Consider the following 106,339-nt stretch of genomic DNA (forward strand, 5'->3'; position numbering starts at 1 on the left):
CACTCCGGGAGGAAGGAATAACCATCCGTCTGGCTGCCTCCCAAGGCTGGCAGGCTCCCGGTGACCCACGGGCGCACCTGAGAAAACAGAAGAGCTTACAACAAGGAGAGGCGATGGGGGAGTCGCTGGAATGCATCCTCCATGTAGAAACAGGAGTCTAAGGTGGTTTGTTCCAACAGGCTTTTGAGAAAAGGCAGGAACAGGATTTAGCAGGATAGGAAGTGAGAAGGCGTCTCAGGCTCTGGAAGCAGAAGGCAGGAAGGCAAGGGCAGGGAGCCTAGGACATGAAGGAAGCTTGCGGAGCTTGGCTTAAAGATTGCCAGGGGGCAGCAAGTGGGAGGGAGCCTCCTGCGTGTTTTTGCTCCCTGAATCATTGAACAGTTGTGGCTACGCAGAGGGAAAGGGGACAGTTGGTACAATATGCAGAGACGGTGTGCAGGGTACCTGGGAGCACAGTCTAGACTGAGACAGGGCCTCTTAGGAAAAACGGAAATCAGAGACGAGGTGGAAGAGAAGAGTCTTAGTCTAGCTGGAATTAGAGCCTAGAGCATGGAAATGAGGAATGAACACGCAGAGATGAGACCTTTAGGCAAACCTGAAGGAATGCACAGCTCCGTGCTCATTGCGTCTTCTGCCTGGTGCTTTATCGGCCATGAAAGGAAATCCGTCTGATTACTCCAGAACCCACCTTGGTGTTGCCCCAAAGCGTGGTGTTGCCCACGCTTGCCCATTCACCTTCTCTGCCAGCTTTCGATGAGAATGAAATTTGGTTGCAGACAAAAACCAATCCGCCCTCCAAGGGCAGAGAAGTGCCAACACTATGGTGACCCAGAAGAATGGGTGGTTGGTTTGGGTCGCAGGTCCAGATCTGAGCCGTAGTGGGTACTGATGAAGTGGGTTAGCTTCCTAAGGCCCCTTCTGGAACAGGGGCGGAAATCACTGGGCTCTATAAACTCAGGTGAGAGTTTAAAAAATAAAAACTCTCCACAGGTTCTAATCATAGCCCTGCTCGTAATTAGGACTTGCTACTTAATCTCTTCGTTTGGAAGGGCGTGAAATTTTGTGCATCTCGGGATCTGTGTGCTCTTGCTTGGGGATATACCTTGGCCCTCGATGGAAGTTCTGTTCTCCTAGGAATCCACTACGACATTATCTGCCATTTGCTCCAAATCCCACGCTCCTCAGAAACTGCCCAGAGAACTGACATCCTGGAAACTTCCCGAGATTTCCTGATGGCATTTATTCCCCGGTCATGGTAAGCACTTCCTGGTTGGATGGTCACTTTGGCTGACTGTAGACGCTGAGATAGTGTGTGATGCTTTCAGGTTCAGAGGATATCCACCATCAGATCCACACAGATCCCAAGATGCACAAAATGGTGGTCCTATCATCAGAGACAGGGACCCGAGAGTTTACGTTATGCCTTCTCCTGAGTGAAGTTTGCACGACCACATCTAAAGAGCTGATAACAAAGCAGGCTAGAAAATGCAGATCTGAAGCCTTCTCCATTGAGATCTGTGCACCGGATTTGATGCCCCTTTCCCCCTATTCTGTCATATCGTTGTAAAGCATTTTTTAAAAAAAGCATTTATTTAGGGGCACCTGGGTGGCTCAGTGGGTTAAGCCTCTGCCTTCAGCTCAGGTCATGATCTCAGGGTCCTGGGATCAAGCCCCACATTGGTCTCTCTGCTCAGTGGGGAGCCTGCTTCCCCCACCTCTCTCTCTGCCTCTCTGCCTGCTTGTGATCTCTGTCAAATAACATCTTAAAAAAAAAAAGAAGCATTTATTTATTTTAGAGAGAGAGTGTGGTGGGGGGGCAGGGGCAGAGGGAGAGAGGGAGAGAGAATCTCAAGCAGACTCCCCACTGAGCACAGAGCCCAATGTGGGGCTCAATCCCAGAACCCCGAGATCATGACCTGAGGCGAAACCAGGAGTCGGTCTTTTAACCGACTGAGCCACCCAAACGCCTCTCATGTAAAACATTTTTTAAAGTTAATTCTTGATGGCATTTTATATCTATCCCCCCACCCCCCCACACTCATTCTGGAATTAATAACCCATTGAAATACTGTCAGGACTGGATTGGTAGTGTCATTTATACCCCAGTTTACCAACTGAAGGCCCACAGAAGGGATTTATTTAGTGTAATTCAGTTGCCTGCGTTGAAGAACAAGGGAATTACACATAAAACTTGCAATTTTGGCCTTCTCTTAAAAAGAGGAAAATCTATCAACTCTGGACTAGCGTACCAGCAATGCATAGGAGCTGAGTGGTAGCGGACGCCTTCATGGGCTTCCTGGCCCCCTCCTCATTAGAGGCATCAATCACTTGGCCATTTTCAGTTACTTTTTGCCTCTCACAGTATCCGGGTTTGCAAAACTCGCCCTGGCTTTTGAGACCCAGACAGATGACTGGCAGAGGGGAAGAAACGTCCTATAGAGGTCGTGCAAGTAGTAAGGTTCATTAATGCGACGTTAATAACCCCTTTGATTATTTTCTCAAGAGCACTATCTGCAAACCCTAGTCTCCAGGCTTTTGTGATTTTCACCCAATGGTCACGCCTGGTACTTTCTCATTGAGATGAGGCAAACCCTGTTTGAAGGTCAGGACAAAGGCAAGATCGCATAGAATGTCAGGGCTGGGGGCGCCTGGGTGGCTCAGTGGGTTAAGCCGCTGCCTTCGGCTCAGGTCATGATCCCAGGTCCTGGGTTCAAGCCCCACATGGGGCTGTCTGCTCAGTGGGGAGCCTGCTTCCTCCTCTCTCTCTGCCTGCCTCTCTGCCTACTTGTGATTTCTCTCTGTCAAATAAAAAAAAAAAAAAATTGTAAAAAAAAAAAAAATGTCAGGGCTGGAAGAATATGGGTGAAATCACTCAAATTCTCACTTTACTGAGATCTAGACATGACCAGGTCTTGCCACAGTGGCTTCCTGGTGGCAGAGCGGGGACTGTGGAATTCCTGTACCCGGGGTCTTTGGTTCACACTACGGGTGGTGTTTCTCTGCTCACCTGTACTAAGTTTTCGCCTGGTGTGTGCAAATCACCAGACCAGGAAAACCATCCCACTGTGAGAGCTGTGTATCATGTATTGGTAATGGTGGATCGTGCTCAGTCTGGTGTTTTACAGAATGGAGGCGGGCAGTAACACTCAGCAAGACATCCGGTACAGGGTCACTTTTACCACAGTATTGGAGAGTCAAGTAGTTAAAGGTACTCAAAGGTCTCTTCCAGGTTTCTACATAATACGGGAACTCATTCTCTAACAGCCCTGATACCATCTTGCTTCCAATCCATTAATTCAATGGACAAGACACTCTGTACCTCTCCAAGACATTTGTCCTCTGTGTTGTTGGGTTGTTAGAAACATTTCAGTTTCTTGGTGACGGCAAATGAAGTCCGTTTCCTTGTGACCCATGGGTGCCAGTTCTACCTTCACAAGGAACACGAAGATGCGTGTCCTCCTTCATAGTGTGTCATCTGGGCTGCCCTCAGTCTCCCCGAGGTCCCAACTCCCACTATGCCTTCTGTTGCTTACAGCCATTCTTCTATGTGGCCAGGCTTTGGGGCCTCTCTCAACCGTTTCATGTGTCACTGGTCACTTCCTTCACTATTAAAATGGAACGGTTCCAAGCTAAAATAAAATAACATAAAATAAAATAATATAATAAATAAATAAAATAAAATAAAGTGAAATAAAATAAAATGGAACACTTCAAAAATAAAATAACATAAAATAACAAAATAATAACAAATAAATAAAATAAAATAAAATGGAACACTTCAGTGATCCATGACTTGAGAAATGATAGGTCAAATCTCTAAACTCAGCTTTGCTAAAGCCAAATGGGGATCCAGGCTGTAGAGACTTTCCGTGGCTTATAAACAGCGATAGCTGAACACGTTTCCTGCAGTGAGACTGCCCTGTGTCCAGGCCATAGTTCTATTAGTGACCACTGAGTTTCAGAATTACGTTTTCTGCCACAAACCCTGTCAACGGTTCATGTACCCACGCTCTGGCGGATGGTCCCACCTTTGACCCACCTTTCCTACATTGTTTCTCTCAAGTCAGTGACATGAATGAGGCTACTTCCTTTGTCCACCTTCCTGAGTGGGAACATGGAGGTGCCCGACCTTCTCCATGTGTCTTCGGGAATACCCTGTTCCTCTAAGAATGCAGCTGGCCTGATCCATGCTTTAACCTCAGGTCTAAGGTCATAGGGTTTGAATCCTACACCCATCACTCAGTTACGGTGTGACCTTGGGTAAGTTATGGAAACTCAGCTTCCACTTTGTAATTTAAAGAATGGGTATGTTATTAGTCCAGTTGTTGCCCGCTGCATACTAATGGCTTAAAAAATCTTTGTTATTGTTCTTCCTCATGCTCTGAAGTGTCCCAGACAGCTCATGTACCAAGTGACCCTCCTCATGGGACCTCCTATATCCCAGGGTCCATAACTCCCTGTCTCTAGTTGGTGCCGACACTTTCTGTCCCTTAGCTGAGTCTACAACAGTGTCTGACTCCAGCCCAAAGCATGCATATATGTGTACATGTATTTATATACCCTGCTATATCTTTCACAGTGTGGCCTTTTTTTCTCCTCCAACACGCCGGGTTCCAATTCCAAAACACGCCATGGGTGGTAATATCAACAATTCTATGTTTATTCCCTGTTTTGTGTCTAGAGGATCCACAACTTGGTTTCTAGACTAAATAAGTGACTATCAATCCGTCACCACTGGAATCCAGCAAATCCTCCTGGTTGCCATGTCAACCACACTCAGAATCAGAGAGTTACCAAGTTGGAAGGAACCCCAGGACATCACGTGATTCTGTCCTGTTGGCCCAGTGATTCCCAAGTTTCGGTATGGATATGAATCCTGGAGGATCCTATCAAAAGTTGATTCCATTCTGGATGATTCGTGTAGGCACTCAGCCCTCAAGGAGGCAGAGCATGACTCCCCCTTCTTTAAGAGGGGGCTGTGCTTGGTGACTTCCTTCTGAAAGGGTCAGTACCCAAGGAGTTGGGAGGAGAGTACCTACAGAAGAGAAACCTACAAACTTCACCGGGGTAATTAGGACTGACATCAATAGTGATAAATTCTCTTGATAGGGCGTACACTTAATACAAAGTGATGAGAACGGCATTTCATGTTGGAATCTTCCTCCAAAACATATAACCCCAGCGTAACCATGCAAAAAACATCAGGCAACTCCCAGTTGAGGGACACTTTGCAAAATACATGACCAGTACTCCTCAAAACTGTCAAGGTCATTAAAAATAAAGAAAGTCTAAGAAACAGCCAAGAGTCACCAAGAGATACCACCCTGAACGTGCCCGATCTCGTCTGATCTCAGAAGTTAAGCAGGGTTGGGCCTGGTGAGTACTTGGGTGGGCAAAACAGCCAGGAAGAACCTCAGGAGACATGACAACCAATTGTAACGTGGTGTCCGGGATGGGATCCTGGCACAGAAAGGGGACGTTAGGTAAAAACTAAGGAAATCTGGATAAAGCATTGACTGTAGTTAATAATAAGGTGTCCTATTGGTTCATTGACTGTGACCAGTTACCACACTAATGTAAGATGTTAATCATAGGGTCAGTGGGTGTCGGGGATATGGGAACTCTCTGTACTGTCTTCACGATGTTTCCATAAACCTAAATGCTTCTAAAGTGAAAAGTTTATAGGAGAGGTGCCTCGTGGCACAGTTGGGTTAAGCATCTGACTCTTGGTTCTGGCTCAGGTCATGATCTCAGGGTCGTGAGATTGAGCCCCACGTCGGGGTCCCCACTCCGCCAAGAGTCTGCTTGAGATTCTCTCTCACTCTCCCATTGCCCTCCCCTTACACATGCTTTCTCTCCAAAATAAGTAAATAAAATCCTAAAGTGAAAAGTTTATTTTAAAAGGGCTATTCTGAGATCTTCCCCAGGGGTTTTGATTTAGAAGATGTGTTTGAGTGGGAGGGGTTTCAGTTTCCTGTGTTATTAACACACTCTCTCTTGATGATTTGGATGCAAGCCAATCAACCATAATTTGGATGCTTGGAGAACCCTGGAGTCTTCTGAAGGTTCTCATTTGGGATGGCACTTTAATTGCCCGTGTCCTTCTCCAGATGCTCTGATTTACTTGATCTGGAGTGTGGCCTGGGCATTTGAGGTTTTTGAAAATCCCTGAGGTGGTTTTAGTTCAAGGCCATGAGGTTAAAAATCACTTCCTGGACATGTGTTGTCTAATACGGTAGCCACACACAGATACCAAACCTTTCCATCCCGGCGGGAAGTTCTGTGGGACAGTGCTGCTCTGTAGCATGGGTGTGAAGGGCCTCCAAGGGGAAGAATCCCGAAGGATTCCCTATGAGTAAGACGTGGGAGAGGCCACACTGAACCACTAAAGAAGATCAGAATAACCAACTCTTCCTGGTTGGCCCAGGACTTTCTCAAGCACTGACAGTTCCGCACCCCGGAACCCCTTCAGTTAGAGGCAGACCATGACAGTCACCTTGGCGATCCAAGATTTCTGGGGAGGAGGGTTTCAGCCAGGAGGATTCTGGGAAGTTTGAGCCTAGCAGGGGTGGGGGGTACAGGTAGAGAGGTGAACGGCTGAAGGTCACTCCAGGCAGAGAAGAGGGACCAAAAGTCCTGAGCTGCGAACCGGTCTCTTAGTGGGAAAATCTGCCGTTCAGTAGCCCTGGGGCCGTGTTGGAGCCTAGTGCTTGCGAGGGAGTCAGATAAGGGAGAAGAAGCTTGAGAAATTAAGTGCAGTTCAGAAAGACACAATAGAGGGTGTCCTTCTCCTCCCGGGATTTAACTCAGTGTGTAAAGCTCTCTGTTCTGCACGGGCAAGCCTCATTTCCTGAGTCATCCTGACCGTGAGAATGTTGAAGTCGTTGTGTCCAAAATCCAGCAGGGTGCAATTCAGAAGCCCAGCAGGCATTGTCTGCTTCCAGGAACGCAGCGCAATGAAATAAACACAGAGCACTCGAAGGGAGTCTCTTAACCTTGAAACACATTACATATTCTTGACACTTGGAAAAGCTTCCAGGAGTCCACAGGCTTCCTCTGTTTTCCTTACTGGCTTCACGGGATCACGGACAGACAGCTTTATGGTACTCAGATGCCTCTCTTAAGTCAGGACCCGGGTACTATCTCCGAAGTGTCGATTAAATGTTAGTAAGTATGCTTAATGTCAACACCATGCATGTAAATCTTTTTTTTTTTTTTTTTTTTTTTTTAACTGAGAAACTGTTACAAAGGCCTGGGCATGCAACAGGAAACATCTGTGTGTGTGCTGGGGTAGGCTTGCCACACGTGCGTGTTCCCATCCTAATCCCAAAGCCTTGGGGGCTCGGTACCTGAGACAGGAAAAAAAAAAAAAAGGAACTTTGCAGATGTGATTAATTTACTAAACTTAAAATGGGAAGATTATCCTATGTTAATCCTAAGAGCCCTTTGAAGAGGGAGGCGGGATGGGTAGAGTCAGAAATTGAGATTTGAAGATGGTTTATTGTCAGCCTTGGCGGGGAGGGGCTACACGCCGGGGAACACAGGCCACCTCTGGAAAACAGGTGACCGGGAAACAGATTCTCCCTCACCCCCGCCTTGATGTTGGCCCCATGAAACCTCGTGCGGATTTCCGACCTCAAGAACCGGAATATAATAAATTCTGTTGTTTGAAGCCAGTCTGTTCATTGGGATTCGTTAAAGCAGCAACAGGAAACAAACACAGCATGTCAAGGTCTTGAGGTCAAGTTCTCCTCTTCACCTTTGTTGTCTGAGCAAGTGTCTTTCTCACCTGTAGATCCGGGTCCTTCTTACAGAACATCCGAGGTCAAGATGGAGTTCCAGGGCTCTGCTCATTTTATTCTCTGCATCTCACGACTGCCTTGTGATAACATAGGATTATTAATGGAATTTTTCATATGAGAATGCTCAGGCAGGAGCACCGGGGTGGCTCAGTTGGTTAAATATCGGCCTTCAGCTCAGGTCAAGATCTCAGAGTCCTGGGATGGACCTCCACGGAGCCTGCTTCTCCCACTCCCTCTGGCTCTCCCCTGGGGTCATGTGCCTGTTTTCTTTCTATCAAATAAATAAAACCTTAAAAAAGAAAAGAAAGAAAGAAAGCTAAGGCAGACAGAGGACCCAGGGCTGGCAAGCAGTAGATCCAGAACTTGAACTCTGCACCGAAATCCCTCCAAAAATGTTTGCTTTGTACAAAGCCAAGGTGTGAGGACTGATAGTCACTGCATTCCTTCCATAGGCTGCATGTTATTCCCCTCACGTGGAGTGTGCGAAGTGTCTTCTCCCATGGGAGAGTCCTTGGGCTTCTCAGATTTTGAGTTAATGAGAAGACTAGTAACATTAAAGCCATCTAACCCCCAAATACCAGCCCTCCCACCTCCATGGGAGGCGTCAAATTAAACTTGTCCTGAAGATCTCATGGTGTTCAAGTGGAGAGCAGAGCAGAGCCTGGCGAAGGTGTGCAGGTGACGTGAGAGGGGCCGTGTGTAGTCTGGGGGTTTCATGCATTTGTCTGCCTGTGCTGTCTTAGCACAGCTCAGCCTTGGGATGTGAGATTTCCGGGACCTGGAGAATGTCAAGAATGGGAGACAGAAAAGTCACCTGGCTCTCACTGTGTCTTCTCCGATGAGATAACTCTTATGAGCTGACTATAATACGGAACAACCCATGAGCGTGATCCGTCTGGAGAAAGCAACTCCTACAGCCCAAATTTGCAACAGCAGCACAGAATCATCTCACCAGAATCCAGATGGTACGGGTGTTTGCCGGGATTGACAATGGTCTAATTCAAGCCTACATGGTGATGGTGCTAGAGAATGATCAAGAACTTGTTAGGCAATTATTGAGCACTCACTGTTTACTCAGCTCTAGACCATGCCCACCTCACCGAGAGAGGATGAAACTTTTCCCAGATCTTCAGGGATTGATCATAAATCATCACTGGGTAATGTTACCAAGACTGCATTCGTGATGTTTGTGGAACAGCGCGTCTGGAGAGGATTCTTGGCTATGTGCTTAGGGTTTGGAATTTATTTTACACTTTTCCTGAATGGCAGCCGAACCATCAGACACTTCTGTTTTGCTAATTGGCTCGTAGCTCCTTGGATACAGAAGGTATCTGGCCACTTGGCTGGAGATTTCTCTGTGCATGCACATATACACGGGGTGCTGCTTTCTCTCAGTGAAGGGACTTGGATGGCCACAGAAGTATAAATCTCAAACCAGACAATGAGACCATTTAATCACCTGCCCAGAAATTTACTTTCAGTTATAGTTCCTCTCTGGTTAGTATCACAGATGAAGAAAAGAAAAAGGGGGTGGGGAGGAAGAGAGACAAGGAAGGAGGGAAGGGAAGAAAGGAGGGGAGGGAGAAAGAGAAAAAGAGCAAAAAGCTCCTAAGAAAAACTAAATCTTGAGTCTCCTTGTAAGTATGTCTGTTTACATCAGTCTGGTTATTGTCAGGGCTGTCATATACACTACCATTATCAAGGAGGAAATTAATGCAAAAATTAATAAGGTGAGTACCACGACTCTTGTCTGTGGTGTTTAGAGAGATAGTCACCTTACAAAGCTACCGGGCATGACACAGACACTCCCTGAGACGGGAATACGACCTCTAGGCCAAAGGCCCTCTAACCAGGAAAACAAGGGATTTTTGCTTCACCTGGTCCCTGAGATTAAAAACCACTGGTTTAGTCCTGCAGACCGAATTTCACGTTACATTATGAAATCTTCATATTTGAGCATTCAGACTGTTGTATTTTCTGGTTGATAAAAACTAGACTCATTTGCCAGATTCTGAAAAACACAGAGAAACCTGTTATTATTTATGTAGTCTTAAGCCATTTGAAATGTTCTCCTAATCCACAGTGCCGCCTCTCCAAGATGAACCCACGTGTATGTGCGTGCGTACCACCAATCCAACAACGTACCACACCCAGTAACGGGAGTGAACAGCTGCTCACAGCTATCAAATAAAGCCATTCATTCTGGGACTGCTCTCCCATATCAGCAGTCTGGAAGTACTCACGCTATCCATCCCCAAGATTTCTATTATGAATTTAGTTCGGACCCTGGCTTGGAGGAGAGGAGCAGACAAATGTCAAACACTGGAACTCCCCACTGACCCCTGGGCATGAGAGCTCACAGCCAGATCCATGCCCGCTGCCTGCCTGTCTTTGAGATACTCACCTGCCTCTCTGTCACCTGTCAAATGGGTCAGCAGGTAGAGAGGGGGGTCAGAGGGATCCCGCCCACCCTTGAACATGCCCCTTTCTCTCCCAAAATGTTTCTGGGACAAGGGGCGGCATGGACTCTGGTCAAAAGTGGCCCGTCATCATTCTGCTAAATCCCTTGGTCACAGTTGATGGGCATTTGCGATGTGCCAAAGGACTAAGTGATCAAGGTCATGCTGAGTCCCAGGCTCCTCTGGGAAACAGGGGCCCGTCAACCCTGTCTGCACTTCAATTTCTAGTTCCATTAACACCACACACGGACTCGACTCAGAAACAGCATGACGGCCGTCAAATCACGTCTCTCTCTTTCTCTCTACTTAGGATCATTTGAAGCAATGTCTCCATTGCAGGCCACCTTCGTAGAGGAGTTTTTTTTTTTTTAAAGTGCCTACTTCTTGAGGCCACTCCTCTCCGTGCTCAGGTCATTCAGAAATGCCCTGAATGCCAGTGGGAGAACAGGAACGTGAGGCCCGGCCTGCGTCTGCCCCATCACACAAGGAGCTCAGTGTCTCTGGACATCCCAGGAGTGGCTCTGGAGGCTTGGGGTGTTTATCTCCCTCTGGCAGCTGAGCTGCCTCCCGCTCCTTGAGCAGAGCAGTGGAATGCGGTGGAAGAGACCCAGACCTCCGGCCACCCAGATTAGAGAGTTTTGTGCTGAGGTCCCTATATGGTTGTGTTAGCCCTAACGCTGGGCCCAAGTCTGTCTTTGTTCCTTGTTTGGGAAGCCAGTGGGAGGGAAGCAGGCCAAGGGGCTATATAACCCTTCAGCGTTCAGCCTCCCCAAACACCACCCGGAGTGGAGGAGCCCAGCCGAGCCTCATCAGGGTAAGTGGCACCGACCCAGGGATGTGACTTCCAGATCCCAGCAGCTCTGATATTACTCAGTGCGACCAGACGTCATCGCCGGAGATCGGGTTGGGCTGGCACGCTCTGAAATTCCTGAATGAGCACGGCAGTAGAGAAATGATTGGAGCTCTTAGTCGCTAGTTATTCAACTTGAAAAACAAAGCGAAGGTGCTGTTGGGTGTGGGGGAGGAGGGCAAAAGGGAGATGAGACGGAATCCGTGTGTCACCTGGAGGATGTCTACATGCTAAATCAGCAGCCCAGATCTCGCAGGCGTTTCAGAGACGCAGACTAGTGATTTCCAGTAAATCACACGTTTATTTATTTTTGGACGCTGGAAACTCCAGCATTTGTTTGCGGTTAGGTTTGGTATGGGGACTTCTCACTGGACTGTGTTTTTTTGTGTGTGCAGCGAGGGTGCCTGGAAGTGGGTTTTAGAAGTGAACAGAGAGCCTGCTTGCCTGGTCTTTGATGTTGACTCTGCGTGTTTGCTTCTGGGTTCCTAGGCTCTGATTGGTAGTGTCTGCTGTAGGAAAGGCACATCTCTTGAGAATGTCTGTGAATTTATGCCTCGGAATGTGCATTGCATGGTCCATTGGTCATTTGCAGCCAAGTGCAGCAGGAAACCCGCTGCATCTTTCTCTGTGAGTAAAGAGGGAGGGAGCACAGTGGCGTGCAGATGAGAGCTGCTCTGGTCTCAGCCTATGGGAAGTCGGCTTTGCATTTCTGTCTCCCCGGGTGAGGCAGGCAAGACTGCAGAGCCAGCCCTGCCTCCCCCAGGCTGAACTTCCAACTTCTCTGTAAATCAGGGCTTGGCTGCTTCAGCCCGGACTGGGGTTTTCACACTGAGCTTTTCCTTCCATTTTGTGATCCTTGACTAAATATGGTTTGCATTTCAAGAGGGATGAGCTGGGAACTGCAGTGTTCTCCACTCCCCCACCGCCCGGCCCCGCCTTAACTACTCATTTTTGGCGCAAGATGCCCGAGAAAACAGTTGGAGCAACCCTCCTGGCCAGGGGGCAGTTCCAAAAGCAGACACTCGAGTGTGTTTTACCTAATTAGGAAATGCTTTGCTCCAAATTGAGCTGCTCATTCAGGTTATAGATAAGGGCTGTAAATCACTGAGCCAGCTTCTTTCCTGGGACTCAGAGAATTCTTCTCCAATGACAGTGCTCATCCGAGAGATTAGAAAATCCCTTGTGGACTTTTTTTTTGCCAAATAAAAACATATTTACTGAATTTTGAGTTTTTTTTTTTTCCCTGCATGTGTTCTGACACTGGAGGATAGTACTCTGCAGTATTATCCAAACACTCCCTTCAAGCCTGCCTGGCCAAGAAGAGACGTAATAAGGACATCCTCTCGTCACGTTTTCAGAGTGTCCTACTGCCACATAATTCATCGCGTCTTCAACTCTTTTGGTTTGGAAAGTCTACTTAACGCATCCCCGGGGGAGCCTGCCTCTTGGAGCGGGCTGGCTCTACCGTATGCCTCTGACTCTTACTGCCCTTTCAGTCTTGTCTCCTCTGCCTTTCTCACTTCTCCAGCTTCTTACTCTGCAAGGTCGGAAGCCTGATCACGTAAATGCCGAATGGAATCCAGTTGGGAAGTTGGAATCCAGTCTGGGAAGGGAATCCAGTCGGAATCCAGTCTGGGAAGGGAAGGGATAGAGGGAAAGAGCGAGCCGTTGATCTGTTTCATTCTCCATTCTGACAAGTGGACTCCACAGGTCAAGGCTCTCCACGCTATGCCTGGAGGCAGTATGGAAAGCAAGCCAAGACTAGAGATACAGAGATCTGGATAATGAGGATAATTATATAATTATACTAATCATCATAACTTGAACATTTATTGAGAACTCATAATGTGTATGCCACTACAAATTATTTTCAGTGCTTTCTATAAAAAAAACCTAACCCCCCATCATAAGAACCCTGTATAGCATGGACTGATATTCTTGCTATCTTACAGAGAAGAAAACTGTGATTGACAGATATTAAATAATTTACTAAGTCACAGAGCTTCTGAGGGGTGGAGTCCGGACTCAAACCCGGGTGGTCTGACTGCAGAGCCCAAGCCCGTAATCATCATGCTCTGTTATCTCCGTGGTCCTAACTTCACCAGTGTTGGGAACCTGGACAGGTCACTTCAATTCATCAAGTCTTGATTTCCTTGTTTGTCAGTCGGAGAGAACAGTATCTGATCCAGATTGTAAAATGCGTGGCCTCAGCTGAGGTTCACACTCTTTGCAAAGGGTTACAGCGCATCTGGAAAGATACAGCATTGATTTCCTGGGGATGATCTAGAAGAACTCAATTACAAAGCATTTTTGTTGTTGTTGTTGTTGTTGTCGTTGTTGTTTTTGATTTTTGTTTGTTTGTTTGTTTGTTTGCAAAACGTTTTTTTGGTGGTGTTATTTTTCTTTTCTCACACCCTAGAAATTTCCTTAGAAGAATTGCCTTTCATATCTGGTTCTGGGTTTGTAGTGAGCTCACCAACTTACAAAAATCCTCCTCAGCTTGAAATCTTAAAATCTCAAACTGGAGCAGACAACTGTGGGTGTCCCTCTTTTTACAAGATATGTCCACCTAAGTCTGCTTGGAAAAATGGAAGGCATCTAAACTGAAAGTTAAGGGGCTAGCCAAAGGGACCTGATCTTGGATTCAGCTCTGCCTCCAGTGCCCTTGAGCAAAACATTTCCTCTGTATTTTCTCATTAATGGAAATGAGGGCAGTGAGTGAAAACGGTCTCTCTAACAAACCTTCAATTTCCCAAATCTATAAAGTTGCTACTTTTGCTTCAACTTTTCAAATTTGGTGATAGGATCCAAGCATAGGAGTAGGATATTAAACATATTGTTTTATTACCAGAGAAGGCATGCTCAGCTTAGAAAATATGACAGGGCCCAGGGAAGATCATTAAAAACACCTACAAAGGGGTGCCTGGGTGGCTCACTTGGTTGAGTGACTGCCTTCTGCTTCGGTCATGCTCCCGGAGTACTGGGATCGAGTCCCGCCATTGGGCTCCCAGCTCCACAGGGAGTCTGCTTCCCCCTCTGATCTTCTCCTCTCTCGTGCTCTCTCTTACTGTCTCTCTCTCAAATAAATAAGTAAAATCTTTTTAAAAAATCACTTTTTAAAGTAATACCCATCAATGTCTTCGTAAATATAATTAATCTTTTTTCAATGCATAAAAATACATTTTTAAAATAGGATCATACGATGTTATTTTCTCTAATCAATTATTTTTACATGAAATATACTTTTTCCTGTCCTTTGTCTTTCCTAATGGCAGCAGGGTATCCTACTACCCGATGTGCAATTTCTTAGACTTTCCCTCACATGGATGTTTAAGTTAGCTATGATTTTTATTAATGGAGAATAACTGTGGCCCCTAAAATTTAAAGCACTTTCTTTGAAAGTTTCAATTGGCTCTAATGTTTTTCCAAAGGTAAAACAACAGTTCTTGGGACCCAGAAGAGATTTCCCTTTTCAACATTTTACATTTAACATTTCAACTTCTCAGCATTTCCAGATTTTCCCATGCCGCCCACCCCTCAGAATCTACCTTGTCAAGAAAATATTTTTTTTAATATTTTATTTATTTATTTGACAGAGATCACAAGTAGGCAGAGAGGCAGGCAGAGAGAGAGGAGGAAGCAGGCTCCCTGCTGAGCAGAGAGCCCAATGTGGGGCTCCATCCCAGGACCCTGAGATCATGACCTGAGCCGAAGATAGAGGCTTTAACCCACTGAGCCACCCCGGCGCCCCTCAAGAAAATATTTTAACGTGATAATCTATCCAGAGAAATGTGTTTGGGTTGGTACAGACAGCAAATTCCAGAAACTTCTTTAACATATGATAAGTCACTTATCTGCGTGAAGATCTGGTCTCCTAGTCTGATACTCCCCATCTGTGCTCTACACTTGTTCATTCATCCACTTGCTTGGTCATTCTTTTTTTTTTTTTTTTTTTAAAGATTTTATATATTCATTTGAGAGAGAGAGAGAAAGAGAGCCAGACAGAGAGAGAGAGCACAAGCAGGGGGAAGGGCAGAGGGAGAAGGAGATACCCTGCTGAACAGGGAGCCTAATGTGTGGCTCACTCCAGGACCCCAAGATCATGACCCGAGCCAAAGGCAGCACTTAACCCACTAAGCCATCCAGGTGCCCCCTGCTTGGTCATTCTTTAAAGTGCTTCTGAGCACACGTGATAAGCCAGGCACAGTGTTGGAGGTCAGTTGTATGAACATGGGCTTCTGAATTGTGGCTTATAAAAAGCGTTCAGTCTAATTAAAGTACTTTGAAATGAATGCTGTGATAAGGGCCTGTGGTGTGCGCTCTAGGTGTACAGAGTAGGAGTGGTCAGTTAAGTGCCACGATCACTGGATAACAGCTGGGTGGGCTTCATCCCTGTTCCCATAGGACCCTGTGAAGCAGCTCCATCAAAATGTGTGAAGAGGAGGACAGCACCGCCCTGGTGTGTGACAATGGCTCTGGGCTCTGTAAGGCCGGCTTTGCTGGGGACGATGCTCCCAGGGCTGTTTTCCCATCCATCGTGGGACGCCCCAGACACCAGGTAAGTAATACCGTACTACAATTATGGAATGTGATAAATATCGCTACATTGACAGTCCCATTACAAGATATAAATGTATCAAGATAACAGGGGTGCACCTTAAGCTTGCACAACGTTGTCCATCAAATGTATTCAATAAAACAAATTCTGATTGGTATAGAGAGAAACGAGGCGATAGGTTAGGTCGCTCTATTTCTGTGTGTCTGTGAGTATCCCCAGACTGTCTCTTATGGTCTCTCCAGAAATGATGTAACCTTGTTAAAAACAGACCTCTGACGATTGATGTCTAGGAATAAGTACGAATTTCATAGACCATGTAGACAGATTATCTGGTGGGTATCTATCGGACATAAAGTTAACCTTTTCTCACATTCCTTTTTGTCTCAGTACGATCATTATCATCATGAGAAATACTGTGAATTACCTAAGAATGCAAACCACAGCCCCTCTTTGGAAGATTAAAATAAACGCCTAGGTCACTCCCTCTCAAAGATCTTGATATTAGACGAAAGGAGGCTTTGCTGTCAAGTGCAATTTTACATATCTTAGGGGTTGGTGGCACATCCGTGGACAGCCACATGATAATTTTATAGAACATTATGTGTAAACAAAATGTTGGGGGCCGCCACCTTTCATCTTAGAAAGTCTCCTGCATCAGCAATGTCGCTGCTTGTGGAGCCTGTCTGACTAATCTCCGTGGCTCTCAGTTTGGCATATAGTCGTACGAATAATAATAATAGCCACGTCCCATGAATGAAATCTGAAATCTGTCTCTTTGTTGAACTGCGTGCAATGGAGATATCCGTACAAACCGCTATTTATGGCTCTAATAGCAACAACTGTTTTTGCAATTCTGAAACAAGCACTCCGGTGCCATTTAAAATCCCAGCAATGACAATGTCCTTCCTCTTGGTTTTTTTTTTTAAGCTGCACTTAAATGATTAAAAATATACTTCCGACTAATTTAGGCAAGCATCTTAATGTTGATTGGTACGGATTTATCCATTAGAAATCAAGCACCAAGCTCTCGTTTGTCAATATAATGCTTTTGCTTATAATGGTTAGAAAATATTCACATCTCTTCCGTGGGTGACCGCTTTAACAGTATAGGTTCAAGGGTTAACAAGAGGCAAAGTGCCCTCTAACTAACATGTAAAATTTCATGCATTCATTTCACAAGTAATTCCTGAGCGATAAATACTTGCTGGGAAATTTGTTCTAATGGTGAACAAGACAAGGACAGTGTCTGCCCTAACAGAGCTCATTAAGAAACAGAGGAGATAAGAATATATAGTGTAAAGTTGCTTAACCCACAAGGCCTTCTGCTGTTTGGAGATGGATCAGGTCTGTTGCCAATCAGCTGAGGGATGTTGTTTAAGAGCAGAGTGACCAGACACAGAATATCAAGTTGCTGGAACTAAAAGAGAACTTCCTCTCGCAATGATTTAACCCTTCGTGATTGGATCGGAATCAGTTTGCAAGTTCTGGGGGAGGCTGACTCAGGCTGTGTTGAATCTTTATAGGGAGTGATGGTGGGAATGGGACAAAAGGACAGCTACGTGGGTGACGAAGCACAGAGCAAAAGGGGAATCCTGACCTTGAAGTACCCCATAGAGCATGGCATCATCACCAACTGGGACGACATGGAAAAGGTACCGGGAACTTTTCTGTAGGTCGAGCCCTCAGGATGCATAATTTCCATGGCCCTGGTTCAAAAGATTTTGCTACGGTTGGGGGAAAAAAAAATCCTGAAATGCTTCTTTGAAAAAAAAAAAATTCCCTGCCTAACAAGGTTTATAAACTAATTAGAGGGAGAGGGTTCTGCAGAGGAGAGCAGTAGTCCTTTGCCAGTGGTAGGAATTAACAGTCTGTTGGCTCAGTCAACTGGATTACCCTCCCAGGGAGGGCAGCCAGGAGAATCACCTCCCCTCCCACCCTCCCCAACCCCGCCCTCCCTGCTCTCACCAGCCTCGAGAAGGCTGTGCCTCCCAGTGGAGGAGAGGAGCCAGAGCAGCTCTGCCCGGCCGACGGCCCACGCTGGAAAGCTTTTCACCAATCACCCTGAACTGTTTCTTTTAAGTGTTTTAGTTTTCGCTCTAGAAGCGGGAGTCATGACATTGCACATTTGGTACATTGCTGAATGTTCCCGGGACCATTATACTGAAGCTCAAGCAACAGACACAAATTTTTAAATATTTTAGAAAGTACCTCTCTGTGTTGCATTAAGTGAATGCTTTATCTCCCAATTTAATATAAAAGAGTTTGTGGGAAGAGTTAAATCCTTGGATTTATTTATTTTTTTTAAGATTGAGGGGGTGGTGAATGAGGGTGGGGAGGGAAGGTGGGGGCGGGAGAGAGAATCTTTAGTAGGCTCCAAGTGCAGGGCTCCATCTCCCGACCCTAAGATCATGACCTGAGCTGAAATCAAGAGTCAGATACTTAACTGACCAAGCCACCCAGTGCCCCAAATCCTAGGATTTTAATGTTTATTATTAGGCATCATAGAAACAAGTGATTGGAGAAAAAGCAGACAGGCTAATGGGAAAATGACACTAATTTTTTTTAATGTAGCAAAATATTAGAATCACAATATCTGGACTTTTATTTGTCAGTTCCCTACACACACACACGCATGCACACACACACTCACAAACTCATGCACACACACACACACACACACACACACACACACACACAATCTCACCAGTTTAAAAGAAAATAGTATTGCGAGAATTTATCAGTAAAAATGCCAAGGACTCTACTTCCCTACAACAGGATTTCATTAGGTTTGCTTTCTCGGAGATGCCGGATTTGGTTACGGCTGCAGTTTGCACGGAGGAGAAGGTATTAATGACAGTAGGAAACACTCTGAGAGTTTCTCCATGGAGATAGCAACATCTCAGAATGTACGCACTGAGAGAATTGGGAGGAATAAAGCATTTAATCATTTATAAAACTGAAATTTAAAGTGAGGTTGGGAGAGAGGCTTGCCGAGGGGAGGGGTTGGTTGGTTGTTTTCTCAATGACATTTCGGCGTAACCGCAGCATATAACATGACTTGTGGGATTTCTTGAACACTCTGCTACTTTTATCCCATCAAAGGAGTACAACTTTCAAGAACCTTTTTTCCTTTCTAGAAACCACAACTTCAGAACCAAAGACACTGGGACAAGATAAAGATTCTTTAAAGTCAGTTTGGCTTTTGTCAATTTATAAAAACTTTGGCAAGCAGTTCCTGTTTTGTTTTGTTTTGTGTCAGTTCTGGATGAATCTCATATTCCCAGTGCTAGCAAAGACTTTTTGGGCCCTTAAAAAGAATTAATTTAGCCCTTTTTACAATGGTCTGTTCTTCTTGGCATCGAGGACGTTCAACCACAAGGCAAACACACTCATGTCCAAAGTACCTCACACGAATGAGCTATCAGTGGACACAGGCTTTTTTCAAAGCATCTGAAGGTCAGATATCTGCCCACAAATGGAAGGCCCAGAGCGTGTCCACAAGGGCAGGCTTCTCCCAGCCCTGGAGACCAGAGAGGGGGACGGCGGGTGTGGAGACACAGACAGGGACACCTGTCTTCTTAGGATATGTTGTGGAGGGAAATTTCCCAAGAAGTATTAAAAATGGTACCTAGATTTTTCAGGTCAGTTTCATTCATCCGTTCACGCATTCACTCGTTTACTCATTCACTCATTCACTCATTTACTTGTGAAACTAAATCATTTTCCCAGGAATATTAACTGAAGTGGTCATAGGGGAAAAGATATAGTTGGCGCCCGGCTGGCTCAGCCCAAAGAGTGTGAGACTCCTGATGTCGGGATGGTGAGTTCAAGCTCCACACTGGCCATAGTGAGGACTTTAAACAAAGGTATAGTTGAGTAATAATGATAATATTCATTCTGGGCCAGGCACTGGAGTGAATAGTAACTCTAGGGTTCTCACCAAGACAGACAAGTTATTTTCATATTACCGACGGTGAGATGAGCTGAGAAGGGTTAAAATTTGCCTTAGCTTGCACCACCAAGTAGTGGTTGAGCTGGGATTTGAACCTGGATTTGACGCTTGGGCCTGTGCCCTTAGCCACTACGCCGTCCCGCCCCCCTGACCTGGGTCTGGGTTTTTGCTGAGTCACTTCCTCGAGGTGAATCCTTGGGTAAGTTACTCGCAGTCTTTGAGCTTCAGTGTCTGTGTCAGTAAAAACATGGACATTTGGTGAGTGCTTGTAACGTACGATTTGGTCCTAGTTTCATGTAGCTCATTCTGGTCCCTTTTTGGGGGTCCGCAGCCCCCCACAACATCACCTCATTGTGTTTCTCCTCGGCCCCCGCTAGATCTGGCACCATTCCTTCTACAATGAGCTTCGTGTTGCCCCTGAGGAGCATCCAACCCTACTCACCGAGGCGCCCCTGAACCCCAAGGCCAACCGGGAGAAGATGACCCAGGTAAAGAGCCACTCCAGGATCTAGCACTCTGGGGTTTGGGTCAAGTCCTGTTCGAAAGGTGTGGGGCAGGAGAGCAGAGAGGGGGCCCAGCCCAGCAGTCTCCTCACAGACCAACAACTTCCCAGGAACCTGGGGATTCCCAAGGACAGAAACATCATGATGTTACTCACTCCCTTAGGGCAGGAACAGCCCCTTGACTCCAGAAGCAATAGGAAATTAGAATATGTAATGGAAAAGGCTGGGTGTGTTAGGTTACAAACCTGGAAGGAGAAATCATTTCAAAATGTGGGTTAACATCCAGCGGGAATCTGTTGCTTCTCAGCTTCACGAGCTTAATGAATCCCCTTAATTTCTTGGATTCCTGGCCTCCTTGTCCATGTGTCTCGGGAATAAGACTAGTACTATTATTTTTCAAAGTGTTGATGTGAAGAATAATGGGGCAAAATGTCAGATGTGCTTGGCAGTGCCTGATACAAGATATGTTCAACAATAATAGTTTTTACTCTCATTATTATGACTTGTGTGATGCTCAGAGACCTTAGGGTAGGGAGATCACCCATTCCACCAGGCAGACAAGGCTTCCAGTTTGGATGAGCTACCAAACAGAAGCATCCAATGTAAGCTTAACGCTTGCTCTACTGAAGCTCTGGGTTAAGCATTTCACCTGCATTGTCTCTTTAAAACTGAACAAGGTGAAGCAGTTTGTAATCTTTAAATGAAGAGTTAGAGAAGTGGTCATATAATGAGATATTTGATTACATAAACGAGCAATTCAAGGATCACGTACAAGGGGTGACTACCGCAAGGTCATATAGCTCAAAGCAGCAGAGCCTGGAACAGACTTGGGATCTTTTGGGATCAATAAACGTATATACTCAGGACCTTTTCCTCAGAAGAGCTCTTGGCACTTACACCAACACATGGGCGGTCATTCTCTGCAGGGGGACACCTGTGCCCCTGGGAGTCCATCCACGTGGAGAGCTGTCATTTCTGATGGGTGTTCTTGTCCCTGGGAATGGTGTGGGGGTGGAAGAACAGTTGGGAATCATGGCTGTCTAGCAAACGACATGAGATGTTCTGGCGGATAGACCAGGCAGGGTTTGGCAGGTGGAGAAGGGGAGGCCCATGGGCATCTCTGTGTGCATCACCTTCTCAGCTGTGACCTGCAGCGGCTCTGGTCTTGTCCCTAGACTGCATGAACTGAGGCACTGGCCTTCATATAGGGTCCTCCACTTCCAGGGGGCGTGTCTCGTCTTCCAGGATCAAGGTCCCTTCCGTTGAAGCCAAAGTGGTCTTGGATTCTCAGGCTGACATTGACCCAGCAACTCCATGAGAAAGTGGAACAGACGGAACAGGAACCTCAGACAATTCACGGAACTGGGCTTGTTCCCAACCGGTCGGGGCTTCTGGTCCAAGGTGTCCTTCTGAAAGTCATCTTTTCTTTGTCTTTGGCTTTAGTATCATTAGTCCGTCCTAGGTTGCTCACACTGGAGCTCGCCTAGTCCAAACTCCTCCGTGTACAGTTGAGACACCAGGAAGGATGCCTGCAGCGGTCAGCTGATAGGCTGGCAAGCTCTCCAAGGTCTCGTGGGAGCCAGGGCCAGCCCCTGTGTACCCCCACCCCTCCCGGGTGTGCACCGCCCCTCTCCCTCCCTGCACACTCAGGGCACCGTGCCCTCTGCCCTGAGCCAGGCGGGTACGGCTGTGTTCCGAGCCTACCTGCAGGGGGCGCTCTCTTGACCATTCTTGCCAAGACTGGTCACATCCCTAATGTAGCTCTTTGGCTTGCTTTGCAGATTATGTTTGAGACTTTCAACGTCCCGGCCATGTATGTGGCTATCCAGGCAGTACTGTCCCTCTACGCATCTGGCCGCACGACCGGTAGGTGGGAGCCTGGATTGGGTCCACCGTCCATGATGGGCTTTGACGGTTATAAACATGGAGTTTGGATGGACTTGGGGTGGGGTGGGTAGCTAGACTGGACAGGGCTAATCCGGGCCCTGAGAAAGGCCTTCTTCCCACCTTAAAAAATAAGCCCTCGAGCTCTATTTCCAGCAGGCCTTTCTCTCTCTCTTCCTGCTCTTTCTCTATCTTCCCCCAGCCCTGTCCTGCTCGTACCATGCTGTCACATGCTTTCTCTCTTCTCTTCAAATCAGAGACTCAGAAACTCCCTTCTGCTCACCCAGGTGCCTGCCCCCACCAACACACCTGCTGCCATGGCGACTTTCTTTGTGCCCATTTGTTCCCCAGGCATCGTGCTGGACTCCGGAGACGGGGTCACCCACAACGTGCCCATCTATGAGGGCTACGCCCTGCCACACGCCATCATGCGTCTGGACCTGGCCGGCCGCGACCTCACTGACTACCTCATGAAGATCCTGACCGAGCGTGGCTACTCCTTCGTGACGACAGGTGAGGCGGGCAGGGGTGAGGGCCGGGGGGCGAAGGGGCCACGTCTCTTCACAGTGACATCCAGGACCCTGGGGACCATCCACGGAGGCGATGGGAGGAGACCATGTGGGTGGCAAGGCTTGATTTCAATGCCCGAACCAGGCACAGCCCCTTTTTCGCGCTAAGTGATGAGACGGTTTCCTCGAGAGGAACAGTGAGAACCTCTAGGAGGACATATAAGTGGGGGCCTATCACTTGGACATTTTTTTAACCTCCTCCGTTCACAAGTAGGACACTGAGAAGGCAGAGACAGGGGACAACATCGGGCAGTGTTTGCCAGGGGCCCAGGGTGTTGCTCTTGGAGACACCAGGGGAGGGCCAGGGGAGGGTCCTGCCACTCACCAGCAAGGTGACCCAACCTCACCAAACCACAGTCTCCTCATCTGTAGAATGGGGAGGGAGTCACCCCTCACACGATTGTCATATTGAATGACACCAAGCACGCGGAATTCCCGGCACTGAGTAATTCCGCATCTGTAGGTCAGTAAGCCGGTAATCGTTACCTAGTCTGAAGACCAGCCCAGCAGCAAGCTGTTCAGGGGTCTTCGGCTTCCAAGCACCTGCCGCCTGTCTGCATCCGCCAGCGGCGTCCTCGATGCCCATGGTCCTGGCTGCCTGCCCTCCCCCCAGCGATCTGGTGGTGTCCACACATTTCCGTGTCTGGACATACCTGAGGTTTATTATAGACCCCGAGCTTGAGCCCTATGGATGTTAAAGTTTCTGGGGTAGGGAGTTGAATTCCTTCCTACGTTGCTCTTCTGCTCCCTACAAAGAACCCCAGGTGATCTCCAAAAGGCTCCGGGGGGCCTAGGTGGAACCAACAGGTTAGAAGTTCAGCCTGCAGGAATCCGGGGAGTACTTGCTGCCCCCACCCCCCCCCCCCTCGCTGTGCACCACGGAGCCCCCTGGGCCAGGACCGGGCCTGAGCCAGGGCCTGTCTCCTTCTGGAAGGAAATGAATATACCAGTGGTGTGACCTGGGACCTACATGGGCTGGTCAGCATGGGTCTCTGGAGCTTTTTGAAAACCGTGGGGGCCTCTGGGCTCCTGGGTGGCTTAGTGGGTTAAAGCCTCTGCCTTCAGCTCAGGTCATGATCCCAGGGTCCTGGGATCAAGCCCCGCATCGGGCTCTCTGCTCAGTGGGGAGCCTGCTTCCTCCTCTCTCTCTGCCTGCCTCTCTGCCTACTTGTGATCTGTCAAATAAATAGATAAAAATTAAAAAAAAAAAAAAAGAAAGAAAACCATGGGGGCCTCAAAGCATGAGACTTCTTGGACAACTGAAAACCCCATATAATGAACTATTGTACGACAAGCGTAACAGAGAGTGAATAGTTAATCATGAAAAAAAGTCCCACATGTATCATGCAGAAGGACGCCTGTAGCTAGCTCCTTTTCTTCCCGTCATGTTTTCCAGACAGTATTTTCCCCTCTGTTAGGGACAGAAGGGGCTCCCTCGTGGGCCTGTAGTTTAATTGCCATCATGGATTTGGGGTTGCAGATCGAATTTACGCACGTTTTTGAAGGCACCCATATTAGGGGCGATGCTGAAGGGAGGCGGGGGGGTTTTCACCGCCTGTCGCAAACCTGTATGTTTGCGCTTTGCCAGCCGAGCGCGAGATCGTGCGCGACATCAAGGAGAAGCTGTGCTACGTGGCTCTGGACTTCGAAAACGAGATGGCCACAGCTGCGTCGTCCTCTTCCCTTGAGAAGAGCTACGAGCTGCCCGACGGGCAGGTGATCACCATTGGGAACGAGCGCTTCCGCTGCCCAGAGACCCTGTTCCAGCCCTCCTTCATCGGTAGGCTTCAGCGTCCCCTCCCTGGGCAGCGGCGGGGAGAACCCTAGCCCCCCGAATCCAGCCAGCTCCTGGCTCTCAGCCCCCTTCTGCATGTAGGCACGAGGGCCAGGGGCCACAAGACCAAATGCATTTCTAAACCAGGGCAAGGAAGAGAGTGTCTGATTTCTAGGGAGAGCAGAAGGCCAGGAAAGGAGTTTTGTTTCTAAGCCAACATGGTCTATGCTGTAGTCAAGCCCAAAGCCTCCTTGGTGTGGGGGGTATGGTGAAAAAAGTCAGATGCTCCCTGTGCTGAGGACACAGGAGCCATGGATGGGTGGGAAGGATAGGCTGAATGCTGAGACTGTGGAAGGAGTGCGGGGGTGGGGAGAGGAAACCCAAGAGCTTGTTCCTGCATTAGCACTGACCTTGGACAAAGGTTAGCCTGGTTGTTTACAGAGGGTGGGCTCTTGGAGGGGTGAGCCCGGGCTTGGGTCGGATGAAGCACCTCCCTGGGCTTCGGCACCCTTCAGCTTTGAGGGGCGCTGGCAATGAGAGACTTGGGGTTGTCCCGAGCTACAGCTTCTCTCGCTGGCTCTGTAGGAACCTCCTGCGGGGAGCCTAAGGCTCTGCCCCCCAGCGAAGTGATATTGTAGCCCTTGCCCCCCGGAGGCGCCGTGGCAAGGCTTCCCCACTAGACCAGAGGTGGGAGAGCGTGGAGACCATCAGGACAGGCGGTGCCCACACCGCGCTGCCTGCCTAGCTTCTGTCCAGCCTAAGACCCTCCAGCCGCTCACGCTGCTTTTCCAGTCTGCGCTGGGTTTTGTCCTCCACCCCTGCAAGGATCATGACCTGTGTCTCCTTTGCAGGGATGGAGTCCGCTGGCATCCATGAAACCACCTACAACAGTATCATGAAGTGTGACATTGACATCAGGAAGGACCTCTATGCTAACAACGTCCTCTCAGGGGGCACCACCATGTACCCTGGCATTGCTGACCGCATGCAGAAGGAGATCACGGCGCTGGCCCCCAGCACCATGAAGATCAAGGTAAGGTTCAGGGTCGGGGCCACAGCTGCCGGCTGTGATGCCAACCCATCACCAGACTCGACAGGCTCTCGGAGGCCACGTTGTACTCACGTGTGCTCATGGTTTCCAAGGTTAAGCAGTGGGTCCACATCCACAAGTTCCACCCTTTATAGGGTGTAAATCAGTCCAGTTCATCAGAGAAGCTAAATTATTTGGCACAAAATTTCACCTATAATCATCCTTGGCCATCAGTGACTTTCAGGAGTGAAGTTCAACAGAGCTCCCCACATGGGCCTATGCCTTTATTTTTTTATTAAGATATAACTCACACGTAACGTTATATTAGTTTCAGGTGTACAACCTTAATTCAATATTTGCCTGTATTGTGAAACGATTCCAACAGTAAGTCTAGATGATTTCCATCGTACCTCTTAAAAATATACATTGCGTCATTTTCCCCATCACAGAAATCGTACATCTCACACACAGAACATTACCAAAAATCAGACGAGCCGGACCTGTTTCCGAAGAGGTTTAAATGTTGTAGATTCTATCCCATGTGCTCTTTTTCCACTGCCAACCCTGATCGCAGCTCTGTGGCCAAGAATTAGAATCGGATCTCCGGCTCTCTGTCTGGCCTTTTGATCTAGGTGCTCAGAAGTGCAGAATCCCTCCAGGATGACCAAGTTCAGTCCCCGAGCCACCAAAGACCCTTCTATTATGTGTGTGCACTCCTAGTCATGGGAACTCAGAGATGAAACAGACAGTTCTTTGGAGGCAAACTGACAGGTGCCTAGAGACTTCTCCAAAGCTGTTTTCCCGCTCTGAAGTCAGAAGCCATGCTGGGACTCTCTAACCCATGTCCAAGGGAGCAGAAGAGAGGACACTTGTGTGCAGACCACACATATGGGAAGTATTCAGACACATTCTCTGTTACTTGCACTCCCTTGTCATTTTTTGAAAAGGGTTTGCAGGTAACAGAGAGATAGATAGACCGGAGTTCTCTGCCTGCACTGCAGGCTCTGAAAGACCGTATGGTGAGAGGAGAGACTCTTTCCCAAGGTTGGTGTTTCTTGGATGCTCCTCTGATCAGCTGTCTCCCCCTTACTCCCACATGGGGTGGCAGGGAGGAGAGACATGCAACCAGCTCTGGTCAGTGAACGCACTGACAAAGCCTGCCCAGGTGGGGGTGTGTTACGCGACCAGAGCTGGCGGGTTCCTGCTTACCCAAACCTAGCTTCTTGAATAACAAGAATGCGGAACTTGTGACTCCCGTGGGGGGAGAGAAAACCCGTTAAAAAATCTGGGGCCGTAAGGTGATGACTTCAGGGAAAACTCAAACTGGATGGTGGTGGTTATAGGAACTCTGCACTGTATTTGTCACCTTTCTGTCCATCTAGAATTACCCCCACAGGATAAGGTTGTTTCTAAAACAAAACGAAACAAAACAAAACCACACCTGGGAGAGGTCCAGGTTTGAATATTGGGTCTGATGGGAGCACAACCAGTGTGACCTAATGTCAGTTACTTAAACCTCTCTCAGACTCTGTTTCCCCATGTGTAATATGGGGCTAATTCAACACTCTCTAAACTGGTTTGAGGTAATATGTATAAAACGCTTAGCATCATGTTAAGCACATAGTACGTGCTCAGTAAATATCAGCTACTTGTCTGAAAAATACATGTTCGGGGGACCTGGGTGGCTCCATCTTTAAGCATCTGCCTTCAGCTCAGGTCATGATCCCAGAGTCCTGGGTTCAAAACCCACATCAGGCTCCCTGCTCAGCGAGGAGCCTGCTTCTCCCTCTCCCACTCCCCAGCTTGTGTTCCCTCTTTTGCTGTGTCTCTCTCTGTCAAATAAATAAATAGAATCTTTTTTAAAAAAAGAAAAATACACGTTCAAACAGAGCTTGGGGAATAGACAGGAATTAAACCTTTTCACCGTGGTTTCGGAAATACCTTGTCTTTTTGCCCAAGTGTCCATATTTGTCTGTACCCAAGTATTCCAGTCAGGAGTGGCGTTGGGAATTTGCTCCACCATAGCTATGTTTTGGGGTTCCTGCAGGTAGAAGGGACCCCTATCCTGAGTAATTTCTTTCTGCTTCTAAACCATTCAGTTATTTAAGGAACATTAGCATGGCCTGCATGTCAGTCCTGGGTAGCAGGGAGAGCCAGGCAGGGCAACTTACTGGGACCTACCCCAGGGAAATGTCATCCAACAGGGGACCCTGAGCACCCCCAGTGTGAAACAGTGCATCTCAGTAGACTTAGAGGTGGAAGGAGGCAGAGTCTAAATTCATTGGTTGCCTCCCTTGGCTTAGGGTGGGGTTAGGGCCAGGCATCCGACGGCCAAGACTGTCCCCGCTGTCCACGGAACTCCAGCGAGGTCCACCCAGTCTGGACCCTGGGGGGATGCCCGGCCCTGTCCTAGTGCTCTAACGGCCCTTCTTTCTCATCCCGGCCAACAGATCATCGCCCCTCCGGAGCGCAAGTACTCTGTCTGGATCGGCGGCTCCATCCTGGCCTCCTTGTCCACCTTCCAGCAGATGTGGATCAGCAAACAGGAATACGACGAGGCCGGGCCCTCCATCGTCCACCGCAAATGCTTCTAAAACACGCCCTTGCTCTCTGTCTCTGGCACACAACTGTGAATGTTATGTGGAGTAATGCCTTCAATTCTTTTCCAAATCATTCCTAACCAAAGCTCTGACTTGTTACCTACGTGTTTTTTAATAAATCTGAAATATGTTACTGGTCACCTGCAGTCTTGGCCTCTCCTGGGCCCCCTGTGGCTCACCTCCTTTTGTAGGTGGGCCAGTGGCTCCCCCTGGTGGTGGATCCTGGGACACGACACGGCTAGGCCTGGCTCGTTCACACTAACCTGGCAAGTTCGGAGCAAATGCTGTCAGTGGAAACAATTTGAAAATACACACGAAGTAAATGGAAACATGGATGAAAGTGTATCAGTAGGATAAGCCACCCTGAGCTCACAACTTTCCCATCATTACATTACTTTGCTGTCTTAAAACCTCAGTACTGGGAGCCTGATGAGTGAAAACAGAACAGTAACTCTGGGTATCAGAGATACAGGTGGATGATTATAATATATATGAAACATATGCAACAATAAATATACAGATTTCCCTCAAATTGCAATGGGTTACATCCCCACAAACCCAACCTGAGTTGGAAATATTGCGAGTCAAAATGCATTTTAATGGAACATTAAATGGAACATGGTTAGATGAACCCAGCTGCCCTCAGATGCGCTCCAAACACTGACACTAGCCTCCCGTTGGGCAAAACCACCTGGCACAAAGCCCATTTTATAAAAAGACAAGTGCTGGATATCTTGTGTAATCTATGAACTACTGTGCAGTGAAAGACGGATTCGAAATAGTGGGAAGTGTGTCTGTCGTTGACCTTGGTTGGGATCTGTGTTCGCAGCTCCCGCCCAGCCTCAGGAGACGGTATCTACCACACAGTGCTAGCCTGGGGGAAAGATCGAAATTCAGATTCGAAGTACAGTTTCTACTGAATGCCTTTTGTTTTCACACCATCATAAAGTTGAAAAATCTGAAGTCGAACCATTGCAAGCTGTGCCCATCCGTATGGGTATTAAAAGAAAGTCTGACTTTAAGTCTTTTAGGGGAAACAGATTCTTAAAAGAACAAGAAATGCTGCTCTAAAATCTCATGATGCATCCGGACTTCAGTTTCCCTTCTCCTGATCCGTAACTACAGAGAGAGTCACCTGAGAAGGGATGGGAAGGTCAGCAGGACTCTCTAAGGCCCACCACACAAGGGTCTTTATACATCTCCTCCCTTGTGTGTTCTTCTGAACGAGGTGGGCACGATATCATTATCATGTCCCTTTCACAGGTGAAGGAACAGAAATTGTTCCCTGAATAGCATTATACAGAGGAGCTGTCCACTCCAACTCCTCTTTTCCCCATTTTGGCTTGGGAGGTACAAAGAGGCACAGAAACACCTTCCCTACTCATAGGGGCCTTAGTCTCAAAGCACTTTTCTGCCCGGGCTCTTCAGTGTCCTCTGCAGTCCCCCAGCTGGGTTCCGCTTATCCCTTGTGTGGGAAAGTCTGAGTGGGGGTCAGCAACCACTGGCTGTCCTTCAAGCGAGGGGTGTCTGTCCATCTCTTGTCTGTCTCTGTCTCTGTCTCTGCAACATCTTACTGTAGACCTACCCAAGACTTGATGCTTGCTTGGCCCCGAAAATCCAAGCTTTCCCTCTTCCCTCGTCTTCTCTGGCCCTGTGGCTGGAGCTAATAATAGTAATACGACAAATAAGAGTTGGCATGTCCTAACTTATATTAAGACCTTATTTTATCTAACGACAACCCTACGGAGTTGGTGTTCTTACTGCCTTTTGACAGACAGATGGAGGAACTGAGTGGTCCTACCAGTGGGAGAGGAGCAACTTTACCTTGGTTCCAAGCCCAGCTCTCAGCCCTTAGGCCAGTGTACCTCAAGGCACAGGCCACACAGGTCAACATCACTGGGGGCTCATGGTAAGTGGGCAGATTCCTGGGTCATAATCCAAAGCCCGCTGAGCTAGCATCTTTGGAGCTGAGGCTGGAAGCTTGAGTTTTAATCAGATTTCTCTGGTGATTCCTTCGCACATCAAAATTTGAGAACCGCTGTAACATGCTACGACTGAGGGAAATTTCCCAGTTGCAGGTTCACACTTACCAGGCATACCTTACCATACCTACTAGGTCGTAAAACTTGGGCATTAGCGCAGGTAGCTGTAGCCAGATCGCTCTTGTAATTCAGGCAAAACCCGCAGCCACGTCCATCCTCACTACAGGGTTTACAGAGCCAGTCTGCTGCCCTGTTGTACCTCCTGTCTATCACCAGGGGACGTGCACTAAGGGAATGAGGGCTTGGAAGAGTCTGAGAATTTGAGTGTCATGGCCAGAGGCAGAACTCAGGAGAACCGAACCACTCACTAAAGGAGCCTCGGTGAAACGCTCCTTCCTTGTGAGCGCCCAGCTTCAGAGCCGACGCACCTTTGCCCAGTCTCAGTTCTCCTCCCCTTGAGTCGGCAAGATGCCCCGTGACCTGACAGGCTGGGCAGGTGGCAGGGTCTTTGGATGAGCCTCATATGAATCTCGAGGGCATAAAACCAGCAAACAATTTGGCTGCCGCTTGAATCCCCTTTCCTCCCTTAACGATAGGGAACTGGACTCTCGAACCTATGAATTTCTCCATGACAGGCTTCTGCAAACCCCCACCCCCAAAAGATGACACGGGTTTCCAGGAACATTAATTCACACCTGTGTTGTGAACAGATGGGTGGGAGTGTTATTCCTTTATTTTTTGGAAACCAACTAAGTCTTTGTTGTCCGTTTGGCATCACTGTGGAACCAGGCCAGCCCGGATATCTTCAGGAGGATTTCTAACATGGAGCAGCCTGGAGAGGAAGGCCCGATTGCAGGGGGGGAGGAGGCTGTCGGCGCCAACACACTCGGTTCCACCAGAAGCCACTGCTGCAGCTAAGCTTACTCGAAAAGATATGGAGAAGAGGAGGAGGATGAGAAAGAGCAGGAGGAGGTGGGGGGGAAGAGGAGGAGGGGGAGGAGGAAGAGGGAAAGATCCAGTCCTAGAGTTCCACATCAGAGTATGAAAACTGGATGTACAAGTCATGTTCCTTCCTGGGAGACCCACATTACGTCAGGTGCTGCTCGAGGGGCACCTGCTGTCAGCTAGGGCTGGGACAGGTGTGAGTCATGCAGAGAGAACAGGCGTGGCTCTGGCAGATGGAACTTCTGGTCTGGAGAGGAAGATGGACATCACACAGGTAGCCGGGGTGCGCGGTGAGGGTCACAAAAGCGAAATATGAATATGGCAGACAGGCTCTTACAGCCAGGGGCTCGGAGAGGCCCCCCTGAGGATGTAGTGTTTTTGAGAAACTTAGTAGGAGTTAACCAGGAAAATAGGGTGGGAGCTGACGGGGGTTGAGGCTGGGGAAGGGGAAGTAGGATGTCGGTGGCCCCGGTTCCCGGCAGAGGCCGAGATGGAACAGTGCACCCCCGTGGAGAACTGAAAAGAGAACCCCAAAGCATGGAGCCACACACAGTCTGACACATAGTTTGACTATGACTAGGCTGTGATTTTCCAAAGCAAGAGTTCATACCGTTTTCTCTGTGAAACGTCGTCTCGAAACCAGACAGCAGCTCTGTCAGGAAGCCCATTTTGAGTGAGAAATTTTGCTATTGGAATTATTCTCCATTTGTGAGGGCTTCATCTGGTGGGTTAAATTCTTCATGTCATCTTCAGAAGTGTATTGGGAAAATGAACATCCAGGGACTTCCACCTCTCTAATTTATTCCCAGTGGCTACAGCTCTTCCAGAATGTTCTTGTAATCACTCCATGCCCGCTCCGACGTCTGGAGGGAATATAAATGATTACGGTTTGCCTCATTGCTTTTGTGACATACACTATCTTAAAGGAAAACTGATGAGGACAAAAGGCTTTTACGTACTGTAGCCAAGGGCAGTTTTTCAGAGGCTGAAGCTCAGATGTCCCACAGATGGTATTTCCGTATTCTTCTTAGGTCATGTCTCTTTCTTTCCCTTCACATTTGGTTTTGAAGCTTATTCCTCTGTCCTATCATTGGGTCCATTATTTCCTCCCCTCTTTAGATCACTCTGCATACACTACAACCTGAAACTCCTTAAGAAACAGCCTAAAATCATCCACCAGATCTCCCTCGACAAAATGACATCCCTTGTCCCATACAAAAAATATATGAAGCAGGCAATTTCCACCCTTAAATTAAGAACTAGCCCTTGTTCTTAAAAAAATGAGAAGCCTGTGATTTCAGATGGATGTCCCCAGATAGCCTTTTCCCGTGTGAATGCATAAACCGCTGAGTTTCACACGAAGAAAAGTAGTATTTAAATGCCATTGGTATGGCTCTTGTCAGTTCTGTCTCCTGTATTTCTAATATTTATTTAAGAGAAAGAGAGAGAACAAGCAGGGGGAGGAACAGAGGGACAGGGAGAAGCCGATTCCCCACCAAAAGGGAGCCCGATGCGCAGCTGGATCCCAGCACCCCAGGATCACAACCCGAAGTGAAGGCAGATGCTCAACCAACCGAGTCACCCAGAAGCCCCTTCTCCTGTATTTCTAAACTTACCCAGTCAAGAAGTCAACGGTCCTTGGTAAAATGAAATTCTTTTTCGTTTAGAAAAATATTCTAAAAATATTCTAATAAATAAATAAAATAAATAAATAATATAAACATAAACATATTTATATTTAAATAAATATCATAAATAAATATTAATAAATATTAATAACATATAATAAAATAAAATACCCTAAAAATATTCTAGTGACCTCGATAAATGCCTGGGACTGGGTGTCCCACAGCAATAAGCGTGTGATGACAGAGTTCTAGAAGCCTCAGGCATCTTCGTCATCAGCTCGGATTTTATTATCCAAATTTGACTTTGGAGTGTCTGGCTGGCTCAAAGTGTGTGTGGCTCTTGATCTTGGGGTAGTGGATTTGAGCCCAACAATGGGTATAGATATTACTTAAATGAGTAATGGGTTTTTTTGTTGTTTTTTTAATTTTGGCTTTCGGGGCACCTGGATGGCTCAGATAGTTAAGCCATCTGCCTTCGGCTCAGGTCATGATCCCGAGGTCTTCCGAGTCTGACTTGATTAAGTATGACTTAATCAACTGGCAATTCTTTTTGAAGGCTATCTTCTTAATTCCGTAAATCTGTTGGAAGGCATTTGAACACCAGATCACCAAGAACAGAGTAACAGCTATTCACATGCTCATGAATGCTACTTAATGTAATTATGGGATTTCAGGAGATATAAAGTAACGCTTCTATAAAGCATGGCAAATGGATAAAACATTAGCTTTTTGGCACTTTCCTTGCAGTGGACTGAATGTCTGTACCTCCCACCTCTCCCCTCAAAATCCGAATGTTGTAATCTAATCCCTGGTGTGATGGTGTGTGGAGGGGGGTGGCCTGTAGGGGTGGTTGAGTCAGGAGGGTGGAGCCCTGATGATGGGATCAGTGTCCTTATAAGAAGAGACTCGGAGATGAGCTCTGTCCATCACGCGAGGACACCGAAGAAGGTGGCTGTCCGCAAACCTGGAGAAAGCCCCCACACAGAGCCCGAACGTGTGGGCTTTCCCTCAGACTTTGGGCCTCCAGAACTGAGAGAAATAAATGTCTGTTGTTTAAGCCACCCAGTTTGTGGTATTTTAGTCAGAACAACATAAACAAAGACATGCCTTTTGATAACTAAAAAAAGAGTCCTCCTGGACATCAGTATGACGAATCTCTCAGAGCCACTAATGTGGCTGTCCCCAAGGAAAAGATGTTCTTGCCTCATGAAGAGCCCAAGATGCTAGAAAAGGAAACATGTCTCTTGAGGGAACAAAGGAGAGTTTTTTGCATATTTGTTGTCTTCATGACAAATAACACGCTAAATTCTAAGAAGAAAAGGAGCTGAACGTTTTCCTCTCTTCCTTGATTGGTGCCAAACACATGACATTCCTCAAGCATCCTCGTCACCTAAAACACTCTCCGGCTACATCATTCTGTCAGACATGCCAAGTGAGAAACAGCTGCTTTCCACGTGTTGGGGTCACTGTGGCTGGTTCCCCAACGAAAACCTTCGTCTCAGTCCAAGCAACTGAAATACCACAGTCTTCCCAGCACGACCTGCGTGTCTGTGGCGTGGGATGAAGCTGGGGGAGACATGGAGCCAACCCTGGGATATGACCTTCGCCGCCACCGCATCTCAAATATAGGCCAATCGTTCTGCAAACAAAACACTTCTCACAAGAATCCAGGAGCCACTTCAGGAGCTGAGCACAACCCACACACAACCCACCTTGCTCTTCGATAACTAACAAGGTCTGTGGAGAAGACAGTAATTTCTGCAGGACAACAGAGAAAGTCGTTTCCAGTTCTGTCCGTGAGAACAAAAGAAAACAACCTCACTAAATGTTAAGTACTGTATGAGTTTGGTGGACTGCCATAATAAAATACCACAGGTAGAGTGGTTTAAATGGCAGAAATGTATTTTCTCACAGTTCTGGAGCCTGGAAGTCTGAGATCAAGGTGTGGTCAAGTCTGGTTTCTTTGGAAGCATCTTCCCTTGTAGATGGCCAGACAGAGAAGACCTCCCTGTGTCCCCTCTCGATTTCCCTGAGTCGGCCTCCTCATCTCTCCTCCACATAAGGACCCCAGCCAGATGGGATGAGGGCCCTCTAGTGTCCTCATTTTACCTTAATTACCTCTTTAAACATTCTACCTCTGAAGATAATCACATTCTGTCTCCACAATGTTTTTCCTCCTAATTCAACCAACATAGTCCACAAACCTCCCATTCCTCCCTGCATTTGATCTAGGTAAAAGCTTGGATTATCCAGATACCCGCCACAAACCCCAGTCCAAGACTCGGTAATGTTGTCTTTATGACACCTTACTCAGCTTAAAGGTATTTCTCTTCATGTTCCCTATTCCTTGATTTATAGCTAGATGTTTTTCATTGCAAGTGCACTTTGCAAGTGATTTTCTTTTTAATTCCCTTGGGGTGAGAATTATCAGTTATTTCCTATACCTCATTTCTTCTCCCCGTCACCCCTATTAACTTTCACAGTAACAAGCTGTACGCTTTTATCTGAGTCTTTTTTCATTCTTCTCTCCACAAGCGTCCCTGCTCTGACTCCTCTCCATCAAGTTAATGAACTGTCTGCTCCCCCAAGCCCTTTGGCACCTGCTCCCTGAGTAGAAGCTCACTGTTCTGGTATCGGCCGCTCACAAAGCTCTGAGCTTGACATTGGACGCCAGATGGCTCTCCTGTGTGCAGCCAGGTGTCTTCTCCAACGTGGTAATTGCCCATTTTCGACCGTAGGAAGGGTGGCAGGACCCGATGGCCCGGCTGGGAGACCCCTGAGCACTCAGGATCTCTTGTTTGGAATTGCCTTTGATAGGAATGAGGAAGAAAATACAGCAAAGCGTTGAAAACTGAAAACAGACGCGGAGACCTCTCCGAACACCAGACATACCGTTGTCTGCAGCATTATTTATTGTGTGGTTGTTTTATCTGGGGGATTCACACTATTGACGTAACACAACGGTGACCTCTCCGGAGACAGAGCAACCCAAAAAGAAAACTTCAAAGTGGGCAAGAACAATAAATATCAAACTTTCTGATCTAAAATGTATAAATATAAAATATCAGTCACTTCAGGAAACGTGTTAAGAAAATCTGGCTACCACATGTCCACGGGTAGGTGTTGTGTCGACGGCGCTCGTCTTCAGAACACATCACCTCAGGTCCAGTGTGGTTATTTTTATGTCTTTTACCAACACATGTTTGCATATCTAGGTGAGAAAAAACTGGTTTTACATCATGATGTTTACCCTGTTTCTCTGCAAGAAAGGGAATATGGACTTCCGAACTTAAAAACATTTCTAATTTTGAAGATGTTTCCGATCAGAAAAGAGAGAATCGGACTGATTCATTTCTAGCAAAAACACACGGACATAGGTTGCCAAGTTAATTGTCGCTTTAAGTAGATTCTAACTTCAAAGCAACGTTTCTCTGATGTTACCGCTGGAGAACCACCAGGCAAGCAGTTAGAAAGAAAATATATAGTCAAATGGTGTTTCTTTGGGGCTATCTGTGGCTACCCCAGAAGGATGATTACAGTTTCCAATGAACGGTTATGACAAAATTAATCTGGCCACATTGAGTGGAAAGAATTCATGAGAAAATAAATATCATTTTCTTTCATTGTCTGCTTAGTTGGAGTCTGAGGAAAACTGCATTTCTTTAAGTATCCCACAGATCCATAAATGGAAAGGCAACTTTATGCACAATGAACTGTGCTACAGAAACACTGGCATTCTCTTGTAAATAAAATAATCATGGAAAGAAATCAGAAGTAACTAAAAGCTTGCTGAATTTTCAGGATAAGAAAACCCCAAACTAAGCAGTGTTTTATCCCATATTACACTGCTGCTCCTTCTCTCCTTCAAGGGGCGGGGGTGGGGGGAGGAACAGGTGGAAAATAAGTATCTGGAGAAAAAAGAAAATAGCCAGCACAGCTTACTCACACTGAACAGCCTGGGGTCCTTGGTGTGCGGATGAAAGCCCTTCTTTTTACAAGCAGAAACCTCGAGCATGCCGGTATTGGTGAGCCGGAAAATGCCGGTGCTGTCCCGGGGTGGAAACAAAAAGTGGAAAAATTAAAGATCATCTGGATTTCTGGAGCAAGAGGGGGAGGGGTGGGAGGTGGGGGACAGAGGGGGAGAGAGAGAGAGAATCCTAAGCAGACACCGCGCTCAGTGCAGAGCCTGATGCAGGGCTCGAGCTCACCACCCTGACATCACGACCTGAGCTGAAATCAAGAGTTGGATGCTTAACCGACTGAGCCACCCAGGCACCCCTCCACACTGATCTTTTAAACCAGTTTTGCAATAAGTGGACCAGTGGAGAGAAACTCCCGAGGGGCCAAAGCCAACTCCATGCACCTGCTGGGCTGCAATGGGGAAGAGGCAGCTGAACTTGTCCCATGAGACCGGAATGCAAAACGGAGGGGCCATGGGAGGAAATGACAGGTGGCAGATATTTCTACTTTTTCTAATAACATAGACACTGTTTAAAGAAACAGCAAATATTTATCGAGTGCTAACTGTGGGGCCAGACACCATTGCTAAGCCCTTTCTACAGACTGCCATTCAGGTTCTTCTTCACATCAGTCCGGTTGGGCAGGTGTCAAGGATAAAGAGACTGAGGGTCATAGTGGTCAGTAATCCTGCCAGTCACATGCCATCTGAAGCTGGAGCCAGGATTCCACTCTTAAGTGTGTCTGACTCCTCTGCTCATCATCACTCTCTCATAATCATTGTCTCCCAAATCTAGAAAGGCTTTGGAGGTCATTAAGTGGAAGCTGGAAATTTTCTTACAACACGAGGCAGGACAGGAGAATGAGGAACTCAAAAGGCCAACTGAAATAACGTCCAGCTTATCCACTTGGAGATCATGCTCCCTAAGTAAAGAGATCCGGTAATTCTACTATGAAAGGACCTTAAGAGCCCTATGACTACAGAGCTAAAGGTAAAAGGGAGCTGGCCAGCACCAAGCTTTGCCTCCCGAGGGCACGGGGTGCCTGCCTGTCCAAGTGCCACCCCCTGCCACGTGGACGCACTTGAACCCAACAGCCCCAGACAATGCCTCACTTGGACCCGGTCCCCAGGGCCACTTACTCTTTATGCTTTGGTGAACAAACAATGGCGATTGCCTCCGGCAGCATGAGCTGATAGGAGCAGTGCGTGTGGAGATCAACACTGGACAAGAACGCAGTTTGGGTCGGATGTGTCTGTAAACGGAGAAGAGGACAGTCTTACTGGAAGACTCATCTTTGCCAAGGCCGCAACCCATTCAAGAAATCTCTCACAGCTGGCTTTTTCTTTTTTTTACCATCATTAATAAAACCAGGATTTAAAAAACTGTGTCCCTGGAACAATCCCTCCCCTCGTGTACCCTGGGAAAAACCACGAGCCTGAGAAGAGGATCCTGGAAGTGTCCATGCACTTTCTGCTTATTAGGACAGACAGGACTGGGAATTAATTAAAGAGACTCGCGTCACAACGCAGCTAGGAGACACTCCTGTTGGCATCTTAATTCCACACAGGGGATCCCGAGGGAGCCCAGAGATAATTTATATAAAACCATGGACACGAATGGAATGTTTTCAGTGAATTTATCCCATTTTCCTGTGTGTCCTCCTGTGGATCATCATTGCCTACAAATGGGAGAGCAGAACTCTCCAGGGTGTTGAAGGCGTGTGGGACTCGTCCTCCACAGCAAGGAAATACCCATATGATGAGAAGGAAGGGGAGATTATAAACCAAGAGCTGTATCTTCCAGGTTTTGGGCTATAAACAAGCTTGTGTTCACGAGACACACATCGGAGGTTCACACTCGAATAGGAAAAACACATGCACCCAGCGTGATTTTAAAATTCACAGTCAACCTCAGTTACCCTTGAGAAAGGAATGTGACCACTTTAATCATGAAACCAAGGTCCTTGGGTGTACCGCCTGGGTCCTGGGCCCATCACTCACTGGCTGTATGACACCGAGAAGATTACTTAACCCCCTCATGCCATTTCATCAGCCTTAAAATAAGGACAGTAATCATTTTCTTCATGGGGTTGCTACATTAAAATTAATGAGACAATCCCCGTAAAATTTTTACAACAGTGCCTAGCACAGAGAAGAATCACAGTTATTCTCCGTGTTACTGCTGTTGTTATTTTTTTTAAAGATTTTATTTATTTATTTGACAGACAGAGATCACAAGTAGGCAGAGAGGCAGGCAGAGAGAGGAGGGGGAAGCAGGTTCCCCGCTGAGCAGAGAGCCCGATGCGGGGCTCAATCCCAGGACCCCGAGATCATGACCTGAGCCGAAGGCAGAGGGTTAACCCACTGAGCCACCCAGGCGCCCCTGCTATTATTATTTTAAGACTGTCTTTTTTTCTTTTTTTTTTTTTTGAGATGGGGGCCATGGGGAGAAGGAGAGAATCTCAAGCAGACTCCCTACTGAGCACAGAGGCCCATGTGGGGCTCGATCTCACGACTCTGAGATCGTGACCTGAGCCACAACCAAGAGTTGGAGGCTTAACCGACTGAGCCCCCCCAGGTGCCCCAATATTGTCATTATTATCTAAAGGGCACGGACCCATAAAAACAGCTTCATGCCTTTGCACTTAACTATGGTCTGCTAAAGAAATGCAAGATTTGGGGCACCGGGGTGGCTCAGTGGGTTAAGCCTTTGCCTTCGGCTCAGGTCATGATCTCGGGGTCCTGGGATCGAGCCCTGCAACGGGCTCTCTGCTCAGCAGGGAGACTGCTTCCCCCTTCTCTCTGCCTGCCTCTCTGCCTATGTGGGATCTGTCTCTCTGTCAAATAAATAAATAAAATCTTTCAAAAAAAAAAAAAAAGAAATGTAAGATTTCACAGCTCATTTCCACTTTATTTAACAGATATAACAGAATGAGGGGGAAAGCCGTTGATCTCTATTCACAGAAAATACATATTCTGCGAAGAAAAAATAACTCCCGGTCTTGGTCTACAAAGACGTAGGTCAGCTGAGGCCTGGAAATTATCTCACTGTTTAAAACCCAAAGCTTTAGTGAGGGCATGACTGGGAGGGCCTGACTGCCTGTCCATCTGATTCAGTGCAAACCTTTTGTTACTACATAGAACCATCTATGCCTCAGCGAGAAAGTAAGAATTTGCTCAGAGGGACTCCAGCACCGTGGAGGCAGCCAGCAGACTGTCAAACAGACCCATCACCGCTTCCTGCCCCATTTCTTTGCAGACAGAAGGCACACCGCGAGCATCCCGAGCCCTTCATTTCTGGCAAGAGGCATCACTTCTACTTGGACAATAACAGCTCTTCGTGGGAGAATGGCGCTCCAACCCCACTCCCTCTTGGGAAATAAAAATGATGATGACCGTGGCCACGACCACGATGACGACGATGGCTGCAGGTGCCACTCTCTCAGGCACTGACTCATTCGACAGAAGAAAAGTGCTATTACCATCCCCATTTTACAGATGAGAAGACTGAGATAAGCACAAGGGTCGTGCATGGGGCCGTTTAAGCTGGGAAGTCCACATGAGAATCCAGTCCTGTCAGACTCTGATTCCGCCCTTCTTTCCGAGGACTAGCTTACATCTGAAAAAAGCTAGCTCTGGAATTTTTTGCTACTATTATGTCAATTAATAAAATTGTAAAATGTCATTGACAACCATGAAAATTTAGAAATACAACAATTTAGGGTGTTCCTTAAACCACAATGACTTGCAATGGTGAAAGAAACAAAAAAGCAAAATCCTGGAATTTTAAAATGTTGCCAAATTCATTATTTAAATGGCTTAACCTCATTACTGCATGTATTACATACACAGATCATAAGGGAAAACCTGTGGTTTTTTTTTGGGTTAATTTTTTTTTTAATTTTATTTTTTATAAACATATAATATATTTTTATCCCCAGGGGTACAGGTCTGTGAATCGCCAGGTTTACACACTTCACAGCACTCACCATAGCACATACCCTCCCCAGTGTCCATAATCCCACCCCCCTCCCAACCCCTCCCCCCATCAAACCTCAGTTTGTTTTGTGAGATTAAGAGTCACTTATGGTTTGTCTCCCTCCCAATCCCATCTTGTTACATTTATTCTTCTCCTACCCCCTCAACCTCCCATGTTGCATCTCCTCTCCCTCATATCAGGGAGATCATATGATAGTTGTCTTTCTCCGATTGACTTATTTCGCTAAGCATGATACCCTCTAGTTCCATCCACGTCGTCGCAAATGGCAAGATTTCATTTCTTTTGATGGCTGCATAGTATTCCATTGTGTATATATACCACATCTTCTTTACCCATTCGTCTGTTGATGGACATCTAGGTTCTTTCCATAGTTTGGCTATTGTAGACATTGCTGCTATAAACATTCGGGTGCACGTGCCCCTTTGGATCACTACGTTTGTATCTTTAGGGTAAATACCCAGCAGTGCAATTGCTGGGTCATAGGGTAGTTCTATTTTCAACATTTTGAGGAACCTCCATGCTGTTTTCCAGAGTGGTTGCACCAGCTTGCATTCCCACCAACAGTGTAGGAGGGTTCCCCTTTCTCCGCATCCTCGCCAGCATCTGTCATTTCCTGACTTGTTAATTTTAGCCATTCTGACTGGTGTGAGGTGATATCTCATTGTGGTTTTGATTTGTATTTCCCTGATGCCGAGTGATCTGGAGCACTTTTTCATGTGTCTGTTGGCCATCTGGATGTCTTCTTGGCAGAAATGTCTGTTCATGTCCTCTGCCCATTTCTTGATTGGATTATTTGTTCTTTGGGTGTTGAGTTTGCTAAGTTCTTGATAGATTTTGGACACTAGCCCTTTATCTGATATGTCCTTTGCAAATATCTTCTCCCATTCTGTCAGTTGTCTTTTGGTTTTGTTAATTGTTTCCTTTGCTGTGCAAAAGCTTTGATCTTGATAAAATCCCAATAGTTCAATTTTGCCCTTGCTTCCCTTGCTTTTGGCGATGTTCCTAGGAAGATGTTGCTGCGGCTGAGGTCGAAGAGGTTGTTGCCTGTGTTCTCCTCAAGGATTTTGATGGATTCCTTTCTCACATTGAGATCCTTCATCCATTTTGAGTCTATTTTCGTGTGTGGTGTAAGGAAATGATCCAATTTCATTTTTCCGCATGTGGCTGTCCAATTTTCCCAACACCATTTATTGAAGAGGCTGTCTTTGTTCCATTGGACATTCTTTCCTGCTTTGTCGAAGATTAGGGGAAAACCTGTTTTTAATGTGGAAAACATTTTATAAGAAGTAAACGAACTATAAACTAACATTGACTCCTTGGTGTAAGTAAAATTTCATGGGGTATCATTCTTTCTCAGTTTGTGTTATAATTTCTTGGGCTACAACTTATTTTGCTTTAAAATGCCTCCCTGTTACAGAAAATCACATTCAACTACAGAATACCTTGAAAATTCAGTAATTTCTAAGCACCCAGTAAGGCACATTACTTACTGTTAAGGAAAACAGACATATGGGAAGTTTTGCAAACTCTTCATCATAAATCATTTCTTGTGTTTGACAGGCGGTTTATATTTTTCAAAGAGCTTTCATACTTGATGTCTTGTTTATGGTTCACACACAACCAGTGAGGGAGAGGGGGCACTCATTAGCCCCACCTGGTCAGTTGGGGCACCCAGAAGCAGAGATGACGAAGAACACATAGGAACTGAGGTGGAAGGGTGTCTGGGGGGCTCAGTCAGTTAAGCGTCTGCCTTCAGCTCATGATCTCAGGGTCCTGGGATCGAGCCCCACATCCGGCTCCCTGCTCAGTAAGGAGTCTGCTTCTCCCTCCTCCTCTGTCCCTCTCCCTGCTCATGCTCTCTCTCTCTCTCAAATAAATAAATAAAATCTTGGGGAAAAAAAAAAAGAACCTAGGTGGAGCTGGGACTAAGGTCTCCTCTATCTCTGAAATTATGTTAACACCAAGTGCTTGCTGATTTTGTGTGTGGGGAGGGTAGGAGAATCTAAGCATGTGTCCCACCCCTCTTCAGTACACCCCTATAAAGCAAGTAAAATGAAAAATGGCCACCCATCTCTCTTTAAGGGTCCTTGAATTATTCCACATTCTCTCTGAAAATCTTGGCCATCATCCCATGATAGTGGGATGACTTATTCCTACCCCAGGTCCACATGCATAAGACTGAATGGAAAAATTGATTGAACCACGGATAGGAAAAGTTGAGTGTCATCGCCAAAACCAGTGGCCACGATTTTCTGAGTTCCTAGAAAAATGTGCTATGAAATTCACTGACATTATCTCATTTAACGCAAACCACTGCAGGAAGTTAATTCTTATGACATCTGTTCTGTGGATGATAAAGCTGATGCCCAGATTGCTTACATAATTTACCAACATTCCTGTAAGGAATTTTTAGCAGAGCTGAGATTTAAACTCACGGCTTTTAATTAGTAAGCCCTTTCTCGCTCCTATGATGGCCCGGGGGTTGGTGGAACCCAGTATTTTTGGCCCCACCGTGGCTGTTTATGTAGTGATAAATTCCTCCTTGGCCTGTTGGGTAGACGTGGAAAAATCTATGGTCCCTGTTTGACATATAAAAACATCTGTTTCAAAGAAACATTTTTTAGAAATTTTCTTAAAATATTCCACTTCTGACCCATGACAAAGAGAAAGAGAACATTAATAACGGTCTTGTTAAATTAGTTAAAAATCTGACTAGGTCTTCATTAGACTACAAAAAATCATCAAAGCAAGTCACCCAATTTCCAAATGTTTCTCTCTCCTTTAACGCTGGATGGTAAGAAAATAAGGATACTATAGCCTTGTCCAAATCCGGACTTGACAGACTTAGACATGGCCTAACATTGGAAAGAATGTTTTACTATGATGACATTTATTCCACTTGAAAAAAAAAATCAAGAAGAAGAAACGATTTAAAGGAAGCTAAATTTCCTCAGGGAGGAAAGCAGCACTCCACGGGAGATACATCGAAACCCAACGCTCACACGTACGTGGATCCATCCCAGCGTGAGGAGGCCATGTTGGTCCTGCACACCGAATAACTCCTCCACGTTCTCCACGTCACAGTAGTCTGGCCCCGCTGACTGCTTTGGCACGATCACATGGGTGATAGTAAATTCATTATGCGTCTAAAAAACAATCAGCAAAAAAGAGTAACAAGCATCTGGCAGGGGACGGGGACCAAAAAAACACAGCCTGAGCTGGAAGCACAGCGTTTTGCAGGAAGACTAGAGTGCCCCACCACCCGCGTCCACAAAATCAAAACCTCGGACTTAAAAATGGATTATCTGCCAAAAAGGCGAGGCAGCTCTCTGGACCTCAAAACCTATTTTCACGATAGAAAGTGTTTAACAGGGGCGCCTGTGTGGCTCAGTGGGTTAAAGACTCTGTCTTTGGCTCAGGTCACGATCCCAGGGTCCTGGGATGGAGCCCCGCATCGGCGCTCTACTCAGCAGGGAGTCTGCTTCCCTTCCTCTCTCTGCCTACTTGTGATCTCTGTCTGTCAAACAAGTAAATAAAATCTTGAAAGAAAAAAAAAAAGAAAATGTTTAACAAATAGGAGTCCGCCTCCCAGGCTGCTCCATGATCGTTCAGTTAATAAACAATGCCTCGATATATAGTACATGTGCAGGGGAAGAGATCCAAACACAGCATCAGGTTTATCTGGAGGGGGAGATACCAGTGAAACGGTTTTGTGGATTTACTGAAGGACATTTCTAAGGTTTGTGGAGGTTGATGGCCTTGTGTATTTTATTTTATTCATTGTACTTCATTTCACATCCAGACCTAATTTCTCTCCTGCCATTGGGGGAACTCACTGAGATCTTCCATAATTAAGGTGATGCTTTGAGTTTGCATTTAGAAAATGAAAAAGGAAAAACATAATACTCCCTTCTGGTCAAGGGAAGAGATGAAGGAAGGGGTCTGGGAAGAGGTGATGGGATGCTCAGGGAGGAGATGCTTGTGCTGGGAGAAGCGGTCTGCCCCCTCCACAAGCACCGCCTTCTCTCTGGTCTCAGGGCTTTCCCCCCCAACTGGGGATCGTCTGGCTGGTCCTTCAGAGGCATGATGTGAGTGCTGTATTGCAAAGACTATGGCTGTTGGAGGTTACAGAATGCCAACACCAAGGGCAGTGCCAACACATCTAGGTACTCAGCACACATCTGTCTGATGAAGGAAGGAATGAATGAATGAATCAATCAATCAAACTAGGTACAATATATGGTCTTGAGGAAGCATCCAGAACACATTGCCCCGACAGACAAACATGGTGGGTCATGCTCCTGTGTTGGTCATCTGTGCTTCCTCTCTCCTGGAGGACACGTGAATACTCAGAAAGGAACTATGGTAGGGAGAATGTGAGCTGAGTAAACCATAGCCATGAAGCAACAGTTCCCAAGCTAAATGTTTAGATGGAAAATGTGCCTGGACCCAAGGGCACTTTCCACAAGACATTTTTCATCCTTCTTGCAAGTAGCAAACTAAACTCATCTCCTCTCTTTGGTCCTCCTTCTATTTTGACACTGTCTTTCATCACATATTTCTGATAGACTCTTCCATAAGTAAATGGGACCTAGTGTGCCATAAGATTTCAGCTTGTTGAAACTACTGTATGAAACCAAAGAAAACAAGAGAATCCTAGTTTTATTCCACAGGGGTCTGCAAAAGTTTGGCAAGATGACAGACCTCTGATCTGACCTCAGATCAGAATGGGTAGAGTTAATTAGATAAATATATGGGAAACTAACAACTGCAGTGGAAATCTGATTCAGAAAACTAGATGGCTTTGGAAATCTGGAGACCTCTAATTCATCATTTTTCTTTCTTTCTCTTTTTAAGATTTTGTTTATTTATTTGAGAGAGAGAGCAAGGAGGAAGGACAGAGGGAGAGAAAGAATCTCAAGCTGACTCCATGCTGAGCACAAAGCTGGACTCGGGGCTCGAGCTCACAACACTGAGATCACCACCTGAGCTGAAACCGAGAGTCGGATGCTTAACCGAATGAGCCAATCAGGCGCCCCAAACAGTTATTTTTCTAAACAAAGGTTTAGCATGTGGTTTGATTCATTCAACCAGCATTTATAGAATCCCTTAATTTTTACAACCCCTTTCCTAGAAGGATCATTCCATTAAAAACGACAGTAGTTTTGTGTTCATTAATCTAGATAAAGACATCTTCATAATTTTTGCAATTATGGATTGCCTTAGGATGGCATCTCAGGCATCTTAAGATGCCTTTATTCTGTTTTGCTTATGGTAAGAAAGTCACCATGTCAGAACGTATTGAGGGCAGAGAGACATGAAACAAAGGCCATACCAGTTTTCCACAGAGTATCCCGCAGGTTTCTATTCCTCTCACTGTATTAGATTCTGCGAGCAGCAGAAATCTGTGGCAAAGGTCTCTTGGTAAAACTACACACCGCAGTCCTTCGACCACTAGATCTAAGGAATAGGAAAGGAAGAACCAGCTAAAGAAACAAATCTCACACCCCGTCACTAGAACCGTTTTTGGCAAGCAACTGCCGGGCAATTGAAACATAAAAGATGAAATTATTATCAGGCGCTCTGCTTTCTGTGTTTTATTTTTTAAAAGTCTTAACAGTGGGCATCAAGGCGAAGGAAGGTAAAATTCTGCTTTGTCTATAAACTGGTTCATGAGCGAGGGGGAGGTGCCAGCTTCGAGATGGGGTGATTTATAAAATGGTTGTCTAGCGTAACTCTTTTAAAATAAATGGACACAAAACGCCATCCGACAGTGTCTGCCTTTGGATTTGGGCCCTTGCCGGGGGTCACAGAGTTGCCCCCAAGCTGCACTAACTGTTGGCAGAAGCACAGAATCTGCCTGGAGGTTGGCCACCGCCTGTGCGCCAGACCCTCCTGCGGCAGCAACACGCTTGAAACTTTTATGTTTTTAAGCCAAGTTCTGCGCCAACCATTTTCTCGGCATCTTCTTTGCAGTGTAAGTGTTTCCCTTTAGGATTCAGGTGGTTTCTTTGGTGAAAATACAGGAATGAAAAAAAAAAAATGCTCGGAATTCTCTTTTCAAATCTCGGCCCCATGACCCCCCGTAGGGCCCCGTTTATGAGAAAGCTGATGCTCTATGGGGGGCAAATCACGCTGCCTGAATGTGAAGGTTGCGGGGGACGAGGGGTGCGCCGGATGGCACTGAAATTCACACCCCATCCTGCCGCGGCACTGCCACCGCGGATGATGGGAAGAGGAGCCCCTCCCAGCGGTGCCCGGACGGGGCCGGGAGGCAGCCGGTCACTTACTCTGCACGGCGCTCAGAGTGGCCGCGGGCTTCAGAGCCCTGTTCACGGGAGGAGAGTGGCTGGCATCCCGGGCCGCCTCGCTCCTCGGAGGCTGGTCTGCGAGCACGTGCAGCAGCGCGCTGTTCCTCGGCGCCGGCAAGCAGGACAGAGCGCTCCCGTCAATCTGCTCCGACAGCGCCCGGCTTTCCTGGCTTCGCATCTGACCCCGCGCTAGTTCTTGCTTCTTGAGCTGGTCTTCGAAAAACAGGAACTGCTCCGACTCCAGCTGCTGCTGGCGCATCCGAGCCACCCGCTTCCTCTCGGCCTCGATCAGGCTCTGATGCTCCCGTTGTTTCAGAATTTCCGCCTTGTATTTGTTCTGGAAAAGGCGGTGGCCGGAATAGGAGGAGGTTAGTTTCCATGGCAACCCCAGCCAGCTGGGATGAGACCCTTCCTGGCTAGACGGGGGCGGAGAGAGGCAGACAAAGCCATGTGCCCACAGGGACACGGGCGCCATAGCCCCTTGGTCTACTCAAGGCAAGGGCTCTGAGTCCACTCATGTTACCAGGGGCAGGCCACGACAGTCAAGTTCCCTCCATTCCCCTGGGCTTTAAACAAATACCAGAAAACCAAGGTCAGGGTTGGTTACTTGGCCTGCCTGACCGAGAACCAGAGCAGACCATCTCAGAAATGGTTCTGTAGCTCTAGACTTCACTGTCCAATATGGTAATGCCCAGCCCCGTGGTCTACTTACGTTTAAATTAATTTAAATGAAATGACATTAGACACTGAGTTCCGCAGTCCTTCCTGCCAGCCCCCTTTTAATACCATGTGGCTAGCGGCTCCCACATGGAACATTTCTACTGTGGGAGGAAGTTCTGTTGGTCAGTGTTGCCCTAGAACCTCTTGCCCTAGACTCTAGAACTCAGACAGCCAGAACTTTACGGAGAAGGGGGAACCACAAGGAAATGGTCCTCAAAATGTGGCGTAATCATCTCCATCAGGATGAGCCAGGAACTTGTTAAAATGAAGATTCCCAGGCTCCCCAGGCTTAAAAAAAAAAATCTAGGCATTATTAGATTAGAGACTACAAATCTTTAATAAGCCCCTCAAGTTGTATTGAGAAAAAGTAGCTTTGGTAGGGTTGGGGTGGGGGCACAGCTTACAGCGCACGTTGGGGGTGCCCATGAATCCCCCAGAGTCTGGGCAGAAGTGCGGAAGCCGACCCAGCAGGAGTGGGGCTTGGCGTGAGAGTCTGCACTTCTAAAAAGCTCCCAATGATGCCTGTCCTACCTACAGCAAAGGCTCACTGATGGGCATGACCATCTCTCCAGCGTAAAGGCTGCCACTCTATCTCCACAGAGATTTCTCCATGACCTATACTTTGGGACACTGTTGCCACCTGGGACCAAACTGGTGTCATCAAAGGTAGACCAGGCAGTCCTTTCCTGGGAGACCCTGGGAGGACAACCCCAGGTGCGTTGCTGACGGGACAAAGACTGGCCTGGGCTTTTCTCTCCTTTGCTGTTGGTTTGTCTGAGCGTCCAAGATCATTCTCACGTATCATAGCTCAAGTCAAATCCAAATGATCAAGAGTTGCACTTGAGGGAACGTTCAGACTGCCACATTCCCTTGGTCCCTTGGTCTAAAGGCTGCACTCAACACTGATTTCCAGCTACGCCCACGGAACGCTGGGAGGTCCCTGGGCCACATTCAGAGCTCACAAGACTGAACTCCAGCGAGAGTCAGAACGGGTGATAATTCCAAAGCACATAAATACACAATCGAACAAGAAAGGCAAAGCAATTTTTATAACAATGCTAAAGACTTTAAGAATTCGAGTTGTGAACTTGAGGTCCTAGAGACGGATCTATTTTTTTTTTCTCTTAATGCCATTCCTCTCTTAGACATCATTATCATTGCTACTCTTTCTGTAATAATGATCCAGAAGCCACCATCCATTGGGGATACGATTACATTTTGCTCACATGGTTAGCTATTACTTCCTCTCAACATAATATTGACTGTAAGATTGAAGAATTGAATTCACATTTCCAAAGCCTACATAATAAGATAAATCAGAAATTATATACTGTTCTCCCTATCTCCTACCAACTCTGTTCATCACCAAAGAGAGGTCATCTGTCTTAAGGTTAAAGTGGCAAGAGTTGGTCAAAAAGCTGCCTTTAAAATCACTGTAGGAAATTTGTTTTCCAATGCATCACATGATTAGATGTTGCAGGGAAATAAAGATACCACATCTTTGGTGCAAGTGCTTAACCTGTATCTCAACATGAATTTTTTATTGCTTTTACATCACTGCATCTTTAATTTTTAATTTAAATGGACATGACATTCGAAAAACTCACATGAACATGAAATTCAAAAAAATATCTGCACACAAAACAGTCACGAGATAAATGTACCAATGGAACTTACTTTGCTTTGCAAATATTCTTGGTATTCTACGTTATATTTCTTTAAAAGGTCCTTTTTCAATTCATCTGTCCTTGGGAATGCAATCTCCTTCAGTTTCTTTTAAAAATATATATATACACATTGATTAGTGGGATTCTCAGTATAGTCTTTCAGATCATCAGCTGAGAAAGAAAAACGGCTGCCATGTGTATTAGAAATCAAGACACGAGTAACCAAAGATGATGGTGGACATAGAAACCTCTCTTCGCTAGGACTCCAAAACACAACTTTTCAGTACGGAAGGGAAACCATTATCCCTTTTGTAAGAGCTCCATGGACTCCACTAGTTAGATAAGCATTCTGTCTAGGGAGGTACCCCCGTTTTTAAGCAGTGGGCTTGTAACTGCACATTCCACTATGGCATCATAGTTGGAAGGGACACTAGAGAAGGTAGGTAGGGACTGCTGGGCTTGACTATAAAAAAGAGGCTGAGGCACTGTGCATACAAATACAGATTCCCAGGCCTCCTCCAGGTTCCCCTGAACCCACAGGTTTAGGGAAGGGATTAGGGAATGTGGATCTCAAACAAATTCTCAGTGATTCTTCTTAATGGCCAGAAAATCTGGGGAACCTGATTTAGCCGAAGTACCACCCTCCATTTCAGAGATGAGGGAACAAAGCCTATAGAGATTAGAAGGACAACTAGCTAGTGGCCCCATTATGACTAGAATCCAAATGTTCTGACTCTGGCCAGGCTTTTTCACTGAAATTTCTATTTTTTTAATCTTCTGTCATCCATCCATCCATCCATCCATCCATCCATCCATCCATCCACCCATCCATCCTCTCATCCATCCATCCATCCTCCCATCCATCTATCTATCCACCCATCCATCCTCCCAACCATCCTCTCATCCATCCATCCTCCCATCCATTCTCCTATCCATCCATCCACCCATCCATCCACCCATCCACCCTCCCACCCATCCATCCATCCATCCATCCACCCATCCATCCTCCCATCCATCCATCCATCCATCCTTCCTCCCATCCATTCATCCATCCTCTCATCCATCCACCCATTCATCCATCCATCCACCCATCCGTCCTCCTATCCATCCATCCATCCTTCCTCCCATCCATTCATCCATCCTCTCATCCATCCACCCATTCATCCATCCATCCACCCATCCGTCCTCCTATCCATCCATCCATCCTTCCTCCCATCCATTCATCCATCCTCTCATCCATCCACCCATTCATCCATCCATCCACCCATCCGTCCTCCTATCCATCCATCCACCCATCCATCCTCCCATCCTCCCATCCATCCATCATCCATTCATCCTCCCATCCATCCATCCATCCATCCTCCCATCCATCCATCCTCCATCCACCCATCCGTCCTCCTATCCATCCATCCACCCATCCATCCTCCCATCCTCCCATCCATCCATCATCCATCCATCCTCCCATCCATCCTCCCATCCACCCACCCATCCATCCATCCATCCATCCTCCCATCCATCCATCCATCCATCCTCTCATCCATCCATCCATCCATCCACCCATCCATCCTCCCATCCATTCTCCCATCCATCCATTTATTCAGCAAGCATAAACAAAGAAAATGTATATGATTTTGGAGAATGGTTTCCCATGAGAAAAAAAATAAGAATAAAACTAAATCAGAGCAAAAGAGTCAGCTTGGCAGCTGGGCCCCCTCAAGCCCCATATAGAACAGCCTGAGTCTGAATGAACAAGAGAATTCCATGGAAATTGCTACACAAGGAATGGCAGTGAGTGGCCCTTCAGATGAGGGTGTATAGAAATTTTTTTTTTAATGTAGATGACCATTTGACAAAACCTGAGTTCTTACAGGCAGCCTCAGGCCAGACTTACTGGTAAGACAGCCTTTTCTCCATTAGATGGTCAAGCATCTTTGGAGAGTTACTTAAAATTTCATGTTGTGATTGGTTTTGTATATACCATTTTATTTTCCTCCAGGTAAGATCAACCCAAACTACGTAACACAGATACATAGGAAACATTTTAAAAATGTTATTTAAAAGGATATATATTCTCAGCTAAAAATACCGTTCGCTATATCAGGTTGCCAAGGTTGACAGCGAATACATAACTTTTCAGCAACTGTCTTCCTTTTCCTTGAGGCTATTTCAAGCCACCGCTTACCCTTAAACACTTGATTATGCCTTAAGCTAGTACCCCATAATACTTTCATAATAGCCTGCTTTTCCAGGTAGTACAAGAAAAGAACTAGAACTTCGGGGGCCACTTTAATAATCAACACTAATTTTCAGTTTTGGGACTGTATGGAAGAATCAAAACCAGCCCAAATGACTCTCATACAAATCTGGGGAATTGGGCCACCTTTCTTTCCAATCCCTGGGAGGAACGGGGAATAATGCCGTCTTCACACCACAAAGAGATTGAGCACATTCTTGATCCTTTTCCTTTTCTGCCCCTTCCAGTTCCAATTAGACATCCCACACTGGCTCTGTAACAATGTTTAAAGGTTCCAAGAAGAAATCGAAACATCTTGCTTGGCTAATGGAATGAATTTTCTTTGCCCAAACTCTCCAGAGGATGAGAGGAAGGGAGGGAGGGTGGAGGAGGAGATCAATAATGGAGATGTATGGAGCATTTGATCCCCCGGGGGAGAATCGACCCCACAATACCTTCATAATATCCTGTTTTTCTGGGACTGCACATTGCTGGTAATCTCGATGGCTGGGAAGCTTTTCTACAAACAAGCTAGAAGAGAAAGTACATCTTAGTGTTACAGGGCAGAAAAAGCTCAGCGATGGTTTCTTTTTTCTTAAAAATTTTATTTATTCATTTTTAGAGAGAGAAAGAGAGAGAGCATGCATGAGCAGGGGGAAGGGGAGAAGGAGAAGGAGAGGGAGAGAAGTAGATTCTGCTAAGTGTGGAGACCAGTGCGGGGCTCGATCCCACGACCCTGAGATCATGACCTGAGCCAGAATCAAGAGTCGGATGCTCAACTGACTGAGCCAACCAGGTGCCCCCATCAGTGACGGTTTCTAATACGAGAAGGAAACTCCTTTTCAAAAAGGACGTGCTTAATCCATTATTATTTAACCTACATTCTTTCCATCAGCCTTTCCACCGAGGGCTGGCAAGAACATGGTTTTGGCATTCCAGGGTAGTAAGCTCGGTGGATGGAGCGCTGAGGTTAAGATGCTCAGGACCCTCCCTAACAGACCCTGTCTCTTCGGTCTTTCTCGGGTCCTGGGTGCCCGATCCGCCAGAGCCCTAGCTCTCTCGAGTACCCTGCCGGAGACACAGAGGATCGTGTAAAAATGTTGAGAATTAGAAAGATCAACATAATCCCTTCTCACAGTTGAGAAAGACTCAAAAGACCACTGATGAGTCAGGAGTGCCATCGTGTCTGTGTGTCTATATCAAACATTCATTTTTAAAAAGATTTTATTTATTTATGCGTGTGTGAGAGAGAGAGGGAGAACGTGAGTGGGTGGAGAAGCAAGGAGCACAACGCGGGGCTCGATCCCAGGACCCCAGGATCACGACCTGACCGAAGGCAGAGGCTTCACCCACTGAGCCACCAGGCGCCCTGATAGCAAAAATTCTTAACTGAAAATTCACAGCTGAGAGAAATGACAGTCAGAATTCCCAGTGGATCCAAGGAGGTGCTAATTAGGAGTTCGTTATTTTTCCTCACCTTTTTGAGGAACAAGGGGCAGCAGAGGTAAAGGGAAATCCTTAGACCAAACCGGATTCACCACTTCCATGTAAAATGAAGATTTTGCTTTCCAAAGGGCAGGGAATTCTTGGTTTTTGTTGGTGGTGGGTTTTTTTTTTTTTTTTCCTTACTGATGTCTCCCTAGCTCATAGAACAATGTCCAGCTCATGATGTGTGCTCAGTAAATATTTGTTAAATAAACAAGAAGTCCTTCCTTGATAGACCATGATGGGCTATCAATACTATTTATGATCAACTGATATGCAACACCTTATAATTACGGGTGTCCTCTCGCTCACAGATCACACATGCTCTTGTCACGTTGCCCTACAGGGGAATGGGGATGGTAAAATAGCTCATTTCTTGGGTGAGAAAATTACGGTTTAAGGAAGCTACATAAATTGTTAGTTGCCTAAAGTCACTCTTCTTTCTAAATGGAATAAAGGCACAAACGTTGGGAGTTGAAGAGAGCTTAGAGAAGTCTTCCATTTGGAGGTAAGAGAGATTTCTGCCCTTACGTCTTCCATTTGTAATAAGGAACTGAGGCCCATGGGGCGGAGAATTACAAATTGTCACGTGGTAAATGACAGAAGGGAATTCCAACATTCCAGTGACTCGCTAACGCAGACAGTAGAGGGGCCGTTTGCTTTACCACACTTACTTACCATCGATGCCCCCCTCCATGAACGTGGACGAAAAACACCAGCAGAAGGCAAAACAGAAATTTTAGCGAATGGTGACTTAGAGTTCAGAAATCAAAGTTTTTGGGACATGTGCGCTATCATTGATGTCGAACAGCTTCCAATTTCATATTTATCGTTAGCGCTCTAGAAACCAGCGGTTTCCCCAGGGAGGCTGAGTGTTGCCAGCCATCGGCCTTCTCAAAAGTTCTCAGGTTAGGTCCCCGACTGAATGAGGGACGTCAATCATCATGTGACTTTTAATTAAAATCAGAGTACGGGTTTCAGGAATATGTCAGTAATGAGCATGTGTCTGATGGAAAGTAGGGTATTTTTTCAACAGTTTGAGTCTCTTTTATACAGAGCACTATTGCACAGCTAAAGAAATTGCCTCTTTTTTAAAATAGATTCTATTTATTTATTTGAGAGACAGAGAGAGAGAGCAAGCATGAGCAGAGGGGAGGGGCAGAGGGAGAAGCAGGCTCCCTGCTGAGCAAGGAGCCCGATGCAGGACTTGATCCCAGGACCCGGGGATCATGACCTGAGCCAAAGGCAGACGCTTAACCGAATGAGCCACCCAGGTGTCCCAATAAATTGCCTTTAAAAAAAAAAATACTAAGTAGGGGTGCCTGGGTGGCTCAGTTGGTTAAGTGGCCACAGCTTGATTTTGGCTCAGGTCATGATCTCAGGGTCCCCCTCGGGGAGGGGCTCCAAGCTCAGTGTGGAGTCTGCTTGAGATTCTCTCTCCCTGTCTCTCTGCCTCCTCCCACTCTCTCTCTCAAATAAATAAATAAATCTTAAAGAAAAATACTAACTACAAAGTGAAACTGATTGCAGCTTTTTTTCTTTTTTTTTTTTTTAAAGATTATTTACTTATTTATTTGACAGACAGAGATCACAAGTAGGCAGAGAGGCAGGGAGAGAGGGAGAAGCAGGCTCCCTGCTGAGCAGAGAGTCCGATGTGGGACTCGATCCCAGGATCCCGAGATCATGACCCGAGCCAAAGGCAGAGGCTTAACCCACCGAGCCACCCAGGCGTCCCTGACTGCAGCTTTCTATCCCTGAGTCAGATCTTCTTATAACTCCCCCTATCCCCAGCCAACAAGTCAAATTTTAAAACCCTTAATGGTCTGTTCCAGGCGCTGTGGACAGAGCTGTAATGTGGCTCCTACTCTCACGAAGCCTACATTCCTATGGGGGGAGGACGGCACAAAACAAGACATATTCTTGGGAAGAGTGCCAAAGACAGGCACACGCAGGTCACTACACTGCGCTACTGAGAGACTTTTTCACGTCCCTGAGTCTCCCTCCATGCCTGAGCCTCAGGGATGCTGCGGGGATGCCTTTGAACACATTACTTGGTAACTCAAAAACCTGGGACATTTAATGCTTTTGGAGATTTCAAAATTGGCCTGAATATGAAAACATTCCTGGAGTCCAAACCATCTCGCTGAAATAGCACATAAATATTTTCCCCCATTTTTCTCATTTCAAAGATACCCCCCCCCAAAAAAGACTTACGTTATAAATTTATTATAAAGGACGAAGGCATTTTCCAAATTTCCTTCTTCCAAATACACCGACGCCATCCTCTCCATTTCCACTCCAGATCTAAAATAACGGCGTGGAGTGATGTCTTCTGTGATGGTAATGTTACACCCGAGCTTGCTGAGGGCCCGGACTCGCTCTTCTGGGCTCAGGGAAACATCCGTGTGGTCAGGCATAGCAGCTAACTTTTTCTGCAAAGCAAAAATGGAATCTCTGAGTAGGCATAGGAAGTGAACAGGACTGAAATGACAGGTGTATTTTCTGTACTGAATCCCCGACACCAGTACCTAAGGAAGAAGGCGTTTAGTAAGAGTTCATGGTAACAATGAAAGTGAAATCTTTGGGCAGAAACACATGGGCTTCACACCAAAAAGACACGCATCTCTAGGATAAACACACCTTTGTGTTGGGGGCAAAATCTCCTTTTAGGGTTCAGGGTACCATGCTGTGCCAGTTCCTGGGTATGCAAATGTTTTAGGTCATTTTAAGTAAAGTATCACTAAGCCTTGTGTCTTCATGGCTATTTCCATTCTGGCCCATGTGAAGCAGACCAACAGGCAGACTCTTGCCTGGGTAGGGCTCACGTCCTTCCCCTCTGAAGCGTCTCCAAGAGATGGCCTGCATTCGAAAGTACTCTTTGATTCAATTCTCTTCCAGAACATATCCCGTTTAATAAGAAGCTTTTAGGACCTCTGTGCTTCTTCACCCAGTGAATGAACCCCACCAGTAAGTCCTCTTCAAGCCCATGGATACCTCCCATTTCTTTTTGACATAAAAAAGACTCTTGGACCTGCACATAATAGAGTACATTAACAGGCACGGTTAATTAGTCCCTGACTGAGAAAATAATGGAAATCATTACTAAGAAAGAGTCAGTGATGTTAAGGCAATACATTTGTATTTTATTCATGAAAATAGCATCTGTACACATTTGGGAAAACACAGAACGTATGCATCCAGGGTAATTGTTCCCTGATTCAGCGAAAAGGTCAGTGCTTTGGAAAGGCAAAAAAGACAACTTTTTTTTTTTTTTTCCCTGTTAAAGGCTGTAGAGCAAATATTTGGGGCTTTGTAGACCTTAGAGTCCCCATCACAACTACTTAGCTCTGCTGAGGGACAAGCAGCCACAAATAACATGTAAGCAAAGGATCCTGGTTCTGGTTTCAAAAATGTTTTCAAAACAAGTACGTGACTTTGGCACTCAGACCACAGTCTGCTGACCCCAGCTCTAGGCCACTGTATCCCCAAGTGCGCTCTATGCATCAGCAATATCAGCATCAACTGGGAGTTTCTTAAAAGTAGAGTCCCCAGGTGCCTGGGTGGCTGAGTGGGTTAAGTGTCTGCCTCCAGCTCAGGTCATGGTCCCAGGTCCTGGGATGGAGCCCCAAGTCCAGCTTGCTGCTCAGGGGGACCCTGCTTCTCCCCCTGCTCCTGCTTTCTCTCTCCTCCCTCTCTCTCAGTAAATAAATAAAACCTTTAACAAAATGTTAAAAAAAAAAAAAAACTCCCACAGGCCTCCCCTGGCATCTACAGATTAGAGGCAGGCTTGAAGAACCCAGGGTTGAACTTAGGTTCCCCAAGGCACTGCCACATGCTGCCCCCCCCGTTTGGGAAACGCTGCCTTAGACCCCTCTAGCATCTTGCCCAGGGCAAATTTAGCTCCCCCGGAACTGCCTCTGTCAGTCAAGGGCAGCGCCTTTGATTAAAAGGTCTGTAGAAAGTTAAAAAAGAAATCCAGGTGGAATTGATTTTAGTCTGGCCAGGAAGGATGGATCCAAGCCATCAGGACAGGCTACAGAGTCCCGTGTGTATAGCTCTTTCCATGCCCAGGGAGGGGGTCACTGTGGTGGTAATTCTGTAGCAGACAGAACCCTAGAGACCTGGAATTATTTTTTTGTTTTTTTCCTTTTTGTTTTTTTAAGATTTTATTTATTTATTTGAGAGAGCCAACGGCGGGGCTTGATCCCAGGACCCTGCAATCATGACCAGCTCCATCCCAGGACCCTGAGATCATGATCTGAGTCGAAGGCAGATGTTAATCCCACTGAGACACCCAGGCGCCCTGATTCTTGTTTCTAAAAGTAAAATCTACAACCAACCACAGAGGCATAAATCTGTTCTCCTCCCTGTTTCCTTCTCTCCGAGGAGGCTGGGGTCTTCAGGGCCTGGGCTTCCTAGCCTGGAAGTCTCCAGCGATCCCTCCTGCGACAAAGGTGGCAAGTTCAATTTAGAGCGGAAGGGATAAGGAGACTTTCGAGTCTCCCGGAGTCTGTCTCTAGGGCCAAGTGATAAAGAATAAAGCAGACACTGGATTTTCAACCGCGGCGTCTTCAATCAATTCTCACTTGGTCCAGAATCGTGAGAACAGGGAGGTATGACTGCACATAGCACCCAGCCCCGCCTCCGTGACCTCACCTTACACGAAGGCACACTTCCTTCTAGCCAGACCCTGCTGGGCTGCTCCTACAGTTTTCAAAAAGACTTTCTAATTTCTGAGAAGCTGCTGGAGTTCCTCAGAAGCAGGAATGGAAGCTTGTGGCGTGTCAGCCTCAGGCCTGAGTGCAGGCATCTTGTCCAAGGGAGAAGCCTGGGACACGCAGCCACGCCACACGCACCTGTCGCTCCCAGCAGCACTCAGGGAAAATGCTGCTATTTGACCACAGATAAAGGCGTCAATGGCATTAGAAAATGATCGGGGAAAAAAAAATCTATGGAAATCAGCGCATTTTCCAAAGAGGGTTTCCAGGTTCCTTCATATGCAAAAGTAATTGGTCCACTCTTTATTACTAAACAGTCTGCATTGAATTATAATTATTTGTACACAGTGTCCATGTTCCCCCAGAATGTAGCATATTCCTTGCGGCACAGACAATAATCAATACATGTACCAAATAAAGGAGGAAGAAGGAAACAGGTGTACTGTGATTATAACTAGATTTTACTTTGAAGTAAAAATAAGATTTATTTTTCCTCTGATGAACGGTCCTATCCTTTCCAAATTCAAAAGTGATCTCAGAAGTAAATGGAGAAAAAGCCTCATATAAAGTCAGGTTTGCGATATCTTGCAAAATAAAAAATCTCCCAATGAAAAAGCCTTCGTGTTTGTTTGACAGTGACATGTCTACTAACATTTTAATCATGGCTACCTAGTGTTCTGGAAAACACGTAAGACACGCCAAAAGGATGATCCCTTCCTCTGTGGCTGGGAAAGGGGGCCGCCGTTATCCCCCCACAGCACCCCGACAGCATGGGGTCGGAAAACGAAGAAGTTCCTACAGTTCTCCACTCCTCGTCCTCTCAGAGCCACTAAGCCTCTGTGAAGGACGTTCCTGGCAAAGAGGACGTGGGTCATAACCTATTTCAGGGCAAGAACCAGGCCCTCCATTTCTTTCTTTCTTTGTTTTTTTAAGATTTACTTATTTGACAGAGAAACAGAGAGAGCAAGCACAAACAGGGGGAGTGGGAGAGAGAGAAGCAGACTCCCCGCTGAGCAGAGAGCCCGATGTGGGGCTCGATCCCAGGACCCTGGGATCATGACCTGAGCCGAAGGCAGATGCTTAACCACTGAGCCACCGGGGTGCCCCCTCCATTTCTCTGTGATCTGGGGCTAAAGCTTTGCACGGGCAGGTGCTGGCCATCAGGAGAAGGCTAACGATCATAAAAGCTTCCCCTGATCAAGCCCCCATGATTGGCTGCGAACATTAAAAATATTGTTCCCAATGGTTGTAATGTGCAAAGTAGAAAAACGGGGCCATGGAGGTTACATAATGTGCCTACATTCTCACCCAGAGAATGATCTGGGACACACAATATGTCTCTGCGATCCTGGGGCTCCTGTCATCCCTCCTAAGATGTAGCCAGAGAAGGGAGAATGAGAGTTTCGAGCGTGCGGACCTTTGCACTGGATCCCAGAGCAACATGGACCTGTCATATGTAGAATGTCTCCCTTGGTCGTTCCCACACCGGAGAAGCTTCCAGGTCTTCTCCTTGAAGAAGCGGAGGCACAAAGGTTGAAGTCCTTCCTACAAAGTCGATCCTCAAGTGCCCCTCCCCCACCTTCTTGGAATCTAACCAGAGAGATTAAAATTTCGCACTTTTGTGGACAAAAAGAATTATTTTTAGTTCTAGCGAAGAGGGCTTTATTAGTCACTTCCTCAAAGGAGGGGACCACACAGATGGATAAGAAGCGACAAGTGCTCAACTTCGTGAAGGGAGGGTGACTCATTTCCCATGTGATATGTTTCTGTTCTTCTTTTTGGGTTTTCAGGCCGCATGGAAGGTATGGGTTGGTGCTACCTACCAGAGAATTCACAGTAAACGGCTGATCCATCTTGTCCTGTCCGCAGAATGAAGGGGTTCACTGTCTCTTCTCAATCACTTCATCTGTTTCCAAGACAAAAAGCAGAGCTATGGTTATTATTTATTATTATTCTTTTTATTTATTTATTTTTTTAAGAGAATCCGAGTCTCAAATCTCAAACCCTGGGTTATTTCTGGCTCAGAATATAAACACTTCGAAACGACTTACATAACCTGAGTTTTTTAGAGAGACTTTGGAAATCTCCTCCTGAAAATACAAAACGGCAGGTGGTTATGGTTTCCTTGAAAGCAGACCTTAGAAAACAGGGGTGGGACAAGACTTCATGATTGCTTAGTGCGTGGTGTGTCTTCTGGGGGTTTTCTTACTCAGAACTCCATGGAGGGTTGTGAAGTGGGTTTACTTTGTTCTCATGGTGAAGAGCTTGGACGCTGAGGCGGTGGCCTCCTACACTGGGTGGAGTCCGTCTGGGCCTAGGCTGTGGAAGGTGGAATTGTAAGACAGCTCTCAGACTCTTGCCTCCTCGGTCTCCAGGCTCCCTTTGAGTGTGGAGGAGACCTGTAACCAACTTCTAATCCACAGAACACAGCAGAGGTGAGGGAATACTTCTCCCATGTTTACCTTATGTCACGTAGCAAGGATGAAGAGATCTGTAGATAGATTAAGACGTCTGACCAGCCAGCACTGAATCAATCCAAAGAAAGATGATCTTGGGTGGGCCTGGCCTAATCAGGCGAGACCTTTCAAAGATTGAGACAGTCTCCTGCTGGCCTGGAAGACTCAGCCGCCATAAATAACCACAGCTGCAGGGACAAGAATTCTGTTGGAAATCATGTCAGTTTGGAAGAGCACCCTGAGCCTCAGATGAGTCCCTAACCCAGGGCAGCACCTCCCTTGCTGCCCTGTGAGCTCCTGAGCAGAGGAGCTGGGTTATGCTGTGCCCAGAGACCAGACCCACAAAACTCGGAGATATTAAATGTATGGCGTCTTAAGCCATGAGGCTTGTGGTGACTTGTAAAGCAGCACAAGAAAACAGGTGTGTCAGCTATGAGACTTTACGTACATTATATGGCCTTTTGTGGACAAGTGTTGTTGGGGGAAATAATGCGACCTACGCCATATCGATGCGATAAGGATGAGATGAATTAGCAGAGGAAGTGCTTGGCATAGTTCCTAGCACAGTCAAGACTACAGAAGTGTCCGCTCTTACCAGAGTCTTTAGTTTGCAGTTGTAGAACCTGAGGCTCGTGAATGTGCTCAGGTTCAAACAGTCCCTCCACGAACATTCTCTCCTCTCTGACACTACTTGGGCTCACAATCCATGTCAGCACTTCCCACTTCTAAATTTATTTTGGCTTTTTACTCCACAGATCATTTTTATGTGTTGCTGGACACAACTTCTCTTCAGTTCTTTACTCATGACAGGAGGGGCTTAACCTACGTTCATTCATTCCGATCATAGCATTCTGTGATTCTAGAAATCTCACCCGTAGACCATTCAACCCTTCCGGCTTTTTTTCTGGCCTGAATCCATGCCCAAGAAACCCACCACGGAAAGTCACGTGGCATGTTCTAATCCTTCCCCTTCATCCACTCTAGTGATGCCTGGAGTAGACAGGGAGGTTTTGTTTGTTTGTTTGTTTTTTAAAGATTTTATTGACTTATCTGACAGATAGAAACCACAAGCAGGCAGAGAGGCAGGCAGAAGCAGAGGGGGAAGCAGGCCTCCCGCCGAGCAGAGAGCCCGATGCGGGGCTCGATCCCAGGACCCCGAGACCACAACCCGAGCCCAAGGCAGAAGCTCAACCCACTGAGCCACCCAGGGGCCCCCAGACAGGTAGATTTAAGCTTGTAGCCTGAAGGAATGGCCGAGAAAGAAACAACCTGGGCGGAGCCACAGTCACAGTGTAGCTTAAAACCCTAATTAATTCTGGTATTCTGGTGTCACAGAATGCAGGCAACATTATTTGGGGGAATTACGAGTCCTTGGTCAGAAGAAATAAACCAGGGAAAGAAAAGAAGAGGAGAGGAAAGAAGAGAAAAGAAGGAAGGAAGAGAGAGAGAGAGAGAGGAAAGGAAGGAAGGAGGGAAGGAAGGAAGAGAAAGAAAGAAAGATATTAAAACAGTTAAAGAGACAGAACAAAAAGGCTTATGGGAAATTTGGGGCTGGGTGGGGGGGAAGGGAGGGAAGGGGACAATGAAACACTAGTTAGTCATTGACTGGGGTCTTGCAGAAGCCTAGAGTTATTTTTTAGGGGTGGCTCAGATCCTTACACGGAGAACAAACAATTTTAAAAAATTAAAAACGTTACAACGGTGCTTCTTAAACTTTACTGTATCTAAAAGTTACGCGAGCCTGGGGCTTATTTAAAATGCAGATTCCTAGAACTCACCCACGAGGCTTCTGAATCCAGCCATTGTGAGCCCACCAATCAGCACTGATGGTTAGGACACAGCCCGGGTAAATCTGACATGTGAGGTTTCCAAACAATACTTGCAGAGACGCTGTCTTTGGGAATGTACCAAGCAGAGCCCCTCGCTGCAAGAGAAGGCACCCACTCTTGAATTCGTAAGATAATGGGAAGATCACAAATTTCCAGGAGGGCCTGGGAAATGGGGATTGGAGGCTATGTAATCCCCCACAATCACTCAGCAGCACTGGTGTGAGGGGAAGGGGGGTCCCCCAGCTTCCAGCACAACCACCAGCTGCCGTGTCTTGTTTGATGTCACCAGTTTCTAGTTCAAAGTATGAGATGGAGTTCTGTGGCTGGCAGAGCCTAGGTCACATGCCCGCAGCCAGGCACTGGAAAATGCAAATGCCCAGCACTTGACACTTCCACAGGAGGCAGTGGGATGGGCCCGGTGAGAGAAGGTTCCGGGTGGCCAGGCCCAGGTGCCCAAAAACAATGACCAGCGGGTACAAGACTCAAACCAACTTTTCTATAATGATCTTCTGAATGTACAAAATGCATAACTCAATATATCTTGAACATGGGCTTTTATTTATTTAAAGATTTTATTTATTTGTCAGAGAGAGAGAGGACAAGCAGGCAAAGTGGCAGGTAGAAGCAGAGAGAGAAGCAGGCTCCCCCCTGAGCAAGGAGCCCGATGCAGGACTCGATCTCAGGACCCTGGGATCATGACCTGAGCTGAAGGCAGCGGCTTAACCGACTGAGCCACCCAGGTGTCCCGAACACGGGCTTTTATTAACTTGCCATAGATGCAAACCCATCACTATTAACACCCACACATAAACTTACCTGTAATTCACCAATAGAAGCTGACTCCCCTCAAATCTAAGATGAAAGAAGTTTATAGATGGGTCGGTCAACTCATTTCTTTGGACCATGCACTCCTCAGAGGGAGTGGTCTTGTCTGACTTTGTTTGTTAACCTCAAATCCTAGCATCTATTAGTTCCAACACAATCTGTTACCCAAGTCAACATGGCCAGTGACGTTCTCTAGACCAGAAGCTGTCCAGCTGTGCGGCAGGATCCCCAAGACCCCAGTGAGGGGTGTGCAAGGTCAGCATTATTTTCATAATATCCCTCAGACGTTATTTGCTCCTTTACCATCTATCTGTCACAGTTCTGCAGCGGAGACGTCCAGAGGGGGGGACGGCTTATTTGCATATCCCTGTCAAGGTCTGTTTCAGCTTGTAATACAATAAATATAAATCCATAGAGCCCATACAGGCAAAGCTTGTGAGTATCCTTCGTAATTTTTAAGAGGGCAAAGGGGTCCCAAGTCTAAGACGTTTGAAAAACACTGCTTTAGGGGTGGCTGGGTGGCTCAGTGGGTTAAGTCTCTGCCTTCAACTCAGGTCATGATCTCAGGGTCCTGGGATCGAGCCCTGCATCGGGCTCTCTGCTCAGTGGGGAGCCTGCTTTCCCTTCCTCTCTCTCTGCCTACTCTCTGTCAAATAAATAAATAAAATATTTTTTAAAAAAATGCTTATTGAAAAACACTGCTCTAGACCAACCACGCAAACAAAACAAAACAAAACCTCGCAATGTGACTTCAATCTGAACACCAAAAGTGTGGTCCAGAAGAATGCAAAAGGGAAAAAGTACATGTTGAGTGTCACCTTCCATTGGTGCTACTACAGTCCTACTAAAATAATTTTAAAAACTGAGGGCAGGGGCTCCTGGGTGGCTCAGTCGGCTAAGTGTCCGACTGTTGACTTAGGTTTCAGTCATGATCACAGGGTCGTGGAATTGAGCCCCAAGTCGGGCTCTGTGCTCAGCTCTGAGTCTGCTTGTGACTCTCTCCCCCTCTCCCTCAGCCCTTCTCCTCTCTAAAATAAATATATAAATCTTAAAAAAAGAAAAAGAAAACTGAGGGCACCGTGGAAGGTCCTGACCTCACAGACCCTGAGACCCAGAAAAGCAAATGCCACACACTACCTGTATTTGCGATATCCACTCTTTTTCTCAAAGAAAAATACAATTGTTAGCTAATATATAGCGACCCCGGTAAAAACCTACATTTTTCCAGCCTGCCTTGGCCTTAGATGTGGCCATGTCCCCAGGCCCTGCCAGGAGGGTTATGAACGGAAGTACTGTGATCAAAGTCCGGATCCTGCCCCTAGAGAAAGGGAGCCGGCCTCCCCCACCCACTGGGGCCCTTCCTGCCTGCTGACCCGAACACGCAGGTGCACGAAGACAGGAGCCCGCGGCACCGCAAAGCAAGAAGAGAGAGGAAGCCCTCCAGGTTGCTCATGCTCAGACCGGGACAGAGACAAAGGTCTGTCTTGTGCAATACTGTGTCTTGTTTAGGCAGCTGGACTTGCATCCCGACAAATGCAATAGTTTAACCTAGAAAGGGTGATGCAGCATGGCCCGAGGGAGATCGTGGCTGACACCGGTAAGGAAACAGGTATCCTCCATCAGGGGGATCACGTCCTCCATCACACCCCCAACAGTCAGCTTGGCTGCCTCCACGCCTTTGCCCTGGGTGCAGGCAGTGGCAGAAACACCCTCCTCCCTCCTGTGACCTCACAACTCACCCAAATTCTGCCCAGCTGGGGAGAGCCTGCATACCCAGCCGGAAGTTTCAGACTTCTTCAGATATTGAGCTACAGCCCTGAAGGCAACATTTGACTGTTATAAATACTTAATTTGGTTGTTACAGAAAACTTTAAAAATTCTAAGTTATCAATATTTAAAAATTGGGAGATTTCATATAAAAATTCAGGTTTTAGCTTCTCCTTAAAAAAAGAAACCAAAAAAAAACCAAAACAGAGGATCTGGCACCACTGGGCCCAGTACTTGGGACATTTGTTTTTATCTTGTATCGTGAGTTTAGAACAGTACCTGCTACGCGTACATATTTGTTGTGTGAATGAGGAAGCAGTTCCCTTAAAGTCTAGAGTATATTCTCCATCACATTCCCAGGCATATAACAAAAATGTGGTAAATTTTTGGATCTAAATCTGTGCTAAAATATGTCCCCCAAGCACCTGGGTGGCTCAATCATTAAGCGGCTGCCTTTGGCTCAGGTCGTGATGCTGGGGTCTTGGGATTGAGACCTACATCGGGCTCCCTGCTCAGCGGGAAGCCTGCTTCTCTCTCTCTCTCACTCCCTCCACTTGTGTTTACTCTCTCGTTGTGTCTCTCTCTGTCAAATGAATAAATAAAATCTTTATAAAAATATATGTCCCCCAAATGCACCAGCCTTCAAGAATTTACAGGTAGCTCATTTAATTCTCTTAACACACATCTGTTCATTAATTCAGTCACATATTCATTCAACAAACATCAACTGGACATCTAGGATATACCAGCATTGTTCCAGGCATGCGGGACATGAACAAAACTGGCAAAGATTCCTGACCCTTGTGGAGTTTATATTCTTATTGGAAGAGACGGGTAAACAATAAACCTTTTAAATATGTTGTATAATAAGTTAGAAGGTAATATGTGCTTTTGAAAAAAGAAAAAGAGCAAAGGGAATGAGGAGCCCCATGGAGAGGGTAGGCTGGGCAGCAGATGACAGTATGAAACGGAATTTTCAAGGTAGGTCTTATCTGAAGCCAAAAATGAAGCAAGGGCTTGTAGGAGATGAGGGAGAGGAGAGAGATGGTGCAAAGGCCCTGAGGTAGAAGCATCACGTGCTTGAGAAAGAGCAAGGTAGCTGGCTGGAGTGGCCCGCCAGCCTGATGCTGGCCGCACCATGTTCTTGTGCTCCTCGCTTGTCAGCAAGGATTGTGAGAAGCAGGCCAATAATGACTTTAGGTGCTAGAGATAAGATAAACACTGGAATTTGGAGGATCAGAAATAATCAGCAGAGAATGTCGAAGGCAGACAGGAAGTACTTGGCATCATGCAGCAGTAACACCTAAGTTCCCTTTGGAAGTGGGGGCTCCAGAGGCACGCAGCAAAGGCAGCCTCTGTGGCCGGCCTGGCTGGGGGTCCTGGCTGCATCGTCCTCTTGCCACTCATCTTTACTGGGCCTTCCCAGGCTCACCTCCCTCACGCACAGCTGGGCTCATCACTTCGGAGGGGCCCACAACCAGTTGCAAACATTCACCAGGAAGGTCCGCTTCAATCCCAACGTGCTCCCTAGCCTCCGTCCACCCTGGGGTGGGGGCACATTTCTGTGACTTCATAAATCTGAACCACAGGCCACAGATACATTTAACGTGAAGCAGGCCCCTTGAGAATTCTTTCTGTTTTAGAGCCCCCTGTCTTCTTGCCTGGACCTCCAGGCCCTTTTCCTCACTGTAGCCTCCAAGGACACACCATTTCCCTCTTCCCATGACTTTTTAAAGAGGTGGAGGGGGAGTCTCTGACTTCTGTGAATCCGGGCATGCAAGGGATTGGGGAACTGGTCAAAACCATATATATTGGGGCACCTGGGTGGCTCCGTGGGTTAAAGCCTCTGTCTTTGGCTCAGGTCATGATCCCAGGGTTCTGGGATCGAGTCCCGCATCGGGTTCTCTGCTCGGCAGGGAGCCTGCTTCCCCCTCTCTCTCTGCCTGCCTCTTTGCCTGCTTGTGATCTCCGTCTGTCAAATAAATAAATAAAATCTTAAATAAAAATCAAAACATATATATTCACTGAACACACGGAGGCCAACTCCTATCCCTGCTGCCCGGCTAAGGGGGACCTCCTGGGACCAAGGGAACAATTCCCAACCACGCCCAGGGTGGATGGGACAGAAAGGGGGGGGGTCTCGTTCAGGAGTGGCCTGGGAGGGGGCAGGACCCTTTCCCACCTGACACCTCACAGCTCTGAGTTTGTGAGTTTATTCTCCCTCTGTGCCCACAGATTTACAGCCCAGGAGCAGAATTCCTTTTGAATTTGGGGTCCCAATGGGATGTCTCCCAATCTCAACTCCCCTCTCCCCTGCCCCTGCAAAGCAGTGTGAAAGCAGCTCTACGATGCTGCCTTTGCATTAAAAACCAGCTGCTGGGGGGCCTGGGGGCCTCAGCCCGTGAAGTGTCTCCCTTTGGCTCCGGCCATGATCTCAGGGTCCCGGGATCGAGTCCCACATCGGGCTCCCTGCTCCATGGGGAGCTTGCTTCTTTCTCTGCTCTTTACCCAGCTTATGTTCTCTCGCTCTCTCAAATAAAGAAATAAAAATTTAAGAATAAATAAATAACTGAAAATAAAAACCAGCCACAGATATTGCCAAGAATGAAGGAGAAAATATCTTGCCTAGCACAGTGTTTATCTCATGACGTTTTACTTGAATGCCTTTAACTTTCCTTTTCTTTCTTTCTTTCCTTTTTTTTTGTGTGTGCTTTTTTTGTGGCTAAGCTCAGAATTCTGATCCGCTTCCATGCACACAACCATATTTTCCCGAATACCGGGGGTGTCTACCGGACAGTGAGCAGCCTCCTCGGGGAGCCAGTCCGGGGAAGAGGCATCGAGGTGAGCTCCCGGGCGTGTCCTTTGCTCGGGGCGCTCCCGCAGACCAACCAGAAAAGCAGGAGCACCCTGCCGGCCAGGGAGAGAGGCTGGGAGCACCTCGTGCCACCTCCTAGGCTCTCACTTCTAATTGGCCAACCAGCAGCCTTTCTGGTCCCTGCTGGGTTAGAGTTCATGTTTTTCAGGAACGACACGACACGGTGCAATTTACTGTGGCAGAGAGAAATAAAGGAAGTGCTTGTAAGCGAGGCTGTGAGCTGCTGCGTCAGCATCTGATTTAGATAAAAGGTGGTACAGGGTCATTCTCACGCCTCAAAGGACAGGGACAGAGAGAGGAGTCTCCCAAGTCATTCTCTTGCGGGTTGGGACCGGCTTTAGGAAGGAAATGACCTATATCCATACGTGCTGTGCACTTTAAACGATTTAAAAATTCAGGCATTAAAACCAAAGATTACTTTCTCTTATCCTCATCGGTTAATATCTGCAAATCAGAAATTTGCTGACACATTGCCTTTACAAAAGGCTGATACATGTCTTCACAAATAAGACGACACCTTATTTGTTCTAAAACACGGAGAAGGGGACGCCTGGGTGGCTCAGTTGGTTAAGCAGCTGCCTTCGGCTCAGGTCATGATCCCAGTGTCCTGGGATCGAGTCCCACATCGGGCTCCTTGCTCAGCGGGGAGCCTGCTTCTCCCTCTGCCTCTGCCTACCACTCTGTCTGCCTGTGCTCATGCGCGCTCCCTCTCTCTCTCTAACAAATAAATAAATAAAAATAAATAAATAAAAAAATAAAACACGGAGAAGATAAATATGAATTCTGATAAGAATATTAGAAATAGCTTTATTGCATTTCCCCCCTATATTTGTTAAGTTCCCTATGCAAGTACCTACCGGATGTCAGGTGCTCGTCTCTTACCCCTTAGAGGGATAGTCCAGATTAAACACACCACAACAGTGTGGTTTAGATTAGATCAATCAGCAAGAATGCAGTTGCTACAAGAAAAGTGATTAAATAAATTACAGCTCCAATGCATGTTTTTACATTACTTCAAGATAAGTCTAGGCTACATTGAAAGCTATCAAGTCTCACTTTGGTCATAAAGTAATTATGTCTCATAACATAATAGGATTTTGATCCTGACACCAGAAGGAAGGGGTGGGGACGTTTAGCACCCACAGCTTGGGCTTTGGGGCCATATACACCAGTAGGAGAACCCAGTTTCCACCATTTATTAGTTGGAATTGCTATGACATCTTTTTTTTTTTTTTTTTGGAAGATTGTATTTATTCAAGGGACAGCACAAGCAGGTGGGGAGATGCAGAGGGAGAGGGAGAAGCAAACTCCCGGCTGAGCAAGAATCCCGAAGCGGGACTCGATTCCAGGACTCTGGGCTCATGACCTGAGCTGAAGGCAGCCACTTAACCGACTGAGGCACCCAGGAGCCCCTATGACATCTTACATAACCTTTTCTGTGTACTTTATCTTCCTCTATTAAATGTGGGAAAAGAACACCCTTCTAGAAGAACTCAGCTGAGCTTAAATATATGAAAAATATATACGTTAAGGTAAAACATAAGGTAATAAACAGAAGTTCTATTACAGAACATCAGCTGTTGAGCTGCTGAGTTTTACCCTACAACTATCCTCCTCTGAACTGTCACCACATAAGATGTGAGCATCATGTTTGGGACACTCCCAGGATTCTGTAAGATATTGCCTAAGTGATACGGGGTTTCTCTGGCAACATAATGAACTCTTCAGCTTTGTAATTCCAATGGCAAAAGTTGTGATTCTGCATCACTAAAATAATAATAAGACAATTTTGTAAGATTTAACCACTTTTGAATATCCAAGATACTGCAGTCTTCTTTGATTAAAATATAATTACTGCTTAACTCTTTCCTGATGAGTCAACCTTATTTCAGTGTACCTGCCCATAGCAATGCTTTCCTCTGTTTCTCATTTGCTCTTGTCTAGAAAATCAACTAAAGAAGAACTGCTTTACCAAACTTCTGACTGACTTTAGTCTTTCTGTCCTTTTAGTTTTAGATCACTGATGGAATAATTTACACTTATTTGTAAAATTAAAGTGGAGACTAAGACATGGGTCTCAAGGACACGAATCTTTTAGGTAAGCAACTGAGCAAGTGATGGAGCGGGGACTCAGGACTAGGTGCACAGGATCCCCGAGTTCAAGGTCAAGCAGCATGCCATAGTCGATGGTGAAAATCAGGGCAAGGTCAGATTCTTGGGGCTTGGATAAGCATGGTAGGATTTACTGCAGAAATGAAAACTCATGCCTTTGAAATAATCTAAGCCACCCATAGAGATGGAGGTGGCTGGTGGTGTGGAGAGTTGGGGGAACTGGGGAGAAACTTCTAACTACTGATCGGATTGTTTTAATGGTTCCTGGAATATTCGGGTTTTCTGCTTTCTCCTGGAGTCTGTTTTAGTAGCTCAAGTTTTCTATTTTTTTTCCCCGTTTTATCTGTTTGTCAAATGCAGATAGTCAGTGTTCTTTTTGGGTGTTTTAAATTATTAATGGGTCCTGGGGCGCCTGGGTGTCTCAGTCGGTTAGGTGTCGGACTTCTGGCTTCGGCTCAGGTCCTGATCTCAGGGTTGTGAATTTGAACCCCATGTTGTGCTCCATGCTCAGCTCGGAGTCCGTTTTAGATTCTCTCCCTCACCCTCTGCCCTTGCCCACTCTTTGCCCCTCCCTCCTCTGCCCGTCCCCCTCCCCCTCCTCCCTGCTTTCTCAAATAAGTAAATAAATAAAACCATTTCAAAACAATCAATTAATTAATTAATTGGTTGGTAGTTATAGCTCCCTTTTCTTTCCTAATATAAATTATTTGTGAGTTTTCCTCTTTCTTTCTGGGTTAACATTGTCAGAAATTTCACTACTTCATCCATGATTTCCAAAGAATCAGCTTCTGGGTTGGTTTATCCTTGCAACCTTATTTGATTAATTTCTGTTCTTATTTTTATTATTTCATTACTTTCACCATCTTTAGAATTAAGATACCACTTCATTTCTAGCTTCCTGAGGATTGTTCCTTGTTTTCTACGGTTTACGATTTTTCTGCAAGTGTATTTAAGCAGAGAAAAGAGAGAAATGAAATTTTACTATGGCATTACAAATAATCTTCTCTCTGCCAAAGAAAGAGAAGGGCATTCATTCCCTTCACTTGTTTTTTAGTCTGTGGACTGACCACCTGGAATATGGAGTTGAGATATTCAGGCACATAATTATTCTACCAAGACACAGTTCGATTCAGAATATGTGCTGGTTTTTAATGTAAGTTCTAAATTGTGGTATTCAAAAGGCATTTCACGTGCTCATAAATGTGCTGATTTCAGATTCTGGTTTTTTTTCTCTTAATGAGATGATCCAATTAATATGCATCATAAAACACTAAGAAAATGAATCTGGGGTGTCGGGGAGAAATCCACATCTTTACACAATTATTTTGTCATCTTAAATCCGTATGAGCACGTTAATTTGTTATTCTGCTGTTGAGGTACTAAAATTTCCTGGAAATTATCCCTTCTAAAAATAAGCCCTCCAAAAATAAGTAAATAAATAAAAATAAGCCGTCACTAAGCTTTAATGAATCCTTTAACACGCTTCCTTTTTTTTTTTTTTTTTTTTTTTGCTGCAATAAGCCTGCAACAAAATACTATCCAGGAGTTATCTAATTTGATGGAGCATAATGAGTCAGAATAAATTTTTAAAATAACCTCATTTTCTTGCCTGCCAGTCGCCAGAAGCTCGGAGCTAAAAGGTCAATCCTTGGGCATTCCGAATCCATTTTATTTAATCTTCCTAAGTTTCCCAAGGACAGTCCGTGACCAGGATGAATCGAGCCTGGCACTTCTACTCAAAAGCAAAGCCTGTCCTCGAATATTTCTTGACAAGCATTTCTCCGACATTCCCTGACCACAGGAATTTTAAGTGTTCCACACGTTCCTGTGGATAGCAGCAATCACATTTTCGGTTTTGTTCTAGACAATCTCTTCGGTGCAGTAGACCAAAGCGAAATCGGCTGTGTCCTTCCATAGCCGTGCCTGGTGATCCATTTTTAAATGTTTAAGGAGCCCCTCATGCTGCCGATGTGGTTAGCAAGCACCCGGCTGGCTGCTGGGCCTGTGGGCTCACCACTCACTCACTTCCTAGTTTCCCACCTTGTCGCCGACATCCTCTACCTTGATGGGAAGTTTCCCCTGAGTGTGGTTCCTGGGCCACCTGCACCGTAATTCCTTGGTAGAGGAGAGTGCCTGTCATAAGAAAACAGATTTCCAGATGCCACCCAGTCAGATTTTCTGAGGAGAGTGCCCCACAAATCTTTATTTTTATCAAGCAGCCTAGGAGATGCACAAGGAAACCTGAGGCTAACTACATCAGATTAAACTGCTGCAAGACGGCTACAAACACCCACCTAAAAGCCTGGCCTTCATCAACTGCTTATTCCCTACTGCAGACCGAGCATCTCCTCTGTGATGTGGAGGTGTCCCCCCACACCGGTCCTCACCCTGCTCTCAACTATTAATTTTCTGTCTTTTCCGTTAACGTATCTTTATCTCAAGAGACATGTTTTTTCACTGCATTCGAGTGTTCGCACTGTGTCTTCAAATGTCTTCCATCCCCTTCCGTGAGGCCACCCAACTGTGCTTTCTCACATCTTTCCTACAAATAGTGCCGGCTCCAAGTAAATCCAGCCCTTCATTTTATTTGTACAACATTATTTATTCGCTGATAGTCTGTGCTAGGAGTTAGAGTTACAATGGTGACCAAAGAGACTGATCATATCCGATCTTAGGACATGAACATTCTGCTAGGGGCAGGGTGAGGCAGAGACGTGTGGGAACTGCTACAAAGACAAAATACAGGAAAAAGAGACAGTTGTGCTTTTTTTCTTTTGTCCCCCAAAAGGTACCTCAGACACCACAGTGTCTCTTCCTCAGTGCAGGGGAGGCAGTGTTTTGCTCCATTATTATTGATGTCAACTTTGATCTCTTGTTTGAATCACGTCTGCCAGCCTTCTTCCCTGTAAAGATACTATTTTTTCCTTTGTAATTACAAAGTATCTTGTAGGGAATTACTTAGAGAACCTGCAAATACACCTTGGTGCACTAATTGTAGCATCCAAGATGATTCTTGCCTTAACAATGATTACTATGGCATCTGAAAAATAGTGAATTTTCTATTTCCATCCTCCCTTCGACATTTCTTAGTTTAGGTGGCATTTTTGGTTGAACGTTGTTTAGTTTTTGTACAAAATGCTTTAATTTCAGCCTGTTAAATGGTTCCATCTCTTCTTTATTGTATCCGGATTTTTTCATCGTTTTTTGAAAAGATTTTATTTGTCTTTTTGACAGAGACAGAGACAGCAAGAGCAGTGGAGAAGAGGCAGAGGGAGAGGGGGAAGCAGACTCCCCCACTGAGCAAGAATCCTAATGAGGGACTCGATCCTAGGACCCTGAAATTGTGACCCGAACTGAAGGCAGACACTCAACTGACTGAGCCACCAAATTCACAAATGCCCAAAAAAACTCCAAAAAATGTGTCCACCAATCTTTTCCTTCAGTAATTTTATGGCTGGATATTTCTGCATAAATACCTTTGACCTGTGTGGAATTAGTTTTTGTAAAGAGTAAGACAAGGCTACAGTTTTCTTTTACCACTAGGTGAAATGGCCCTGAATCTCTTTGATCACACTTGGCTTCTTATTGAAATTGCAACTCTGCCCCATAAGGTGATCTGCCCAAACTAGGCACTTAGTACCTAGGTATTAAATTAAAGTATTCTCGGGGTGCCTGGGTGGCTCAGTGGGTTAAGCCTCTGCCTTCGGCTCAGGTCATGATCCCAGGGTCCTGGGATTGAGCCCCAAAGCGGACTCTCTGCTCGGCAGGGAGCCTGCTTCCTCGCCCCCACCTGCCTCTCTGCCCACTTGTGATCTCTCTGTCAAATAAATAAACAAAATCTCAAAAAAAATTAAAATAAAATAAATTAAAGTAGTCTCTGTCAGTTACACTTCAATAAGCTGAAAGAAACAAAAGTCTAGCAGCAATGGATAAAGTCATAGAGAACAGGAACTGGCACCCCATGGGATGGTAGGCAACCATGGATGCGGAACCCCAGATGTGGACTGAGCAGTGAAAGGACTGGGGAAGGATAAATGGTTATTGAGGGAGATTCTGAGGAGAAGACATAGACCTTGGAAGTTAAGTGAGCACACCGAGGTATGGGAGCATAAGCAGGCAAAGATACCATCCATGCTGGCACTGACAGGAATGGCAGATGGCGGGTGCTTCTGACTTGCACAGAGGAAACTTCTTCCTCACCTCAAAGAACGGCACCAACATCTAATCAATTGCACAACACCTGGCGAGACCTGGAAATAGAACCCTTGGGTCTGCCGCCTCCCTGAAGTCCACAGCCAGTCTGCCACTGAACATACACACGCGCGCGCGCACACACACACACACACGTGCACGCAAGCATGCACACTCATGGAGAAACGTCAGACCCACCCAAAGGGAGGGAGTTTCCATAAAACAAATGGCTATTGCTCAGGGCACCTGGGTGTCTCTGTCGTTAAGCATCAGCCTTCAACTCAGGTCATGATCTCAGGGTCCTGGGATGGAGCCCCACAACTGGCTCCCTGCTCAGCAGGAAGCCTGCTTCTCCCTCTCCCACTCCCCCTGCTTGTGTTCCCTCTCGTTGTCAAATAAGTCTTTGAAAAAAAAAAAACAACTGGCTATTGCTCTTACAAAGTGTCAAGATGATGAAAGACAGAAACACTGAGGAACAGTTTCAAATTAAAAGAGATCACAGAGACAAGACCACAAGATGCCAGGCACGATCCTGGACCATACGGACTCGGGAGGAAATGCAAGTAAGAGCTGTGCATTAAACAGCTGCGATAGGACAGTATTACTTTCCTGATTTTGAGAACTACTGTGATTATGGAAGCTGTGAATATTTGGGGGAAGGGGGAAAAGGATATACAGAAAATCCATGTACTATTTTTGCAATTTCTGGGAAGTCTGACATAATTTTATTTATTTATTTATTTATTTATTTATTTATTTATTTATTTTCAAAGTCTGACGTTAACGGGATGCCTGGGTGGTGAAGTCAGTTAAGCACCTGCCACTGGCTCAGGTCATGATCTCAGGGTCCTGGGATCGAGCCCCACATCTGGCTCCCTGCTCAGCAGGAAGCCTGCTTCTCCCTCTCCCAGTCCCGTTGCTTTGTGTGCTCTCTCTTTCTGACAAATAAATAAATAAAATCTTAGAAAAAAATAAAAATAAAGTCTGACATTATTTTAAAGCATTGTTTTTAATGCTCAATCAGTACCTTAAAAATCCCTCAGAAAGGAAAAAAAAACAACAAAAGGAAGAGTCTCCATACAACAAAAGGAAGAGTCTCCATCCCTTGCAACAGTTATAACATCAATTGCTTCTAAAGCGTAGGGAGCATTTGCAGAAAAATAAGAAAGAGACGGAGTTCAATAAAAATAAGCAAATGTAATAAACAAATCACAAGAGGAATATAAAGGACTAAGTAATGTGGAAAATGCTTCATTTTACTCTTAATTAAGAAACCACACATCTGAACAAGGTATCTCCACTTATTGGACTGAAGAAAGTTTACATGATTGATCATACTAAATGGTAATGAGGATTGGAAGAAAAATTGTCATTTTTAAAATAATATGCATTCCTGTTAACCAAGCAATTCCATATCGAAGATTTCCCCTTAGGCCAAATAATGTAACACACACACACATACACACACACACACACACACAAATACACACACACTCCTCTCTCTCTCTCTCTCTCATCTCAGCATGGTTTAAAAATATGAAAATCTAGGAAGTAAAAATAGCCATCAAAAGAGTGTTACTTAAAGACTATCTCTAGTTGATGAAGCCATTAGAAAGGGCTTACATCTACATACACCACCCCAGGAAGATGTCCAAGATCTAGCATTATTAAGTGGGAAAAAGACAATTGCAGTAGAGTAGCATATAAAGCATGACTCTGTCTTGTGACACTCACACTTACGTAGTTGATGTATACCAGCATTTGCAAGAAAGAAGTCTGAACAACACATACACTGAATTTCTCCGAGCTGTTCTCTCGAGGATGGGATCATGAAGGTCTTTCACGTTCCATTCATTCATTTCTGTACAGTTTGTTCCTGGGAGATATCCCTTCATAACCTGACAAATTATACTTTCATGATGCCTATCAATTTTGAGTAGCTAGCTCCAGATTTTAACCCTCGCCCTGCCAGGTTCCAGATGTGCAAATTTTGGTAAATTACTCTCTGAATCTGTTCCTCTGGTCCAAACAGCTTAATTGTGTCCTTCGTGCACAGTATTTCTAAGGTAGTGGATAACTGTAGTAGTTACTCAGGGGCCTTCTAAATCCAGAGGTGCTGGTCTGGCCTGATGGCGGAGCTGGGGGAACTCAGTGTTACATACATCACCCGAAGCTGCAGGAACAGGAGGGAACTGGCTACAGACCTCCAGAAACCCAGAGAAACCTGCTGCATAAACCCTTTAGTGTCAGTTCTGCCAAGTTCAAGGCCCTAAGCGCCCCCCCCTTACTCCCTTCCACCTTTATGGTGACAAACCAGTTGGCTTGGCCCATCTCTCCCTTAATCCTCTGTTTCTGGACCAGACACTGTGTGTTGGGATTGCGCATGTCACAATTGTCTGCATCAGGTTAGCCCCCTGCTCAACAAGGCACACTGGTAACCTCGTGCCTACCAGAAGAGGTCTAAACACCTTTCCTTGGAGGCCCTCGAGGGCCAGAGATGTGCTGACCCCTTTTCTTGGGCACAAAGAGATTTTGTATTCCGCTGCCCGCCGTGTCTGTTTCCCCCCACTTCCTCTTTGATCAAACCCTCTCTGCTCCATGCCAGCACCTGCCTCTCAGGACGTGTGATGCTCCTTCTAGAAACGCCCATCAGTCTGTGGTCTTCTGATTCCATCGTCCAAAATTAGTAAGAAAACAAAACACAGGATATAGTGCCATTATAAAAACTCCAAGACGGCCTTCCTGTATCTGTTATTACTTAAAACTAGGAACACAAATCTGAATATGAAATCAGATCTAGCTCTTTGGGTTCTTTTTTCTCCAAGTGTGGTTTCCTGACCATTGCACATCAGATCCTCTGCAAAGGTGGTTAAAAAGGAAGTCTCCCCGGCCCCACCCAAATTTCCTGAATTATAAGTTGGGGGCTGGAGGCCGTTGGTTTTGGGAGACTGGTTTGAGACGCCTCCCTCAGTTATCTATCTAAGTCTTTCAGTAACCTTATACTTGGCAACAGAAAAATGACCTTTATGCCATAAGAACGTGATACCCATCTACGGGTCTACAAACCTGTATTTTAATCAGATGGATTTTCCATTAATCAGAAAAACAAAGTCCCACCCCCACTCATGATTCCAAGTGATCATCTTTTTTGTTTGATTCAGTGAGCCATTTCTCTGACCCATTTTTACAAAAAAGCGCTGATTTCAGGCCTCTCTCTTCTAATTTTGTTCCAGCCATCATGTCTATTTGCTTCTAATAAAGAAAACTGATCTTGGGGAACAGTTCATAAGCCACCCTTTCAAGGACGAAAGACTAGAGAAAGAACCTGAGTCAACCTATCAGAAGATGGCAACATGAACCCACACCGCAGGCTTCATGCCTCTCTCTACATCTCTCCTTTGTGGTTGAAATGCACATTTCCGCTGTTAAAAGCTCTGGGTCTAGCCACAAGATGAATAGAAGCACATGGTCCTTAGATGAGCTAAATGCAACCATAATGGCGATTACTGGTTCTAGTTTTCTTGCTGCCTTTAACTAAAAGGTGCACAGCTGATTGCTGTCCCAAGCCACTCACGTCTTGAAATGTTACTCTCTCATAAGGGACCCGCACTGCAGTTGCTTTCTGAGCACCCACCAAGGAAAACAGACCGGCCATGTTCACTCTGAGCCAGGAAGGGTTAATAATGAGTCCTCACTGGCCTCCTGTTTCCAAATTACCCAGAGATTTCATCAAGTCAAACAATCGAAATTAGTAATTCCTGACGTGTCCATGAACAGCTACCTCTTGTAGGAGGCTGAGTTGAACCTCTTGTGTGGTTACTATGATCCCACTGAGACAAAGGTGTAGCAAAGGTTTAAAAAACAAAATACCAAATCCACTGGAACTCAAATTCTTTTCATAAGGACCTTTTTTTTTTCCCTTTAAATTTAGAAACCATTTTTCTCTGGTGCCCTTACACTCCCCTGGGGAATAGGGCCACAGGGCATTTCCCTCAACCTCCTGACTTGCTTGGTATCCTAGGAGCTGTGGTGATAAACCCAGGCTACTAAAAGAGGGATGGAGAAGCCAGCCTGGTCCACGATTCACGCCCACTGAACGTGCTAGAAACAGGAGGGCAGGTGTGGTGAGGAACAAAGCATGCACCTGTCCAGCTCCTCCCAACCCACAGGGCTCCCCGGGATCAAACCACAGTAGGAAGCCTTCCAGGCTGAGCACGGCCACGGCTGGGGACCTTTGGGAAATCCCATCTGTATTTTCTTTAAATCAGGTTTAAACTCACAAAATTTAAAAACAGCTCCTTTAAAAGGCATTGAACTTTAGTTAAATAATAATATATAATTGCTACGAAAAATTAAATCGAAGGATGCAGACAATTTTTTTAAAGACGAAATTTAAAAATTTTCCTCAACTAAATAGCACCCATTAACTTTTCACAAGACCAGGGAAAGCTTTTGCCTCCTTAGAAAAAAGCAATACCAGCTACAGACTTCTGGAAGCTATGTAGGAGAACAAAGAATTACGAGAACAAAGAATTACGAGAACGAACGTAATGGTAAAATATTGAAGTCAGTGACGAAGTGTTCCCCCCAAAAGAAGCTCTGGCGGAATTCTGGATTTTTTCGTCTTTGTTGCTCTGGAAGTTTTCCACTGATAATTAAAATGTGGCCTCTTATAATTAAACATAATTACTTCAACAAGTCAGGAAATAGCTAAAAATTTTTTGCCGTTATTCTGGAAGATGCTCTGAATATAAATGGTTATTGTTTTAAAGACTGATTGATTGATTTTAGAGTGAGAGAGAGCCAGTGGGTGAGGGAGAGGAGCAGAGAGAATCTCAAACAGACTCAGTGCTAAGCACGGATGGAGCCTTATGCTGGGCTTGAGCCCAGGACCCTGAGATCACGATCTGAACCAAAATCAAGAGCCAGACACTTAACCAACTGAGGTCCCGAGGGGTCCCCTGAACAACACTGGCTATGAAATGTCATCATAAGTCCACGATGGCTCAGGAATGGAAGACATGTGAGACTCTGGGGGGTGTAGAGAGAGCTGTATGGCATAGATGGTGGATGGCGTTTACTAGAACGCAGATATTTGCCCAATAATGCAATATACACATACACATCAGTGACATCTCTCCTCATACCCAGTGACTCCTTACATATACCGCATCTCCCTGACATAATGTATGATATAATATATATTATATAATGTATAGAAATGTATATAATACATGTCTTACAATTATATATACTATGTATGTTGTACAAACCTTGTATACCCTATGTTAAAAAATACACAGTATTACAGTACATAAATAATATATAATGGATACAGTAGAGTATTATGCATTCATTAGGGAGACATATCCTCTGCCTCCAGCAAAGAACAATGAGTATAAGGAGATGTACCAAATGGATATGCACTACGTATGTCAATGGTCAGAAACAAAAAAAAATGGTGTTTCTCAAGCACATGTGAAAACACAAACCGGAACCCTTCTTTTTTTTTTTTTTTTAAAGATTTTATTTATTTATTTGACAGAGATCACAAGTAGGCAGAAAGGCAGGCAGAGAGAGGAGGAAGCAGGCTCCTCACTGAGCAGAGAGCCCGATGTGGGGCTCGATCCCAGGACACTGAGATCATGACCTGAGCTGAAGGCAGGGGCTTTAACCCACTGAGCCACCCAGGTGCCCCCCGGAACCCTTCTTAATAAAGAACTTCATGAAAAACACGATCTGCAAAAGACCACAACATTCAGGACAATGAGCAAAAATTTTGTAGGACGATCTGGGTACTCATCCGCTATTGGAGATAGCCAGTTCCACAATGGAAATGATTGGTGCCCTGAATCGACATGGGACCAGCGCTCACGTTTCCTGCCCCAAGCAGCGTTCCGAGCACCGCGCACACGGTATAGCAGACAGCCCTGCATACACGTTAGGAAAACAGGTACCAGAGTCTGTGTTTCACTCCCAGCTACGACCATGAGCCTCTTTGCACTCAATTTTTACTCTGCAAAAATGACACCTATTGCATAAAGTTGTTTTATGAAGTAATAATAACAAAACATACAGCCCTTAATGTTGTGCCTGAAACTTCCAAACAGTTTTCATTTACATCTACTTTATCTACTTAATCCTGCTCCAAACCTTATGAGACAGAAATGAATATCCCAACTGAAAAATGAAGAAACCAAGGCCTGGGGAAATCAGCGGACTTGCCCGAGGACACACAGCTCACCAATGGCGTAAAGAACCCATGCTCCTAACCACTCCATCATCCTTGAGATAACACGTCTTACGGTTTTATACAGTGTCTGGTACTGTACAAAAGAACTAAATTTATTAATTAATATCTAGCCAGTGTGTGCAAGACTCTGAGGTTACACCAGGGCTCGGCAGTAGCAGACGCTGTAACCAACTAGATGGGGAACAAGGGAGCGGTCATGGTCATGGTCACGGTCAGGTGCACTGACCCTCTTCCACATAATGACATCGGTCTGCCTGCCTGACATTCTTCCTTCTCCATTCAGTGTCACTGTGATGCTCCCTGGTCAGGCCATCATTATCTGACACTAGATTCCATCCCAACTCCCTTCTACGAATCCAAGCAAGTGCCAGCCAAGTGCCAGAAACTCTTCTAAAAGGACACTTTCGTCACTTACTCCTTTCAAGGAACCTACCTAGAACTGGCCACCTCATCTAATCAAAACTGTACACCCTGGCTTAACAAGAGGCCTTAGTAAGACATGGACCGGACATGCCTTTAAGTCAGGTTCAAGGGCTCACGTGCCTACTTACTAAACAAATCCCCAATAAGAATAGTCATGCTTCATTATGCAGAAAATAGCAGTGTTGATGTTACTTCAAAACAGTAATAAGCCATGTTTTATTTTATACATTGATTTTTAACATAGCCTAATAAAAAAAATTTTTAATGTTGAAGGATCTCATCTGACTTTTGTTCAGAATGAAATGAGCTTGATTGAAAGACATAAAGGGAAGGATATCAAAGAGAAAATGTGCATTATTAATGTGCACTCCCATGTTAATATCTAGGTAAATTTCAGACAGCTTTCTAATCTCTCACCCTGAAACTGGATCATGAACCACAGGTTAAACTTCTAATGATTGGGGATGGAAAGTCACTGTATTAAAAAAAAAAAAAAAGAAAAGAAAAGAAAGGTATAATATCCTTAATATTCAAGATCAGCGAATGCACCCATTTCCAAGAGTACCTTGAGAGGCTAACTAGAGCAAATCAAAACATATGAATTATTTGTATTTATATCCAGCGGCTAGATTTTAATAAATCTAAGTTACTTAGTAACCAGCAGGCCAAATTAATAACGTCTAAGGCAATCACATTAATGGACAAACATGACACAGATTCAATTTAAAACTTAAAAAATCAACACGTGCTCTGAAGATTTAGCAATTTGCCAAATGTTTAATTGGCTCCTCCACTTAGCATGAGGAGATAGAGGAATGTGCCAGAAGTTCACGGGATTTGCTTAGAGATGCCAATCATATCTGACAAAAACCACGTCCAGATACAGTTACATCCAGAGTATTCCTGAGCTGAACATTCTGCTGTCAACTCAGGGTTTCTGAATGTCCACTCACATGTCCGACTGGACAATTCAGATAGCTGGCCTGAGCGAGTCAACAGGTACCAACACAATGCTGTTTGTTTGTTTCTGTTTTGTTTTGGAGGGACTTTTACCATTCCTTTGGTTGAGGAAATGTTTTGGTTGAATGTACCCACTGGGCTTCGACTAGATGAAATGATTAGATATTCATACCAAGTTATGGCTAAAAATACTTCATACTAAAAGAGGTGGATAGAAGAGCTAAGTTGGGAAGATAAACATTTTAGAATTGCTATTCATGTAACAAATATTCATTGGACAGCTGCAATCCATTAGCCTAAGGGACCAAAAGCTGACTCACATATTCTCAAGGATGACCGTGAGTCATTTCTCATAGTTTCAACCCAAGTGACTTACAAATCCCCTATAGCGTTGAGGGGAAAGAAAAAAAAATGCTCGCCTTGGACACAATCATAAACCCAGTGGATTAAAATGTAGTCTAATTGGCAAATGTATCCTTCCAGGTAGGCAGCTGGGATTCCTGGGCTCCTCTCACATTCCTCCTGCCCCCTCATATTTTGAGCAAGAAGTACCAGTAAAGTACCTGTAAAGGGCATTCTCACTTTCTGGATTGTAAATGTAAGTAGGCTCGGGAAGGGTCCTTAGAGGAGGAATACGAATCAAGCTGTGTTAGGTCCTATGTGCTATGTGTAAAAATAAGTAGCTATTATTAACAATTCCTTAACTATTTTTAACAGTCTTCTCAGGACCCAACCCCAGAGACATTCTCCTCTCCAAAAGAAACCTCTCTTCGGAAGACACCCTGGGGCCATGGTTCTACCACTTCTTCCTTCAAGCCTCTCACTCCTAATGACCCTACCCAAAGGCCCCAAAGTAGGCAAGAAACTGGCCCCCGGAAGCTGGCAATATGAATAAAGGGCTAGGATTCTCTGCCTGATCATTTCAATAGCACTTACCTTACAAAACAGCATAAGACAACACATTTCTTCTTCAAATTCCCAAGAACCGGCTCCTGCAGAAAGGACAGCTGAAGTGTATGCAAAAGCTGGTTCCCAAGCAGCAAACTATGTGCCATCTATATGCTTGGACCAAAAAAACAAGCAGCCTGTTCCTTTTCTAGGAAGACTCCGGAACATTTCATGTCTTTGAATGAAGACACGGGTTGGAGAAAATGATAAACAAGAGCGGACTCTCTCTCAAAGGCACTAACATGTACTAGGAAGAAGCAGAGATGTTTAGAGGGTGGCTACAGGACGCCGGCTAGGACGCACTGGCCGAGCACACCTGTGAAGTTTAAATGAGCTTCCAGGCGACCAATACAAGACTGCGAAGGGAAACAAGCTCTGGAAAGAAACAACACAGTGTCTTCATCTCTGGGTGAAACCACCATAGAAAAAGCAGCTCTACCTCCCCCACCCCCAATCTTAGAACAGGAAATCAAACATCCAGGTTTAATTTAACTGCTGGAACACACCTGCCATATTGACCTTGACAGGGCCTTGAATCAGGAGATCACAAATCCGCACCCTAGTGATAGCCTCCATCATTTTGGACACCCCTAAAACCTAGCACTTCATTTTCATTCTTAGAGATTAGCAGGATGTTTGCAAAGCAGGGCGCTCGCCGGAGCTTCCTTTGAAAGATGTCTGTTGTACTTACATCAAACACTGATTTCCAGAAAGCCGTCCCCACCCCCACGCCGACCAAACACAAGACTTTCTTCAATTCCCTCAATCAGGTTCTGTTTCCTAAACAATGTACTACTTATACAACTTTAATTTTTTTGTTCTTCAGTAATTAGAGCACCTTAGGCTCTTGGATCAGCAGCGGGGGTTGTTTTAGAGAGTTTTGGGAAATTATGTCTTGGCGACATTCCACTTCCCTTGTGGACTTCATTAAAAGGGTTGGGTTAAGGCTTCCATGCTCCAGGAGAGGGGGCGCGTCTTAAGAGTCGCGCAGAGAAGGCACAAAAGTCAACACCACCTAGAAAAGCGCGGCCCCCGTCCCGCAGGGGTGAAGGTCTGTTTGTCCTGCCCTCGCGTCGCCTGCCCCGCCTGCCCCGCCCCGCGCGCCCCAGAAGCGGAGCGGGGGTCCTTCCGAGCGCCGGCACCCTCGCCAGGGCTGCACCCCGAGTGGGCATCAGAAGCCCACGCGCCTAGGTCGCCGCCGGAGTCCCGCCCCGCCAGCGGGAGCCGCCGCTTCCTGCCTTCCCCATCAAGGTGAAAGTAACCCCTAGGGGCCGGCGGGGGCCGCGCACCGGCAGGAAGGAAGTGAGCCCCAGGAGCGCGCCTCTTCTCCCGCCGAGCGAAGCCCGCGGTCCGACGCCGCCAGCGGGAAAGGGGGCCCGGGGCCACCGGCCCCCGGCGTGCACCCGCGCCCGGGCCGGAGCGCGCTCACACTCACGCGCGCGCTCACACTCACCAGCAACCCCGGTGTCCGGAGCCCGCGTGGGACGGCGGCTGCGGCGGCTGTCCCCGCGCCTGCCTGCCTGCCGTGTGGCCTTGGCATCCGTCTGGCCGCTGCAGCCCGGGCCGCGGTGGCTGTCGCTGGAAGGCCCTGCGGCCGGCTGATGCGCCAGGAGCGCCCGCTCGCCGGCCTGGGCCGTGCCCGCCACGCTGCTCCGCCGCGCGGCGCGGGGTCCCTGCTCCGTCCGCTAGCGCCGAGCCCGCGCCCCACTCTCCTCCTCCTCCTCCTCCTCCGCCCCACGGCGGCCGCGCTCCCCAGAAGCAGCGCCGAGCAGGTCCCCGGAGAACCCGCGCGCAGGCCGGCCGACCCGAGCCTGCAGGCGTCCCCGCCGCCGCTGCCGTAACAGAAATTGGCGCTGCGATGGTCCCGGCCTCCCCGGCCCCGGCCCCCGGGGGCAGCCTCCGCCCCTGCCTCCGCCCCTCCTCCTCCGCGCGGGCTCCCGCATTCTGCAGAGAAAGCTCGCAGGTGGCAGCGAGTCCCCGCGGCGGCCTAGAGCGCCGGGGAAACCGCCCGCTGCCACATTCTCCTTTGAAACGCTGCGCGTCCCCTCCCCAGCCCGGAGCCCCTGGGACCGGCGTGCGCTCCACCATCAGCTTCACCGATGGCCCCGAGAGGGTGACTCTGAACGGCGCAGTGCACGCGTGCCCCATGCAGCTGGCGGTGGCCGTGAAACTCGCACTGGAGTCCGAGGAAGGCTGGCGCGTGGATGCAAACCCCACTCGTCCTCGTGTTAGATATTCCGCCTGGAGGTTCATCCATAACTCACCCCCACCGTGCAACACGTTAGTCCTCTTCCTCCCCTCCCTGCCTCGCGTACTCGGGTGACGCGATCGAGTCAGCCACCTTCTGGGTATCGTGTTATTATCCTGGGCAGTGTTTCTTAGTATGGTCCTGGCGCTGTGCCGGGCACCCTCGGTATGAAATTCTTATTTTATCCTCTCCACAGCCTGATGAAAAGGGCTCTCACGGTTCCCACGACCGCGACCCAGAGAAGCAATTTGTCCCTGGTACCCACTTAGAAAGTAGTACAAGTTAAGATTTAAATTCTGAGATGACGTCACTACGCGGTATTTCTTTCTGTGGGCCAGGCAGATTCTATGAATTTATAAACATCTTACAAACACTGCTGCTGCTGAACAATCAGGGACACTGTTCCACTTTTCTCGAATTTAGGGAGGAGGCTATTTCCAAGAGAAGTGATCGCAGAGATGGGGAGCGAGAAAAGGTTAGGCTTTTCCTAACCTGCTTTTCTTGGGGAGACCAAACTTCCGGTCCTGGCTCTGCCCCCAGCTGAGCTGCTGGGCCTCTGGCATGTCCCACCTTTTTAGGTCTCTCCTCTCCCTGTGTTGGTGTTTCAGATGAAAAGATTTGACTCTTGGAGGCGGCCTGCAGCCCTGATTTTTTGAAAAGCGATGGTGTCATTGTTTATCTCACTTTGAATTTAGTTCCCAAGTTTAAAATCAGGAAATTTCAGGAAAATGCAGACTTTTGGTGCATTCTGAAAAGTTGAAAGAACTGGCAACGTTTGGTTCATGGTGGGTTCTAGCACCCATCAGCTGGAGCCAAGTTGGAGGTGTCCCCTTGACCCTGGGATGATGCTCTTCAGTTTTCCACAGTCCTCACCACTCCCCTATGACCCACCCCACTGACCTTTGAAGATAGGATAGACATTGGAGTGTGCAGTTCCAGACTAGATAATCTCATGACCTACTAGACAATCTAAAAATTCAGTTGTAGTTAAGAAGATCAACCAGATTCCTAAAAAAAAAACAAAAAAAAAAAACAAAAAAAAAAAAACTATGAAACAAAGAATCTCATGTGAACATTTATAGTGGTCATTGATAAAGATCTATGATAAAAAGATCATTGATAAAAGATCTACCTAGAATCCAACTCTCATAAAAGCCAAAATGTCCCAGTACTCAATGTCTCCACCGTCTGGCATCCCTGGAATCATCCTATGATCTCAGTTCAGAGGTCTATGACAAACAGGAGACATTCTAAAAAATAATGTCATTATCTATGAAGTGATGTTTGTGGTCGTAGGCAGCAATGCCTGAGGTGACAGTTGGACATGTCCAGTGGCAATACCAAGTGATGTCCTACATGGCCTATGTGACATGTTCTGGTTCCAAACTACCCTACCTGTTTGATGGACTTGATTCTTCAGCCTTCCTGTCTCTTTTGGTTTGCTACCTGCTGTCCTTCTGAGACATCTCTCTTCCGATTAAGTGATCAGAATTGGTTTTAGTGTTTGTCACCAAAACTCTGATCTAGGGACTTTTGGGATGATCCAGGTCTGTCTTCCTTTCACTAATTGAATTAATGAAAAGTGGGCACCAGTGTCTTTATTCTGCTTTTATCTTGGAATTTTTAAGTGTGCTATAATTTTATCTGCACTTAAAAAAAAAAAAAAAAGATTTTATGTGAGAATGAGCCAGGCAGGGGAAGGGGCAGAGGAAGAGGAAGAGGGACAAGCAGACCACCTTCTACACCCCCCACTGAATCCGGCAGATTCCCAGCCCTGAGATCAAGATCACAACCAGCCAGAGCAGAAGTCAGATGCTCAATTCACTTGTCCACTCAGGTGGCCCTTTACTAACACTTTTAAAGATTTTATTTTAAAGATTTTAAAGATTTTACTATGAATCCAATGTACAATTTTTTTTGAAAGATAGGATTTTCCCCCCTTACTAATCATATTAGCAATGATTGTGTGTTAATAACCATTGCCCTCAATACCAGTGAGGGTGCCATGAAATGACCCCCTTGTCTGGTGGTATAATTTTATACACAGCCAAGGAAAGGAATTTGTCAGTGTGTTAACAGAAGCTATGAAATATAGCCTTTCCCCCAAGTAATTCCACCTCCAGGAGGGAGCTGGTTCTCAGGAAATCTGAAATGAGAAGTAGGATTTCTCCACTGAGATGTTGATCATCAACTTTAGGCATTAAAGTTAGGTTTATGATGAGTTTTAAATAACATTGAAGCTGCTGGTGATCCAATGTGATCCAATGTTAAACAAATCAGGGTATAAAATGGTGTCCACATATAATCTCAACTAGGTGAAACCACAGGGAAAAAAACCTGGAATTTATTAAAATTATCCCTAGAAATTAGGTACTGACAATTATACTTGCCTTCTTTACACCTTACTATAATTTTAATGTCTTATACTGGGCATTCTTTCTTAGGAAAAAAGAATATTTAACTGTTACAAATATACAGAATTGGTAGCCAGAAAAATATGAGGTTGTGTTTATCACAGTGCCTTGTTCATAATGGGTACATAATCAATATTTAAGGTAAGAACGAAGGTAAAAGAAGGGAGGGAAGGAGGAAAGGAAGGGGGTCACATTGTTTCACAAAGAACGGTGAATTAAGGGATTGTAATTACTCTGTCATTTGCTTAGTTGATGGCACATATAGAAACAAGGCAGTGCATTCTAAATTGCTTTATTTTATTTTTTTAAGGTTTTATTTATTTGAGAGAGAGAGAGCATGGGCAGGGAGAGGGCCAAAGGGAGAGGGAGAAGCAGACTCCCTGCTGAACACAGAGCCCACCATGGGTCTCAATCCCAGGACTCTGAGATCATGAACTGAGCTGAAGGCAGATGCCCCCTAGGCGCCCCCTAAATTGCTTTATTAAGTCACGCTGCATTTAAGTGTTTCCCAGTTGCAGTGTGTGGCAAAACATTGAATGTCGGGCGCCTGGGTAGCTCAGTTGGTTAAGCCTCTGCCTTCGGCTCAGGTCATGATCTCAGGGTCCTGGGATCCAGCCCCGTGTCGGGCTCTCTGCTCAGCGGGGAGCCTGCTTCCTTCTCTCTCTCTCTGCCTACTTGTGAAATAAATAAATAAAATCTTGTCTGTCAAATAAATAAATAAAATCTTTGTCAAATAAATAAATAAATAAATGTCAAATAAATAAATAAAATCTTAGGAAAAAAAAACAAAACAAAACATTGAATGTCTTTCTCATTGGAGGAGTAACATGGAACTGGTGCTCAGCCTTTTTCCTGTCTCCGGACATCAGAGAGAGATCCGAGAAAGTGAAAGAACCACAGGGTGTTGGTGCACACGACAAGGAGACCCCCTTTTGCCTCTGACTGGCTGCCATATGGAGGACTGCCCTTCTCTTTGGGGCCCCAAAAGTCCAAGAGTTTGGAACAGCCTCTAATCAGCACATCTATTGACATCCTAAGAGAATCTTATTTGCTGGCACTCACGGTACCAGGATTAAGTGGGCTGGGTTGAATTTATGTAAGTCAGGAGACCAAAATTACATTCGTACACTCCAGTAATTGTTTGGTGTTTGCACATAAAGTGACGGTCCCTGGGGTAATAACCTCCTTCACTTGGGGTCCTTGCTGAGTTTAGATGGACTGGAGTCCTTGTTCTTTGTTTACAATTTCCTGGCTCTGGATTATCTTTAAAGTCAAGGGAAAGACAAGAGCTCTAAGACCCAGTTGATTCTACTGCAAGGAATATTCATCTCAGAGATTGTGTGCTTAAAAAGGCTGGACCTTAAAAACATGTGTTCTTAAAATTAGGGGTTCGCTGTTGTTCATTCCAATAGTTCTCCAACTATGGCTCAGTGACCCCACACATCCTTTCAGACGGATTTCAAGATCAAAACCATTTTCTTTTTTTTTTTTTTTAAGATTTTATTTATTTATTTGTCAGAGAGATAGAGTACAGAAAGGCGGAGTGGCAGGCAGAGGCAGAGGGAGAAGCAGGCTTCCCGTGGAGCAAGGAGTCCAGTGTGGGACTCAGTCCCAGGACGCTGGGATCATGACCTGAGCTGGAGGCAGCCACCCAACCGACTGAGCCACACAGGCATCCCCAAAACAATTTTCAAAAACACATGAATACATCATTTGACTTCTTCACTCTCCTTCTCTCATAGGCTTCCCATGGAATTTTCCAGAGCTACAGGTATGATGTCACCACAGCTGGAACACAGACCCAGACCGGAGAATGCAGCCAGATCTCTGAAGTCAGATGTGAAAGAGATTTCTAAAAGTATACAACAATGCCCAATTTCTCACCAATTTTTGTTTTGCTTGGGAAAACAGCGTTGTGTTGTAATGAAAATGAGATATTCCTTTTCACATGTGATCAGTTTCTTATTTTTTAATAAATTAGTAAGGTATTTAAAATTTTTTAATTTTATTTTCTAATACAGTGCAAACAGGTAGTTAGAAGTCACATAAACAGAAGCTCTCTGGGGGCCTCCATAGTTTTTAAGATCATTTGAAGAGTGTCAAAAACTCCCAAGACCAAAAAGTTTGCAAACCACCAGTCTAGGCTATTACGGAGCTAGTAAGTTCTAAATGACCTGTTCTTTGAGGAATTTCATCATAGCTATGGCAACTAGTCCATGTCACTGAACACAGGAAGTGCGTTCAAAAGTGTTCCAAAAACAGACACGGCAGGCACCTTTGACTTTTTCCATTTGTGAGATTCATTTCAGTGCTTCCTTCCTGTTAGTTACTCTAGGCTCCGATTACTTTATGTCTACCGTGTTCCTGTAGCCAGTACACTGTGTGAGGCTTCAGAATTGCTGCAGCTGTGTCTTCTCTTACCACCCATCTCCCTGAGCCCACTTTTTCCCCTGGAAACACAAGAATGATGGCTCCGGATGGCTCTCCAGGAGGTCATGAGGCGAATTAATATACAAGCATTTTGCAAACTCGCGTGTGCTTGGAAGATAGAAGACTTGCTACTGTCAAACATTTCAACACCCAGGCAGACATGTGATGAAGATGTAAATTCTCTCTTGAGCTGATACTATTTGATTCCGTGGATTTAGGCCCATGACATGTGGGTAAATGAGAGACAAGTGTTAATAGGGATGCCTGGCGGGCTCAGTGGGGAGAGCATGTGACTCTTGATCTAGGGGTTGTGAGTTCAAGCCCCATGTTGGGTGTAGGGCTTACTTTTAAAAAAAAAATATGAATAGTGTTTGGGGTGTTGCTGGACTTTTTTTCTACAGATCTTTTTTTTGCAGGTTGTAGGGAAGTCCAGAAATGGGGAGAGGACAGTAATGATAGAACAGCATCTGACCTTCACTGTCAAAACATGTCCTAGAACAGTCACATCTCCCCTGGGACTGCTCCCACGCAATAGAAATCCTTACATGGTAGGCTTTAACTATTATTTAAAAGCTATTCAGTAGGTCCAAGGGGCATCCTTTTGAAAAAGAAAGTGCAAAACACACAAGATGGCGTGATATTGGTTCTTTAAATTTAAAAACCTCTTTGGTCAGCAGAGAAAGAAGGTCATCTTCTGTTATAGGGGAAAAAAAAAAGTGCCCACTAAGGTTTTTACCAAAGTGAATAACACTGTTTTAAAATACAATTCTTGGGGTGCCTGGGTGGCTCATTAATCGTCTGCCTTTGGCTCAGGTCATGATTCCAGGCTCCTGGGACTGAGCCCCATGTCGGGCTCCCTGCTTGGCAGGAAGCCTGCTTCTCCCTCTCCCACTCTGCCTGCTTCTGTTCCCTCTCTCTGTGTGTTTCTCTCTGTCAAATAAATAAAATCTTTAAAAAAAAATACAATACACTTCTTAAATTTGTGGCTCTGTAGACAAAGACATGACCTTTTCCAAGGACACATAGTTTAAATAGCAGGTCTGTAAATATATATTGGGGCATAGGCTCCTGGGCTTAAAACTCAGGCTTGTAATGTGGCTAACGCGTACGTCTGAGCCTGCTCAGGCTGCCCCCACCAAATACCCAGACTGCATGGCTTTAAACAACAGATTTTTTTTCTACCTGCTCTGGACACTGGAAGTCATAGTCAAGGGGCCGGCTGATTGCTTTCCTGCCGGGAGCTCTCCTCCTGGCTTGTGGTGGTTCTCCTTCTTACTGTGTCCTCACATGGGTGGGGACTGGGGAAGATCTCTATCTTCCTCTTGTTTATTTTTTAAGATTTTAACTTTTTTTTTTAAAGATTTATTTATGTATTTTAGAGAAAGAGAGAGAGAGAGAAAGAGAGAGAGCATGCCATCAGGGGGAGGGACAGGTGGAGAGGGGAAGAGAGAGAGAGTCTCAAGGAGACCCCCTGCTAAGTGCAGAGCCTGCTGTGGGGCTCGATCTCACAATGCTGAGACCATGACAGACGAAACCAAGAATCAAGCCCTTAACCGATCAAGCCACTGAAGCATCCCAGATTTAATTTTATTTTTAAGTAATCTCTATACCCAGGATGGGGCTCAAACCCACAACCTTGAGATTAAGAGTCACACATGCCATCGACTGAGCCAGCCAGGCACCCCATCTCCTTTTCTTCTTATAAGGCCACCAACCCTGTAGGATTAGGACCCCAACCTCATGACCTTATTTAAACTCGATTATCTCCTGGAATCCTGCTCCAAGTATGGTCACACTGGGGGTTAGACCATCAACATGTGAGATTTAGGGGGAATGAATTCAGTCCATAGATCTTATTTGCCATTTAAACATAAGTACAAAATAAACCATGAATGAAACCTCATAGTTTCCTATGTGTCTCTTAGAAACTACAGGATTCTTTGTACTCCAAGGGACAAAATAATCATGAGTGTGTCATGGCACACAATGATTTATTCAGTTTCTCTGACTAAATGTCAAAACTTTGCCATCATAGGTCACTCTGTCATAGCACATGACTTAGTTTTGAGAGACTCAGATGAACCCAAGGAAATACCCCTTCCTCCGGAAAGAGAGGGGGAAATTCTTTCAAATTTTTTAAAGTTTTTTTTTTTTTATTAACATAGAATGTATTATTAGCCCCAGGGGTACAGGTCTGTGAATTGCTAGGTTTACACACTTCACAGCACTCACCATAGCACATACCTTCCCCAATGTCCATAACCCAACCACCCTCTCCCTTACCCCCGTCCCCCGGGCCACCCTCAGTTTGTTTTGTGAGATTAAGAGTCTCTTATGGTTCGTCTCCCTCCTGATCCCATCTTGTTTCATTTATTCCTTTCCTACCCCCCCAACCCCTCCACGTTGCCTCTCAACTTCCTCATATCAGGGAGGGCATATGATAATTGTCTTTCTCTGATTGACTTATTTTGCTCAGCATAATATCCTCTAGTTCCATCCATGTTGCAAATGGTAAGATTTCATTTCTTTTGATGGCTGCATAGTATCCCATTGTGTATATATATATATATATATATATATATATACTGCATCTTCTTTATCCATTCATCTGTTGATGGACATCTAGGTTCTTTCCATAGTTTGGCTATTGTGGACATTGCTCCTATAAACATTTGGGCACACGTGCCCAGAAGGGGGAAATTCTAAAAGCTTGAAGATATTGCCTTTCTCTGACTTAATGATTTTTTTTTAATTAGAAAAATCTATCATTCTTTGAGGTGGGAGATAGAGTGCATTCTGAACAAGGAGAATCTTCAAGTTCTAGAATCAGAAGGTACCACAGATATCAGCTGATCCAACCTCCTTAGTTCACAGAAGAGGAAAGGGAAATCTTAGAAGGTGGTGGTGGGTTGTCAAGGTCACTGTTGCCTGCACGGGGCTGTTCCATTATAGTTGGGAGACTGATTAGCTCGCTACGAGCTAGTGTGACTAGATTTTACCTTTACTGGTCGTACGTCCTTTCCCAAGCATTATGCCAATTGGTTCTCTTCACAATCTTGTGAAAGGAAGGCCTTGTGTTAGGGCAAAGGATGAAGGCTTGTGTTTCTAGAAATGGTACACAGAAAGGAATGGGGAGAAGAGTGCAAATCTGCAAACCAGGGAACAATAAAGGTCAGGGTTAAGATGGGACTCAGATGCCACCTAGAAACAAATGGGCATCGGTTACATATTATAAAGGGCTAAGTCAGTTTGTGGAAGTGGACTATTTGGGTGGCAGAGTCATTGATCACAAAGAATGGGGGTTCTTAGAGTTGGACAGATTGGACTGCAAAGGGAAGTTGATTATTTCTCCCAAACCCGAGTTTCTTGACTAGTAAATACAGTAAAGTTCTTATGAAGAGTAAATGAAATCACACCTAGAAAGCATGTAGCACTGTGTCTAGAACAAGAAGGGATGCCGAGTCAAGCAATAATGGAGGTTGGAGTAAGATGGTGAAGAGCCAGATGGAAATGTCGACCTAGTAATCCCATGAAATAAATCTTGAGATGTAGACCTTGGGGTCCTCTGCTGAGGAGTGATGAGTATAACCCAGAAGATGGATGAAAGCCTGAAGGACAGTGAGCGGGAAAGGCCTGAGCACCAAAGATTGAGCTTCAATGAATGTCCACGTATCCTGGGCTGTAGAAGGTGGCTGTGTTTCCAGAAGATGAGTGAGCACATACACCAGGTTATAGGGAATGGTTTAGTGCTGGGGCAGGGCTGGGATGCCCACTATGGACCAGTTATCCTAATGGAAGGCAAGAAATAGATGGGGTCCAGGGTCCTCAGAGCCTGGGCAGCTTCTGCCTCCAAGGTGGGGCAGCAGAAAAAGGATGTGGTAAAAAGAAAATGAAAGACTGTGGAGTATGGAATGACATAGAGAAAAGAGTAAGATCCTGAAGGGATCCAGACAGGCTGAGATCAAGAATGCAGGTGTGAAGATTCATTTTCAGAAGGAAGAAGACCAAAATGAGTCATGTTCTCCTGCTTCGTAACTCCTCCTCAGCAAGCTTTTGCATTCAAAGAAAAATCCATTCAGCATCCAAACTTCTTTTTTTTAATTTTTAAAGATTTTATTTATTTATTCAGAGCAGGAGGAGGGGCAGAGGGAGAGGAGAGAGAGAACATCAAGCAGGCTCACAGTGAGTTCAGAGCCAAGTGCAGGGTTCAGTCTCATGACCCTGAGATCATGGCTTGAACTAAAATCAAGAGTCAGAGGCTTCACTGACTGAGACACCCAGGTCCCCAGCATCCAAACTTTAGATGGCAATTTTAAAGCCTTGCTGTGTGTGTCACAAAAATGTTGAAAGAGTTGCTTTCACAATGTTAATTTTTTTCCCTTTTTTTCCTTGTCTTATGAATGGCGGCCAGTCCAAGGCTTTTGTTCCAAGGCCCCTTTTCTTTATTTTAAATCTGTAAGGCTTCCTAGATGCTTCCTACTGATCTGTTCTCACATTACCCAGATTCCTTCCAAAGAAAGAGCAGCCAGGATTAACTTAGCAAGCAAGGGTCCTTTCAGCACCTCCCATTACCTCTCCAACTCTGAGAAAATGATGGAAACCTGAGAACCTATAGGAACTTGTATCCTTGTCACATACCATTCATCTGAGACATTAGGAAAGAATTAAAAGTATGGAGTCAAAGACACATTGTAACCACCCCCAGATGAAGTTCTTTTATTTGATATTCCATAAGGTAGAGGTGGCTTCCGGGAGCCAGGAGCTGTCTTACCAAATATAAAAATTCAACAGTCATCTGTGCTCAGCCAAACAGCAGTTACTGACTTCACAGCATTGGATTTTAGGATATTTAGGGAGATAAGGTTTGAATGGATGACCCCTTACACTGTTTTGGTCCAAGGTTTCTCCTCTGTACTTGGACCATTAGCATCATGAACATGAACCATGTCTGTAGAATGTGAGTTATTTACTAGAGAGGGTCTGCTACCTAGATCAGTTAAGAGAATGGGTTTAGAGTGAGACAGACTTGGTTTGAATCTTGGTTCCAGCACTTTGCAGCCCTGTGACCTTTGAGCCGTTAACTCCTCTGCATTTGAGTTTTCCTCTCTATAAAACAGGGATTGTCAGGGATGCCTGGGTGGCTCAGTTCGTTGGGCGTCTGACTCTTAATTTCAGCCCAGGTCATGATCTCAGGGTCAGGAGACGGAGCCTCGTGTCAGGCTCTGAGCTGAATGCTGAATCTGCTTGAGATTCTCTCCCTCTGCCCCTCCCCCTGCTTAGGGTCTCTCCTCCTCTTTCTCTCAAATTCGCAAATAAATAAATCATTACGGCTAGTAGTAAAAGAGAATTTCTGATTAGTAAGTCCAACAGATGGGTAGAGTCAGCTGGAGAGACCTCCCTGAGCTCTCCTGCAAGCTCATTAGCCACATGGTGATACAAAGCTATGTGCACTGGGGGAGAAGAAGGAGCGGGGAGACAGAGTCTGCCTCCCTGTCTCTGTCCTTACAGGCCATTTAGCATGCAGATACCCAAGCCGCCTTTCCTAGAAAATGTTGTGCTCTTCTTAGAAGCCCTGGTTCATCTTTCAGCCCTGATGTCAGAGCCAGAGAGTGATGTCTGCAATGCAGGCTAGACTCAGGAGACAAAATGCATCTTTCAGCAGATGTTTCATTAAGCTCTGACTTAGCTTGATTAAAATCTAGATTGACTTAGCCTACAGAAACTGTTGCAAGGGAAACAACATCCCCTAGCGTTATGTCAGTGCCTAGAGGACGATTTCAATTCCAGAAGTGCCTGGATGGTGGAGAACAGATTTGTGTGTCATCTTTGGTTTCCTCTCATCCTTTGTAATTTTTCTTTTTTTTTTTCTTTTTTAAGATTTTGTTTATTTATTTGACAGACGGAGATCACAACTAGGCAGAGAGGCAGGCAGAGAGAGAGGGGGAAGCAGGCTCCCTGCAGAGCAAAGAGCCCAATGTGGGGCTCGATCCCAGGACTCTGGGATCATGACCTGAGCCGAAGGTAGAGGCTTTAACCCACTGAGTCACCCAGGTGCCCCATCTTCCTTTGTAATTTTTCTTTTTTTTTTTTTTTAAAGATTTTATTTATTTATTTGACAGAGAGAAATCACAAGTAGGCAGAGAGGCAGGCAGAGAGAGAGGAGGAAGCAGGCTCCCTGCTGAGCAGAAAGCCCGATGCGGGGCTCGAACCCAGGACCTGGGATCATGACCTGAGCCGAAGGCAGCGGCTTAACCCACTGAGCCACCCAGGCGCCCCGAAATTTTTCTAATTATATTATTTTTCCCAACCTTCCTGCAAAGAACATCTATTACTTGTATGATAGTACAAACTTAAAGGTTATGAAGGAAATACATCTCCTGTCTTACTAACACACCAGTGTAAAAAGCCAGTGTGAAAGGGGAGTCAGGCCACTGTGTTCAAGAAGATTTGGAGAAGGGAGGACCTGGAGGCAAGCATGTGGGCATAAAGTGGGTTGAAAACTTTGAGTTTATCTCTAATATGTTCTTTTTTTTCTCTCCCGTCTTCCCATTCACTGAAAAAAAAAAAATCCATTATGGCAAGATAGAGATTTCTTTTTTCTTTTCTTTTTAAAAATTTATTTGACAGACAGAGATCACAAGTAGGCAGAGAGAGAGAGAGAGGGAAGCAGGCTCCCCGCTGAGCAGAGAGCCCAACGTGGGGCTCGATCCCAGGACCCTGAGATCATGACCCGAGCAGAAGGCAGAGGCTTTAACCCACTGAGCCACCCAGGCACCCCAAGATAGAGATTTCTGATGCTGCCAAAAGACGGGGTGGAAGGTAAAGGCTTTGTTTAGGAGACAGACCTGATTGCTCTGAGTTTTATTAAAAAAGCTAGGGCCCTTCAGTGATTCTTCTGATGAGGGGATCAAGGATAAGACGCCCAACAGGCTGCTTTAAACTACGAACCCGTTGTGGGTGTCTTGCCTTGTAAATCTAGGATGGCTTTTAAAAAGTTGGTGTTCACATCTGCTTCCCCCAGAACCCTTTCTGTGATGATTCGAATATTCTTTCCCTCTTAACCCAGGCTTTAGGATGTCGGATTCCATTTGTGATGGTTAATTTTATGTGTCAAGTTGACTGGCTAAAGAATGAGCAGAGTTGGTAAAACATTATTTCTGGATGCATCTATGAGGGTATTTCTGGAAGAGACTAGCATTTGAGTTGGGAGACTGGGTAAAGATCATTCTCCCCAGGATAGGGTGCACTCCCCACCCCATCCACTGAGGGTCTGAATATGACAAAAAGGCAGAGGAAGGTCCAATTTGCTCTCTCTGAGCTGGGACATCTGCTTCTCCTGCCCTCAGACATAGGCTCCCGGCTTCTCAGGCCTTTGGGCTCAGACTGCAACTACTGTGTTCCAGACTCGTCTGTCAAGTGTAAGGGCCTGGGTCTGTCAGCCATTTGGATGTCTTCTTTGCAGAAACGTCTGTTCATGTCCTCTGCCCATTTCTTGACTGGATTATTTGTTCTTTGGGCGTTGAGTTTGATAAGTTCTTTAAAGATGTTAGATACTAGCCCTTAATCTAAGATATTTGCAAATATCTTCTCCCGTTCTGAAGGTTGTCTTTGGTCCACTGTTTCCTTTGCTGTGCAAAAGATTTTTATCTCGGTAAGTCCCAATAGCTCATTTTTGCTTTTGTCTCCCTTGCGTTTGGAGATGTGTCTGGCAACGGGATATAATGAGCACTGGGTGTTATAGACAACTAATGAATCACCAAACTCTACCTGTGAAACTAATAATACACTCCATGTTAATTAATTGAATTTGAATTTAAATTTAAAAAAAAAAGATGCTTGCATAGCAGAAGTCTTGGAAAGTAAAAATTTTCCCTATAGAGCGAATGGGTAGACATGCTCACTGCCCATTATAAAGATCCAGTGTGTTCTCCTGTGTTCAGATATCTATCCGGCTCATGGGCTTTGCTCCCACAAGAACCTATTAGCCTGCAAGTAGGGCAAATTCTCATACCCTTTAGCTTTTGCCCTTGCTGCTAGAATTGCTCCCATTGCTGTCTTTAGAAATGGGAGCCAGTCAATAGAAGAGAAATGGCGACTCAGCTTTTTCTCTTCTGAACTTCTAATTCTAAGCTCACATGGCAGATTGCTTCTAATTGGTGGGCCTAGATCATGTGATGCTTGGGGTAAAAGGGGTCTGAGGAAATCCAATATTTGTTTTTCTACAGTTTCCATGGTAGGATAGTCTCTAAACATAGTTTGTTCAGGATGACAGGAGAAAAAAAAAAAAAAACAACAGACAAATGTCCACTATATCAATAGTTATTCTGTATTTCCCAAATTGATACATAACAGGAATTCTTAGGACTTTGTCAAAGGTTAAATGCAAAGACAGAGTTCTGTAATATTCAGGGAAAGACTAAATTCCAGGGCTCCCAGCAGAGATGTTTGTATCACTCAGCAAAAAATACGCCAGATGGCGCTCTAAGTAGAATTATACTTCTGCTCTCCCCTAATTGCGTTGGATGCATCGTTAGAGCAGAACAGAATCCCTCTAGGAAAAGATCGATGTGGCCAGATTCCAGTCGTTCCTATCATATTTCTCAAATGAGATGGCTTCTCGGGCAGTGGGTGATTCAGGGCTAGAAGGAACATGTGTTACAGGTGTCCAAGGCCTACCATAACGACAGGCAGTGACTCAGTTGCCATCACCTGGGGTAACAAAGGGAAGGCAGGACTGGAGATGGGAACGTTCTCCAAGAGGATGGTGAGCTGGTGGGAATGGAGAAGCAGCCCTCTGGGGAGAGGCCCTAGAGAATCATACTTGTTGGAGGTTTTAATCTATTCATTCTATAGAAGTCTTGACGTGTGTGTGTGTGTGTGTGTGTGTGTAATGTTTAAGAGTAACATACATGTAGAAACATGATAAGCTCAATTAATTATCCTAAGGTGAACATAACCATGAAATCATACCCCAGATTAAGAAATAGAACTTTGTCAATATCCAGAAACTCAAGTGCCTCCCAATTGCCATTTCTTTCCCTTCCTCAAAAATAGTCACTAATAATTCTAATATCTTATTACTTTTCTCTTTTGAACTTTATAAAAATGGAATTGTGGGGCGCCTATGTGGCTCAGTTGGTTAAGCGACTGCCTTTGGCTCAGGTCATGATCCTGGAGTCCCGGGATCAAGTCCCGCATCAGGCTCCCTGCTCAGTAAGGAGCCTGCTTCTCCCTTTGCCCCTTGTTCTGCTTGTGCTCTCTCTCTCTCTCTCTCTCTCTCTCAAACAAATCTTTAAAAAAAATAAAATAAAAATGAAATTGTATGTACATACAATAACGATACAATGGTTAACTGATGTTGGGGAGGAAGAATTCTCTCTTCCATTCGAAGTCCTTCTAGTTGGAGTGAGAATCAAAGTGACATTGACATGAGGCAGATTAATAAGAGAAAATAAAATTTAATTTTATGTCTATGTAGAATCCACATGGACATGGAAATTCCAAAGATAGTCAGGCAAAATGAAGTATACGTATGAGTTAGAACTGAGGGGGTAGGGGTCTGGGACTTGAAAGAGAAGGAATGCAGTTCACAGGAAGGTAAAAGAGCCAATGTTTGTAAACAAAGCCATACTGGGCCCTTCAGAAACAATGTGACATAGAGGACTTTGATCTAATAGCCCTTGCTAGGTTCTTCCTTGATTACCACACCTAGTTCATATCATAATAAAGTTATCAATAGTGATATCTCTCTTACTGGAGCAAGTCCTCTATCTGAATTATTTTGAGCTGGGAGGTAAAAGCTTTTCCTGAATCTGCTCGGTTTTGATTGTAACTCAAAATGATATTCATGCCCAAGTGGCCCATCTTTGGTCTGCCTGCCCTTGGCCCCCTGCTGAATGTGTGGGCTGAATGTCTGTATAAGAAGCTCTCGTATTTCTTTTTTTTTTTTTTTAAGATTTTATTATTTATTTGACAGACAGAGATCACAAGTAGGCAGAGAGGCAGGCAGAGAGAGAGAGGGAAGCAGGCTCCCTGCCAAACAGAGAGCCCAATGCGGGGCTCAATCCCAGGACCCCGGGTTCATGACCTGAGCCGAAGACAGAGGCCTTAATCCGCTGAGCCAACCAGGTACCCCAGAACCTCTCATATTTCTTAGCACCAGCTAAGTCACTTCCTTCTTTGTGAGATAGTTCCTTCCTTCACCCACACTTTGTTTCTTCCTGAATCACTGCCAAATTCCCAAGTATATAGTCCCCTAAGGGTCAGAATTATAAATTAAGAGTCAATATTTGGTTCAAATCAGGTTCAAAAGCTCTTGAGGAGCACAGCTCACTTGGCCACACCATAAATTTTCTTAGGGGATGTTTATTTTTTCCCTCTAAGGAAATATTTTTGCATATTTCTCTCTTTTTTTGCAGTTTCGAAGCCGCACATTGAAATATGGATTTCAGTTGGAAAATAGCATTTCTTATCATCTTCTACTTGGAGACATCACATAGCCACAGTGAATATGGATACTTCTGTAACTTTTCTTCTTCTTAGTATTTTAAACACAAAATAGAAAAAAAATATTGACTCCCATATGTTTAATATTTTTCCTGTTGAAATGACACGGGAAACCTGACACTAGCTCTTAGCTAATTCAGCTTTTTTGTTTGCCCACCTACAAATAATGCTGCAAATGACGCCATTTGCCTCTGGGCCAATGTCAGGGAGACCCACTCTGAGAGGGGAACATTCCAAGAATTATGGACTTCTCTTCTGTGCCATTTATTTGGTCAGAGTTAATAACACCCATGTTGGAATGCAATGGGACAATGGCTGGACGAGTTGAACTTGAAAAAGGTCAGGGAATCCAAGCTCACGGTGATCAATGGGAGCCCCAGTGGTCTAGGGACATCTGTGGAGCCAACCTGAGTCAAGGTCTGGAAATCAAGACACCATCATGGCAGCAAGTAGTCTACCTAGAGGGAGGTTTTTGGCTACATTCTGCCTCTTGTCACCTGCTGATTTGGGGCAGATAATTTTGCCTCTCAAAGTCTCAGTCTCCTCCTCTGTACAAATGGGGATAATAGTGGTGTCAGCCTCCTTGGGTGATTGTGAGAGAGCACTAACGTGAACGAGGTCCCTCAGACATGCCCAGTGAATAAGAAATACTCCGTAATTCTAGCCATAATTTTTTTTTTATTATCTTGAGAAATTACTATCCTCATAGTTTGAGCCAGATGATATGTGAGAAGCACGTGGTAGACAGCTTGGCCGTGTGAAATGCTAAGTAAATGAGAGCTGTTGTCATCTATACCAAGGAAATGTTAAGGTAGTCACAAAAAATCATACCGAGGGCTATCTTGTAACAGGAAAGGGAGTCACTAAGTACCAGGAAAGGGCAAATGTGGGATGCCAATAATTGCACAAAAAATATCTCACTTTTTGCAAGTTAATTTACAAAGCGCACACACATCCTTAGGAAGATTGGAAGGCTGTTTACCAAAAGAGAGGTCAGATAAGGTGATGGCTCCAGTGACAGATTCTGAGGCAATGTGTCCTGGGTTTTGGCTCTCATGTTGCCATTCAGAGTCAGGCCACCCTGACGAATTATTTTATGTCTCTGTGCCTCCGCTTCCTCAGCTGTTAAATCATTGTTGGGTTTACCGTGGTCAAAGATTGTTGACCATGTTAGAGGAGTTAATATGTATAAAGGGCTCAGACTACTCCCTGAAACACCCAAGTACCAACTATGTGTTTGTTTGAGGGGGAGAGAGAGAGGGAGGGAGAGCGCCCAAGCAGGGGGGAGGGGCAGAAGGAGAAGCAGACTCCCCGCTAAGCAGGGAGCCCGACAATGTGAGGCTTGACCCCAGGACCCTGAGATCATAACCTGAGCCAAAGGCAGATGCTTCACCAACTGAGCCACCCAGGTGCCCCCCATAAAAGATGTTTATTTTAAAAACAAAAAACTAAGATTGAAATTAGTTGCAGCCATGTTTCTCAAACTTTCCTTCTTGTTTCTTTTTAAGGAAGCTTTGGAGGCACCCTTCCCTAAGTGACGTGTCTCCATGAAACTGTAGTGCCATAGGTACATTGGATCTCCGTTTACGTACTGTGTTTATACCTGTGCTGCAGGCACAAAAACTGAGTTTCTCTTTTCCCTCCAAGAAGTAAGTTTGCTGGGAGGGGAGAGTGACAGCATCCTCACTGAGCACACGTTAGTTAAAAGAAACAAGCAAATATTGATGGCCAAGAAAAAAAAACCTGGGGTAAAAAACATAGTAGGTCAAAACCCTGGTAGCAGGGATTCAGACCTGGGCGTGAATGTGTTCCTATTTCATGGGTTATTTACTATAAGGTCTTTTTTAGGTTTTATGCCTAGAATAGAAATGAGCAGGCAGTTCTGGACCAAAAATGGCCTATGGAGAAATGAGTATCATCATCGAGAGGGTAGGGCCATTAAAGTCAGGAATAGTATTTGTTATACAGCATTATTACTTAAAAAAAATTATTTATTCATTTGAAAGAGAGAGAGAATGAGCATGAATGGGCCAGGGGGAGGGACAAGCAGACTTCCCACTGAGCAGGGAGCCTGATCCCCGGACTCCAAGGTCATGACCTGACTCCAAGGTCATGATCTGAGCTGAAGGCAGGCACTTAACAGACAGAGACACCCAGGCGTTGCACAACTTCATTAATTTTATGTGAAGAAGTTTTAGAATCTCAAACTCAAATGGATTTATTTATCCATTTTTAATATTTTATTTATTTTTTTGAAGTAGGCTCCTCACTCAGTGTGGGGTTCAAGCTCATGACCCCAAGATCCAGAGTCACATGCTTTACCAACGAGCCAGCCAGGCGCCTCACAAACGCACTCATCTACAAGTTCAACACTGCCTTTGGAGCAAGATAAATGCTTCCTGTCCAAGCTTCTAGATCAGAAAGATAAAAAATCACAAGTGGCCATGGATAGCAGCTTCAGAATCATCTGGAATGTTTATAAACACGTCGTTCCCCAGGTCCTCACATATTCTGGTGTGAGTGTGGGGAATTAACATTTTAGCAAGCTGTCAAGATTGTTGTAGGCACGTTATGGAATAATGACAAGGAGGAGGCTATTAACCACCCTAGCTCATTTGCATAGAGCCACGTGTGCCGAGACCCCCCAGGATTCTGGTACATCCCAGGAGAGAGTGAAAGCCCAGGGAACTTGAGCAATCTTGGATTTCTTCAAAGCCTCGGAAAGTGGGCTCCACCCACTTACAATCTGATTGAAAAAGTAAGGCTGTGAGATGTTTCTTATATTCTAAATGGCCCATGGAATGCCTATGCATCCGTTTCATTAGTCGGTTTAAGCCGTGCACCACACAGCTGCCTCATAACATGATTGTGAGAGTAAATGCAAATTGGGAAAAGGGAAAGAGAGGCTGAGAACATAGACAAAAACTTCCATCAGGCAGCACGCTGAGAGCCTTCCGGAATGGTTGTCCCCGAATGCTAAGCTATGGTTTTTCAGCCTTTTAGAGGTGCCATTCTTCATGCTTTCAAAGCAATATTAAAATGGCAACATAATGGAATGTCTCGGGTTCACTAGTTTTGGTGGATTCATGATCGACAGGGAGAAAGAAGGAATGCCTTGAATTAAAAGAATGATACATGAGACAATGACCTTGGGACCCTGCCTTATTCTATGAGAAATGGTTGGCCGAAAAGCTCTGGGCTTTACCAAGGACTGGGGGGAATAGGTCAAGCTCTAAAGTGGAAAGCTCAGAATCTGGGCCCACTACCAGTCTGACAGGCCTGACCTTAACAACAGCTGAATTCAAAAAAACAAAACTAAAAGTCCAGAAAGCAACCCTTTATTAGGACATAGAACAAAACAAACAAAACTCCAGAAGAAATTGAGATTGCATTTCATAACCTCAGAAGAGAAAGTAATAGGATGAACGTTAAGGCCCCACGAGAAAGTAGACATAACTTCTCTCTTTGTCAAGCCCCAAAAGGCACCAAGAGTGAGAGAAAATTACAGTTCGAAGTGTAAATAAAGTAGGTAACGTCTTCTGCCCCCAGGACCAAGTAGTAAACCCACACCCTAAAGAGTATAGCTTGTCTCCCACTGTTTTTATTTAAAAACTGGTTTTACTGCAAAATGGCAAAAGCCTTATAATTTAATTCTTCCAGCAGGTTCCCCCGTCCCTGGAGGAATAGTGGACGGTTTGCCAAAGTAGGTGTTTTAATCCCGTAACAGTCATCCAACGTAACAGATTCGTCAGTGATATAGTGACTTTTTAGCTTCTTTTCTGCTTTTACCAAGAAATAAAAAATAAACTCTCATCTCAGATATGTGTAGTTATCTAGAAAATCACAGCATTCCAATGACGGTGGGTGCAAGAGCATGGTATTTACTCTTGATGTTTCCATTACAGCACATGATAGTAACTGATTCTGGGAGTACATTACGGAGGGTGACATAGAAGTAGAAGTCACCGAGGAATTATGTGTGGCATAAGTGTTAAGCAATGAAGTGACCTACTTCAAATTTAAACTTAAAATGTCAATTTTTTTTTTTTTTAATATTTTCAGGGATGGCTGACCCCATTTCCTTTTCCATTATCATAAACCTCTTTCTGGAAAATTCAAGACTGATTTCAAATTTGACAAGATTTTTTTTAAGTCTTGGAGGAAGGACCCTATCTTAGTACAGAACAACAATTAATGCAATTTGGCCTCAGAATCCGGGACTTTATTTTAAGTGAACAAGTGACCTAAAAAGCTTTCACAAGCAGGAGAATTGTAGAAAGAGATGGCGGGACTCCAATGCATAACACTCAGAAACACATTCTGGTGAGCAAAAGTGCTTATTTGATTGGATAGCCATTGTTCACCTTTAAAGGTGCTAAAATGAAAAGAAAAAGTTGTTATGTTATTTAAAGAAGAAATAACCCTATACAGTGAAACTGGAAACGTGCATGCCTTCCTTGATCTGGGATTCCGAATGTCACTCATCTGTAGCTTCTACACATCTCCAGGGTACTACATCAGCTAGAGCCCAGTAAGGAAAACCATACAACTTACTTTTTTATTTTTCATTTTTATCTGTATTTATGTATTTGTTTATTTATTTATTTGAGAGAAAGCCAGGGCGGTGGGGGATGGGCTGAAGGAGAGGGAGAGAGTGAACCTTAAGCAGGCTCCACGCCCAGCATGGAGCCAGAAGCAGGGCTCGATCCCACGACCCTGAGATCGTGACCTGAGCTGAAATCAAGGGTCAGATGCTTAACAAATGGAGCCACTCAGGTGCCCAACCACAGTTATTTTAACTGAAAGAATTTAGTATAAGGAATTAATAAAGTGGGTCTTGCAGGGCTGAACAGGCAGAGGGGGTAACACTTTGTTACACTGCTACAACAAAATGGCAGAAGCAGCCACCACCTCTTGGACTGGGGGAACGAGGACCAGAGGTTGGGGTTACCAGAATGTAGGAGCTGCAGGGAAGGACCCTGAACTGCTGGGGACCCAGGCAGTGAGGAGGGACCATGGTCTGCTTGCTGCTGTGGGAGCTCAGTGGAGGAGCTGCACCTCGTTGGGCTGGAGGAGGGGGTGGTGGGAGTCAGTACCTCTGAAGGACTCGATTCGGCTCTTCCAGGCAGTGCAGGGAAAAGCCAGACCTATGGCTGTTTCCAGGATGAAGGGCTATTGCTGGGCTTAGGCGGATGGGATCAGCAAACACATAGGAATGAGCAGCTCTCTTTCTGCCTCCTTCGTCTTGTGTCTTCCTGGAGTGCTCCCTCTGGGGGAAATCTATGCCAGTGGGGCAGAGAGAAAGGTAATTGACAGAGAGCTCGTGTGAGTGTCACAGATCAACATGCAGGGACGTGTTTTTGGTGCCAGGAGGAAATGGTTGTCAAATGACAAGAATAAAACAATTTAGTTTGATATCCTTTAGACTGGGGGAGTACAGTGCCGCAGGAGGACTGGGACACTCTTCTCAAGGGAAGTGGGGCAGAGGCAAGTTTTATTGAGCGTTAGAAGCAGTGATATGGACACAGGACATTCCCCGGCTGGCAGGTCAGTCAGGGAATAAGGTAAATGTCTTTGGTTTAAGCTGATTGGCCAGGGTTGACAATTTGACCTTGTTTAGAACATGATATTAGCACAGATTCTTGGTAGTTGGCTATGGGGTGGCTGGAAATGCCCCCTTTTTGGTAAAATGGAGCATTTACAGGAACAGGAAAGTTCTCTCAGTTTTGGTTTGCTGATGTGACATTCTGGGCAAGTGTGGCCCGTCTTCGGCATAGAAGTTTATTTCAACACAGCCCAACAATGCATTTTCAACAAAATGCCCCTTATTTCTACCTCCTACCTCCTCTTCTCTGTCCCCACTGCTGCTCTCCTGAGTTCCGTAGGATTATCTCCGTAGCCTCTTAACTGGTCTTTCTGTTTATTTCTCCTGCCTGCCTCAAATCCACTTTCCACACAATGGCTAGAGCAATGGCTTTATTATTATTATTATTATTATTTAAGATTTTCTTTATTTATTTATGGGAGAGGGAGAGAGAAAGAAAGAGCACAAGAGCGCGGGGTGAGGGGAAGGGAGAAGCAGACTCCTGATGGAGAAGGGAGCCAGACTCAGAGCTCCATCCCAGGACCCTGAGATCATGACCTGAGCTGAAGACAGACGCTTAAAGGACTGAGCCACCCAGGCGCCCGTTTAATTTTAAGTTAAACAACATAATTGTTCAGTAGAAGCATTCCCCGTGCGGTATTTCAGAAATTTATCTAAAATTCAAATTTAACTAAACATCCTGTATTTTTGTTTGCTAAATCTGGGAGTCCTACCTGCGGGCCAAATCATGGCTGTTTGAGACTCAGTGGCCTGGGGTGTTTTTACCAATTCCAGTGAGTCAATTGCTTTTTTATTGGTTTGTTTTTCAGGTTCAACCCTACATCCAAACAGTTCGCCTACCATAATTATAGTGAGTATTGTGCCTTTAG

The 106,339-nt window shown here is 45.7% G+C and overlaps 2 protein-coding genes across 6 annotated transcripts; one reads left to right on the forward strand and one right to left on the reverse strand.

Annotated features, from left to right (window-relative positions):
• The first annotated feature begins 10,939 nt into the window (after positions 1-10,939).
• ACTA2 (actin alpha 2, smooth muscle) lies at positions 10,940-28,121 on the forward strand. Its single transcript, XM_047702199.1, has 9 exons — positions 10,940-11,075; positions 15,516-15,669; positions 17,193-17,321; positions 19,999-20,109; positions 21,906-21,990; positions 22,360-22,521; positions 24,166-24,357; positions 25,203-25,384; positions 27,832-28,121. The coding sequence occupies exons 2-9, from the start codon at positions 15,541-15,543 to the stop codon at positions 27,973-27,975; spliced, it is 1,134 nt and encodes a 377-aa protein (XP_047558155.1). The 5' UTR covers positions 10,940-11,075; positions 15,516-15,540; the 3' UTR covers positions 27,976-28,121.
• Positions 28,122-35,410: 7,289 nt separating this feature from the next.
• Positions 35,411-84,735, reverse strand: STAMBPL1 (STAM binding protein like 1). Of its 5 annotated transcripts, none has more exons than XM_047702682.1 (11): positions 84,532-84,735; positions 59,452-59,534; positions 55,125-55,342; positions 51,881-51,956; positions 49,203-49,298; positions 46,785-47,142; positions 45,830-45,954; positions 43,503-43,640; positions 37,635-37,747; positions 36,483-36,582; positions 35,411-35,747 (listed from the first exon to the last, which is right to left on the reverse strand). In XM_047702682.1, the coding sequence occupies exons 2-11, from the start codon at positions 59,479-59,481 to the stop codon at positions 35,691-35,693; spliced, it is 1,311 nt and encodes a 436-aa protein (XP_047558638.1). In that variant the 5' UTR covers positions 59,482-59,534; positions 84,532-84,735; the 3' UTR covers positions 35,411-35,690. The 5 variants fall into 5 exon arrangements, with proteins under 5 accessions (XP_047558638.1, XP_047558636.1, XP_047558639.1 ...); XM_047702680.1 differs by lacking the exon at positions 84,532-84,735 and adding an exon at positions 83,721-84,148; XM_047702683.1 differs by lacking the exon at positions 84,532-84,735 and adding an exon at positions 82,774-82,893.
• Between the last annotated feature and the right edge of the window lie 21,604 nt (positions 84,736-106,339).

The sequence above is a fragment of the Lutra lutra genome, chromosome 14 (assembly GCF_902655055.1).
Source record: "Lutra lutra chromosome 14, mLutLut1.2, whole genome shotgun sequence".
Lineage (NCBI taxonomy): Eukaryota > Metazoa > Chordata > Mammalia > Carnivora > Mustelidae > Lutra > Lutra lutra.

Bases quoted from the DNA above. Each gene is read 5' to 3' on its own strand.
- STAMBPL1 (XM_047702682.1), bottom strand. From the start codon at position 59,481: ATGGATCAGCCGTTTACTGTGAATTCTCTG. The intron at 45,955-46,784 runs GTAAGTGACCGG...CCTATTCCTTAG, and splicing joins CACTCTGAGCGCCGTGCAGA to ATCTAGTGGTCGAAGGACTG. The intron at 43,641-45,829 runs GTATGGCCTTTG...ATTGTTTTTTAG, and splicing joins GGATACTCTGTGGAAAACTG to ACGCATAATGAATTTACTAT.
- ACTA2 (XM_047702199.1), top strand. From the start codon at position 15,541: ATGTGTGAAGAGGAGGACAGCACCGCCCTGGTGTGTGACAATGGCTCT. The intron at 22,522-24,165 runs GTGAGGCGGGCA...GCGCTTTGCCAG, and splicing joins CTACTCCTTCGTGACGACAG to CCGAGCGCGAGATCGTGCGC. The intron at 25,385-27,831 runs GTAAGGTTCAGG...CCCGGCCAACAG, and splicing joins CCAGCACCATGAAGATCAAG to ATCATCGCCCCTCCGGAGCG.